The sequence below is a fragment of the Salvia splendens genome, chromosome 8 (assembly GCF_004379255.2).
Source record: "Salvia splendens isolate huo1 chromosome 8, SspV2, whole genome shotgun sequence".
In the NCBI taxonomy this organism is placed as follows: domain Eukaryota; kingdom Viridiplantae; phylum Streptophyta; class Magnoliopsida; order Lamiales; family Lamiaceae; genus Salvia; species Salvia splendens.
The window spans coordinates 11,357,792-11,498,355 of NC_056039.1; the positions used below are offsets into that span (position 1 = coordinate 11,357,792).

Sequence of the window (140,564 nt, forward strand, 5' to 3'; positions counted from 1 at the left end):
AACACACAAAACACACAAAAAACAAGAACAAAATAAAAACACACCAAAAAACACAAAAGCGAAAAATTTTACCTACTAGGGGTTGCCTCCCCCATAGCACAATTGTTTAACGTCATTTGCCCGACGCTTTGCAAGCTCCACTACTCAATCAAGGCAACCACAAAGACCTCGTCTTGTTGCTCCTTAGTAAAGAACCTCTTGAGATTTTGACCATTTGCCTTGAACGTGCTTCCATCGGGTCCTTTGAGCTCCATTGTGCCATTGCTCATGACCTCATTGATAGTGAAGGGTCCCGACCACTTAGATTTTAGCTTGCCCGGGAAGAATCTCAACTTGTGGTTGAAAAGCAACACGGCATCCCCCTTGTGGAACTCACGCCTCTCAATCATCTTGTCGTGATACGTCTTCATCCTCTCCTTGTATATTGAGGAATTAGCATAAGCTTCATTCCTAAATTCATCAAGTAAATTGAGGTGAAGCTTCCTTTCCTTGCCGGCCTTGGTGAAGTCCATGTTCATTTGCCTCACCGCCCAATATGATGAGTGCTTCAATTCAACCGGGAGATGGCATGATTTCCCAAAGACCAATTGATAAGGTGACATCCCGATTGGCGTCTTGTAAGCCGTCCTATACGCCCATAGAGCATCGTCAAGCTTGAGAGCCCAATCTTTACGGTTGGAGTTGACACTCTTTTGCAAAATTTGTTTGATCTCTCTATTGGCCAACTCGGTTTGACCATTGGCTTGTGGGTGATAAGGAGTTGTCACCCTATGCTTCACTCCATGCCTTGCTAAGACCGCCTCTAGCCACCTATTGCGAAAATGAGACCCTCCATCACTTATGATAGCCCGAGGTGCGCCGAATCTCGTGAATATGTTCTTTTGAATGAATTTAATCACCACCTTCGAATCATTGGTTTGGGTAGGAATGGCTTCCACCCACCTTGATACATAGTCAACGGCTAGTAGAATGTATTGGAACCCACTAGATGGAGGAAATGGCCCCATGAAGTCAATGCCCCACACATCAAACAACTCGACTTCAACAATTGTCGTCATTGGCATCTCCTTCTTCTTAGAAATACCCCCCATTCTCTGGCACTCGTTGCATCTTCTCACGTAGTCTTGGCAATCTTTGGTGATGGTTGGCCAAAATAGACCACTTTGGAGCACTTTCATGGCAGTCCGGTTAGCTCCAAAATGCCCCCCACTAGGTGCGGTGTGGCAATGCATAATAACGGACTCCCACTCCTCTTGAGGGACACATCTTCTAATCACCATGTCGGCACATCTTCTAAAAAGACAAGGCTCGTCCCAAAAATAGAACTTCACGTCGTGGAAGAACTTCTTCTTTTGATAGTCCTCAAGTCCTTCAGGAATCACCTTAGCAACAAGATAGTTCACAATATTGGCATACCATGCCACTTGACCCTTGGCCACATAAAACAAGTGCTCATCCGGGAATTCTTCATTGATGGCCAACTTCAACTTCTCATCTTCATTCATATGCTCTAACCTTGACAAGTGGTCCGCCACCACATTCTCACATCCTCTTCGGTCTCGGATCTCCAAATCAAACTCTTGAAGGAGCAAGATCCACCTAATTAGCCTTGGCTTTGCGTCTTGCTTCGCAAAGAGGTGCCGAATTGCGGCGTGATCTGTGAAAACAATGGTCTTGGCCCCTATGAGATAAGGTCGGAACTTGTCAAAGGAGTAGACCACTGCTAACATTTCCTTCTCAGTAGTGGTGTAGTTAGCTTGAGCAGGGTCCAACGTCCGACTTGCATAATAAATCACCCGGAATAGCTTATCTCTCTTCTGTCCCAAGGCCGAGCCTACCGCCACGTCACTCGCATCACACATTATCTCAAAAGGTTGAGACCAATCCGGTGAGATGAGAATGGGAGCGCTCACCAATGCCTCCTTCAGCTTCTCAAAAGCCTGCAAACAATCATGGGAGAAATTAAATTTCACATCTTTAACCAAAAGATTACAAAGAGGTTTAGCAATTTTCGAGAAGTCCCTGATAAATCTTCTGTAGAACCCGGCATGCCCCAAGAAGCTCCTTACTCCCTTCTCATTTGTTGGTGGAGGCAGTTGCTCAATAGCAATGATCTTTGCCCTATCGACCTCCAATCCACCTGCAGAAATTTTATGCCCAAGTACAATTCCATCTCTAACCATAAAATGACATTTTTCCCAATTGAGCACAAGGTTAGTCTCCTCACACCGCTGCAGCACTTGAGATAGATTGTCAAGACAATTATCAAAAGAATCACCAAATACAGAAAAGTCATCCATAAACACTTCCATAATATTCTCAATCAAGTCATGGAATATGGACATCATGCATCTTTGGAAGGTAGCGGGGGCATTACACAGACCGAAGGACATTCTCCTATAGGCATAGACACCATAGGGGCACACAAAGGCAGACTTGTGTTGGTCCTCGGGAGCTATAAGGATTTGATTGTACCCCGAATACCCATCTAGGAAGCAGTAATACTCGTGCCCAGCTAACCTATCCAACATTTGGTCAATAAAGGGAAGTGAGAAATGGTCTTTCCTAGTAGAAGCATTTAGAGCACGATAGTCTATACACACTCTCCACCCGGTGACCGTCCTAGTGGCTATCATCTCATCATTCTCTCCCTTCACTACAGTCGTACCCCCCTTTTTGGCTACCACTTGAGTGGGGCTAACCCACTCACTATCAGAAATGGCATATATAATACCGGCATCTAACAACTTTATCACCTCCTTCTTCACCACCTTTTGCATAATAGGATTAAGTCGCCTTTGGTTTTGGACCTTAGGCTTATAACTCTCCTCAAGATGTATCCTATGCATACAAACTGTTGGACTTATTCCCTTCAAGTCCGATATTGACCACCCAATTGCCCCCTTGTATTTCCTAAGAATCCTCAATAATTTATCCAATTCGGAGTTTGAGAGGGATGATGATACAATTACCGGAAGGGTGTCATTTTCTCCCAAAAATGCATACCGCAAATGTGGAGGTAGTGGTTTCAACTCCTCTTTCATGTCTCTCTCTTCCTTCTTGTCATCTTCTTCTTCATCCCTAAGAGGTAAGAACTGTTGACGGCGTGATCTGGGGATCTCCTTGCCTGAATCCAGAGCACCTACAAACTCAATTAATTCGAGGTTAGTATTCAACAACTCAGGAAGATGGGAAGAATAAATTGAATTAAAAATACTCCCTTCTAGTTGATCTTGTGAAGAGTTGATGTAGGCCATCCTCCTAACACACTCATCCACCACGGTCACTACATTGCAATGCTGCAAGCTTCCCCCTGTGTCTGCATCATGCCTCTTCAAGGCCTCATAGAGAGAAAAGGTCACACTTTCACCATTGAAACGAAATGTGAGCTCTCCATTATCAACATCGATCAAGGCCTTCCCCGTGGCTAGGAAAGGTCTTCCTAAAATGAGAGGTACAGCTCTATCCTCCTCCATGTCCAATATCACAAAATCAACTGGGAAAACAAACTCATTCACCTTCACCAATATATCCTCCGCAATACCCATTGGATAGGACACAGATCTATCAGTCATCTGCAGCGTGATAGTGGTGGGCTTCAAAGGACCAATCTTCATCTTGTTATATAAGGACAATGGCATGAGGTTGATGCTTGCTCCAAGGTCACATAGGGCATTCCCCACAAAACAATCTCCAATAGTGCACTCAATAGTAAAGCTCCCTGGATCCTTCATCTTGGCCGGAAGCTTCCTTTGCAAAATTGCACTACAATTTTCCGTCAAATTGACGGTCTCATGTTGTCCCCATTTCTTCTTCTTGGAGACCGCATCCTTGAGAAATTTAACATACCCAGGCATTTGCTGAAGTGCCTCAATAAGTGGGATGTTAATTTGTACTTTCTTGAAGATGTCCCAGAATCTGGAGAACTGTTCATCGTTCTTCTTCTTTTGCAACACTTGGGGAAATGGTATTCTAACCTCCGATGGCTTGACTGGTGTGCCCACCTCGGGTTGAACTGCGGGTGGTGATGTTTCAAGCTCCTCCGCTTTTTCTGCTTCTTCCAATAGTACACTCTCGGGCTCAACTGTAGGCTTTGGTGGGATTTCTGGCATGGAAGGACCCTCATAACTCTTCCCGCTCCTCAACTGAATTGCCTTGCAATCTTTGGGGTTTACTTTTGGTTGTCCTGGGAACTGCCCTGGCGTATGCTGACTGCTCACAGCTTGAGCAATCTGACTCATTTGCGTCTCTAGGCTCTTCATATGCACTGACATGTTGTGCATATCATTCTCAACCTTCTCTAGCCTTTGATTGGAGTGCTCCATGTTCTTGTGTGACTGTAACATGAATGCACTCAGTATATCTTCTGTACTTTTCTTCTGCGGCTCAGTGATCATCCCTTGGGAAACTGTGAACCCCGGTGGTGGCTGCAGGGCATTGTTGGGGTTCCCATATGATAGGTTAGAATGCGCCTTGTTCCCAAAATGATTGTAACCTCCACCCCCTTGATTAGGGCGGGAGTTGTTATAATATCTGTTACCCCCTTGGTGTATGTAGCTCACATCTTCTATACCCTCTTGCTGCTCCTGCACAGCCGGTCCCATCCCCATGAGATCTATCTTCTTGTGGAGGAGTTCCATCTGTTTGAACATGTTGTCCATATGGCTGCTCTCTGCGGCGGAGGCTACCCTGTGTACTCTGCTCCTCTCGTTGTTCCAGCCTCATCATTAGATGTCACTCTCTCAATCACTTCCATGGCCTCTTCTTCTCCTTTCTTCAGCAATGATCCTCCTGCGCTCAGGTTCAGTTCACGCTTTGCTTCAGGCAGACATCCCCTATAGAATGCTAGGACTTGATGCGTCGGGTTCAGCCCATGATTGGGGCATCTCTTCATCAGCCCCTTGAATCTTTCCCAAGCTCCTCGGATACTCTCTTGGGGAGTCATCTCAAATGAAATAATCTCAGACTGCCTCTTTAATGCCTCACTCGGTGGGTAGTATTTTTCTAAGAACTTCTCAACCATAGCATCCCACGTGCGAATGGAGTTAGGCTCCATACTGTCCAGCCAATCCTTGGCATCATCCTCCAGAGAAAAAGGGAACACCCTTAATCTGATCTGTTCATCTGTGACTCCATTTATTTTCGTCGTGTTGCAGATCTGGATGAATTTAGTGAGGTGCTTGTTAGGATCCTCTGTGGGTCGGCCTCTAAAAGCATTATTTTCCGCCATCTGAAGTAGTCCTCTCCTGAGTTCAAACGTGTTGGCATTAACATTGTTGCCAACGGGTGGGTTTGCCACCCCATGATAGGCATACATGTTCTGGACAGGTACCACGTTTTGCCTTTGATTTAACTGCCTTTGCAGGTCTTCGAGTTGTTGTTGAAGCTGAGCATTCGTTGGAGGAGGTGGTGGAACATCATTCCCCTCTACGTTCTCCATCAGAATAGGAGAATGTGGCTCAAACTGAATAAGGGAGTGAACTGGTGATGGAGTAGGTGACAGTGATTCTTGAACTGATGAAGGTGATCGTCTTTGGACCGGAGAAGAGACTCGGATCCTTTGATTTAGCCTTCTCAAAGCGTTTCTCCTTCTGTTGGATGCTTCGATCTCAAGATCGATAGGCTCTAAAGGTAAACCCCTAGAGCGTGTGTGCATACAACCTGAAACAAGAAAACTCAATGTGAGAGCTCAAAAATAAAATAAAAATTAAAGCAATAAAGTCTAAACTAGTAATCTCTATCTTCACCACGATACTGAGCTAAATTAACACAAATTATCCTCGGCAACGGCGCCAAAAACTTGACTCAACTTATTTTAACACAAGAAATTCCCGCAAGTGTACGGGGCTAGTGTAGCACAAAGTAAGCAAGAGTATCGTATCCCACAGAGACAAAATGTGTAAACTCAAGTACCACGGACTGATTTTAACTACTATCTAGACGATTCAAAGGTTTGGTTTTTTATTTTTAAAAACAATTAAACATAAACAAATTAAAATCACGCAACAATTGAAAGGTTTCAAATAAGAGAAAGAAGTAGAGCTTTAGATCCAACTACAACGAACACAAAGTGAACAATTCAACAACTTCGATTACCCAATTGAAGTCTCTAGGATTACTAGGAAAGCCGCTAGTCTAGGCTAAGCCCTCTCTCGAGTGCACCCAACCCGTTGATTAACCATTAATATTGAAGTCTCCTTCTAATACTTCACAATTAACTCCTTAAAACAAAAGGCTCAAGCCCTCACTCTAGAATCCCTTCTCTCGAATGCAAATTATCTAGGTGTTGTTCATTCTTTTATCAATCCTAATTAGGTATCTCTCGATTACTCAAAACTAGGTTAACAAACTCAATTGGTAGCTAAGCAATTGAATTGAAAGAGCACAAGAATGAAACAAAGCAATCACAAGAGCATAGGTAATCAAAAGTCCTTAAATTAATCAAAAGCGTTCATTGTAGTCTTCTCTAAAACTCTACAAGGGATTTAGCTACTCATATTCAATGCAAATTCACAAGATAAATCCATGGAAAGTGAACTAAACATAAGAAAACTAATAAAGATACTCCCAAAGGTGGATTGAGTGGGCAAATCGTCTTCGTCTTCAACCTTCTTGATGAATCGGACTCTTTGTCGCTTTAATCTGCTCTCCAATGTGAAAACTACTCTTGGGGGCGTGTCTGATGTCTGGAGCTCGAAAACCTAGGTGCCTTTTATACCCGGGGGCGGAAATAAGCTTTTCCAATGTTCCGCACAAATCGCCCGGCCGGGCGATTTTAAGTCGCCTAAACGCCCGGTCGGGCGATCTTCTCGATGCCGTGATTCTTCCACATCGCCCGGTCGGGCGGTTCTTCCTAGGCAGAACGCCCGGTCGGGCGAACTTTCTGGAATCATCCTCACAAACGCCCGAGCCGGGCGTTTCTCTTATGCATGAACGCCCGGTCGGGCATTCTTATGTAATCTCGCTTCAAGCTCTTTTTCAAGTCATTTTCACCTGTTTTAGCTCCAAACACTAGACAAACTCATCAAAACACTTAAGTAGTGGATAATGGATGCAAACTCGAGTAATATGCTACAAAACATTGAAGTATTCACGTTAAACATCCAAAATACTTGCTATACTACGAGTTTATCAACGTCATATGTAAAAGCACCCGAGCATTGTATTGAAAATTTCTGAGATCAGTTCTCCATGATGCACGCCAACCAGGTAATTCATATACTATGAATTGTTTTTTGTTTCTTGTTTATGATTGAAATTATTTTGATTAAATTTGTTTCACATGTAGTTTATTTGGACGCCTTATCTCCAACGGACCTTGCCGGAATGTTGTGTTGCCGGTCGTCCTATATGGACGTCGAGCACAACTCTTATATGCTGGAATCTGGTTGAGCCACACCTGCCACAACGCGTGTTGCGACAATTTGGGATTGTCCAACCGTATATCCCGGTCCTCAACCAGTTCCACGGTTCTGATTTTACAAAACAGGATCGCCGGGGAAAATCTGGCCGGAATTGGGTTGAATACCACCCCCATCATATCCAGGAGTGGGACAATATGCACGACTTGGTATGGACTGATTTGGAGTACACTATGGAGCCTGTTGCAACCGACGAATATATGGATTGGTTTCGCCAAATAACTGTGGTGTATTTAACCAAACCGGGCTTGCATGCTGAAGAGGGGTTCCACGAAACGACATCTTCTCATAATTTCGCGGTAAATTGCAAAAATTATTAATTATTTAAATTCATATTTTGATATGTAATTAACTTTGAAAATTGTAGGTGGAGACGCTTCACAACATACGCCACTTTCTAAGTGGCCAAGATATGTCAGAACATCCAGCTTTGGAAACCATTTCGAGGATGGTTGAAGATGGACTGCAGATATCCGGTGAGGCTGAGCTGATGGACTACCGTCCTTCACAGCGCTCTGCAATGGACATGGACATCCCCGTGAGGCAAAAGGCAAAACGACGAACCAAGAAGAAAGCTGCCTGCGGAGAGTCGTCATCTCAGTTAGTACAGGACGACGATGACGCTTTTGTGGATCCACCTCCACCTAGGTCTGCTGTTCGAGCCCGACATTCTGTCAGCCACACCGGTGGTACAAGAGAAGATATTGGCCTCAGTGATGCCCACGCTTCTCCACCGCGGTCGTCTGTGCGTGATCATTTTTTTGGGATGGATCTAGAGAACGCTGTTGTTCAGGATACTCCTCCCTCTAGGATCCCTAGATCTACATCCAGAATTGGGAAGGGGATACGGGGCCTGTTTATGCGGAAACGGCGAGACGATTAAACTAAACCCCAACTATTTGTATTTGATGTGCAATTGATATTCGTGTTTTTTCTTTGAGTTGAACTCTTTATATTGGTAATTTGATACTACCTCTTTTTATAATTAGTTATATTGATAATTTGATACATCCTCAAGAAGAGGATGTATATATGGAATAAAAAAAAGGAAGCTTGCAACTGCAAGCAATCTGACCAAAGACGCCAGTTTCAAGGGTGTTTTTTAGGTAAAACGCCAGTCACGTTGGCGTTTTATAGTTGGAGTAATTTTGCTCAATGTTTCACCGATTGCAACGCAACGTTCTGTAATGACTCGCCAGTCTGATTGGCGTTTCTGGAAACCCGCCAACACGGTTGGCATTTTTTAAGGTAAAACGCCAGTCACGTTGGCGTTTTATAGTTGGAGTAATTTTGCTCAATGTTTCACAGATTGCAACGCAACGTTCTGTAATGACTCGCCAGTCTGATTGGCGTTTCTGGAAACCCGCCAACACGGTTGGCGTTTTTTGGGTAAACCGCCAGTCACGTTGGCGTTTTTAAACTTAAAAACGCCAATATCATAGGTGTCTGTAACTATTGAACACGCCAACTTTGTTGGCGTGTTTTAATTTAGCTGTATTTGGAGAAAATACGATTACAATACGACGGTTTGTAAAACGCCAACTCCATTGGCGTTTTTACCTATAGAAACGCCAACTCCATTGGCGTCTTTACTTATAGACACGCCATTGTCATTGGCGTTTTTCCCATATATGGAATATATAACAAATTGGGTACATTTTCGTTATTTTAATGGCCAAGTGACCTAAAAACCCGATTTTCCGTATATTTTCATTGTAAATAAAAGAAACGACACAAAATAAAAACAATATTTTACTACCTACTTTATAAAGAGAGAAAGAGGCATAAGAGCATCTCCAATGGCGGACGTCCGGTCGGACATCCGCGACGGGCGACCGGGACGTCCGCCATTGTAACGAAGGCACTCGGATACGGATGTCCCGTATGGACGTCGCATGTCCTCGGACGTCCGGGTGACGGGCGGGCGGACGTCCGCCATTGTGGCATGGGTCGGACGTCCGGTATTTATTGTGATTAAATAATTGTGATTTTTTTAATTGCGGGAAGTCCTAGTGGGAAGGGCGATGAGAATGGCGGATTGTGCAGGGGAAGTCCTAGTGACGTGGCAGTGGGATGGTAAGTCCTAGTGACGTGGCAGAAGGTGTTTTTGAAAAGTGCTAGTGGATGTCCGAGTGGGACATCCGTGCATTGGAGATGCTCTAAGGACTGCATATACATAAAATTTCTATTGTATGTGGGCCCACAGTAAACTGGATAAAGAAATGTGGTTCAATTATAGTTGCTGCGTTTCAAGGGAATTGGTCCGCTGTGTTTTTTAAGACAGCATATGATCCTTCCCAAGTACATAACCTACCATTTTAATTATATTTTTATTTTAAATGCTTAATCCATGGGCTAACCCGCTCCATCTGGGTCGGCCTGCATAACTCGCCGACCCGAACGGGTCAGCCTATGTAGCCCTATTCTGTATCTGGGTTGCGATTTTTCAGCCCCAATCCTATGATTTTGCCGGGCTATTCGGTTTGACTCGCGTTTTCGGGCTAGATTAACATCCCCTAATAAAGGTAGTATCAATATCTATATTTATATATAAATATAACTTGAGAAATTTAATTTTATATCCTTCCAAAATAGAGAAAAGCCATAATACTGTAGAAATGAAAAAGAAAATGTTAGAAATAACAAAACAGTCAACAGGAGAATAGGTAGATTCCAGAACACAATTCAGAAGAACTAAGATGGAAATCAATACTACTACAAGGGATACATTTCGAATGAGGGCTGAATCTTGTAATAATCAAGGGCACGATAATCCTCCATTCCAGTAGCCAGGAAATTCATTACATAATCACCCATCGCAACACCTTTGTAAACTGCAGGATTTTGTTTTGTTATCAGCTCCTCAATTGGCCCATAGATCTTGCCCCTCTCATCTATAGGCCCTGAGAAAAAACACGCCACAGAAATTCTTGGTCCCATCCGATTTGCTATTGCTCTATGCTCATTGCTTCTCAATTTCCCATTCGACACCAACTGCTCCATCAGCAACATGAAATAACTAAAATTTTGAATTTGAATTCCCAATAAAAAGGTCGTTTGAAGCATTTCCTTACTTACCTGAAGAAGATCACCGATGTTGACGACTAAAGCTCCTTCTACCGGTTCAATGTCGATCCATTGGCCTCCACACAGAACCTGGAGGCCGCAAACAAGTTGGTTTTGTAGAAGAATTGTGAGGAATCCAGCATCCGAATGCTTGCCAGTTCCGATTGCAAGTTCCGGCTCAGGGCATGCCGGATAGTAGTGGCAATGGAGACGATGCCCCTTCGAACATTCCATCTTTCCCAGAAAATCAGTGCTTAGTCCCAGTGCCTCAGATAACAGCCCCAGCAGAATATTCCCCAAATTTTCCTCATGTTCCGAGTATTCCACTATCGAATCTCTGTCATCGGTAGTAAACATTTGGATGAGTTCTCCTGTTTGGTCTGTAACATTATAGTACTGTCCTCTGTCCCCATTTATTTAGCTACCGAAACATAGTATTTTGCATACTACTATAATTAAAAAAAAAGAAAGAAAATATACAACGACAGAAACAAACCAAACCTGCAAACAGAGGGCAGTTCATCACGATCAAAGCTTGAATCACACGAAATGGTCAAGGTATCTTTCCAGGTAGCAGTTTTGGACAGGAAGAGATCATAACTGCTTTGATATCTCACACTTTTGGTTGTATCACGAGTATAATACTTCTTCTTCTCATCGACATCCTGCTCGTGGAAACAGCGCACGCCATCGATCATTCCATCGCAAACAGATTGAGGAATCCCGTGGCTCACCACTTGGAAAAACCCCCATGTTTCAGCAGCACTTCTCACTTTTTCAACTATCTGCTTTCGCCTGCCGCAATCGTCGACGCCGCTCAGATCGATCACTGGAACTTGGACTTGACCCTTTTTGTGTTTCAGCTCCGCAGCCAGCTCCTCTGGTGGCCTCACGAAGATTTGTGGGAGTTGGAACAAACCCGAATCGCAGAGGCCTTTGACGCCGGCTTTTGTGTCGTCGAAAGCTTTGAGCATTTTCATGCGATCGTATTGTTGATAAAGAGCTGATGAATCGATCCCTTGTGCCATTTATTTGGGTGTTTATGGTGATCATATGTTAGTAGTATTATAAACTGGCTATTTATGAAGAAGTTTACATGGTTTATGTTCTCTCACTCTTATGAATAAGTAAACTTAGCACGTTTTTTATGCTTTTAGGAGTTAATCACATGTCTAAATTGAAATCGATTTGTTTGATTGGAAAAATGGTTACAGATAAGATTAGTTGAAAAATGTTTGTTCTTTTTATTGGAGGAAAAAATCAAATTCTATCTTACATGTCTAAATTGAACTCAATTTGTTTGACTGCAAAAATTGTGTGGCGGATGAGATTAGTTGAAAAATGTTTGCCCTTTCTATCTTCACACACACAAAAAAAAAAAACTCTACCCTTTATATATTTATTGATAATCAATCAAACCCATTTTTGAGTATAGGTCACACCAAAAAAATAACTTTACTCCAATCACTTACTCTAAACTCAAACCCAAAGAATATTCCATATTTATATACTTTTTTATACCTTTTCAATTATACCTACATATTTATTTAAATTACATATTAGTCCCACAATATTTTATCAATAATTTATGTAAATTAAATAATTATACAAAATTTTCTTATTAATATATTTATGTATTAAATATACTTTATATTCAAAAAATTACACTACTTTTAAAATTAAAATACACTAAACTTACAATAATAATAAAATTCAAATATAAATTGAAACACATTTAAATATCACTACAAAAATTTAGCGATTTAGCAACGGAATTTAGCGCATTTCGAAGTTCCATATAAGCACTTTTATTTCTTATTGCGTCATATTAGGGCATATACTCTTGAAATCGAACATCTTCATTTGTCATCATCTCAACTTCGGGTTGTGGTGTTTGTCTAGCAACTTCAATTGGAGAACTAAGATCACGCTCATCTTCGAGGCCAATCGGAGTAAAGAAGGCTAAACCAAAAAAGCAGTCCGAGAATACAACATCTCTTACTGCTACTCTTGAAAAACAAAACGAGGAAATAAACGAAGGTATTGAAAAAGCAAATGATCACGTGGCTAAGAATATGACCCACGGTTTGAGGAGCTTTACAATCGATTCTTCCACCACAACCCTCATTACACAAATAATTTCTTGATAAACTGTAATTAATAAGTACTCCACAACATAATTTTACAAAAGGCATGAAATTAAGCTATTAACACATGTTAAAGTAATTTATTCAAAGTATTACTATGTATGTGCACAGATTGGACTCATACGCTGTCAACATTTAGGGTAACTAAAATTTCATCATCTACCCATTGAATTCAAGGTCGGCACACAACCGAAAATCTTCTACGCATTCAAATCAATAATTATAATTTCAATTCAAGTCTGTAAACAGTAAAAAGGGCGGCGCCGAACATAATAGTATTAGGTAATTGAAAACCTTTTAAACTGAAATAGGGTATTTTATATATATTTTTACTGTATCCTAAAACTCACCTCTGCAAATCGAAAATTTGTGCATTTTTTACGGTGGACACCCCAAGTGGTTCAATTCAGGGTTTTAGAGTATTTTATATGAATTTTAACTAAACCCTAAACAATTACCTCGGCAAATTGATAATTTGTGCATTTTTTTTACAGTGGAGGCCCCAAAGTGGTCCAGTTTTAGGTCTTTATACATGAATTTTAACTAAACCCTAAACAATTACCTATGCAAATCGATAATTTGTGGTTTTTGGACAGTAGAGACCCCAGAGTAGTTCAATTTCGGGTCTTAGGGTATTTCACACGAATTTTAACTAAGATTTCAACAATTACCTCTGCAAAAAAAAAATTGTGCGTTTTTGAACAGTGGAGTGGGAAACGCTGGAGACCCCAAATTGGTTCTCTTTGCACAAAAGAAACCATCTTTTGGGGTTCTCGAATATTGCATTCACTGTAACAAAAAGTAGAAGAAGAAAACGTGACTAGCCTCATTCTCCATAATCTATATTAGGGCTAAATGAATTAAATATTCAAGCGTATGGGCTTAATGGGCTTAATTAGTTTTATTTATATTAGGGCAAAATCAGTTAAATAATCAAGTTTTTGGGCTTAATGGGCTAGATTAGTTTTATTTATATAATAATGAGTTTGTTTTCTGTATTTAATTAGTTGGCATAATGGGCGTTAAATGTGGTTAGATGAGTTTTTTTCTGTATTTATTTAGTTGGCTTAATTGTTGTTGGCCGAGTTGAATTTAATTTCAATTTGTGTTTTAATTAAAGGGTTTAAAATAATGAGGTTCAAATTATTGTTCTAAGTTAATCCATTTTGATATTGTTTGTTAAATTTAATGTCACATTTAACTTAGTCATCTTACTCTTTTCCCTACAGTCTCTCTCCTCTCTCTGCATTCGCCTTCGAAGTATTGCCACTAGTCCAAATGGAACAAGCATATCTGAACCACATGTTCCACAGAGTTGCATTGACAGGCGATACATCAACTCTCGACTCTCTTCTCTCTAATGAAAGGGTATATGAAGCAGTCTTATCACAGAACGTGCTACATTTTGCAGCATTCTACGGATATGAAGACTTGGTCAGGGCCTTGTTTCGTCGGTTCCCCACACTTGAGCGCCTGAAAGCCTCGACATTGATCAAATCTCTGCCTCTACATTTAGCCGCAGAGAAAGGTCATTTGAATATCTGTAAATGGCTGATAGAAGCCTACCCGGCTGCATGCACTGAGTCCAATGCCAATGGAATGAATCCACTCCATCTGGCTGCCCAAGAAGGCCATCATCTTGTATGTGGGGAGTTGCTTGATAAGTGCCCAGTGGCGTGCATAGGGCTGAATAGTCTAGGAATGAATCCACTTCACATTGTCGTTCTGAAGGGGAATCTAGATGTACTCCGCCAGCTTTTGAACAATAGTTTCACTAATATGGTTGTGAAGCAAAGGCTCCCTCAAGGGCAAACCATACTGCACGCGTGCGTCGCCTCCGACCAATTAGATTCGTTATGGGTTTTAGCAGAAAAGCCCTTTCTGTGGTCCGGGCTGAGAGGAGCCAAGGATGACGATGGAAACACAATGTTGCATATCGTTGTTGCAAATACGCAACATGAAATTTTTGAATACCTGGTTTCTGAAAACAATGTCGCGTGTTTGAGTAAAAACAAGATAGGGAAGTCCGAGCTTGATCTTGCGGGCGACAACAACGAGATGAAATTGGTGTTATCACATCTCGTGCCGGTGCGGTATGTGTTTGTAGGAATTGCAATGGATATGGTTTTCGCTATACCTCTAGCCACTTTGGCATATCAAACCACTGCCTCTCCGCCTGGTGGCGTGTGGCAAGACGCCACTTCATACCATACCCCTGGTGAACCTATCCTTCTTCATACATAGCCTTTTTACTACAACATGTTAATCGGAGCCAATCTTTTTGCATTTACTTTTAGTCTGGGTGCTATTATCCTCTAGGCCATACACCTTTTCATTCCTTGGGACATTGCCCAAAATTGTGGACATCGCACTAAATTGGAGCCTTATGGCTGCGTGCGTAATGATTGCGATTAGCTATATGTTCCTATATAGTATTATTGCTCCAGTACTTCATCAGCATCGTCCACCCCTAGTGGTTGCTATTGTATTCATGGTTACAGCTGCGTCCTTCGCTCTCATTGGGTATCTGATTTCTATTGTCGTAAAACGAAACAGAAATCGATATAGTTTAATACTACTATTATTACGCAATGTAGTTTTTAAGAAAGTGTTGCATTGATGCACTTTTTATTAGCACTATAAATACCTACAAGTATAAAGAGTAGGAATAGTATAGCTAAAGGTTAGCATCGGATATTGATCACGGGGAAAACAATCACAAAGTGGCTATCCTCTTGATAAGGCTCGTTTCATGCATCTATTTTGGGTGTAAATTTTGTGTTTTCCATGGTGCTAACGTGTAATTATAAGTCCAGGTGCGTGAATATTCTGGCGGACCCAGGAACGTGTTCTATTTACCAGGGCAGAGGAAATAGGAGCAAAAAGTGAAGAAAATGAGCAGAATCCTCGAGGGCATTAACGTCAAACCACAAAGACCGATTGCCCTAGGGATTGGAGCCGTGCCTATAAATACGAGGAAAAATATCAAAGAAAGAGTTTTTTTTTGGGGAGATAGGAAAATCATTAGTTAGTTTCGGCTCACTCTTCATCTTCACTCACTTAGCTCACGCGTTGGGTTTCATATGGGGAATTCTAGGTAGTGGTGTAGTTTCGGTGTCTTTGGAAGTGTAACATCGTCCTGATAAGGGCGAAGAAATAATTTTAATTTTCTGCACGTACTTACTTTTGCCGACTTCCTTGCCGGAAGTTCGGCTATTGTTTTGAGGCTACATTTGCAGTTTGATGCTTAATCTAATTTCTATTTTCTGTTTCCGCTCTGATTCTGATGCTTTACTGTTTATTTACTGATCTGGATGCTTTTCGCAATTGTTGGATATTTGAATTGGATATTTGAAGTTGAGATATGAGAGATCTGAGTGGATTTGTTGATTGTTGGGTTGAATCGGAGTAGGAGGTTATGGATCTGAGTGTTGTTGGTGTGAATCTGATGGATCTAGTGTAGATTTCCTTTTTAATGTTTAAATCTTAGTACGTACTTTTGGATATGCATGGAATTTTTTGTTACTATTGATTTACTTGACCTAGTAGATTAGATCTGTTAATTTTCTGCTTAATCATCATGTTTAACGTCCGATCTGAAGTTTGCTCTGTTTCTATGCTCCGTTCTGTTCCAGTTCATGTTTGTTTACTGAAAAAGATGAAGATAATCGGTAGTTAGAATCAGATCCGCTTTAGTTTGTTAGTTGAAGCTTTCTTGTCAGTAGCTATTTAAGGAAATCTGTTCTGTTACTTTTTCGTATGTTCTGTTGTCTCGCTGTTTTAGGAAACTTTACTTTACCTGACCCAGTAGTTTGATAATTGTTCCAAAGTTAATTTACAGTTTCGAATCATGCATGTGACTATGTTTGAAGCACTTTCAATTCTCTGGATCCAGTAGATAGAATATATTAGTTTTAATTTCTCAGGTCTAGTAGTAAAACTCAACCCTCTTGTTGCGTGGCAGCAGCCAAACCCTCCAAAATTCTCTTAATGCATTCCAAACCCTTCCGTCCTCGTGGATTCGATCCCGACTTCCCTATACTAGCTAATAATATAGAGGGTTGAGGTTTTGAAGCGGGATTGCTGTGACAACGACTGAATTCTGAGAGTTCATGATCTCCTACACCCTGTGCTCTAGCGAATCCTCTGAACCTAAGAGTTTACTTTTACATAGCAGCAACAATCATCTTTCCGCTCTTCACCCCTACTAAAACTCAATTACTATTTGGAAAACTAAAAGATTTGAAGATTTTTTAAAACAAAGAACAATTGAAAGCAAGTAAATAACTAATCGCAAGTAAATCACGGAGATAAAAGCATAGAGATAAGGGAATTCCAGGGATGTGCATTCACACTTATGGTTATACAAATTCCAACTACAACACCCTAGCACAGTTTTTACTTTGATAGAACGAGTCACCTAGCTTATGCTCATGCGATGCAAACGTTGATTACAAACATTAGGGTTGTCAATCCTAAATACGTAACTCCTAAAATCTCATAAGACCCTTGAAAAGTCCTCACTCTCAATTAACAGCTCCGATGGCGGACCGCTGCGAAGTGGTGCAGCGGCCGCTGGCGACGGCTCTGCATCTGTGTCCGAATAGGGCTCGGCTGCCTGGGAAGCTTCCGGCGGACCGCTGTGGAAATGTGCAGCGGGCTGCTGGGTTTGATCGGCGGCTGGAGTGAGGTTAGTCAGTTCATGTTCTCTTTCTTTCCTCCCCCTGCCTAAGTCCGCTGCTTGTGGAGGCTGGTATGTGATCCCACTGTGAAGCTGCACTGCATGACAGTTCCATTTTGGATTGATCTCTGGCAAGCTAGGAAGCGTCCCTGGAGTGTGCTTGCTCCCTATTGCAGTGGCCAAAACCCCCACATTAAATCCCAACTCCCCCAGTTGTGCGGCAAGACTTGTCAATCCTTGCTCTAATAGGCTGGTGTTTCTTTTCAAATTGATCAACCTCTGATTGGTCACCGTCCTATTTTCCTGAACCTCGATGATGAAGATTTCTAATAGTTCCTCCCATTTGGAGCGGGGTTGCTTCTCCATACCTGCACATGTTTCAGAATTTTCATTAGGATACTAATCTTGTGCAATGTATGAATAATCAAAGCAGTCTGGGTCATAGTATAATCCCCCTTGGTCAGGGCTATAACACTCTTCGTAGTACACTCCTTGTTGTTCATCACTGTAACCGTTTGGACTCTCCATTCCTGTGAAGAGAACTGCCACAGACTCAATTCCCGCATCAGTTGTGAGAACAACTGATGTGGGGTATATAGACTAAATGAGCTCTCTCTCCTAACAAACTAGTCTTTTGGGATGAGTTCTCATGTTAGGTCAGTATCAATTGGTGCTTTCATTGAGAGCCCAGACAGCTCGGAGTGGTGGCCGAGAAACGAACTCGCCGTGACCAATGAGTGCGTTTGCCGGAGTGGTGGCCGGGCAAAGAATCCGCCGTGACCAATGAGAACTCGGAGTGGTGGCCTGGCAAAGAACCAGCAGTAACCAACCAGGACGTTGGCCCTTAAAGGAGGGTCGAATGTTACAGACTCAATTCCCACATTGGTTGTGAGAACAACTGATGTGGGGTGTATATACTAAATGAGCTCTCTCTCCTAACATGTTAGTCTTTTGGGATGAATTCTCCTGTTTGGTCTGTATCAAGATCCATTAAAACAAAAAGAAAATAAAAATAAAAATGAAAGCAGTAAAATCCAAAGTAATAAAATTATCCGTTTGAAGATATCAATCACAAAGTGAATTGTATTCCCCAGCAACGGCGCCAAAAACTTGATATACTTTTTATTAGAACTATATATACGTGCAAGTATACAGAGTAGGAATAGTATAGCTAAAGGTTAGTACCAGATATCGATCACGGGGAAAACAATCACAAACTGACTATCTTCTACTAAAACTCAATTACTTATTGAAAACCCGAAATATTTGAAGATTTTTTAAAACAAAGAACAATTGAAAGCAAGTAAACAACTAATTGCTAGTAAATCATAGAGATAAAAGTATAGAGATAAGGGAATTCCAGGGATGTGCGTTCACATTTATGGTGATACGACCATGGAAGCCGTGCATCAAAGTTTGTACTTGCAGCTGGCTTCAATCAATATTATGCCTATCGCAATGATGTCAAAAAAGACTGAAACTGACACCATTGTCTTCTTTCTCGAGAGAGCTTCGCGTGAGTATCTTACACATCCTAATCGGAGTCCGGAGGAGGGAGTTATGGCAGTTTTACAGAAGTCGCGCAGAAGCATTCTGCCCGACCGGGTGGGATTTGACGCACCAAACCACCCGGCCGGGTACAACCTGCTGGAGGAGTCGCAGCCAAACTTCTCCACCCAACTGGGTACCCATGTTGCCACCCGACTGGGTGCGTCGTTGAAGTCATGAAAGAGTCAGAGCGTTCCACCCGACCGGGTGACTTTTGGGTCACTTCGTCCACCGGTCGGGTGACTCACGGAAGGCAGGGCGGGTCCAGGAGCTTTCACCCGTCCGGGTGATTTAACACCCTAATATCCACTCGGCCGGATAGAGTGATGCAAGATAGATTGTGTGGGTCTTTTTCTTGGGATTTGGGCCTAAACTATAAATACCCATTTTCTCATTTTATTCTGCGAGTTTTTTATGAAATTAGATGCTTGAGAGATTTGTTCCTCTTGAAGAGAGTTTCCTATCCAATTCCTAGTTTCTAGGTTGCTTTTCCTATCAATTGCTAGTTCAAGTATGGAATTTTTATCAATTGTTAGTTCAAGCATGGATTAAGTAGAGGTATGCTTTGAGGATTGTGGTTACCTTGAAGATCTAGCCATGAATGCATGTTAGTTATGTTGTAAGTACCTTATCTTACTTCATCAATGACTTTGTATTTCATTTTTCACCTTATCCAATGTTAATCCTTCTTGTTCATCTTAGATTCATTAATTCTTGTTGGATCTATGATTTGCCTTTGTTTATCTTGATTAATTGAAAATCTACTTCGCCAAAAATACTTGATCAAACATCTACTATTGGATTTTTCCTTGGGTTAATGGACCATGAATTACATGGATCCATATCATTTGGTATCTAGAGCCTAGTACCCACGAGGTGTTTGATCTTTTGTTTCATTGAGTTTTTTTTGTTCCTTGCTTTGCTCTGTTTTTGTTGGGATGATCGGATTGATCAAATGTGCTTAGATTAAGCTGAAATTTGGTGTGTATGATCTATGTTATGTGATCTAGCTTTCTACAAAGTTTCATCGAAAAATTCAAATCCAGTTATTAGATCTGACTAATAACTGTGGGGTTTAACATCATTGCCCTGTTTTGGCATAGTTGGGGAAAACCATGAAAATCATGTCCAATTATTAGATCTGACTATATATCAATATTTTTGTAACGCCCCACTTTTTGAACCCTAATTTTCGAACCCTAAGACGATTGCATTTATTTCTTTTAATGTCGTGAATTATATGACGAATTGTTATGTGATATTTTTGGTGACCTAATTTTGGTTCGTAGTTATGATTTTGGGTTGACGGAGTCAACTTCATTGAATTGATGACATGGCTATTTGAATATTTGATGCGGGGTGAAATATATTGCGGTGAATTATTTTTTTTTCTAAGGGTGAGTGAGATTAAATAGGATCATCAATAATTATCTTGGCCATTTTATTTAGAATCTTCGACCACTATTAAATATTGGAGATGAATTCTATTTTCTTAGATTTAATTATTTGTTTGGGATAATTATCCAAATTAAATCCGAAGTCCAATTACCTTATTTCTTCATGAGAAAAATCGATCCCTATGCTTATTCCAAGGGAGATTTCGAAATTTTTCTAATTATGGGAGGAGGAAATTATTTATTTTTATCCCTTATCTATTTCTTTCCATGAGTGAATTGAAATATTCTAGCAAATCTTGCCTTACCTTATTCAATTAAAGATTTGAAATTTATTCCTTGTGGGAGGAACTTAATACACGCCTATTTCCCTATATCTTGGGAGGATTATTATTAATTTTTCTACTCCGTATTATTTTATTCTACTCCGTGAAATACCAAATTAAATCATAGGCTAATTAAGTAGCCTATAATTTTCGAAATCCCCCTTATTCCTCCCCAAGAATCACGTTAATTCCCCCCCATCAAATCTCCTACAAATCTTCATGTAATTAATTGGGATTTTATTTCAACTCTTTACATATGAGGGGGAGAAAACCCTAAACCTACAACTACACCCCCCCCCCCCCCACATCCCATACGTCACTTTCTCATCTCCACTCCTCATCCACTTGTTCTTCTATTCCACTCAAGACCTCTTCATTTTTGCCAAGAATTTATTGAAGAATCAAGATTCATACTTTGTTTCTACCTATCGTTTCAATCAGGAAAGTTACAATTGAACTTATTTTCCTTATCCTCTCCATTCAAAAATTGATTTTGATTCCCTCATGCATAATGAGTGTAGGATCGTAGGTCTAAGAAATTAATCGGGTGGGATTGATGATTTCATGAGAAAAGATATGTTTATGCGTTATGGTTGTATATGATTTATCTTGTGGATGATTTATGTTGAATGCTATGTGAATATGTGAGAACACAATTGTGAGATCTTGCTGAAGCATGAATATATGTGTTGGGATGAATATTTGGTAAACCCTAATTCGGAATTGTGAAGCCTGAAATCTGTAGTGTTCGGACAGTAGATTCCGACGCGTGTTTGACCAACCAAACGAACTCATTTTTGTTCGATTCTTTTTTCTGAGTAATCTTTAAGGTGTCTTCTGTGTTGTGTGAAAATATCAACCTATTTGGACGAAAGATAAAATTTTAGTGAATTTTTGAAATCGACTGCGCAGTTCTGCCAGAAATTGTTTTCTCGACCAGTGGGTTTCGTTTTTATTTGACCGACCTAAAAAGGTTATTTTGATGTGAAATTTTAACTGGATGGTATTTTATGTGTTTAATGCATTGTGGTAAAATTTTATCCCCAACGGAGGTCGGATGAAATTCTTAACGATTTGTACAAAACGCTTGCGCTGTGCTGCCAGATTCCAACCACGATCAAATGATCTTGACGATTAAGTTTTGAATGATATACATGATGCACATGTGTTAAGAAACCAATTCGATGATGTAGTGATGTGTTGTGCATTGATACATGCTATGGTGTGTTTCCTCATGTTGACAAAACGAATCGATGGGAAAAGGGGAAAGTTAGGGACATGCATGATTTTGAGTCGGTATTTGGCACTGATTGTGATACTCATAATTCAAAGGTGATAACTCGCGCTCTCAGCGTGACAGCAAGGGAAAGGAGATACTTGAAATCTAAGCAGTCGAGGTGGGCTTTCTTTTAAATAAGGACGATGTCCTAAATGTTTTATCGATGGGATATGAAACTGTGTTTATCATGCCTTGTTTGATTTTAACGTGCCTATCTGATATGGCTTTATGCCATTATTATTTAAATTGAATTCGGGTCCTCGTAGGGCCGCAAACCCTACTTGGACTAGTGTACACCTATGGTAGACCATGTGCTAGCGTACAGGCTGGCCGGTCTAGTGACCTGGTTTGCGGCCGCATTCCTTGTCATGTATGAGCAGATATGGCTAACGTCTATGGGAAAATGACTGATCAGTCGACTTTTACTATGAGAAATGATTTTGAGTGTCTCGGGCTTTTCTAAAGTTAAACCCCGATGGTTACTTATGTATGGCATGATAAATAATACTTTTATTGAAAATGTTTTCGGCAAGAGCCCACTGAGTATCTTTATAGTACTCAGCCCTGCATGTGTTTTTCCTATGTGCAGATTGAGCGGCGACGAGCGGTTGGCGGTGTTGAGCAAATCAATTAAAAAAATGCTATTGTCTTGAAACTTCGAGTGTCGTCGTGTCTTCATACATGACTTCACTCTTCTCTTGGATGCTTTCGCTAAAACGTGATTGTTTTGTCGTTAAGTTGATACTGATATTTTTGGATTCTCATTTTGAATATTGAAAAACGTTACGTTTTCAATTATTTTAAGCCATGCCTTTTTGACCTAAAGTATGATAGTCCTTCTTCATTGGATTTCATTGTTAAAGCATCCTCTTTTCTTATACTTAATTGTTCATTAAATACTTTGGTCAAACCTCTTTGATGAAACCCTAGCCTATTTTTCCTTGTTGCATTTAAGTCCGTTTAAGTCGCGATCGCCGCATTTATTATACCCTAGAAGGGCGGTCGTGACAATTTTTCCCTAGATCTAGACTTGATAGTGAATCTCTCCATTAAAATTCATCCAATTTGGGCGTGGGGATCAATACCAAAAAAATTCCTAAAGATCAGCCAAATTTCAGCAAAAGCTTCATCCCAATTTTTCTTTGGTTTGTGTGTGTTTTGCTTAAGGCCTTGAACCTACTTGCAACTTGCTAATATGTGTTTATGTGTTATGTCTTCTTGATTTTTGTTGCCAAGATGTATACCTTGATTGATCCACCTCAAGCACCTAAACCTCAGAATTGGAATTGCGAGTGTGAGTGAATCTACCTACTACTTTACTCTTTCTTCTGAGTGATATTGAGGAGTGACTTTTGGGGGGGTTGGGACATCTTGATTAAGACCACCTTCTTAAATCTTATTTTCTTTATTTTTTTCACTAACCACACTTGGGCTAATCCTTAGTGTTTGTCTTATTCCAGGAATTTAATCTATGCCTCCTCGCACCCGGTCTAACAAAATGGTGGGAACAAGTGTGGAAGGGGAGGAAACAAGTATGAGCCATCCTACACCTGAGGGGGACCTAATGAGCTTAATGGCTCAAATGATGCCGGATCTCAAGCGTGATCTCAAGCAAGATATCCGAGAAGAAGTGAGGGAATTCGAGACTCGATGGACATCCAATCAAAACACCTTGGTTGGAGCCTTAAAGGAGGTCCGTGCATCAAGATCCGTCACTCCTAAAAGTGATCGTCTACATCTCAAGGCTTTCGGCATAGAACATGTAGCCTTGAGGGGCAATGGAGGCTATAGGGAGTATGTTGGCAAGGAGTGTGGAATGAATGGTGATGATAGAGGTGACTATGAATCAATATGGATGTCAATTTTGCCCGCAACCCGCGGATTGGCCCGAATAGCCCACCCAATTTATAGGGTTAGGGCTGAAAATTTTCAGCCCGATAAAATTACAGCCCGATTAGACCGCACCCGATTAACCCGCAACCCGTTAGGGCCAGACCCGAAAACCCGATGGGCTGGCCCGGAAACCCTATAAAATTTCTATTGTTCTATTTGTTTGACTCTAATTCGACACTTCATTGATTATTTTATAATATAGATTACTGAAAAAAATAACTTTCCATTTTATATATTAAATATATAAATTATATATTAATTTTTATTAATATAATAATAGATAAATGAATTAGAAACTTCAAATTCACTAAAAATATATATTTAAATTTCTAAACATGCTTTAAAAATTCTCGATGTTTATGTTTTATTTTGCATAAATCTCAAATATTAGTATTTGATCATGTTTATGTTTAGTTTAAGCATATATCTCAAATTTATCATAATTAAATATTTTATATTTTATAAATATAACTAATTTTCATATTATTTAGTGGATTAATCGCATGTTAATTTTATCGGTACCAACCCGATTAATCCGATGGGCTAGCCCAAAACCCGACCTTTTAGGGTTATGGTTGAACTTTTATAACCCGGAAAAATCACAACCTGACTAGCCCGCACCCGATTGACCCGCAACCCGAATAGGGTTGGCCCGAAACCCGGTGGGCTGGCCCCGATTAACATCCCTATGAATCAAGGTACCATGAAGATGGACTTGATAGGGGAGGTAGTGGGAAACGAGTCTCAAATTCTCATGGAGAGTTGCATTCTAGGTGGGTGAGAGATCATGTTAGTTATAAGGGGTTTGAGAGGCCAATTGAAGAAGAGGTCCCATATAGAGCTCGGTTGAGGCATACGTATCAACATGGTGGTGTTGACACAAACCAAATAGGAACCCCATCAAGTCATTTGAATACATCCTCTTCTTTCCATTTCTCACATGAGTTTCTTGATGTGTATTGTAAAGCCCCTTCTTTGATGAGCTTAAACTAAATTAGTAGAGAAAAGGAACGAGAGAGAGAAAAGGCTTGAGAGTGAAAGTGAGTCTAAAAATCCAAGAGAGCGTGATAAAAGACAAGAGTGTGAGGTACAAAAGTCAAGAGAGAGTGGTGGGGGGTGAGAGAAAAGAAAAATACTACATGAGAGAAAAACCATAAGCACAAGTGAGTCAAGGGTGTTTGTTAGATTCTAAGGTCAACCTTGGGTGGGCACCAAATGAGCCTTTGTCTCTTTCCCTTGGTGAGGAAAATAAGTTCTTATCCACTAACATTTCTTTTATGTCTTCTTGTGATGTTGACTTTGTAGTGAGCAAAATTGAAGACATGGAAGTGAAGCACCAAGTGGTACAAGGCTTGGAAACTACGCCCCCGGAGAAGGATCAAGAGAAACGTGGGCAAGTGGATGAAATCCTTGCCCACGGTTCAAGTGCACTATCCTTGTCTCCTTGTGATGCTCCCTTAGACATGATTGTATTAGAGAAGCTCATTTATTTTGATAGAGTTGTCAGTAGTGACTTTTCTGATAAATGACATCATGAGCTTGAATCTTTGGGTGCTAAATCTATTTTTACCTTATATGTTGATCCTTTTTGGTTAAATACAAGCATTGATAGACATGAAATTTCTCTTTGGAAATCTACCTTGAATATTGAAGTGACTTCTTTTCATGCTAAGATGCTTAAGCTTTCATTTGTTGGTAATTTTGAGTTTCATGAATTTGTCTATGGAAATAGTAGGTGATAAGGCCCATTTCATGCATCAGTTTAGGGGTAAAATGTACGCTACTTGATCGGTTTTATCGCGCAAAGCAAGTGTTAAATGTGCAGAAATGGCGCTTGACCAAGGCAACAAGGCCAAACTGATCAAGCAAGTACCAAAGGCGAAAAAGGCCAGAAAGCAGGGGAGTTGATCAAGGGGAGTAATCAAGCAGTCAAGGATGGGACCACTGGCTTCCAGAAGGACATGAGAGGCAATGAGCTGGATGGTGCGCATCATTCTGTTAGCAAGGACAACGTTCTAGAAGGAGACACGTGCTGATATATGAGACGCAAGGACGGAGCTGAGTCATGAATCTATTACTGAAAAGCATCGTCATTCTAGAAGGTAAGCACGTAGCAATCGATGAGTCGTTCACTCTCAGCGTGAGCGAATATTCCCTGCCAAGATTGTTATCCAGCTGGAGGTCGTTGCCGAGCTTATAAATAGAGGATGTGCCACCATGCAAAGGGGAATCCGATCTTTTACTTTCCGTTTTTAGTTTAGTTAGTTCTCTAGTTTAGTCCAGTCCTCTAGATAGTTTAGATAAAGTAATGCTTAGTTAGAGAAAAGGGCGACCGAAGGGAACGCTACAGAATACTCTATATCTGTCAGCGTTGTCTTAAGTTTCCTGCCGAGGATCTTCTCGGTTTACTTGCTTTCGTATTTTCCGAAGTGTTAGCTTAGTTTAATTCCAAGTTGCTTTGTAGTTAAAGTTTCGATCTTTCTGTACTTCGAATGTCCGCTGTACTCGTTTGGATTCTGAGTATAAAATCAAAGTTGTTACGTTTTCGTCATCATGTTTACTGTTCCAAGTAGTTAATTTTCATTCCAGTCTGAAATTCAATTGACCCAGTAGTTAAAATTCCCTTGAGCAAGTAGTTAGTTACTTTTCTGTCTAAGGTAAAATCAGTAGTTAAAAACTCCCAAAAGTTAAAGCGTGGCAGCAGCCAACCCCATGTTCACTACTCACACACTTGATACACGAGCTTCTCTGTGGGATCGACCCCGAACTTTCCGCTTTACTATTAAAGTAGTGCAAAATTGAGAGTTTATAAATTACATTGGTGGCGTGCGAGAGCAACTTGATCCAGTAGTAACGACATTTGCTAGCTGATCCATCCGGTTCAGTTATCTCTTCTATGTAACTTGAATCAAAGAAAACCGCAAGTCCCATCCGCAGGTCCGCCAGTAGGATCCAGAGAAGTGAAATTGTTGATTACTTTAGAACTTGGTGTTTGCTATATTTTCATGGCAAGGTGGTTAAATCCTTTAAAGGGATTGGAGTGTTCTATGTCCATTTTGTGAAGAATTATTCCACTCATATGTTCCTTGTAGATAGTGTTGGGATTATTGGCATAAAATTGTATCGTTCTCATAGTTGTAGTCTTGTTTTAAAATTGTTGGAGCAATTGTGAGGGGCTTATTTTGAAAAGTTTCTCATGGTACTTGATGTTGCTTTTTCCAAGATTCATATGCATGGTGTTGTGCTTTGTTTCCATGTTGTGCATGAAGGTTTGTGGACACATTGCGCCCTTGCTTTTTATAATCTCTTGAAATTGATGGGGAAATGGAATGAAATCCATTTTGATGAACTTAGTTCGTTGGTTGATACACCTTCTTACAAACTTGATGAGAATTGTGATGGACCTACTCTAGGTGTTGAATGTGAGCTTGAAAATTTGTGGAGTAGCTCTCACTTGGGCAAGAATGATGAATCAATGGTTCCTTATGATCTTTTATTGCATAATCTTGAGAATAGGAATCTTGTGAATGGACCTTACTTGGTTACTTTTGACTATACACACTATGAGGACCCTTTCTTGTGTTTGCCTTTTCCCTAATGAGAGTGCTAAATTTTGTGTGAAGATGTTGAAGGACATGGACACAGGTCGTGTGAGAATGTTTGAGACAAAAATAGTCAAATTTTCTGATGATTGTGTGTCTTGGCATGATCGTTGCTTTCATTGCATGACAATCAAGCCGTTCAATGGGGTTGACATGTTTTATTGCCTTTTTGTCAAAAAATTTGCATAATATGGTTTTGTTTGGGGTTTCAAAGTTAAAAGATGCTTAGATTTTTGTTTCCCAATAGCTTATGTATTGGTTTTGAACTTGTTAGAGCATGCCGATCGTCTTGGTGTGGTAACATCTTTTAGAGTCGTTAGTGGTCTTAATCTTTATCATCATACATTGATATTTGATTTGCTCTCGTTTTATTCTCTAGGGTTGTGGAATCCAGACCGAACTAGAGATCAAATCTGGGCCATTAGATATAGTTTTTTTGATGAGATGTGCTGCTGTGTAAATTTTTCGGTCTTCATTACAAGCCCATTTTACTTCATTGTATAGGTTTATTACTTCATTCCGTACATAATACCTTGAAACTACAACCTGTTTTTACTTTCTTCCGGTATGTTTTGAAATGATTCAGCATATGTTTCATTTGAATTCATTGACCTGAGTTTTTTACTTTATTTACATTAAAAAATGCTATTTATTCAAGTGCGTTTATTACTTCATTCAGAAACGTTATTACTTCATTAGATAAGGTTTTTACTTCATTCCAGTAGGACTTCAAATGCTTCTACACATACTTCATTCCAATAATTTATTACATCATTCCATGTGTTTATTACACCATATCAGCGTTGTGGTGGTGGTGATAGATATTGTAGAGAGAAAGAACGGCACGAGACGGTGAAACCGCATTTACGTACTGAAATGAAGTAATAATCCTACTGGAATTAAGTAAAAACCTACTGGAATGAAGTAAAAACCTACTGGAATGAAGTTAAATCTTCGTAACCTACTGGATGAATTAAAATAGGCTCGTGATGAAGGCGAAAATAATTGACAAAATTTGTGTCTCTCGTCCATAAAAAACTAGATCTAAGAACCCTAATTTGGTATGGTTCTATGGTTCAGTCTTTAAGAGTGGATTTGTGAATAATGGGACTATATATATATATATATATATATATAGGATTGTGATCAAGATAGAACCATTCTTAAACGTAGAACCATTCTTAAACGTAGAACAAATGCCAAACGGAGGTCGTTAGATCTTTTAATCCAATGGTGTTGATTTGCACAACAACTTCCCATTACAACCAAAACTATTATTAATGGGTGAATGCAGATAAGTGAAAAAATAAAGCATGCATGGACTCTTCTTCGTTTCATTCATTCTTCCATCAACATGTGAGTTTTTTCACATGTTGAGTCCGGAATGTCGTGAAAACATAGTCTAATATGTATGATTTTTAATCTTGACCGTCATTTTTTCCTCATCCAATGAATAAAATATGTAGAGTTCTAGGTTCTACACTTAAGAATGGTTCTATCTTTAACGCAACCCTATATATATATATATATATATATATATATATATATATATATATATATATATATATATATGGGTGCGTTAAAATGATAACCATATTTATGGTGATAACCTAGTAACCTATCATTTTATGGGTCAAAAATATCATTTTTACTAAAAATGATATTTATACACTATAAAATGATATTTTTTCAGCATGCATAGAATGATACTATTAATCCATAAAATGATATTCTATTTTATAAAATGATATATTTCGTCCATAGAATGATAGGTTATTAGGTTATCACCATAAATATGGGTTATCATATGATCACATCCTTGGGGGTTTTTTTTTACACACACACATCGGAGTTCGAGATACATTGGCAAGCGAACCAGCCTCTTCCAGCCCCTCGTTGTCACGTCCGAACTAGCCTCCCCCTGCCCCTCATGGCCCACGAACTAGCCGCTTAACCACCCTCAGACGGGTCCAGGCCAAGCACCGGCCTCTCCCTTTCCCTCGTGGCCCACGAACTAGCTGCTTAACCACCCTTAGACGGGTCTCAGCTCGTAAGTTGACCACCCTCAGACTGGTCCAGGCCCGTATGCTTGCAAAGTCCCAAGGCAACAAGCCTTGGGCCCACAGGGAAATTAATCCCAAGTTGCACCATCCAGGATTCGAACTCAGGACCTCCTGGATGGTGCCATATCTTTGCCTCCCTTCTCAACCAGTTGAGCTAGGAGGCTTGGATGATCACATCATTAGGGTTTAGGGTTTAGGGTACCCTAAATCCTAAACCCTATACAAACTTTAATCCTACTCACTTAATACAATTAATCAACGGTTAATATAAGAGATTTTCTAATGTCAATATTTCCTACAAATCTGTACACTCCGTTGACATCGAACAATCAGAATTTGTATACCCCCGTTGACATAATTTGTACACCCTGTTGACATCAGCCCCCGTTGACAGAATTTGTACACTCCGTTGACATCAGCCCCCCATTGACAGAATTTGTACACTCCGTTGACATCAGTCCCCGTTGACAGAATTTGTACACTCCGTTGAGATCAGTTTGTACATTTTGTATTATAGAGAGTTTGTATTTGATCACACCTATATATATATGTATGTATATGTGTGTATATGTGTGTGTTTTGGGATAAGAATATATATGTACGTGTATACTGATTTTTGGGAGTATATATCCTTTAGTTAGTTGTATGCTTTAGTCATAGACGGGAATTATTTTATGGACAAATTGTTTCTTTGGCGATGTTTTAAATCAGAAAAGTATAAGGACTTTATATATGTGTTTTCCCTATGAAAGAATTAAGAATAATGTCGAGCACACGCGTAGGATCCATGTTTTTCTTTGAAGTATTATTTTGCAAAGTCTAATTTTTGCATATCATGTTGTTTCGAAAATGGGGAGCTTGTGCATGTTGTCTGAGGTTGGAACAAGAAAGTGTTTGAGGAGTTAAGCGAACGAGGTGGGCTTTCTTTTTAAATATGGGCAATGCCCTAAGTATATTTTTATGTGAAAATGATATGAATATTTGTCATGCCGTGTTTTGTTTTATTCTATGAAACCTATCTGATGTGGCTTTTGCCATCAATGGATAATCGAATTCGGGTCTGACTAGGGAGTGAGTCCCTACTCAGGCTAGTGTACAACAATAAGGATCGTGAGCCGTCTTTTGGGTCGGCCGGTCTAGTGACATGGAATGTGGCCACGTTCCTTGTCATCAATGGATCAGATATGGTAGACATCTATGGGAAAATGACTGCAGTCACGAATTTTAATATGGAAATTATTTTAGTGTCTCGGGAATTTCTAAAGTTAAAACCCCGAGGTCACTCAATGGTGGCATGATAAATACTTTTTATAAAATATTTTCGGCATGAGTCCACTGGCTGCATTAAGTACTCAGCAATGCATTTTCTTTTTAAAAATGTGCAGGTTGAGCGTGACGGGCGTGATGGGTGTTAAGCAAGACCGTTGAAGAAATTGAAGTGTTTAGAATGTGTCATGTCTTCACACGTGGCATATTCCTTCTCTCAAATGCTTCCGCTAAGTAGTTGTCCTTCTTTTGAGTTCTTGTATCGCTGAGATAATATTCATTTTTGAGTAGTTGATTGTTGAGATACTCTGATTTTTTTCGAGCTATTCCCATTTGTTTCGAGCTATGGTCGAGTTGTGTTGTTTTCTCCTTTTTTTCCCGCTTCTTTAATCCTCCCCTAGTCGCGATCAACCGTGTTTTCTATCCTTAGAAAATGCGGGCGTGACATATTTATAGGGAGAAAATCGTCTCTCTTTAAATAAGGAAAACTGTTGCAAAATATGGTAAATCTTGGAGAGAAAGTAGGGCAAATCTGCTCGTAGCTTTTTCCCAGTGGGCCTCTGCACCTTGGCCAGCAGTCGCTGTGTGTTGGTCCGAGGCTTCTGTCTCTTGGGAAGCGGTCGCTGCACTTGTTTCAGCGGTCGCTGGCAATCATCCCGTAACTCTCTGAACTCTTTGTAGCGGTCGCCACGCACTTCCCAGCGTTCAGCGGATGTGGATGACAAGAAGAAGTATTATAGCTGGGATGCGAGGGAGACTGTGAGATATAGCAGCAATTTTGAACTCTTCAACTCCAAAACTGCTAGCTGGAGGGATACGTTAAGCATTTCGGCTAATTTTGGGTCTCATCTACTTGATCCTCGCCAATTGCCCGCCGTTTGCAGGTATGCATAGTTCCCTTTTTGATCCGTCCGTTAATATTTGTCATACTTACTCTTTATTGTACTAGTGTTGATAATGAACCTCATATTTCACTAACTAATTCTCACTCACAATTTATTACGTGTAGAACTAACTTGAATTCACATTTCATTAACTTTTTCAACTACCTTCTATTACATTTCATTTAATGGTGGACGGAGAGAAACTTTTTGTCGTTGTAATTTTGGAAGAAATTTCAAAATCAGTGGTCCATATAGGTAATTCAATATGCATTTTTATTTAATTTTTTTCTTATTGATTATAGGGCCATACAAATTGATATACTAATATTATCAAATAAATAGATAGCTTCAACTTATAAGCATTATGGAATTTGTCTTGAATAACCGGATGATTATTAGGTTGAAATACTTCGATCATTGTAATTAACAACTGAAAATTCTTATGTATATGTTGCACGTACACATGATGATTCGTAGGGATTCAACAGTTGAGTACTCAAAACAAGTGGAAAAATTGGGAAATATTCTACTAGACTATTATCTGAGGGCCTGGGACTAAAACCTGAGATGTTAAGAGAGATGGAATGTTCGAAGGGGCATCGTCTCCACGGCCACACTACCCAGCATGCCCTGAGCCTCAACTTGCAATCGGAACGACAAAACATTCGGATCCTGGATTCCTCACAATTCTTCTACAAAGCCAACTTGTTAGCGCCTTGCAGGTTTTCTACAAAGACTCATGGCTTGATATTCAACCTGTTCAAGGGGCTTTAGTCATAAACATCGGCGATCTTCTTCAGGTGTGTGTCTATGTTTCCAATATTTATCGAATTGATAACATTATACTACTTAGTTAGACAACATTGTTCACTGATTCTATATTTGCGTGAATTAGTTGGTGTCGAATGGGAAATACAGAAGCAATGAGCACAGGGTAATAGCAAATCCCATCGGACCAAGAATTTCAGTGGCATGTTTTTTTTCCCGGCCTTTTGGCAACACCAGCAGGAGTTATGGACCTATCCAAGAACTGATCACACAAGAAAATCCTGCGATATACAAAGTGATTGTGATTGAAGATTATCTAATGAAGTTCCTAAACTCTGGACTCGACAGCTATCGTGCTCTTGATTATTACAGGGTAACGAAGATGGTAATTGAAATGGATAAAGCATCAGAGCTTAAGCTGAATTATATATGGAGTGTATTATCTTTTACTTCTAAGTTTATGTATGAAATAATTAAGACATTGTGTGTTAATTCACTCACATGACAACTGAATTATTAATATGAAAAGTGAGAAGATGTCTTTTCCAAAAGTGTGTAGTACTGATTTATTTACAATGAAGCATGACAAAAAAAACATTTGCGAGAGAAATTTCATAAAAAATCAAGCAGCAGGTGGCCTGAGCACATGATCTACAGTAGTGTCGCGGACCGAGGAGGGCAAATACTGCCACATCGGAACAAAGCCATAGCTGGGAAGCATGGGAACCTTCTTTGCTGCGTTGGCCTCGTACATATTCAACTGCTGTTCTATCCTCTCTTTATCTTCCTTTAGCTTCGCCTTCTCTTCCCGGAACTCATTTTTCTCCACCTGTATATAAGCTAATCCAATCTTCACTATTCCATCTTAATAAATACGGAGTAGTAAACTGCCTAACCTTTAAAATTTTAATCTCTTCGGTTAGTCTTGTGTTCATGTGCATGTATTCCTGGGATTCAGTTTTTAGCTGTTTTAGGAGTCTGATGGCATCATTAAGCATGGTCAGTTTTTCGGTTTTTCCAATGCTTTCACGTCCCAAAACGGCTGAGAGTTCTATAAATCTGTATCAAATAACAATTAAATGAAAAACCAGGCATAAGAAAAATCAATCGAAGGTTGAAGGATTAGGATGAGCTTATGTTGGCTGCCAAAGGTTTGAAAAAGGATAAGTAACAGATAGTAAAAGAAAATATACAAATTGTCTTACATGAACGTAGTTTTTAACCTATACATTAGATTAATGTATTTTACTCCCTTCGTCCTATAAAAATATGTGTATTCGAAATGACACGGGAATTAATGCACAAATGATAAGTAAGAGAGAAGAGAAGAATGATAGTTAAAATAGCGTTAGTGCTCTCCTAACTGGACCCAAACCGTAATTGTTATTTTCAATTCTCTGTTAATCGAAAACCGACATTTTTCGGTTCGATGCTCGTTTAATTGAGAACCGGAAAAAACCGAATACCCAACCCACTCTTATAGGAAGGAATTGCATGCAAAAGTATTTTGGCAAGAAATGATTAATGTGTCGATGAAACTTATACTCCCTCCGTCCGCCATTTAAAGAGCACTTTTAACTTGGCACTGTTTTTAAGAAATTGTTTAACTTTGTGAAGAAAAGTAAAAGAGAAAGTGAGTGTAAGTATTAGTTTATATTGGAGTGTGAGTGCAAAAAGTTAGTGGACAGAGAGATTAATTGATAATTTTACCTGTCATTCAATTTTCCCCTCCGCTCTCTTTCGCGGCATGCTTTTGTTCCTTTCCCGTCATTTAGATCAGAATGTCCCCTGTACAACACAAACAACGCCTAAATTAATGCGGAATACAAACACATACCCCTTCCTCTGTTTCAATAAATATAAAACATTTGGTTTTCGACACAAAATTTTATGCAGTATTGTTTTGTGAGTTAATGATGACATAATAAAATAATAGAGATAAAAAAGTAGAAATTGTCTTGTTTCCATTTTAGGAAACGTTTCATTTTTAATAGACAACCCAAAAAGGAAAATGTTTCATTTTTAATGATACGGAAGTTGTATAATCCAGTACATATACATGTTGATGTAGGAAAATTAATAGGAGTATAAGGGCACCCGCAACGCATTCCTTGCCCAGCTCGGTCTCGTCTTGGCAGGATGAGCCACGGGCGAGCTCGCGCTGGGGGGAAGTTGGCAAGACAGCGTGAATATAATTATATGTTTCATACTCCCTCCACCAATATAAGGTCAATTTGATCGGGAACGAGTTTTAAGAAATGTAGTAAAAAGTGAGTGGAAGAAGTTAGTGGAAGGTGGGTCCTACTTTTATATACTCCCTCCTTCCCATAATAATTGTCACTCTTTTCCATTTCGGTTTGTCCCACAATAATTGTCACACTTTATTTTTACCATAAATGGTAAGTAGGTCTCACATTCCACTAATTCACTTTACTCACATTTTATTATAAAACCAACATAAAAAGTGGGACCCACATTCCACTAACTTTTCCAACCAACTTTTCTTTACATTTCTTAAAACTCGTGCCCACAATAAGAGTGACAATTATTGCGGGACGGATGAAGTATTAGTTTTATAGTGGAATGAGAGTGAAATAAAATTAGTGTAATGTGGAGTCCATTACCAAGAATAATAAAAAAAAGCAAATGAGACATTTATTGGTAGACGGACGAAAAAGAAAAAATGAAACAATTATTGGTGGACGGATGAGTAATAAATAAATTAAAGTATTAAATAATATAAGTTAAATAGTGTGACTATAAATTGTGAGTTCAATTTGAATATTAGTTTATACTAATTTTTATTAAAATTAATTTGCATATGAATATTTTTCTTTTTAATGAACCCGTGAATAGTGAAGGGAAGATATGGATGGTTGGAGCCTTGGAGGTGTTGTCTTTGAAATAGCACATGGAGTAAAAAGTCTTATGTGACCATGAATAGTGAAGAGATGAGTGGATAAGACGGTGTTGTGAATGACCTAAGTACTAACCAGATGAAGATATGACATTTTTCTCTGATCTATAGATTTATACCATTTTTTATTATTACTCTTTTGTGTCCTTTCGTCCCACATAAGATGTCGCATTTATAGGATGACACGATATTTTATAAGGTTAGGTAGGGATAATAAATAAAATATGATACGAACAAACATTTTAAAGTTATTTTTATTTGTATAACTCCAAGATAGATGAGACATCAATCATACCAAACTGCCCCTAAGTGGAGAGATAATTTAGACAACATTATTACATAATAAACTTTAGCTAACTTTTTTCATTACTGTTTAAAATTTTAAAAACCCATATAACTATCGCTTAATTAACTCAAAATATAAACTATTATTTTTAAATAGAAAATTAAATATAAAGAAGTAATTATAAACTCTAATCTTCAGAGAACCCCGTGTTGATTATTTTAATACTATAATAAAGCATGAAAAAATGAAATTCAAGAAAAAGGATTAATTTAAAATTATAAATATTGAAAGTATATGATGTATTATAACCTGGAGTATTTATCTAAAGTAAAAAGGTTTTATTTTAAAAAAGGACTAAAATACATATTTATATTTAGTTTATCTTAGCTTTTACTTTGTATATTTCTTCGTTAACTACTAGCTTTTGTCTTTTTCGTTTGTTTTTCTTTAAACAGAAAACAAACGTACACCTGTAAATTTTTGGATCTTAGAGCATCTCCACGAGCGACCGGTTCGCCGATTTTTGGCGCTCGCCGAACTATTGCAGCCGGCGAGCGCCAAATCGGTGAGAATTTCAACGAGCGCACGCCGATTCCCGGGCGGATTTTTGATGTTTTTTATTTTTTTCGGAACTCAATATATACGCGATTTGCAAGTCATTTTCATTCGCACCACTTGTTTTAACGAGTACTTTCTCTATCTTAATTTCTGTACAAGAGCAACGACGGGAAATGGATCTCAACAACGAGCCAACTTCAGGGACGAGCGGGTCTCAAACTCCCACGGTCCCCGTCAGAGCTGGATGGAGTCAGATGCTCGGGTACTACAACAACATGTACCCTTGGCAGCAGATGATGCCCGGGATGGCATCTGGGGATGGTATGTCGGGATGGCAGGGGATGCCGGGGGGTCCTGCGATGCAGGGGGTACCGGGGATGCAACCCGGGATGCCGATGATGCCGGGGTGGGCACCCGGGATGCAGATGACGCCGGGGTACCCGGGGATGCAGGGGACGTCGGGGGGCTCTGATTTTGGTACTGCTTCTTCGCACACATCGACCCCAGCGGAGACGCAGTTCCAGGGGATTGAGACTTTCTCCTTAGAGGAGTTGGGTATAGATCTCGGGGCACCGGACACTCCCATGGGGCTGGGTCGGGGCGTGCCCAAGAAGAAGAAGGGGAAGAAGGTGGTCGGCGAGTCGTCGCAGTCGGAGGTACGGATGAAGTGGACAGACGCTGAGAACGTCGCGTTATCCAAGGCGTGGGTCAGTGTTTGCGATGACCCCCTCGCCTCTAACAATCAGAGGATCCACAACTTGTGAGCTAAAATAGCAGCAGCCTATAAGGCATTTTGCCCTGAGGGGAGGCCACGCAGCGGGGAGGAGTGCCGGAAGGGGTGGGACCGAATCTGGGCTGGGGTCTCCTGATTTTCGGGCTTGTACACCAACGCCCTCTGAATGAAGTCCAGTGGCCAAACTGACGAGGACTGCAGGAGGCTGGCAGAGAAACAGTTCCCCCAGCCCGGCCTTTACAAGGACTTCACCTACTGGAACTGCTACGAGGTGCTAATGGACTCTGAGAAGTTTCGAGCAGGTGTCGATGCGGGCTGGCCGAAGAAGCAGCGCCTGAACTATTCTGGTAATTACGCCGGTGGTAGCAGCGGCGGTTCCCATGACCTCCCCGAAGATGCTTAGGAGACCCCGTCCCCTGCCGCGTTTACTCGCCGCACTCGCCCGGTTGGTCAAAGGCGGGCGCAATGCGAGCGCCAGAGGTCCCAGGAGGTCCAGTCGGCATCCCCCCTGTTGGCAGCTCGACAGCCGACCTCGTTTTCTTGGCGCGTCAACAAGCGCGGGCTCAGATGATCAAGATCATAGATCAATGGAAGAATGCAACTGACCCCGAGGAGAAGAGTTTTTTTCACGTCGTGCTCGTGAGTATGCGAGAGGATTTGAATCCCGGCGCGGCACAGGTGGGGGGCTCTGACACGGGCTCAGATGCCGCAGATTTGGGGGTCCCGGATAGCGGCGACGACGGCGAGGAGTGAGGCGGCGGCGGAGGCGGGGGGCTCGTGCGTGGATTAGGAGTTTTTTTTAAATAATGTAATTTTTTTTATTTGACTTTTTTTAATTAATGTACTTTTTAAAATTTTAATATTATTATTGAATTTTCCCGTATGTGTCGTAAATTTAATTCCGTATTTTGTGTGATTGTTTAATTATTTGTTTTTAGTGCTGATGATGTGGCTGGGCTATGGCTAGGCTATTACTTGTCCAGTATTTGTCCTGCTGATGTGGCAGGAGGAATTTAGTGCTGATGTGGCAGAGGAGTTTGTGGCTGGACTAAGGCTGGGCTATTGCTTGTCCACGAACTATTGTGGATGCTCTTATTGGATGTATTTTGTTTCATTTATAGCCTGTCAAAATGAACGCATGTTGATATTTTCTTGGCTTTGTTTCATAATTTGAATCAATCAATTAAATTATTTTCCAATACAAATTATTTTCCAATAGCACTACTAGTTAATTTTGTTCCAATTATGTCCCCGTCCATATTTGGTTTCTGAACAAATCAGTTCGCCCATTCTAAGTTGTGACTTGGTGATCGATTTTGACATATACAACATGGCAATTGCATCAACTACATACATAAATAGAAGCACAATTAATTGATCATTCAACAATTTACGATAAAATTTGATTGTACAAAAATATTCTGGAATCTAAACTTAAATCTACTCTTATATGTCAGGTACTTGAATTAAATAAATTGGAAAGTCACTCGAAAAGGAATCTAAGAGCCAAAGAAATTTGGAGGTGGCGTTGACCAAGGCAGATTTCAAGGGGTATGCTGTGATTCAACATACTACTATTTGGTGGGTGGGAAACATCCTTTTTCATTTCAAAAATACCTGATTCTACTTGAGGAATTTGGCTAACTAAACAACTTTGTACAACAACATAACTATTTTCGTGATTATTTAAAATTTTATCTATGTTGAAGAACATCATATATGGAGTAATAATTTACCTCTTTCTTGAGAATTCTCTTTCCTCATGAGATTTAAGAGCTGGACTTGTAATTCCATCAATTGACATACAAACACTACACCAGCATAATCAAAACATAGTATTACGAACATAAAACCCCCAATCAAAGTAGATTTAGAAAAATAAACAACTTTTTAAGTAAAAACGAATTTACTTTCCAATGTCAGAATTAACTTTCAAAAGCAAAATATAGAAAGAATTGAACCGAACCACTCACTTTTCCGACGGCGGCGGAGAAGGCTCGGATACAACTGCCGGCGGTGGTGCGCCGTCGTCCAATAGGCTACTGTAATCGATTACATAGCACCAGCAGTTCTCCGTGAAGGAATCGACATGATGATGATTTTGCATCGGAAATTCGAAACTGAAACATCAACAGAAGGGGGTCGATTTAGAAGTTTATGGAAATTTAAAAATGGTTTGGGAAGAGTCCGAGTAAGTTATAGAATTAACTAAATGAGCAAGTTGGAGATTAAGTCGTTGCTGCATACTTATTTTATCGACATTTGACCGAGATGTATGGGATGGTTTGGTTATGTCACGTTTGTTGAAGATTTGCCAGAAGTTTATATTTTTATATACTTAAACAGTTAAACTACTACATTGTGTCGCTATCCGTTTATGGAGGATGGTGGGGACTCATGACATGGGCTATTAACATCACATCCTTGTTATTAACTGTCATACATTTTTTTAATGACAATTTCTCTGAAATCTATATAATAATCTGAACAGACTAATAAATTCAAGGTTATTGGATCAAAATTTGTAGTCCAAAAAATCAAACTTGATACACCTAAACCACCAATAACTTGACTTAGCATTATGGGATAGCCCGGAGCTGATTGGGCTTGGCCCATTTGGTATTTTTAGCTTAATTATTTGAAGTACTAGTATTTCTAAATTTTATTTTACAGAAATAACCTGAACTCAACACATACACTTCTAAAATACCACTCCATCGGTTCCATAATAGTAGAGGTATTTCTTATTGTCACGTGATTTAAGAAAAATGTGTTAAGTGAGTTCAGTAAAGGAAGAATAAAGTAAGAAATGAAAAAGGTATAGAGATGAAGAAATATGTTGACTTTTATTAAATAGGAAATGCCTTCATTACTATGGAATATATTAAAATGTCAAAATGACTCCAATGCTATGGAATCAAGAGAGTATTAAATTTACATTTATTCAGTCGAAGTGAGATGTGATACTATTCTTGCTAAATAGCATTACATTACGTAACACACGAAATTGTTTAATAGCAATAAATCTTAGCCATTTTCACACAATAATAGTACCTCTCTGCCTCACTATTTTGTTTAGACACAGTAGAATAATTAGGTTATTAGTGAGTCACTTATTATCAGATTGGTGATTTTGATCAAGAAGTTCCTCCAACAACTTGTCATCGTAGTACTCGAACTCGAAAACTTGTCTCCCGTTATCCGACGAGGAGGCGAAATGCGAGGAGCTGGAGGGCAAGTTATACTCTTGTGGGAAATTGAGGATCGCCTTGTGACCTCTCATGGAGTAGGCGGCGTGGTCATAGGCTCTGGCAGCTTCCTCCGCGGTATTGAACGTCCCTAGCCACACTCTCGCGCCTTGCCTGCCGGAGTCTCGTATCTCGGCGGCGTACTTCCCCCACGGCCGCTTCCTCACACCTCTATACCTGATTTCTCTTTCCATTTTTAGATTTACTATATTTGTTTTTGTGATGTGGCATTTTATATGTTCTATTTGGATGATCTTGTGGTAGAGATATAAAGCCACGTGGATATAAGTTCAAATTTAGACCAATTACTTGGTATGCAATGTATCTGGTCTGGTCAAAGTGGTGGCTTCGGATACTTTACATTTTACACTATAGTCTTTTCAATGAATCAAAATTACTTAGTTTCCCTAAAGGTAATTATCCGATCCTCACGTGATGAATTGGTTTCAACTTTCAACAAATGGTCCAAACTGGCGTTACTCTGGCGTCTCGTTTTAATTTGCATCACATATAGTAGCAAATTAAAAATTCATGGGAAGTTCTGTAATTATTTTGATTATGACATGTCGAGTTGAGTAGCCAGTCATGACGAATATAATTTACTTTTAAAGAAATAAATCCAGGTGGCTTTACTTGGTTAAAAAGTGAGAGAAAAAATAAAAGAGAGACTAATTTTGTGTAAAACTATTCTTGTCCCTTAAATTTTCTCATACTTTGATTGGACACAGGTTTTTTAATAAATGTAATTAAAAGTGAGTTGAAAAAGTTAGTGAAGAATGTGTATTGCTTTTATATATCAGTTTTATAATTAAATGTAATACACCCTCCGTCCCTTAAATTTAGTTACACTTTGACCAGACACTGATTTTAAGAAATGTAATGGAAAGTAAGTTGAAAAAGTTAGTGAAGTGTGCGTCCTACTTTTATATATTAGTTTTATAATAAAATGTGAATTGGAATGAGTTAGTGGAATATGAGGTCCACCACAAAAAATGGTAAAAAGTGAAATGTGGCAAATTTTGTGGAACGACGGAAATGGAAAAATGTAACAAAATTTAAGGGACGGAGGGAATACTAGTACTCCATCGGTCCCTATTGATTGTCAACTTTTGTCATTTTCATTTGTCCGTCATTAATTGTTTACTTTCATTTTTTACCGCATGGCTACTAGACCACATATTTTACTAACGCATTTCACTCACACTTAGTTATAAAATTATATAAAAGTGAGACTCATGAGTCATGATATTTCACTAACCTTTTCAATCTACTTTTTTTATTAGTATATCTTAAAATTTAGTATTGAAATCAAAGTGGACAATTACTGAGAGAATGAGGGAGTATTTGTTAGTTATTAACTTGGGAAAGAGTAGTCCACCTATTCAATATGTCCAACTTTTGACCAAAAGTTTTCTTTCACGCGAATATCAGAGTTTATTTTTGGCAGAGTCCATAACTGTACTCGTGAACTCCAATAAATCAAACATATGAATATATCATTGAGAAATCGCTCCACAGTTATAATTAACAGGATCTAACAGAGTCGCACGGTTGAATTTCGTTTAGATCATACCGAATCTATTAAAAATTGGATAAAGTGAGTACAAAATAATTTCATGTAGTTATGTATTTTCCTAATTAATGTTCATGAAAATAGGGCAGATTACTGTTGAGTATCACTGTATCAGAATATTCAAGTATTGATAAATAAAATAACCAAATAATATAACAACCAATAAAATGAAAAAGGTAACCAAACAATGACATTATAATAGTTACCATATGATATAATAACTTTTGTGACACAATAATTACAATTAAAACTTTTAACGTTTTACAACTAGTAGGTATATTAAATAGTGTAATAGTGATTAATAGTACAATTATTATGGTGGTGTTCAGTTTTCTAAATAAAATAGTAACAAGATATAATTTAGAAGTAACTTGTGAGATTATTTAGGTGGTGTTCGGTTTGTTAGATTGTATCTCGAGATTAAATATAGTAAAAGGGGGTTGGATATGACTAATTATCACATACTATCCATCTAAGATTAAATTATGAGATGCATTCTTGTGAATCAAACCTAATACAAATTTAATCATGCATGGGATATAATCTTGCAAACGAATACTCCCTCCCTTAATGCACATCACTAGACATTCTAATGCAACATGTTTTGGACATTAATACAAGAGATAAATAATAGTATCTCCATCACAGAGTTTGACATATATAAAAATCAACAAAGATTTGAGTATACTAAGCCGGCACAGTCCTGTTGGATCCATCGCCTTGTACCGTCTGCTTGCCTTCGTTCTCGCCCGACATCTCCTCCAGCGATTTCCCCTTGGCTTCCGGCACCAAGAAAGTGAAAAACAGTCCTAACAAGTTGACGCATCCCAGCACGATCAGCGTGTTCTTTATCCCTATCCCCGCCGGATACCCGTGATCCCTTTTGCTCGGATCCTTTGGCTGCGCCGCATACAAGAACCCGAACGCCCCTATTATCGCCCCCGTCTTCCCTGCCGCCGCCGATATCCCGTGGCACGTCGACCTCAGCCTCGCAGGAAATATCTCCGCCGGCACCACAAACGTTGTCTCGTTCGGCCTGAAATTCGCGAAGAAGAACGTCAGCGCGTACATTATCACGAACCCGATCCTGGTGTCCTTCTTCGTCCAATGGTCAGCGCAAACATAAACACCGTCATGAAGAAAAACCCCACTATCTGGATCGTGAACCTCCCGATTATATCGATGAACGCCACCGTGAACCAGTACCCCGGCACGGTGGCGAAGAGGGCCACCAGCGTCTACGCCCTCGCCACGCGGAACACCTCGTGCACAGCGTTCAACGTCTCCGGCTTCGGGATCCACCCCACCGCGGTGAAGATGTCCTTCTGGAAGAGGTTGTTCCTGTAGAAAGTGATGTCTAGTAGAAACCATGTTGAGGTAGTGCCTAAGAGATGCATCCCGTGGCGTCTGACGAACTCTCTGGAGAAAAGGCCGAAGCTGTTGGATGACTTGTCGGAATATTTCTCCACCTTCTCCTCCAGATCCACGTTCAACACCTTCGCCATGTCCTGCGCCGCCTGTTTTGCGTTCTTCGCCACCAGGGCCGTGTATCGCGTCGTCTCGGTGTTAAGGATATTGATCCCTCAACAAGATTCAACGATAGAGGAAGTCGCGAGGACGTAGAACCTCGAGGATCAACCGGCAATTTTGAGTAAATAGAACGAAAAAGAAGCACGAGAAATTAAGGCAAATTGGTTATTTCATAAAACTGCAAAAGCGAAATAACAAGCATTTTTATACTAAGGACCCTAGGGTTGATTCGACCTACGATTCGGGAAAGAATCAACAAAGAAAACCCGAAAAGGAGCTTATGATTATGCTCGACCCAAAATAATAGTTAATTACCTAAAAGCATTATTTCTAGTTGCAAAAGAAAAGAAAAACATAAATTAATAACTAAACAAAATCAGCAAGGAAATCTGGCTTCTTCTGTACACGTCGAGGCCGCGAAGGTCTCTCCTTCGCCGGCTGATCCCGGCTCTCGGGTTCTCGGGTGTCGAACGATCCCACACCAACCTTCTCTAACTCCTTCGGCTCCTCGAACTCTGCCGATATCGTGGATCGTGTATCAACTCCCCCCCCCCATAAGAGGCTCCTTGCCCCCAAGGAGGTATGAAAAACGCCTCGTGATCACATCCATTGGCTCCCAAGTAGGATTCTCACCATTGTCGTCAGCCCACAGCAACAACCACTCACTGATCGCTTCTCCCTCACGCCACACCGTGCGTTGATCTAGCAAACGCTCCGGCCTGGCCACTGGTCTGCCTCTGGCAAATACCGCCGGCAGCTCCAGACCCATAAAGTTAGTATCATCCACATAATTCCTCAGCAAACTAACGTGAAAAACATTGTGGACTCTACTCCCCGCCGGCAACAACAGACGATACGCCATCGGGCCAATGCCCTCCAGAATCTCAAATGGTCCGTAGTACCTCCGTGACAACTTAGAAGAGAGCGGTTTAGCGACAGAAAACTGCCGATAAAGTTCCAGCTTCAGCAAGACCCGCTCACCAACCTCGAACTACATATCCCGACGATGCTTATTCGTTGAAGCTCGCATCCGTTGTTGTGCCTTCTCCAAATTCTTGGGCAGCAACACCAAAAGTTCACCCCGTTGTCGAATATTGATAGCCACATCCGGTGGGGTCCGTGCCGACGGCGGAGCGACGATCAAGGCTGGTGGTTCACGCCCATACAAGGCCATAAAAGGTGACACTCCCAAACCTTCATGATGGAAGCAATTGAGGGCCAATTCCGCCCACGGCAAAAAATTTGCCCACTTATTGGGGCGATCAGCAGTAAACGCCCTTAAATATTGTTCCAATCCTCTATTGCGAACCTCAGTCTGACCACCCGATTGCGGGTGATAAGCCGTCGTGAAGTGTAGCTTGGTACCGCTCAATCGTAACATATCCTCCCAAACATCATTCAGAAACACGGAATCACGATCAGAAACCATCGTCTTGGGGAACCCATGATGCTTCACAACTGTATCAATAAACAAATTCGCCACCCTCAAAGCGTTGAAGCTCGTTGGAAGAGGTGCAAAATGGGCATACTTAGAAAGGCGATCGACAACAACTATAATAGTAGTGAAGCCACGAGATTGGGGGAAACCAACAATAAAGTCAATAGAAACGTCCTCCCAAACCTGCGACGGGATCGGTAAAGGTTGCAGCAATCCCGCAGGCTTCTGCGTGGAATATTTCGTCGTTTGGCATACAAAACAAGCCTCCACAAATAACTTCACATCCTTTCTCATCCCTTTCCAATAAAAAGCCTCCCACTATGATGACCTGCCGATGGACTACTATGATGTTCCCACAACAAAGCTGCCCGAATTTTAGGCTCAGCTCCCACAAGTATACAACGCTGAAAATAAATCAGCCCGTTAGCCAATTGAAAATGTCTATCAGCCGTGCCGGCCAAAATCTGCTCCTTAAGCTCCGATAAATCCGACGCAGAGTCGGTGTCAACCCTTAGTAAGTCAAGGATATCAGGCATAGGGTGACAAAGTGTCAGTAAGCTCGTCGTGTCCGCCGCAGGGTCCTCCACAGCCGTCGGACCCTTGATATCTGGCGGCACCCCGTCACCCTCCATGTCCCGGCGCGACAAGGCATCGTCAACCCGGTTAGATGCACCGGTCTTGTACTCAATCCGAAACTTGTACCCCATTAACTTCCGGGCATACAATTGTTGGTCATGAGTCTGAATCACTTGCTGCAGAAGCTCCTTAAGACTTTTATGGTCACTTCTGATGACGAACTTCCGTCCCAAAAGGTATTGACGCCACTTCTGAACCGCTTCCACTATCGCATAAAGTTCCTTATGATAAGTCGAAGTCACACGCCGACGAGGCCCCAATTTCTTACTAAAAAATGCGAGAGGGTGGTTATCATGCAACAGTACCGCGCCCACCCCAAAATCAGAGGCGTCTGTTTCAAGATAAAATGGCCTAGTAAAGTCGGGTAACCGCATCACCGGGGCGGAAACCATCGCTGTCTTAAGGCGGGTGAAACTCTCGGTTGCTACCTCAGACCAGGCAAAAACATCTTTCTTTAGAAGGTCCGTCAGAGGTCCCGCGATAACCGTACAATGAGCGATAAAGCGACGGTAGTAGCCCGTGAGACCCAGAAATCCTCTCAACTGCTTGACTGTTGTCGGCGTGGGCCAAGCCACCATGGCTTCAATTTTACTCGGGTCTGCCTTCAGTTGACCGTCAGATATCAAGTGACCCAGATAATCAACTGTAGAGCTGCAAAACGTACACTTCGACATCTTAACAAAGAACTGATGAGTACGCAAGATAGATAGTACCTCGCGCAAGTGCTGAGCGTGTGATTCCAGACAGGGACTGTAAATCAGTATATCGTCAAAAAAACAATGACGAACTTGCGAAATACCGGGCGAAAAATAGCATTCATCGCCGATTGAAAGGTCGAAGGCGCATTTGTCAACCCAAACGGCATCACCAAGAACTCAAAGTGGCCATCATGAGTACGAAAAGCCGTCTTGTAAACATCACTGGTATGCATTCGAATCTGATGGTACCCCGAATGTAAATCCAACTTTGTAAAATATCGCGCCGCCCCTAACTCATCAAATAATTCATCCGCAGTCAGAATCGGGAAATGATCGGGCACACTTGCAGTATTCAGGGCACGGTAGTCTATACAGAAGCGGAAAGACCCATCTTTCTTCCGTATCAGTAATACTGACGAGGAAAAAGAACTCTGGCTCGGTCGGATAATGCCTGACTCCAACATCTCGCGAACCTGGCGCTCGATCTCGTTCTTTTGGAAGTATGGGTACCTATATGGTCGCACATTAACCGGTTTTGAATCTGGGCGGAGGTGGATCCGGTGGTCACATAACCGCGGGGGCGGCATTCCTGAAGGCAGAGAGAATACCGAGGCGTGAGCCTCCAACACCGCGTGGATGGAATCCGGTAAATCTGCCGGAAAAGCTGGCGGGTCAGCCACCCCTGTCCGTTCAGACCCCGGTGGAACAGCCACCACCTCAAACAGGTCAGCCTCCCCGTGTAAACGCATCAGAGCAGCAAAAGTCCTAACTGACACCTCGCGAGGCAGCTGCGAATCAATCTTGAGGCAAACCTGCTTTCCATCGCGGACAAACTCGAGCGTTCCTTGTTCAAAATCATTTGTAACCCGTCGTAGGGACTTTAACCAAGCCATCCCCAAAATAACGTCCGATCCATGCACCTGCAAAATGTGTAAATCCACCAAGAAAACCTGATTCTGGATGACCAGCCGGGTGTTAATGCTCGCGTGGGAGTAAATGATCGACTCCCCACTGCCTACATAAACCCTGAACGGACGAACCTGCTTTAGAGGTAACGCCAATCTCTCCGCAATCCGGGGGTGCAAAAAATCGTGGGTGCTCCTTGTGTCTACCAAGATCAACACTGGCGAAGCACCAATGGAACCATGTAGCTCAATAGCCTCAGCACGGTGTTTACCGTCTAGCGAATAAATATGGGAGATATCTGCGGTGATGATCTCCGCTGCCTCGGGCGGCTTAGGCTGGCCGTCCTCGTGGTCCTCCGAATTCTCGTCGACCCCCATGTATGCCAAAGAGGTCTTGTTGCACACGTGAGACGAGGTATACTTCTCTGGGTAGTACCAACATAAATTCTTCTTAGTGCGATCTGCTTTCTCAGCCGCAGACAGACGTATCACTGGAAGGCGAGCGTACGGCGAAGTCTTCAACTGATTCGGTTTCGCTGCACCGGTTGCATCAGGTGGCCCACCCGTCGCACTGCCGGTCACAAGACGCTGCTCCCGTGGGACCCACTGGTGGCACTGAAATCTGGGCGACAGCGTCGGACGTTCAATACAACCATCATACTCCACTGCCAACGCCACCGAGGTCGGGTACTGATGCCTGACCTAATTCGTCACTGGCTGCTGCAGGCCCTCCACATAGATTCAGCACCCCCCGCACGCTGTTTAACATACTCTCAAACTTGTCGTTGTATTCTGCCAGGGACCAGTCTGTGTTAGCTTCGCGATTAACCCAATAAAATTCTGAAAGCATAGAGGGTCGAAGCGACGACGAACATCCTCCAGGAAATCGGGCCATAACACACCAGTATTATTTGCTTGATAATTGAAGATCCAATCCACGGCGGGAGGGTCAAAGAGCATCACGACATAATGTAAACGTTGATCAACGGGAAGCATCAATTGGTCAAAGTAGAACTGTACTCGAGAAATCCAGCTAGGTGCTTCCGTCCCATTAAAACGCGAAGGTTTCATCTTTATCAAGCGGCTCGGGTCAGTCGACGACGATCCCGGGTTCTGGCGCAGAGCCGGATTGGACCAGCATGAGGGCAGTGTGGGTTGGGCCATCGGTTGCTGAAAAGCGGCTGTTGGGACTGTTCATTGGGAAGGTCCCAACACGACAACTGTTCAAATTGCGATGGTGTCTGTTGTGGTACAAAAATCTCCGGCAAGGTAGGCTGGGACGAAGGCGATGCTATGATCGGTTTGGGAGGGGTCGGGTCCCATGGCCGGCGCTGCGGTTGGGTCACGGCGAACCCTGGCGGGTGGGAAAACCCAAGCGGTTGCGAAAACCCTAGCGGTTGTAAAAACCCTAGCGGCTGTGACGCCGGGGGCGGTGGTGGGGGCTCCCGACAATGGGGGAGGGCCACCCTATGAGTACTCCGATCGCCTGTACGGCGGCGCGGCATCCGGCCGCAGCGGCTGCCCTTGCGGCATAACCGCCTTGACCACCACGTTTAAACTCGCCTCTACCCGGCCTATCATGACGATCATGTGTTCCACGGCGATTGCCATAGGGTCCAGCGGTTCCGTCCATGGCGGCACGGTCGATGACATCACCGGCGTTGGCAGCAGTGGCAAAACAGGAACCCCCTCCGATCGCACCACAAATCCTGAAGTAGTCATGAGTTCAAATGGAAGCACCAGTTGTTAAGGATATTGATCCCTCAACAAGATTCAACGATAGAGGAAGTCGCGAGGACGTAGAACCTCGACGATCAACAGGCGATTTTGAGTAAATAGAACGAAAAAGAAGCACGAGAAATTAAAGCAAATTGGTTATTTCATAAAACTGCAAAAGCGAAATAACAAGCCTTTTTATACTAAGGACCCTAGGGTTGATTCGACATACGATTCGGGAAAGAATCAACAAAGAAAACCTGAAAATGAGCTTATAATTATGCTCGACCCAAAATAATAGTTAATTACCTAAAAGCATTAATTCTAATTGCAAAAGGAAAGAAAAACATAAATTAATAACTAAACAAAATCAGCAAGGAAATCTGGCTTCTTCCGTACACGTCGAGGTCGCGAAGGTCTCTCCTTCGCCGGCTGATCCCGGCTCTCGGGTTTTCGGGTGTCGAACGATCCCACGCCAACCTTCTCTAACTCATTCGGCTCCTCTAACTCTGCCGATATCGTGGATCGCGTATCACTCGGGCATCTTCATCCGCCAATAGAAAGTCAGGGCCGCTGGGAGCGCCCCGAACATGACTATGATTCGCCAGATGTAGTCCGTCTTGGCCACTGTGGACGCTGCTGCATTTTCCGCGTAGGTCGGCTTGTTGTAGGCATGGTCGAAGGTTACGGATACGATTAGAGCGACGATGCAGCTCGTGAGGATGCCAAAGCCCTGCATGCATACATACAGGGACAGAGCCAGAAATTAAACTTAGCAGGGGCAAAAATGTAAAAAAAATGCAAATAGTTTTAAAACTTGAGAAGGGTAAATAAGTAAATTTGAAGAATAATTAGTATAGACGGTGGGCAATTGCCCCACCTAAGAGGCAGCCGCGCACGCGGCTGCGGGTTTTTTTGTTGGCGTATTCGGACATGATGGTGGCGGAGAGGGGGTAGTCGCCGCCGATGCCGAAGCCGAGCCAGAAGCGGAAGAAGCAGAGGGTGGCCATGACGCCTTTGGGGGACTTGCTGAAGGAGAGGCAGGGGGCGATGGAGCAGACGATCTTGTCGCCGAGCCAGCCGAAGAAGAGCTTTCCGGTGAGGGTGCCGACGAGGGCGACGCCGGTGAGGGCGGAGGAGACTTTGGGGGGCAAGGTGCCCGGCTTGGGGGCGTTGAGATTGGTGGTGTAGTAAATGCGGCCCAACAGCTTGGTGATGAGGGAGATGCTAAAGAGATCGTATGCGTCGGTGAATAATCCCATTCCGGCGATCAATATAGTCGTGAAATGGTAAAGCTGTGTTTTAGCTGTGTCAAGTGCGTCCAGCACTTGGAGATGGTCTCCGGCCATCTTGATCTTAGTCAAAATTGGTGATTAGTAAACAAGTGAGAGTGAAGAGAGTGACTATGTTAAGTGAAATATAAGGTGTGTGCCGAACACATTGATATTACCAGAATGAGCTAAGTCAATATACAGCTAGAATTGTTTTTGTAGTTTCCTACGGGTATTATTAGGCATCATCGTCGGAAAACATGTGGACTTTTGATCATGAAGAAAATCGAGACTGTTGTTGAAAATCTATTGCACTTTTTGGTTTTCGTTTTCAGGCGGCTGGGTGGCACGGACAATGGCCGAGGAGTGGCAGAGGCAGCTTCAATTTTTGGCAAGAGGGGGAGAGTTAGCAGTGAAAAGAAGAGTTTCTTTCTCTAATTTGTGTGTGTATGAAATGAAGAAATGGAGGTTATCCTTATTTTAATTGTGGCATACAGTTTTTATTATTGAACTCCTGAGGTTGGGCTACCTAATCAGTTTATTTTGTGGCTAAAAATGCTACAGCCCAAGTGTAAAGCAATTCCTTTGGGCTTCGAAAATTTATTTTTTGGTTGGGATAGTATTTAATCCTTCTGGGCTAGAGGATTGAATTTCTTTTGGGCTTTACTTAATTAAATTATTGTACTATATTCAACTTATCTTTAGATTAAGATTAATTATGTGTTAAGTGTTAATTAAATTACTTGGACTCATTTTCCTTTAATTAATTGAATTAAGGGAGCAAGCTTCGATAAGTGAGCCTAATTATTTAACTTCAAGGCGAGGAATCATTAACAGAATTTGGGCTTTTCTATTCTTCACTTTAGTGTGAATGCAACTATGAAATATTTCAAATAGTTATGATGTTTATATTTTTTGAAAACCCCGCAAGTTTGTTGTTATTAAAGTTTTTTTGTCATAAATGTTTCTTTTATGCTATGTCTATCTTTTTCATTATATATGTTAGAAAATGATAATCGGAGGATTCAGATTCCAACAAAGGGAATCATCCCTATTAAAATTAGTATACACATGGACTATGTGTCATAATGGGTTGGTTGATCCGATCATGAAAGATGGTCACCTCCCCAACACACCAAAGAATGTTCAGATATGTTTGGAATATGTATTATTACTATTTTCATTAATCCTATTATTATTATTATTGAATAAATATAGCAAATTAATCCTAATAACAAAGGTATGGCGAAAGGAATGGGGTGGGAGAGATCCCTGTTGCAGATGGCCTTCAATGAAGATCAAATTATTTATAATTAAACTTGTGAGGTTGGAGTAAAAAACGACTTACATGTCATTCAAGCAGTCAAGTGGGATCAATATTAAGTAATACTGCTGTCACAATCCTTTGACTTTTTACATTCACTCAAGGCATGTTGCACAAATATTAATAATAGCGATTAACTTGTCTATGTAGACTTAAACCTCAAATGGAATTTAATTAAATGTACAATTTTCAATTTTTCATTGCATTTTAACTTCGCACACAAACTTTGAAAGTTGAATACAAAAATATTAAATTAAATATTATGATAAAATTTACACAAACTAAACATAGTTTTAAAATTGAATCTATATAACATCACAGTTGCCATGATGCCCCCCTCTTTAAAATAATTTCTTTAACTTCTGTATCATATATATGGAGTACTCTCTATGTCATATAAGTAAATTTTTTTAAGTTCTACTTCCAGGGATTAATTTTTATTTTAACAAGAGGAAATTTAATTACTCTCTTATTATTATTATTATTATTATTCTCATTTTTATTTTATTTTTTATCTCTTATATTATGTTTTTTCTTTAATTAAATCAATAAATATCATTTTCTTAAGTCAAATGCTCAAAGAAATCAATCACTTATAGAAGACCGGTAGAACATGATTTATGGGCACCTTTTGGTTTTGTGGACAAATTTGAAAATTAAGAATATATAGGTGGACCACATATTCCACCAACTCATTTTTTCATTTTTTTCTTTACTAGGTCAAACAATTTCTTAAAACTCTTGACGGTCAACTATAAAATAATTAATGCGGAACAGATGGTGTATAATTTTTTTTTCATAAATTGAATATAAGGCTTCATTAAAGTGGTATTGTTTTTCATGAAGTAGCGCAATATCAACAAATATTCAGATTGAATTTGTGGAATGTATATAACAATATTAACAAATATTCAGATTCAATTTCTTACAGAACGCAATCGCATAATTATCGTGGCGTCATATATCGCATCCTTCTTTGTAAAATGAGTGTAACTTGAATTCTGTTTTGTATCGGTCTAGTTACTTTGATGAGCCATAATTACAAAAACATTTATCAATGAAACAGAAATAAATAAATAAATAAAGTTGGTTATCAGGCAGCTAGTTTTATCCATGCATGTCACTATCTGCAGCTGCAGGCAGACTGTTTACAAATATGCAAACATGATTAAGTATGATTCAACTAATTAGTGTGAAATTAATTTGGTACGATGCATACATGTTTGAACGTTGGAAGTAAAATATGTATGACAGGCAATCATAGAGTTGACCTGATTAGGCTTAGGGTATATGCCATTAGATGCCGGAGATTATTCTTCATTAATTACTACTACTATATTGCTAATTATGTCAACTCACTCTTTTATATAATTGCCACTAATCTTCAATACCACTATCCAGTCCTTCAACTCATATTCTCTCCTCCATCGGCCATCTACTTCCAGCCAGGTAAAACTCAATCCATCAATTCAGTAATCATTTCCTGCATTTTAAAAAATTTGCTACAGCCTACATATATATGATTAGATGATTTATGTGGTTACACTCAGGGGCGGACACACGTGAGAAGAGGGTGGGGCTTAAGCCCTTACCCAATAGTTTTTTTTTTCTGTTTTTAGTTTGTAATTTTTTTGAAAATTTTGTAATTCATCCACTTAGCCTTTACAAAACCAATATCTTTGAAGACTAAATCATTGGAAATTGATTGATGAGCGGGCCTGGATTTGAAATTCTGAAATAGTTGAAGAAGAGCAACAATGGTGATAATGGTTTGAGGAAGAAGAAGACAATTAAATAGTATTAAATAATATATTGTAAATAAAAGATACGGACTTGATATGTGCCTCTTTTCATGTGCATTTGTTGTTTCAAATATTCAGAATTTGTTGTGAAGTGCCTTCAATAGATATTGCATAGGTGTAGGAGAATTAGCTTTTAAATATTACTATAAAAAATGATTTACTAGAGCTATAATCCAAACGAATTCTTCTTTAATTTAAAATTTTCCTACACTAGAATTATGCAAATACTCCAGAATCGGTTATTCTGGCTTATTTTGCTGGGTAAGTTTAGTTTTTTTCTTGTTTATATTTTTAATTTAATTATAAATAAGTTTGTATTTCTAAAACTATTACTAATATTCACATAAGTTTGTATTTCTAAAACTATCGATACCTAACAAATTCAGAGTGTTTAGTTGTTGTAATTCAACAGATGGAACATTTTTTTAGGTTGCGAACTTTGTCAAACTCTCATTTTTATCTGTAAACTTTGAAAATATCTTTTAAAGTCCGACAACTTTGATTTAATATTATTTAAGCTACTTTTTCACTATTTCAAATTTTTTAATGACAAAAACACCCTCAACACCACGAAGAACAGAGTGGGTATCGTTTACAAGTTAGCCCCTATTAAACAAATTTTCTGCGTCCGCCCCGGGTTACACTGATGCATGTTGCTATATCAGTTGTAGGTTACAGTAGTTTCAGATGAATTAGTTGATTTGCTAAACGTAACTATGATTTGTTAGTAGATTGCGTAATGTAATCAACATTTGTGATATGATGAATTCGTTGAAACAGTGGTAGTGGAAGAACAATGGGTAGACAGCAATTAGAAGTGCTGAACGCACTTGACGTTGCCAAAACCCAAGTCTACCATTTCACAGCCATTGTGGTCGCTGGAATGGGCTTCTTCACCGACGCCTACGATCTCTTCAGCATCTCCCTAATCTCCAAGCTCCTGGGCCGCATCTACTACACCAACCCCAACTCCCTCAAGCCCGGCACCCTCCCCCCCAGCGTCTCCACCTCCGTCACCGGCGTCGCCCTCGTCGGCACCCTCGCCGGCCAGCTCTTCTTCGGCTGGCTCGGCGACAAGATGGGCCGCAAAAAGGTCTACGGCATCACCCTCCTCATCATGATCATCTGTTCCATCGCCTCCGCCCTCTCCTTCGGCCACTCCCCCAAGGGCGTCATGACCACCCTCTGCTTCTTCCGCTTCTGGCTCGGCTTTGGCATCGGCGGCGACTACCCCCTCTCCGCCACCATCATGGCCGAGTACGCCAACAAGAAAACCCGCGGCGCTTTCGTCGCCGCCGTCTTCGCCATGCAGGCAAGGATTATTCTTCAATTTTACATTTTTTGCCCCTCCTAACTTTAATTTCTGGCTCCAGGGCTTCGGAATCCTGTTCGGTGGCATCATCTCATTGATAGTCTCCGCCGCCTTCGACCACGCCTACCACTCCCCCTCCTACGAGCAAAACGCCTTAGCCTCCACCCCGCCCCAGGCGGACTACGTGTGGCGGATCATTCTCATGTTCGGCGCCATCCCTGCTGCCCTCACCTTCTACTGGCGGATGAAGATGCCCGAGACCGCCCGCTACACTGCTCTAGTCGCGAAGAACGCGGCCAGAGCAGCGCAGGACATGGGCAGGGTCCTCAACGTTGAAATTGAAGCAGAGGAAGAAAAAATTGAAAAAATCTCTCAGGGAAACAACTTCGGGCTGTTATCCAAGGAGTTTCTGATACGCCACGGGCTCCATCTATTCGGCACCACCTCAACGTGGTTCCTCCTCGACATCGCCTTCTACAGCCAGAACCTCTTCCAGAAAGACGTGTTCTCGGCGATAGGGTGGATCCCGCCGGCGAAGACCATGAACGCCATCGGGGAGGTGTACAAGATCGCCAAGGCGCAAACGCTGATCGCGCTCTGCAGCACCGTCCCCGGGTACTGGTTCACGGTGGCGTTCATCGACATCATCGGGCGGTTCGCGATCCAGATGCTCGGGTTCTTCTTCATGACGGTGTTCATGTTCGCCATCGCCATCCCTTACGATCACTGGACGGAGAGGGACAACAGGATCGGGTTCGTGATCATGTACGCGCTGACGTTCTTCTTTGCTAATTTCGGGCCGAATGCTACCACGTTTGTGGTGCCGGCGGAGATATTCCCGGCGAGGCTGAGGTCGACGTGCCACGGGATATCGGCTGCGGCTGGAAAGGCGGGAGCCATCGTAGGGGCGTACGGGTTTCTCTACGCTGCACAGAATAAAGACAAGACCAAGACGGATGCCGGATTCCCGCCGGGAATTGGTGTGAAGAATGCTTTGATTGTTCTCGGAGTGATTAATTTGCTTGGAATGATTTGCACGTTGGCGGTGCCTGAGGCCAAGGGTAAATCGCTCGAAGAAGCATCACAAGAAAATATGGAAGAAAGCTGATTTGATATTCATTGAATGCATAAGTACGTTTCATATGCCATATACGTCCGTCTTTATGTTTGTATTTGCTTTTGATGTAGTGGTTGGGAAGCAGCCATATGAAGTTTTATTCACATTTACTAGTACATTTTTATTCTTTTCTTAGTTTGGTTGGCTCTCATTTAATTATGAGATTGGTGTTTATGTTTGAAGAAAATAGAGGAAGCGAAGGAAGTTAGAATTGGGATCGAGAGAAAAAAAAGGGTAAAGAGTGTTTATATAGACGTGACAATTTAAGGTTGAGAGGGAAATGAGAAGAGTATTTATAGAAATTTTAGCTCACGTCATCAGCCACGACTATGAACCATCGTAGTACTGATCAAGGGACAACCATGAAAATATATGCTCCAGTTTTAGAAATCTTAATGAAACACTCCATTTCTAGTCAATGCATTTCATTGATTAGTTAGAAACCATACTCTTATTATGTTTTACTATGTGGCATTAGTGAAATACTTTAAAAAACCAATTTGCATTATTAATAGACAAATCTTCTAGAACCGCAAATTTATCAAATGACATCTTCCCATCAAAATGGTCGATGCCAATCAAGTCTATCAATATGAAAAATCCCTCAAAACAAAAGTACTAGAACAACTGCCATGAAGTTGGTTCACCATTGATGATAAGACAATGGCATTATTTAAAACTGTTGCGACTCCTAAGGAAACAACTGAGCCATCGAGCAATATGACGAAAAAAAACTAAGACAAACATGAATACGCGAGATCTTTCTCCTCACTGAGCTCTTTAGCAGTTAAATCCAGCTTGTTCCTAGAGAATTCATCGATGGATAGTCCTGAAAATGTACAAATATTTAAAGACAAGATGAAATTCCTTAGAATCTACTCTGCTGAAAAATTAAACAAAAACTAGTAGTTGTATGTGAAATTTTCAAACATATTAACTAGACTGAAATGATAGTGTCATTCATATTCTCACCCTGAACAATGCACCATTCTCCATTCTTGCAAGTAACTGGGAAGGAGTAAATGAGTCCAGAAGGAACATTGTATGAACCATCGGAGTATACGCCCATTGATACCCAAGTACCCTGGAAGAAAAAACATGAGATGATGACAAGTACAATAAATTTTGTGATTAATGATAGTATAGAGCAATGCAAACCTCTGGAGTTCCAAGAACCCAGTCACGGATATGGTCACAAGCAGAACTAGCCGCAGAAAGTGCACTAGAGAGCTTCCTAGCCTTGATAATAGCAGCTCCACGCTGCTGGACAGTAGTAATGAATTCTGTGTTCAACCTAAGAAAGAGATGGAAAGCAATGTAGGTTGTCAATAAAGAAGTCTTACATAAAGTACCAAAAATAAATATTCCATATAGAACAGATCTTAGTACCACTGGTCATCTGCAATGAGCTCACGGACAGGCTTTTCTCCAGCTGGAGTGTTTACAGTAGCATGAGTGACATCAGGGTACTGTGTTGAAGAGTGGTTTCCCCAAATAATGACATTTTTAACATCGGATACTTGAACATTCAATCTCTCTGAAATCTGCCCAAGAGCCCTGTTATGGTCCAATCTAGTCAAACAGGTAATGTTCTTCTCGGGAATAGATGGAGCAAATTCTTTCAGGATCAACGCATTGGTATTGGCAGGGTTAGCAACAACCAAAACCTGGAGAGAAGACAAGGATTATAAGTTATAACTGCAAACATCTACTATCTTTTTTCCAGCAAACGCATTTCCCTTCAAAAATTTAAAAGTTATTTCCATATTAAATTTTATTTTTTTATTTCCTGTGAGAAAAACATGCTATACTGATATACATTTCTCAATAGCCATCATTGTTTTTGCTTTGCAGATTTTTTCTGCTCTGTATCATGTCATTTTGACTTTGAACACTGATGAGAAATCACCTTGCAGTTAGCAGCCGCATGCTTCTCAAGAGCAGAAGCTTGGGATTTATAGATGGAGACATTCTTGGACATCACATCTTTCCTCTCCATACCCTCTTTCCTTGGGAATCCACCAACCATTACAGCAACATTGACACCGGTGCAAGCTTCAACAGCATCAGTGGTGGCAACAACACCTGATAACAGAATATATATGAATCAACAATGCCTAACTTTCAACTGAAACAATGAAGCATTTAAGTATTCAAATTGATATATAATGATACATAGCAAAGTGTAGAGATCTATCAAGAGAATCAACCTTTAAGAAGTGGAAATGCTGCATCCACCAATTCCATCTTAACACCATTAAGTGCCTCAGCAGCTGGTGGAATATCCAGCATGTGGAGGATCACAGGCTGGTCTGCGCCCAACATAACTCCCCTAGCAATCATAGGAACAAGAGCATATCCGATTTGCCCTGAAAGCCAAAATATATCATCAACTTAGTGCATAACTTGGTATATATTACTATCAAGATGAACAATCTATGAACGCTAACAAGGTCAAATTTTCAACAGTGAATCAAATATTATGGATTCACAGGCCTGCTTCCTAGATCCGTTTCATTTTACTGCATTCATACTATCAAATTGATAAATCATTTCAGGTAGACTAAAGCTTCACAATAGATAAGGATTTTGTAAAAATGTTAGGGATCACTTCCTATTTTTTAGTGTTGCCTCAAATCACATCAGCAAAAGAAAGATCTTGTAGCTCTCACCAAAAAGGATGGGCGTCAAATTTAAATAACCATCAACGTTCAGTTTCGCATAGTCAACCACATATGTATGCATACGTTTATGCAAACACAAAACAAATATACAACCAAACCTGAAAACACTGTGCAAGACAGATCCTATCTACAGATCACGTTTAAACTAATAACGGAAGCAAAAGTTCATCTGGACATCCTAATTCATGAGGAATACGGTAGGAGAAAAATGTGTACCAAACATCAAGTTATAATATACAAGCAGATCATTGATCTCAGGAAATCGACTTAAAAAGCTTCAAATCGAAATTATGTACTAACAATCTGACTGATAAATCGACTGAAAACGCCGATCCAGATGTATACAAATAAATCTTTCACAAAATAAAGTGAAAATGAATAAATCGGAGCAGTAAAAAATTAAACATCAAAAAAGTTCATACCAGCAGCGCCGGTAACGAGAACACGAACTGGATCCTTTGCCATTAGATCTATGGTCTGAAAAAACGATGGAAGCAAAGATAGCTTTTTGAGTGTTTCGAGAGAGCGGAGAAGAAGAGATGAAGAGAGAGTGAAAGAGTGCGAGGATATTTATCAGTAGAAAATTAGGACAGAGCAAAGGGCAGAAGTCAATACGACGTCGTTGCCACGTCATTCGTGGTTTGAGGAAATCAGCGGACGTATGTCAAGATTGGAAATTTTAATATTCGGTATCTATCCTAAATAAAGTGGTATTCGATTTCTAAGAAAAAATATTGGGAAGATATAATTTAAGATTGATTTTGAGATTATTTTAGTTATAAATGGTCAGTTATGACTATTTATCTCATGATTATACATCTATGATTGAGTTGTAGGATTAAATCTTATAAATCAAACACACTATAAATTTATTCTCGAATACAATCTTGCAAACCGAACATCCCCTTAATATAAATTACACTCCTATTTTTATTAGAAATTTATTCTGATGAAATGTGTTGGATAGTAATTATCATTAAACACAAATTGATATTTTAGTAAACGGATCAAAACGATAAAAGATAATACTCTTAGGGGGTGTTCGGTTGGCAAAATTAAATCTCATGATTAAATATGTATCATGTTTGGTTCATAAGATTGAACCCTTCAACTTAATCCTATATGGATAGTCTCATGATAATTAGTCATAGTCTCCCCCCTCCAACTAAAATAATCTCACAACTTAATCCTAAATGGATAGTCTCATGATATTAGTCATGGCAACCGAACTTCACCTTAGGTGTTATTATGTTGTTATAACTAACTGTTAAGTAAATGATATAGTCTTAAATTATAAGATTATTTTGGTGAGAGAGAATAACTAGGATTAATTATCACATGATTATTCATTTAAGATTAAGTTGTGAAATTCAATCTTATTAATTAATCTAAACATACTATTAATACAATTGTATCAAATGAATAAACCCTTAATTATATATCTATACACTTTCAAGATATGTGTAACCTTTTACCACGTAATTAATATTGTCATATGAAATTTAAAAGGCTATCAAAAGGGTAGTAAAAGGTCACTTTATTATTTGTGATATTTTGGAATATTAAAAATGTAATAAAAGTCTTATTTGATATTGTCATCTTTTGGAATATTTAAATGTTGGTTTTAACAATTTTTTTGGAAATTTAAGATGTTATGGAAAATGTTGGAGATTTATAAATGTTTTTGTAACACCCAAAAAAAATGAAATGACCTTAGTCGGAAATTGATTTTCTGATTAGGAAACCGGAGAATCAGGACTCTTGTCGAATATTTCAATTTTGTATTAATAATATGATTAAAATGTTATGAGAGTGAAGATTTTGAAATAGTACATGAATTATAAAGAATGGAAATGATATTAGAAACTAGTATAAATTATATGTAAGATGTTTTCACATATTAATTCAAAGTCGAGAAAGAAATAAATTGAAATATTAAAGTACATGATTAGAAAGTGATTAAATGAAAATTAAGTGTTAGAAATTAATATAAGGTTGGAAATGGAGAGATTAGAAAAAAAAATATAATAAGAAGTGTAAAACTCGTATATCAGGTTTTCGGTGATTGTTTCGACGACGAAAATGGCTAAATTAATTAAAATAATTAATGAGGGGTATTGTAGCATTATAATTAAGTATTAATCGTATAATTTGAATAAGATTGAGAAAGAAATTAGGATTTATACGACTTTGTAGAAAATTCGATAGAAGGGCATTTCGGTCTTTTCACATTAATTAAATCAATTCTTACTCTTTATTTGGAAAGTGCCGCTTTTTACTCATCAACTAGGAATGAAATGGCTGCAAATTTTATCTTAAATATTAGAGAGAAGTCTAGAAATAAGGCTTTACAAATGGTTTATTTGAATGTTGCCAAGTATCTCAATTTTAGCCATGAAAAATGCTAATGTTGGGAGACTAACTTAAAAATATGAGATATTATCTTTCTTCCTCATTTTTCTTCTCTACAAAAATCGGAATTTGATGTATTTAAAATTGATGTGAACACCTTTATTAATTAATAGTTGGATCATAGATTAGGTTTTATGCATGAGTATTATACTACTTCGTATTAAAATATCAACACTAAAATTTGACTTACCATCAAATGAATCGACACAGAAGTACATATCTTTAGGGTCTATTCAAGTTGCTATATATGGGAAGAAAATGGTGTATTTCTTGGCTTAAACCTTTGTTCATGTTTCTTGTTGATTTTGAAGTAAGCCCGAGAAATAGATTTGGGCCCGCACTGTTTGAGCCACAAATACAATTATTTGAATTCTCGACATTTTGGTGGTATTATATTCTTACATTGAGAGTTGTGCCTAGAAATGAGGGACATATACCATATTTGCCCTATGAATTTGGAGGTGGCGGGATGTGAATTTTTTTGGGTGAGGACATTTTAGGCAGAACACTCCTTATTGCCTTTTAATTAAATAATAAAATAAAGTTGCTAAATCTATTACCGGTCTAATTATTGAATATTGAACAACAACAATTGTCAAAAAATTACATGGTTAAACAGTGACTAATCTCATCAAGATAATATTCTAGGCTATCCATATCAATTAAAAATGAACATGCCCTTAGAATAGTAGTACTACTATTACACTGTCTTTATTCAATATCTTATTTAATTTTGGATTTAATTAGATTTCAAAGATATAAATGTACACAAATAAATATTATATCCGATAAAGTTCGCCTCCAATTTGATCTAGTTGTTGGTTTCTTCGTCTGATTTCAAAGATTTCTTGTTGAATAAAGAATAATCCCTAAATTCGACGCAACTTGCAACAAGAAAACCACTTTGATTAGTATATATACATATATTTACGTGTCAATATATATGTGAGTGTAAAAAATGTGCCTGCAATTATAGAAATAGAATGATTGCTTCATTTCCAAACATACATAGTATTCCAAAGCAGATTCTCCGCTTTAACGCACAAACTTTTCTTCCGACAATTCGCCGGCGTATCCGTCCCGCGGGAACAATCTATTCAGATGAGCATAACTGAATCGGGAAATTGAATATCAGAGGTCAACTGCGACGAATTAAGTATGAAATTTGGGAAAGAATTCATGATTCATTTGGAGGAAACCCTACCCGAGTGGAGGGACAAGTATTTGCAGTACAAGCCCTTGAAGAAGCTTCTCAAGAGTATTCCGGCAGCTGATAATCCGCCGCCGGACGGCCCCTTGCCGGAGCTTCACGAGTGGTTCGTCGGAATTCTCAACGAGGAACTCGAAAAGCTCAACGATTTCTACGTCGATAAGGAGGAAGACTTCATCATCCGCTTCCAGGTTTTTTTTTCTCTTTATTTTTTCTTGATTAATTCCAGTTACGTAATTTTAGTCAATAGGCTAGGTTAATATACTTTATAGTGATTTAGATTGATTCTATTCAAAGTTTTTTGTGGTGTATCACTTGCTTCGTAGTCATCCACTAAGAACTTGGATTTACTTTAGTTACATTGTTGAGTATTATGTGTGTGAATTGAATTTTGGGTTGGTGAGATGATAAGGTTCAGTAACTTACTGCTTATGAGAATCAGAGATCATAAACCCCTCCTTCTCAACGTAGATACCGTCGAACTTTACGAAACCAAGAAGCTGCCCTGCATAATGAATTGGTGCAGGTAGGGCTGTTTAGGATACCTGGTGTGGAATGTAAGAGTAATTCTATTGTCTATTGTTGGTGTGTGAAACTCAAACAGAGATGGTGCTTATTGCGGCAATTTGGAGATGGAAAATTGTGATAAGAGATAGCTCTGAGTATGAGTGAGTAGTAGTGAGGAAAAAACATGACTATATAAGCTATTATGAAAGTTGAATTCAGTCTTTTTTAGTTGGATGGTTCAAAAGAATCTCCCATGGCATATTCCATTTCTTCATGCCATTTATTTATTTGACCTTGCTTGAATTTGCTAAATGGAACACATGTCTTTACATTGGCTTCAGCTGTGTCAACATAGTTAATTAATAGATACTTAATACTTTTCTAGAAAGCGAATATCGATGCGTAAAGGGAAGAGTAGAAAATATGGCTAATGCGAATGAGATGCTGTCAAATTTGGGTGATTGCAGTTAGTTTTGAAATTTTTGATGTGAAATACATGGAGAAGCTTTGAGAAAATAGCTATGGATTTTGTCTCTCCAAATGCTTGGTCACTTGGATTATGGGAAAAGGAAACTGCTATCAGATAGACAGAGATGGAACTTATGAAGTTGGCTTCATGAAGTTCTGTCGAATTTGGTGTACTTTATAAGCTTCACACCTGCATCATTACTTTTAAGCTCCTATCACAAAATATTGAACCCATTGGCTGTTTTGGCATGTCTGCATATTGCTAAGGCACGACTCATCTTCATCAATGATCTCACGCCTCATCAAAAGTAGCTGCTATATAGATAGATAAATGCTCCGGCTTATTGAATTATACACTGAGATTTAGTGTGCCCACATACAGTTTGACATGAGAATTATGTTGAGCTTTTATAAGCCCATTCAAATTATGTAACTTCAATAACAACGAAGATACGATACTCGGTTTTTTCTACTTGAGGTATTTCAATGCAGCTGCTTAATCAAAGACTTGTTAACTTTAAATGCCTTGTTATTTGGATTGGTGGGGTTTATGGGTGTTGTTCCTTTTGTGACCAGCTATAATGAAAATGATAGGAAAGGGTACAAAGAAGTGGTATATAGCATATGTGTTGTTAGTGGTTTACCAATAAGCATCAGTCTGGCACTTGAACATTTTCATTTGTCATTTCAGGCATTGAAGGAAAGAATAGAAAGATTGAAGTCAGGAGGAAGTACGAATTTGGTGTTTACATCTGAGACTGAGTTTAGTGAAGAGATGATGGAGATGAGGAAGGATTTCGTCTCCATCCATGGGGAGATGGTCCTTCTAAAAAACTACAGCTCTCTTAACTTTGCAGGTTAAGTAGCTGAGTCATTATTTTTAGTGTGGTTATGAAGGTCTTTCTCACTATCAGCTGTTGTCTAATTCTGTTTCATTTATCTTACTTATTTTGTGCATTCCTAATTAGGTCTTATCAAGATTTTGAAGAAATACGATAAACGAACTGGGGAATTGTTGAGTCTACCTTTTACTCAGCTTGCTGTCCACCAGCCATTCTTTATGACTGAACCAGTCACGAGATTAGTTCGTGAGTGTGAGGAAAATCTGGAGCTCCTCTTCCCACAAGAAGCAGAGGTTGTTGAGTCAACCTCCATTGTACAGAAGCAGAAAGCTGATACACCAAATGCTTCTTCAGAATTAAAATTGGCACCTGGTGAAGAAACTGTAGATATATATAGGAGCACACTTGCTGCCATTAAAGCTATAAAATGCCTTAAGAAGGCAAGCTCCACCTATAATCCTCTGTCACTATCATATATCTTTGGAAACCAAGATAACGATGTCACAGGTGCAGTAACAGCAGAAAACTCACCTCGTGATTCTCTTGTAGCCTTGCCTAAAGAAGAGGACTCAACTGAAGATGTTTGTTCACCCGTGTAAACACCGTTCTACGTCACTGTTTGTTCTTTTGTCTTCCAAGAGTGTGCTGCTGTGTGATGTTTGAGAGTGTGTGTGCTGTGTGATCTTTTCTCTTGAGAATAATCACAATGTACTTTTATACTTGCTGAATAAGCTGCCAACTGATGACAGAATTTGCATTTTTATGTATAAGGTGTTTGGCTATGCTTATTTTGGAATGTCTCATAAGCAGTGGCGGACGCAGTAAGGAGGGAGGAAGGGCTTAAGCCACTCCCAAGAAGTATTTTTTTGTTTTTTTCTACTTAATTTTTTTTGAAAAAAATTCTCAAACACTCTTTAGCCCCGGCTAAGTTAATTGTATTAGAGAATAAATCATAAAAAATGGAATAACAAAAGGGGCTGAACTGAGTTTTTGGAATAAAATTGCAGAGGTGAATTTTTTGAGATGAAAAGGGTTGTCATCGTTTTGAGGAAGAAGACACATTTTTACAAAGGTTAACAATATTATATTAGTAATAGTAAAAAGTTTTATCGAACGAAGTGTAGATATTGAGACTAGTTCTAATAAACTGCCTTATTTCACAAACATAAAAGTAAAATCAATTTAAAATTTTTAATAACGTTTTCTGTTTCATTCTAAATTGATAATTTAGCTTTTTAACCAAAAATTTAGCACAATATTATTTTAGAGAGTGTAATAACATTCTAAATTGATAATTTAGCCTTTTTTAGCCAAAAATTTGCCACAATATTTTCGGTCATTTACAAAAAGAATTTATAAGTATATTTATAATAATATATTTAATGTGTTGTTTTCTCTATGTAAATTGGCGACTATTCACATAGTATTTGATTTGAGTTTAAGAATTGGTGTATTTAGTTGGATTTAGAGTTTAGTTCAAATTTAATTTTAATATTATCTATCTTTTGTTTATATTTACGACATGGTTATATTTTAAATTATATACTCCTTTAGAATAAGATATACTCTCTTCGTTCGTGAAATGTTGTCTACTTTTATCATTTCAGTACGTCCGTCAAATGTTGTCCACTTTGCATTTTTTCGATATTTAGTAAATGAAGCACTTTTTCCACTAACTCATTATATTCACATTCTATTATAAAACTAATACTATTATATTGAGTATTATATTTCACGTTCCACTAACTTTTTTTATTCACTTTTCTTCAGATTTCTTAAAACCTGCGCTGAGTTAAATGTGGAAAACATTTTGCGGACGAAGGGAGTAATATTTATTCGTTTTTGTGGCTGTATTTGTATTTTTTAATATATTATTTTTATTAAATATATTTATTTATTTATTGAGTATAATATATAGTGTAATGGAGCCCCCGCCAATAATATTTTCTGTGTCCGCCACTCATAAGTTCATAAGTTTTTTAAGTGTTTCGATGATTGAACTTCAAGTTAAGAGATAAAAAAACTGGGGGATAAAACTAGATTTGTAATTGATGGAAATAACAGGTATACTATGCTTGATCTCTGGTGTAAGTTGTAACTGATGTGAGTTGATTTTCGTGAAATAGAATTCAAATATCTTATACTTTTCGTCGATGATTGATATTGGATTTAGGGAGTTTTTTTGCCTTTATTTAGCGCAAGTTAACTTTATTTGTTGGGACTGCAATTAACTTAATAATTTGGTCAAAATATTGTTAAATATGAACCAAGGGGTGCGTTGTAATAACTACTGTATGAACCAAGGGGTGCATTGTAATAACTTTTCTTAAATTGCTAACTTGCTAATTAATCAACGCAGTGTATTAAAAATGTCAATATGATCATATTAAAATGTCAACACATATTTGTGTTGACATTTTAATAAACTGTGTTGATATTTATATATTAATGTCAACACAATGTATTAAAATACCTACATAAGTTTATTTTGACATTCCATTATCATCGTGTTGACATTTTTTATACACGTTAATGAGTTAGCAGTTAGCAATTTAAAAAAGTTAGCATTGGATCACTCCCCGTGAACCAAAACATATTGTTTATCATAAACTATCACTTAAAATGTGCAGGACCAAATAACATTTTTGAGCATTTATAAGACAGGTTTTGAATTTTGGTCAAACCAAATAAGATTCCACTTTGTCTTCTGAGTTCAGAACCTTTATTTGCTTAATACTATTACTACTGCATGTAATGAAACCTCGCATGTGTACAGGAAGAATTATAAAAAGCAACATAGAAGTAACGCAATTTACAAAAATAATAATCAAAGCCATACACTGCCATTGAAAATTAGATAAAAGAATACAGAGGATTTAACTTTATGTAATTCAAAACTGTTGATATATGGAGTAATTCTTTTCGCATAAACACCCAAAACAAGCGCAAACATTTGCAGTGCTTCACATTTAGAAACTTCAAATTTACAGTTATACAAAAAACAAAGGTAGTTGGCAGTTTCACTCAGAGCAATGGATCAAGATGCATAAAACAAGCACAATTACACACTACACAAGTCTTGGTTACTTGGCTAATTTAAAGTATAAGATCAGAGCAATCACGATAACCAGTACCGTGATTATACCACCTATCATCCACTTGTTCCGGTTCATCCTTCTCGTCATATTGGTTAAAATTTTCTTGCTTCTGCCCACGTTGTTGTCGACACCACTCAACTGCAGGACAGAGGCTACGGTTCAGCTGAATACTTGACTCTTCATGCTTTGTTAAATAAAGAATAGACAAAAAGCTGAAAATTAATTTTGATATTGTTCTTGTCTGGAGCTGGATAAAGACAATATATACGTTCTATTTATAGATAGAAACATACTACTGCTTCTTCAGATTAAAATTCAAACGTGAAAGGAGTAGTTGAAGAGAAGAAATACTGTGTTATCAGCATGCAAAAGAGCCTGTCGCTGCTGATGCAAATCTTGAAGAAGTGAAACGCCAAGCTCTTCTGTTTCCAGCATGACCTTCCTACTATCCTTGATCCTGTTACTCGAATTATCCAGCCGTTCAGTTGTCACTAGTAATCTATCCCTTTGATTTGCAGACACCTGTACCAAGCAATGCAACATGTCACTAAATCAGTCAGTTAAGAAAAGGGGTGCAAATCACTAGCAAACAAAACTTATGAAGCTAAAGGATTTTCCATAATTGCATATATATGTGAGGTGTGCGTGTGTGTGTATACTGATTACACAGCATGAAAAACTATGGCTGATTGTGTTTCTAAAATTTTGTATCAAAAGAACCACCAATCCCCCACACCATCCCTCCGAAAGAGAAACAGAGAGTAAATAAATAAAGAAGACTAGAAAACAGAATAAAAGGCAGATACAGTCCAAAAAGCAACAGAAACATACTGCAAGTGTATCTGCCAATCCTGCCTCCAGCAGCTCATCCCTGGCGGCTTGGTTCAAGTTTGTCGATACAATTCGTTTAACTTCACTTTTCAAATTGTTCAGATCAGACTTATACTCTCTTAACTTAGCAAGCAGCACTGCCTTAATATTTGGCTGCAAGGCACGAGCCTCCAAATCCATCTTCCTAATCTGCAAGACAATCAACCATTTTCAACTAAAGACTTTAAAGAGAGAGAAAAGGAATAGATCTAATTATTAACCATTCTGTACCAATGCTTCTGCCTCATCCAGTCCAACTTTTATTTCAGAAATCTTCTGCTTTTTTTGCTCTGCAAACAAATGATATGTTCATGCTCCCATGCATAAATTTCAGTCATAATTACAACTAACATTATGTAAAAGAATTCAAAGAAAAAAGGAAGATAATACAGAATACCAACAATTATGACTAAGCACCAAAAAGGAAAAAAAATATTCATCTCAAATTATTCATCCCTAAACCCTAGACCATCGGTATTTGCACTAAAACAATCAATTACATTTTTCAATGAACATAAGAGAGACCAGAATTTCCCCTACCTACTTCACAAAATATGTAATTAGTCAGAGTTCACAGAGAGAGTAACATAAGTAAGATTCCTTGTATTCCACACATAGTTAGCCTATAAAAATGAAGAAAAAACAATATCACTATACAGCTCTTTTGGGCATTCTACTCACTAATGTAGCCATGCAGATGACATGTCCAAGTAATGTTGTATCCTTGTGTTCTTGTTCTCTCTTCTGAGTCAAGGGGCAATAGTTGTTATACTTAAGTATTCTATTTTCAGTTTTCCACTTGAAACTACAATGCGCATTTATCTTGTATAGGTAATAAGAAATAGAAGGAAAGAAATTACTCGAGAAAAAACCAATCATCAGGGTTTATAATAATAATCTTAGAGTATGAAAAATCAATTCAGAATTCTGAAGTACGAACACTCTCATGAGTCCTCTTGAGTACAGTACAGATATCTTTAATGAAATATTCAACATATAAAAGAATAGACAAAATTCCCAGATATGCCATAGTTTTATGGTTAAAAATCCATGATACAAGAAATCGGCAAGAAAATAACACATCATTAGTGTTATAGGAATTGCACCAAAGTATCAGGGAGAACGCATGTACACAGAACATCAGGACCAGTTTATGCTTTGATTTATGTTAAGCATATGACGGGAGTCAAGAACAAGACAAAGACAAGGATACCTTTATGGAGTATTGTTCTTTGTTGATTTGTAATTTGAAGTTAAAATTAGCACCTTTATACAGGTGAAATGCATATGATAGAAAAAGAATGTGAGGAGATCACTCCGAAATCAAATCAATATCACAATAATCAATTAGAAATATTCTAATTTTACTCCATATGAAAGAATCAATTCATGACTTCACTACAGTTGGAGTAAATTTCAAACCAATAAGTGATAACCCTTCAAAATAGCATGTAATCTAGGTAATTACAATATCAGAAACAACAAACATGTCATACTACATCATTGCTGCAGTTATGTAACAAAGAGGCAGAACTAAGTTTCATATACATAATTGGACTCGGACTGCTGTCAAACTTTTCATACAAAGGTTCTGGTACAACTTGATTTGTTGCTCAAGTCTGTTTGGTGTGGAACTGTGATTCGAAACCAAAAAAATATAGCAGCAAACAAGAAAATCCGGCCGTATCGTTTAGGTATGGACAGAAAACTTTCCCACTTGAAATGCACATGATGTAACCTTAATACGCTAATAAGGTCATGAGTAACAAGCACCATGAACTCATGAAGAATTAAATCCCAATCACAATTAAGTAACGGAAAAGGTGAAAGAAAGTTCTTTAAAAAAATCCTTGATAATCAGAACTACAGTCTAAAATCATCTATTTTATGCCGTTAAATTCATATGCTAAAAAACTTAGCTTCAGTAGCTGGCAGCCATATCACAATCGTGAGTTTACATGTTCTTAAACAACAAATTTCTTTGAGATTGATTCAAACTTCTAAAAAAGATTAGACTTTTAAGCGAAATATAATCTCTAATAAAACAGAAAAGAAAATGTAACAACAGAGAGAGGCGTGTATAAAGAGAAAAAAAGACCAAACGATAATAGAAATAATATGAGAACCTAGATTTGGAAACCGAAATTGAAATAGAGCAATTAACCTCCATCAAGGTGGTTGGCTGACGCACACTTCTTCGATAAATTCGCAGAGAGCTCGCAGTATTGCTTTTCGAAACCTTCAAATACGGCGCTCATCGTCACACCCCCTCCTAAGTTTGAGCAGAAAATGATAAATCAATGATCGATCGATCGATCGATATTACACGACAAAGATTTAAAAGCAATTGTCAATAAATTCCTAGAACAGGAACAGCCGATAGATAGATGTGTAGATTCAGAATTTGTAATTTGATTAAAATTGAGAAAACTATCCGTATGGGTTTCCTCTTTGCCGACTACTTAATTCCACAATAATATTATTCCTTTTTGGCTAGTAAAAATTCAAAGTATTGGTCTCTATGATTTGCTATAAATTTTATACTTTTTGAGGTTTTTTACCAAAATACCCTTCATCTATAACCCATACTATCTCTTTTTTATTTTCCAGATTAAGGCCTGCCGGGGTGGTAAGAGGAGTTCTACATTCATATTGTGGAAGCGAGTTTGGAATTAGTATGGGCCCCAACGAATTAAAACTTTTATCTGTTTGTTACTAAATAATGGTATTTTGGTTAATGACGAGAGAGTAAGCGATGCATTTCCTCGGATGGCGGTTGTGACTTGTGTGGGCATCATTTAGAAACTCGAATGCATATGCTCCGTGACTGCGTTGATGCGCGACGAACATGGTTGGACTTCTGTGGGTGGTTGGAGTGAAGTGGTTCTTCGACCATACGCTAAAGTTTTGATGATTGGGTGCTTCGTAATGTAAGCTCTAATTTAACTCTAGGGAGTGGGATGAGGTGTTGCACTATTTTTGGTGTTGGATGTTGGCTCATTTGGAAAAAGAGTGTGGTTTTGTCATGCAAGGGGTGCGGATGAGTTCGGAAGCTGTTATTTAACATTTCATTACTATGGCTAGGAATATTCATGATATCAGGTTGGCGGCTTCTATTGGTGAAGGGGTTGACACCAAGTGCAACTTTAGTTGGTTGGAGGTTGATGTGAATCAAATTGTACATTTTTATTCCCCTAACTTTACATGATTTATATAGTTTGATTTTGCAAAAGTATGTTTTGTGGTGTAGGAAGAGGAATAAATGGTGAAACAAAGAATGCAGCTCGGATTGTGAAAAAGCTGTCCAGAAAGCTCTCAAAATTGGCCACCCGGCCGGGTGAATTTTATGCCTAATAATTCACCCGGCCGGGTGTGATGTTTAGAACGCGAAAATTCCAGAAAGTGGTCAAAATGAGGTACCCGGCCGGGTGAATTTTCAGCTGTAAAATAAACCCGGCCGGGTAGTTATTTGAACTGCAGATTTGCGGTTCATACAGCAGTTTCTTTTCCCTAGGAGTGGACGAAAAAGAAGAAAAAGAAAAGGTGACGTGACGGCAGTTTTGAGGGGGGAGATTGGAAGAAAAAAAAGGAAAGAAGGGAGATAGAGTAGGGGGTAGACAAGAGATTAAAAGGAGGGTGTCAGGGAGAGAGAGAAAAAGGTGACGTGAAAAGGGGAAAAAGAAAAAGAAGGAAAAAGCTGAGAAGAAAGGTGACGTGAGGGGAGCATTGATTATTCAGAGAAGTTTCGGTCATCATTCCGACGCTCCGTCTCCATATTCCAATTCCACTCAACGAGAGCATCCTTCCTACGGTTTTTGTTACATATTTCACCATGTTTTTAGGCTAAGCTCCCTATGTTGCTCCAAGTTGTAATCTAGGCTTGTATGGATATTTTTACACCATTGATTTCATATGTTTGTGTCCAACAATGTGCTTAACATTATTCACTATATTTTTGGCTAATAATATAGTGATGTTATTTCTTATGCTATTGTCTCTTTAACATAGTTTAGGAATGATTGATTGTTGGATTGCTATCGAATTAGAATTGTTCAGAGGATAATTTGATAGTGGATTAAGTAAGAGATTATAGTAGAGGATATTTTATTCCCGCGCTTCCGTAGGAATTTAATATCTTTGAAAATTAATTCATGGAACAAGTGTTCAGCTGACTGTGAATTATACGTCACAAACATGTTCAGTGTACGTGATTAGGTTGATGTTTTAATCCATTCGTATGTTTCATTGTTAAAGGTGTAGAATAATACAAGCCTCGTGAGCAACTTGGAGTGATGTCTTTTTCCTATTTGAAAAGTTTTCCTAGTTAACTTGTAATTGTATTTTGTCATCAATTTTTGGAAATCAAAATCCTCAAAACAAATCATCTTTTTGCAGGTCTTTTCTTTGTTTTAGAATTAAATAATCAATTCCTTCCCTGTGGATCGACACTCGAAGTATTACAATCGACACTGTATTCTTGCAGTATTGCTGTAACATTAGAGTTAATTAATTAAACTTGATTGATCTCGCATATAATATCTAAGCTCTAAAATTACACATCAGAGGTCACCTTCACTGAGGGTTGTTCTAAAGTTGAATATGGATGCTTCCCTAGAGCGGATATCTGGTCGTGCATATGATAGAAGATTGATTAGAGATGATGCAGGTAACTGGAGACATGGATTTGTGGCCAATATTGAGGTTTGTTCTATTTTACTTGCTGCTAGAAGATTGGGGTGCAAGTTTTGGAAGTAAAAAGTGATAGTTATGTGGTTGCTGCTATGATTTTGGGACACTTTGAAATCTCTATGAATTGCCGAGCCATAGTGTTGATAATCCGCAAAATGCTTCAAGATTTTTACTCGGTCATACTGCAACATGTGCACGGGAAGGGAACTTCGCTATTAATTACTTATATGGTCTACATCGATATTCAGAGTGTCCACAATGGGGGAGCCGCGGCCCGCGGCTCGGTGCGCGGCCCCCCATTGCAGAGGCCGAGAGCCGGGGCCCTAGGGCGAGAGACGTGGCTGAGCCGCGGCCGCGGCCTTCACGCGGCTGAGCCGTGTGAGCCGCGGCCCTCCATTGCATCGAGCCGCGTTTCGCGGCTGGGCCGAGACAAATAATTTTTTTTTAATTTCGAAAATTTTTTATAAATATACACTCTCATTTCCATTTTTTCACTTCATTCTACACTTCCAATCCCTTCATTTTACACTCTCAAACACTACAAAAAATGCAAGGTGGAGATGGTAATTCCCCGGGGTATGGAGACTCGGGATACGGCAACTTCCCCAATCAGACGTGGAGTCCGCACTCGCCCCAATTCCGGGTCCAGCCATCCCAGCAGAGGAACTTGGTTCGCCAACCATCGGGGTTCGGGGACTACCGACCGAATATGGACGCGATCAACAACCCGTCCCAGCAATTCCAATCCTCCCAATTCCAATCCTCCCAATTCCAATACTCCCCGTCTCCTCTGTCTGAATCTGATAGATTCACATGGGAACAGTTGATGGGTACACCGGAGACCCCGACATCCGGTAGTGTGGAGATGGAGGCCCCCACCGGGGGTCGCCGAACCGGCGGTGGTGGGGGGCGAGGCGGCGGCTGTGGGAGTGGGAGGCGAGGCGGCGGCGGTGGTGGAAGGCGAGGCGGTGGCGGTGGGGGGGCGAGGCGGCAGAGAGCATGGGCCCACTGGCGGCGGGCGAGGCGGAGACAGAGAGCCGGCCACCGACGGTGGCCGAGGCGGTGGTGATCGGCGGGGCGAGAAGTACAATGACGACGAATCCCTCGCTGTTGCGCGGGCTTGGGAGGCGGTCACGACGAATCCGGTCATCGGCACGGATCAGACCGACATTTGCTTCTGGAGGCGCGTCCTAACGGTGTACAACAGCTTCAAACCAGAAGGCAGTGCCGGACGTGATGAAGGCCAGATTCGGAAGAAGTTCGGCCGGATCAGTAGAGCTGTGAAGAGGTTCAGGAACATTTACGAGAGACAGCTCCAGAATGCCGAAAGCGGCCGCAGCGAAGCCGACGTACGGGCGTTATCGTATCAGTTGTTTAATACTGAAAGCTGGCCCAAGTTCACCTACTGGAATGAATACATGCTTCTCCGAGACTCCCCTCAATTCAAGGCGATCTGCGACGATGAGACCGGTCCTACTGGGAAGTGGTACCGACTCACGTGCATTCGACCTGAATGACGATGTGAGGGATGAGCCCCCCTCGACAATGTCGAGGCGCCAGCGCCCGCATGGCCAACAATCCGCCATCCGGGAAGCTAGATCCGCTTCCCAAATCTCTCGGGCGAGCGCGGCGACACCGCACCCTTCACCACCGACCGCGGCGTTGACTCAAACACTGGAGGTGCAGATGATGAAGCAACTCCAGGATAACTTGTCCTTGTACGAATCCAAGCCAAGTTGCTCTAGTGGCAACCAGCGCTGGATATCCGTGTCCCTTTCCCAGGTGGTCGCGTGTTCGACCCCTGGTAGACGCAAACAATTTCACCCTTCCTCCTTATATAGGAGTTAATTTAAAAAAAAAAAAAAAAAAAAAAAAAAAAAAAACTTGTCCTTGTACGAGAAGTCGACGGACCATATCACCAAGATGATGTACTACGACCTCATTCTTAGGTTGAGGTCGAAGTTGGGCTTCTCCGATGGGTCGGCGACGGGCGAAGCAAGCGGCAGTGGGGCCGGTGTCGGCGGCGGTGGAGGAGGTGAAGAAGATGTGCCGGATTCCGATGACGCCACCGAGTAGTTAGCGGTGACGTTTTTTTTTATCTTTTTATGCTGTGTTTTTTAAAAAATTTCGTTGTAGAATTTTCCCCTATAACAAATACGACGAAAATTTATCTATAATTCGTAACTTTATTAAATTATGTTAGATCTCAAATTATTAGTCTACAAAAATTTAATATAGTTAAATTAAAAATAACATTAAAAAAGAAAATAAATTAAATTTTTGTTTAAAGGGCCACATTTGGTGGCCCTTGTTATTTTTGTTATAATTTTGATTTTTACCATTGTGAAGGCCACAAGAGAGCCACGAATGGTGGCCGGGCCACATTTAGTGGCCTTTGAAGGCCACCATTGTGGACACTCTCAGAAATCCACCTTAGAATTTAGTATTTGACTTTTACATAATAAATTAAGTGTTTTTTATACTAGTTAGTTAATTTTCTTTTCTAGGCAATGCTATCATTTTATAGTAATTCTCTCTCATCAATTCCTCTCAAACATATGTATCCATTCGTTTGGCTGAAATTTTGTATTATTACAAAACCATTTTTAACACAATCCACACATAGAGAAGACGGTATAAAATACTCATTGTTTACTAGTGGAACTTGGCAATAGATGATATTACTAAGTTTTAAAATGAAATTAGCGAAGTATGAGAAAAATAAAAGGAAAAGCTATCAAATTATTACTAATAGTGAAAACCCAACGCATTAGAGATATAAACTTACCAAAAATATATACTCCATAAACAAAACAAAAAAAGAAACTAAAGTTGATGAACAATCCAAAATAAAAAGATAAAAACTATTTTCATTGTGAACCTATAGCATATGTTGTAGCAATCGGCCCTTCAAAATAGGATGAAACATGATACAACAACATAAAATACTAGTACAACAAAAACCTTCAGTCCCAGAGCCGTATTATTGAATAAAACTGGGATCTTATGAGAAAATAAACCTAAGCTCTACAGCTAAATAAGTGTTGACATCAACCTGCTTAATTGAAATTCTATTACATGATTACATAAGCAAAGTTACAGCTGACACAACTTAGGTCGACTACCACAATATTTTCAGGTGTTGATGAGAGGCTTTGGTCTCTTTAGGATTGCACAATATTAAGACAACAAAAGTTACAGCAGATGGAATGTCGTCGCAGAAGCCAACTCCTGGCGCGTTGGAGCAAAATTTATCAGCTTGGCACGACGTTCGTCTCTAAGGAGGAGATTCGACATTTAGCTGGAAACAATTATATACACATACATCACCTTGTAATTCTCCACCCCGGACGAGAAGATGTTTCGCTGCTAAAAATCAGAGCACACGTAGCTGAGCTAGGAATGCAGCGCACAGATCAAGGAAAAGGAACTGCGGACCCTGGACTCTCTGCAGATCGAGCAAATATTTGTCTTCGCGGGTCTTGTAAAGCTGAAAATAATTAGACGATTTAAGCATGGAAAAAACGAACACTAACACCTCAAAATGATAACTAGTCTACAACTAGACACTATCTTAATCCATGAATGAGTTAGTAGTTTCCGGCACAAGGTTTGCGACCATCATGCATAAAGACTCCTAAGTTTCGGAATCTATATCCTCATGTCAGTAAGAATCTCTTCAATCACATACGTATCCCCATTTACTTTCAGCATTTTCAGTAAAAATGTCCTCAACTTGCGTTTTCTCTCCAAAATCCAAACATAGCGAAAAGTTTGATTTATGTCGCCATGGACATAATTTGGCAAGAGAATTAGAGTTATTTGATAATTACCATCTTAGTTATTTGATAACGTCGTGTGCAAATATAGAGTTACTCGTATAATGCAGAGAAAGAAAGGCATTAATTAAAAATGTTACCTGCACTTCAAATTTGACTACATGCTGTGGCTTAATATTGGCACCAAGCTCGACGATAGAAGATTCATCCCCAAAATAATTGTTGTCGTGCATAGAATTATTAACTGCTCCTTCACTATGACCAGGATCGCCAGGAACCCATCTGCATTTCATGTTGTACTGCCCAATCTTTTTCCAGTAAACATTCAATTCTTGAAGAGCTTTGAGAACTTCAGCCATTATCTCGCGCGGATGGGCTCGAGACTACAAATAAGCCAATATGATAAAGAAAAATGTATCATATCAAACAGAAAAAAACTAAATTAGTTTGACAGTTTATGCCCAAATCCCCAAACAAGAAACAATTATATAGTCAATATCATCGCTAAAAACATTTAAGATTTCAAACCAGCTCACAGAAAATCTCAGTTGTCAAGGATGATTCAAGAATGATACAATGAGAAGCATGCCAACTAACCTGGAGTCCAAGTGCCCATTTCCTCTCGGATGGAAATTGCCTTCCCCCCAATTGTTGATAGTCGATAGCTCCAGGAGATCGTTGCCCAACAGGAGAGGCTACAGTCTCACTTGGATTAGTTGAGTTATATCCGAGTTCCTACACAGGTAGGGATTACTCAGAACACCAACATTAAAAGAAGAAATTACACACATTAGAAAATCAGAAAATGGAGATTTAGAAAAAATGCAAATTACAACCATATGAAACCGCAAACTTGATATGTACATAAGCTGAAGTTAAGAGAGAGCGCACCACAGTTTCTTGAAATTCGGATCCAAGGTAGCCACCCGATACACGAAACCTGTTGTCTAGCAGCAGATAGTACGTAACAGTACCCTGAAAGACATTCAAGATATAAGAAAGCTTGAACATAAAGAGCATAACTAGGATACAGCCACATGCTAACCTCATTTTGAACTCTGTTTTGAATAGAATCAAGAAGCACATTCCTGTCGAATCCCATATTAACCACTTCATGAAGAATCTCTTCGTCAATCTACATATAGACATCACAATCAATTTTTTGTCATGATACCATAGTCTACAGCTACAATGCAATAGAATCAGATAAAAAACAAGATTTTCAAATTCAAAAGAAAGAAAGCATGATGCCGGATACATATATGAGCTGAAAATTAAAACTTACTAATCAATGAAAAGACCTAACACCTGTAGAATCACTAAAAAAGATGTAAAATAGAAACTTAGAAATATTCAGTCACAGTATGTGTTCCTAGATTTGCTTACGTGTACAAGAAACATCATGCATGCTTTATAAACATCTAAATAGAGCACTACGAGCTATATCAACCTTTTTAGCTTGTTGTGTTGTATCTGGCGGCGGAACAGCTAAGTAGCGGGGCAGATGAGCTTGGAACCAAAGGTGAGCACGAATCTCGGGAATAGTCATTCGCTTAGTTGGATCAACAATAAGCATCCTAGGAATCAAATCTCTAGCACCAACCGATAAATGGCTGGGGAGGGTATAAATTCCACCCTGCAATTAAATTAAACAAAATCCATTATATGATACAAATCCAGCTACCTGGAAATAATATTAACAGTAAACGTCATAAAATTATGGTGGGAGAACATAACAGTGCACTAAAGGGGAACTTTGGAATACATCTTGGTCAGATATTGAGGCATCAGACTTGCAAAACTTGTACTACTGGATGTAAGAAGCTTGAATAGCTCGTTAGGTTATAGAGATTCAACTTTAGGCATGTTTGTAGCTTGCTTAAATTAGGTTAACAAATCATAAGAAAACGAAATAAGCCAATGAGACATATTTAGACCGAACTCATTATTACTGTTGACATGCAAAGTAAGAAATTCATGATTTGTTCAATTAAGAGCTGTTTCACACTTCAAAATCCTCAAATTGTAAGTTAAATGTTTCAACTAATAACAGAAGATTGATTAAGAGATAGTACCAACTTTTCACCTACTATTGCTGAGCTCCAGATTAGACACAGTAATGGGTCTCAAGAGTAAGTCCATACCTTAATTTTCTTGAAAAGATTAGGAATGTTCTCATCATCAAAGGGAAGGGTGCCGCAAAGAAGTGCATAGAGAATAACACCACAGCTCCACACGTCCACTTCAGGCCCCGCGTATAATTTACCAGATATAACCTATGGGAAAAATGCAATATCAGAGCTTTCCATATTTTAACTTTTTTTTGGTACTAATTTATTCTTTTATCTTTTTGCCATTTAAGGTCAGGTAAAACTTTAAGCACCTCTGGAGCAGCATAGTTGGGGCTTCCACAACTTGTCTTCAGGAAATGACCATCACGCATGATGTTACTCAAGCCGAAATCAGCAATCTTCACGTTCAATTTAGAATCCAAAAGCAAGTTCTCTGGCTTCAGATCCCGGTGAACCACCATATTCCTATGGCAATATTCCACTCCCGATATTATCTGAAACCATTAGCAGAATGACAAAGACTCTACAAAAATGAATTCATAAACTGACTTGGATATTAGAAACAGCACTATAAGTCTATAAGAAAAGTACCAACCTGCTGAAAGAAGATGCGGGCTTCATCCTCATGTAACCTGCCTTTCTCCACAATATAATCAAACAATTCACCAGATTTAACATACTCCATCACAACGTAAATATCAGACTGTGTCTCCACGACCTCATACAGACGAATGATATGAAGATGCATAAACAATCTCAAAATTTTGATTTCTCGTCTTACTGCAGGAAGAACACCCACTCTTAGGAATTCATCATCGTCAAATAAAATAAAACCAGGCTAAATTTTACGACATTGGAAATAAAAAGAGATCCAGCAAGGAAATTAAGGGTAGGGACACTTAATCCCTAAAGTTTTGCCCATATAAAATTTTGAAATATCCAAGATTACCGAATAAGAATATTCTAATTCTCCCTTTTCATATATATTTAGTACTAATTGGCAATGAAATCCTAGCTGCTAAGTGGTGACATGCCATCATAATTTTTATTAGGTGCTTTGGGGTTGTAGAATGGAAATGGAACTAAAATTAATTGTAACTAATAAATGGGTATCAATCATGCTTCTCAGGGAAACAAAGCCCTAACATACTTCGCAGAACCTTCATTCCCATACCCATTTGCCTCAAAGTGGTGGATTAGAGTAAGAGTGGATAATAAAGATCAATAAGACCAAACCATTGAGGTTTGGCTAACTTCTATGCCACTAAAACATGTAATTTTCTTAAACTAATTATGATATGCTGACACTTGGTGATGCGACCACACGTTTTATCAGCTCTTCTTAATTCCCTACAAGGTAGAGGGCTATCGCAGAAAGTCGCCTATCTCAGTAGTTTCAGAGAGTCAGAGACAGTAGTTAGGTGTAGTAGGAGGAAGCGCACCTGGATCCCCCAAAAGGACTTTTCCCTATTTGAGATATTGATTTACAAAATCCTCCATCTTCTGGCTAGTGTTACCATCCTCAACCCCGCCACATTATTATAGGCTAATTTTTAACATTAGTAGGGTTTCATTGCTTTTATATACATGAAGTTCACACCAATTTCAGTTTTTAATGGAAACTAATTTTTGGCCAAAAAATATACTACAAACTTGCCATTTTTGGAATTTGACCTGAAATTAAATTCCTGCCGCCATTAATCCTACGTGGATGCTGAACCTTGGTGACATGGTATTTCGTATGCGATCAGCTCGCAATCTAAGTGGAAATTGGGCTAAAGAAGACACCATATTGAATGGAATGGTAATTGGGGACTGAATTTTCATTCTTTCAAATTGCTTTTGTTCTTTTGGACAACATGCTAACTAATGTGATCTGATTATCTCTTAATGTCAGTCAATATATATATATATATATATATATGTGTGTGTGTGTGTATATATATATATAGGAAAATGATCAATATAAAAATTGATATCAATACAAAATCCAGACCATGAGATTTGGCAATCTAATGGTCAATAATTAAATAAAAACACGGAGGGTCATTATAAAGTAGTTTTAGGTCATATTATAAAATTCGGGGTTGAGGTCATGTTAAGATCATTTTATGTCATCATTACTATAATGACGTAAAAATAAGCTTATGATGACTTAAAAATGACCTTTGTATGTTTGGTTCTGCATTTTTGTATTAAGAATGGGTTTTGCAAAGATCAAAACCCTATATATTTTTTGTATTAAGAATGAGTTTTGCAAAGATCAAAACCCTATATACAAAACTCATTCTTAATACAAAAATGTAGAACCAAACATACAAAGGTCATTTTTAAGTCATCATAAGCTTATTTTTAAGTCATTATAGTAATGATGACATAAAATGATCTTAACATGACCTCAACCCCGAATTTTATAATATGACCTAAAACTACTTTATAATGACCCTCCGTGTTTTTATTTAATTATTGACCATTAGATTGCCAAATCTCATGGACAGGATTTGGTCTGGATTTTGTATTGATCATTTTCCTATATATATATATATATTGAATGTTTGTGTATTATTCGGCCAAAAATATGAATTTTCGTAAAAAAAAACAAATTGATGTAAAAACTTCATGTATTTACGGGCAATAACCTATAGGTAAAATTTATAATTGATTACCGAGGCCAAACAAATACTAGTATTTGGAGCAGCATTGAAATAAAACTACCATGAAAAAGGTACCAAAGGTGTTTCCCCAAAAGAACTGTGCAGTTCTCAATGTAGTGAAACCCAAGTAGATGCAACGTAAGAACACATATGTAGAATCATGACACAACTAGTGCTCCAGATAATGACTGAACATACACAAATCAAATGAGAGTATGAGACGCAGATGGTACCCAACAAAAAAGAAGAATGATCAGATCGACAAAGCACAATGATCATCACAAAGTACTTAACAAAAGCAAGTAAGCATCACATGCTTAGTTGACTGACTCACCTTTTTCTTCCATGTCCATATTCTTAATTTTCTTGCGGTTAAGGATCTTGACAGCAACTTTGTGGCCAGTCAATGCGTGTTCAGCAATTTTAACTTTACCAAATGAGCCAATCCCAAGAGTCTTTCCGAGCTTGTAGTTCCGCAAGAATGAATCCACGGTTCTTCCATCTTGGATTGTTCCATCCATTTCCTGCACGCATATACAATGAAATTAAAGCACCAATTTCTGGAAAAACAAGCATGATGCATCAAAGATGAAAGAACTGATAACAGCCCAGAAACAAGACTTCTGTATGTAAGCCGTGAGCAGTCCAATTTTCATTTTCCAATTTCAGCCTTAGAAGCAATTATCACAAAGGGAAAGATTCAGGAAAATTTAGATGAAATATTGTGAGAAAACCAATTATGATACCAAAAAAGCACAAAACATCACATAGTTCAAAACTTTTAAGGACTATTTTCAATTTAAAAATAACCAAATTTGAGGCAAGATTGCATTTTTTCATATCTTCTTCGGTAAACAATAAGATTTCCTATTTCACACATCAAAGCACATGTTTTCTTCTCCATAAAGCAGCAAATGAGAATACTAAATACCAAACAGCTCATTTAAACTTGAAAACAAGTAATCAAATCCCAAATTGAAACCAGAAAAGGGGTAATTCTTCCCAAAAAAAATCGTAATTAAACCAGCCAGCACTTCACTGAACACTCTAAAGCTCCTATTTATGCAATGAAACAAACAATTTCCCAAATTAAAAATGCAAAGCTCCACAAACCGCAACCCGCACAAACCCACTTCAGATCTGAGAATCAGTCTGAATAATAAATTTTCAAAAGAAGAAAGAACGAAAAGAGAGACCCCGAAAATCCGGTCTTTAGTTCACTATCAAAATAATAAAATAATAATAATTGGAAAGCTCAGAGCCCCAGTAATATTCAAAAAGAGTGAACTTGCACACAAACAAAAACACGCAGAAGAATGCCAAAAACAGGGAGGTGGTGCAGTTAAGATTTAAAGAGACGAAAATCAATGATAAATTACGAGTTGAGAGAGGGTACTAGGTGTGAGTGACGTGGACGACGACGAATCGTCCTCTCTTCAATGGAGTTTCACGCGATGATGAGCACAAGGCGATGCAGCGAAGCACGATTGTCTCCCTGCGCTACCTTTTTTCTGTCATTTTCTCTCAATTTATTTCATCTATTTGTATTTTGACCCCTAAAATTTGTATAAATCCCATATTTTGAATATTCTGTTACAGTGGAGATTGGAGAATGTCAATTCTCTCTGTGCGTCGAGGGTAGATGTTTATTTGTTTGGATGAAAACATAAAATTTTAAGAAAAATTATATTTATGCTTATTAATATGAGAGAGAATTAATTTTTAAATTTAGTTCATAAATATTGAAATCTAATATAACAACGATAAATACAAATCAACAATCTATAATTAATCATACATATTGATATAGTTTAATAATGAACCACCATCAACAAGAAAAAAGTTAATATAAATAAACCTCCATATTAAATTATAAAATATTAATTCATAAGTTTTTAACAAATTTTTTTTAAACAATATTAATAGTAGAATGAATCGCATCATTAATCTCATTATTACAGATTAAAAATTTTAATCATTCACAGCTCATAAATGGGAGTGAATTTATGGCTAGAAAATAATGTGGATATTTATTGATAGAAAGAAGAAAAGTATCAAAGTATCGATAGGAGTTCAGTACCTCATCCTTTTAGCATGAGATAGGAGGTACGATGAAGCAAATCATTTGGCCAGTCTCCCACTACTTAGTACACTAACCATTATAATAAAAATTAAAAAGTATAATTAATTTTACAAACATAATACCTTCTCACTTAACATAATTACTCAATGATTCCGGAGCCCTAGCCACCGGCGTGCGGCTAGGGCACTCGGCTAATCCGCTATTTAGGTAGGCTAGCCTAGAGAAGGAGAGAGAAACGCCTTAGAGCTAGGGCGTGCCCTCGCCGGCTAGGCAGTAATTTCTTTTTTATTTCTAAAATACTCTGTTCTCATTTCACTTATTTTTTATTTTTTTTAAATTCATTTTGTTGTTGTTTTTCATGTTTTTTTTGTCGGAGGGCTAGGGGAGTGTTTAGACTATGGGAAGGGCATGGGCATGGTATTGTGACAAGAAGAGTTTTTGGGAAAGCTATTTAGTCCAAAGCTATTATGGTGGTTGTGGTTTACTTAAATACAAATATTATTGGGCTTTTGTAAGCTTATTCTGGCCCACAATTCACACGAAGACATAAAAATAAATAATTTTCGTCTTGACCATCTTTCGTCACTCAAATTCCTCATTCTCTTCAAAATCTCCGAAGAAACTCACAATCAACCACCACTACCGCCGCCTCTGCCCCTTTTTCTTCCTTATTCTTGGCCAAACGACCAGCACGTCATCTCCTCCCCGCGCTACCGTGAAATTGTGCTGGCCGCCCTCTTCTCAGTCTTAACTCAACGACGTCAACAAGCCTTAATCTATTTGTTCGTCAGGTCAACTTCTTCTTCGCCGATGATACATCTATTCTAAACCTGCGCTTCTTCTTCTTATTCTTCCTATCCCAATCCACTCTCTGTAGGGTTTTTGTAATGAGATCTGCAAGTTTTTTCATTTTTCCTGAATTGAAATTATGGATCTGTAAATTGGAATAATAGGAATCGTGAGATATTGAAATTTGACATTTGATTTTAATTCACATACATATATCATTTATTTGATTTTATTTCGTGGACCGCATTAGGGTTGGAATAAACGTTTTTAATTTTTATTGAATTTGGAATTTTACGTGTATTAAACGCTAATATCCACAGATTTCTATCAAAATCGAGGCCTTTATAAATAGAAACTGTATTACTACTCATTCAGCAAGTATTTGGTGGATGGTGGATGAGTTTTAGGCGCCAAAAATCTGTTACTACTGTAATAGTACTTAATGAAATGCTTGGATGAGCTATATTCACATATTTTCCTGTGGTTAATTTCTATTCGAACATGCTGGATGAACCGTTTTTGTGGATTTAATGGGTCTTATGAAACTTGTTGGTTACTCTTTTTAGTAATTAGTGCTCCTTGTGGTGAAGTGGTGTTACTCTGATTGTTGTTTATATGATTATTGGTAAACATCTATAGTGGAAAGAGCATTTGGTTGATTTTGGAGTTTTGAGATTTTTTGCTGATTACATGGTGTGTTATTTGGGAATTTTTGATTGAGGGTGATGATTGATTTGGATTAATGTGAATTTTAGATTAAAGAGGAAACATACTTGTGAATTCTGTTTGACCCCGAACCAGAAGGAAAGTTTTCATTCTTAGATATATCAAAAGATGTAGGATTTTCTCTGTGTACTCCTTTTTGGAAATCAGCTGGTGCAATCCAGATATGTTTAATATTTATTTAGAAATAACTGTTAGGTTTTGAGCACCATTTTCATATATGAGCCTATGGTGTAGAGATGGAGGAATTTAACTTTTGGAGGTTTAAGATGTGTACTTCACACCTATATGATTGTTTGATATTGTTGCACTAGCCATTTTGCTCTGCATAAGGTATATTTTATGAGTATAACCTTTTGGAACTTTTGGTTGAGTATAGAAGTCAAGGCCTATGGATATTGCTGCATCTCACTCTTTTATTAAGAGCACATATTGTATTTGAATGAATTATGCATGAGCGTTTTGTGTATTTACCTTTTCGTGTAATGGTTAGTTAATTGCAGTTTCCTTAAGCTTTTAGTTTGTGCAAATAGACTAGGATGTTTTTTAATATGTAAACCGATGAGAAATTGAAGTAAATGGCTTAATTATCACATGTTGCAACCATCATATTGCATATGGTGCTCCTAGCTTTGAATTTGTTATAAGGATATACTACTTCTCTATTGTCCCATTGGAGGTGTCGTTTGGCTTTTCAGTTTTCTCTATAAAATTTCTTTGGTCTTTTCAAAATTCAAATATATCCTCTTGTGTTTTGTATTGAAGCATTCTTATTTTTTGTGAGGTGTTCCAGGGATATTTCTATAAAATAGACTTACAAGAATGGCATCTAGACGGAACGTCCGATATAGGCTTATTGCTGATGATGATGATGATGACTATAACAATGGTAGTGGTCCAAATCGACATGACCCTAGATTTGATTATACTCCCAGAAGCTATGACAAAGTTCCTTGGAAGTCAATACTTCTTGCAATCTTTCTGCTGCTTCTTGGGTGTCTGCTCCTCTTGCTTGCAGTTTTCATCTTCACTGCTCACATGGGAGGCGAGCTATCCCAAGCTTATGGCCTCTTAGGACTAGGTTTTCTAACCTTTGTGCCAGGTATTTCGATAGCCTCTTTGTGCAATTATTAGTACCTTTGCTTGGCCTAGAGAATGATTATAAGCACTAGATTGCATTCTACATGGTCTTCCTGAGGGGTAATCCATAACTCGTATACTCCACCTGTTGAAACTACCCTCTTTATGAGCTGCATGCCTCTGCCACAAAATGTGTGGTACAATGTGTTTTACACACATAAATACTTTATAACCTGAAATCCTCCATAGTCCACACTATTGTAGATGCATCTTGTTTGTGTAATTTCTCGCGCACGAGTCAGCTTTTATACTTACTATTATAAAATGATTGCAGGCTTCTATGAAACTCGGATTGCCTACTATTCGTGGAGAGGTGCCCAAGGATACCGGTTTGCCAATATTCCCGACTACTGAGGTTTTGCTTTGTTTCTAGTCGTGCCATATTTGCTTTGTCCCGACTACTTGTGGCGTATTCATGTGTATAATACGTAGAACCAAGTGTGTGTAGTGTGTAAATTCTTGAGTTAAGTTTAGCATAATTCTGGTGCCACACACTGAACTGTCGTTTACAAATGTCCGGATCAGATAGTTTTTTGTGGTGAATCAATGAGCTAGCTGCAAATTGACAATGGCATTAAGGATCATTTTATTGGTTCTTTTATTTCAGATTATTTGTCATTTTCTAGCCTTGGTTATATAGGGGTGCGTTATATTGCTAACTATTTAAGTCGCTAACTCTGTTAACTAATCAATGCAGTGTATTAAAAATGTACATTAAAATGTCAACACATAATGTCAATACAATATATTGAAATGTCAACAAAATTAGCATTTTAGAAAGTTAACAATTGATCACACGGCTGATTATATATTTATATGTGATGAGGGCATTTTCATTAATTATTTACGATATAAAGCGTTGCGGCTTTCGTATTCTATCTATCCCAAAATAAAGTATTCCGTACGAGTATATAATACAATTCATAAATCTCAATTCCACATTTATGATCTGAAAATCGGATCAAACTAGCAAGTTCAACTTATTTAACAGCAAACCGATCATTTAATCGATCCAATTATCTTTTTAAGTTTAAAATTCAATCAAGAAACCACACACCAAATGAAAAAGATTTCATTTTGACGCGAGTGTTGCAATAATTCTTAAACATTATTTTTGGTAAAATATGATAATAAACCAGACAAGAATCACTAAATCAGACAAATAGGATAGGATTCTAAAGCGGATAATAAGGTTGATTCACCACTTGTAAAAACAACGACAAAGGAGGGAACATCAATTAAACAACGTTGCTATCTGTAACTTCAACGACTATAGATACAAAACTGGAAAGAAAAATGGAACAACATAGACAGAAAGGTGCAAGCTTGGAGTTTCTACCGGTCCCACTTCTCCTTTTCCCATTGAGAGCCTTTGTTACAGGTCCCACCTCTCTCTATCTCATTTTCACACCCTCAGTGTGTATTTTATTGCAAATTCCTTCTGGCTCTTGTATTTTATTTCTGTCTCTTGAAATAGAGAGTTGTTGTATTTTAGTAGTATTTGTTTATGTTTTGGTGCTTGAATCCCATATGTTAAATGTTAATCACCTTGACGCTTGAATGACATATCAATGAATTTGATCAATGAATAGAAGCATATACTTGATGTTTGGTCTTCCATTCTTATATAGATTACTCAGCAATCAATTGTTTTGTAAATTATTTCATTTTGTTGGATATGTTGTTGGTTGAATTTCCAGACCAGGCTCACACTTTAGCACTCTTGTTGTGTTGGTAGTTCATCAGGGAAAGTGGAGAATGCAATTCATGAATCTTCGTTCTGATCTTAACCTAGAGGTCTCCAAACCGAACCGGCCCGGAACCGTCACCGGCGGTTCCGAACCAGAACCGGAACCGCCCGAACCTGAACCGGGACTGGAACCGCCCGAACCGCCGGGCCGGTTCAGGTTCACAAAAATTGAAGAACCGTAACCGGTGGTTCCGAACCGCCGGTCTCGCCGGTACCGGCGGTTCCCGACACCTCTCGACACCTTTTCAGGCCTACATCCTAGCCTTTTCAGAAACCGCTCCCTCGACCGCCGGTTTGGTCAGAAACCGTTGATGGAAACCGCCGGTTTCGGCCGGTAAACCGGCGGTTCCGGCGGAAAACCGGCAGTTCCAACGGTAATTTCAAAAATTTGAATTTTTAAAATCGACGAAAACCACCGGTTTCAAAAATTTGTATTTTCACCAACGTTGTATTTGTCATATTTTAAACTTATGTGTACAAGATGTTTTGTCTTTGTGGCAAAGACATATTCAACCTATTACTACAGATGTATCCTTGATCTACTGGAAGCCTCAAATTGGCAAGGTGTGGAAGAAGTATTGCCATTCGAAGAAAATAAGGTACACAACTTTTACTTTAGACGTGTCTACTAGATGGAACTCCACATATGATATGTTGCAATCTACATTGGAGCATATAGAATATTTAGTTGATTTTTATAGAACTTACCTTGTTGATGATTTATATCTAACATCTTCTTGTTGGGATCAAAGCATGAGCTTGTTTAAGTTATTCAAAGGTTTTCGAAATGCCACTATTGAGTTATCGGGTGTGTATTATTGCACATCCGTTCGTGTTTTAGAACATTGCATGATCATATCACTTGGTTTTAAAACTGCAATGAAAAATTCCACAAACAATCTTGAGTTAAAGTGTGTTTTATATTATATGGTTGAAAAATGGCTCAAGTATTTCAACGAGATCCCCACGTTTTTTTGCTTGCCAAAGTTTTGGATCCAAAGTGAAAACTAGTTGGTACTTTCAAAATTTTAGAATTTTATTACAACAATTTGGCTTCTATTGATCTTGAACCACTCCGAGCTTTGCAAACTGACGAGGACGACGACAACTACATAAACCTAGCCCAAACATTCCAAATAAACATCCCCCACCTCCCAAGCCTCCAAAGAAGTTTTGAGTTCGACTTGCGGGCTCTCTTTCACGATTACGAAGCCAAGTACAACCGTACCCACCAAGTGAGACCTAGACCCCCCGTCAAACACATAACTTTGGCTTCTTCCAAGTTGATGACCCCGACGCCCAATCCCAATTGGCGGACCTATACGGCTTCAGCAGCGGAGGAAGGACGGCAAATTCGACAAGTGAGTTAGACTTATATTTTGACTCACACTTTTCATTCAATGAGGAAGAAGGAGGTCCCGTTTCCCAACAAATCGACGTCCTAGATTGGTGGGGATCACACGAGAAAGATTTTCCCATCCTTGCATCAATGGCCAAGGAGATCTTTTCGGTTCCGGCTTCCACTGTCGCCGTCGAGTCCGCCTTTAGTGTTGGAGGCAACGTCTTGGACGACCGAAGAAGTAGACTCACCGGGCAAAACATGGAAGCCACCATGTTACTTGATGGTTGGTGCTCCGCCGAAATTAGAGATCAAGAACCGGATTGGGACAATCAAGTAGTACAACCCGACCAAGACTACTTCCCCGACGAAGAAGAGTAGGCGCCAATTCTTCCGATCAAGCCAAATAGGTAAGCAAGGTAAGAGAACTACGTGGACTTTGATTCCAAAATGCAATTGAGCATTGATGATACGTAGGCATCTCAACTTAAATTTCAACTTAAATTTTAAATTTAAGTTTAAATTTAAGTTGAGCTCAAGTCCTTTTCCTTTATTTCTTTTTTCTCCCCTTTGTTTCGAATATGTAATTTTGTAAATTGTAATCAAGACTTTAAGTCTTTTGTAATTTATAATTTTGAAGTTGTAATTTCTAATTTTTATGTTGTAATTTGTAAATTTTAAGTTGTAATTTGTAATTTTAAAGTTGTAATTTGTAATTTTGAAGTTGTAATTTGTATCAATAAAATTGCATTTGTACATCGCTTTATTCTAATTTTATTTATGCAAATATATTTACATTTTTTACTTGAATTACAAATTTAAAAAAAAAATAAACGAACCGCCGAACCGGCCGAACCGGCCCGGAACCGGATTTGCACCGACGGTTGCGCGGTTCACGCGAACCGGCGGTTCACGGTTCACGAACCAGAACCGCCGAACCTTGGCCTGGCCGGTTCAGGTTCCATCATTTCTCGAACCGGAACCGGTGGTTCCGAACCGTGAACCGTCAGTTCCCGAACCGTGGTGACGTCTATCTTAACCTATTCAAAGGGGAGGACTGCACTTGTTGCAGTTACAGGGCGCTTCGTTGTTCATAACACCATGCTAAGGTATGTGTGTCGTGTATTATCAATTCAACACGAAAAAGGCCCAAGGCATTGTTCAAGCAGCACCTTATATATTTTTGCAGAGATTTAGAGACTGAATTGCTATAATGGATGGTTGTGTATCATCTCCATATATAGCAACTAAACCGTCAAAAAGTAAAGTAGTAGACGAAGGAGGTATGGACGCTCGAAAAAGAGATGTGAAATCAGCTTCAGAGGGAAACAGGATACGGAATAGTGATGCAGGAGCTCGAGTATCTACAGTTAGTGAATTTGTTCAAACGACCACCAAACGCAGAACATCGTCAGTCTCTAATTCCACTTTCCATCTCACTCAGCTGCAATTTCACCACAGTAAAAGTGATGTCAGTGGTATATCTTTCTTCTTTTTCTTCTTCTCTAAGATTGGTTTTTTGCCTAAAATCACCTCACAAATAGGCAAAGGAAACTAAAGAATCACTCCACTTTCCTACAAAACTGAAAATTCTAGTCTTTTATGTTATCACTCCAATCCACACTCCATTTCTTGAGGATTACGAGATTGGCTATGTTAAGAATGACAAGATATACTTATATTCTACAGCAATGTACCAGGAAGAATGGTTTGACACACTCAGTTTACTGGAGTCTGACTCCGATGATGACTGTAGTAGCCTTCATGGAGGTAAAAAATCACAAACTTCTCCATTTTCTTTTCACCTCTTTGGTTTGGTTTGCTCGGAGCATTAACTTATTTGTCTTTTGATTAAGCAACACCAGTTTTTATATTTCCACCTTCTTGTGTAGAATTCAGCAACTATTATTAGGCTCTCCATACAAAAAGGAAGAAACAAATGAATTTTGTGAGTAACCTTTTATGCAAGCAATCATCCCATCTCTTATTTTTGACATAAGTTCAAACAGGTGCATCAGCAACAAAATATCTTTATCGCCCTAGAGCTGGCTTATTGATTCCTTGTACTCCTAACAGGGAGCCGACTCCTGGAAGTTGGTCCGAGATTTTGCCATCCACGTTCAAGCTCCGTGGACCTAGCTATTTCAAGTATATGCAATCCCTATCCTTCATATAAAAATGTTGGTCACATGATTCGATATAGTACTAGTGTCTGATGATGTAGTTTTGCAGAGACAAGAAGAAGAATTCTGCACCAGATGTCACTCCTTTCATTCCAATCGGCGTAGATCTTTTTGCATCCCAGAGAAAGATTAACCACATTGCCCAGAACTTGGAACTGCCTAGTATAAAATCAGAAGGGGGAGTTCCCCCAAACATTCAGGTGATTGTTTGTGTCATATTCAAAAATAGATCATAGTAATGTGACTGTCAAATCGAAGCTTGATGCTTTTTTTTGTATTGCTGCAGCTGCCCACATATGCACCTTCTATTTTTCTTCGTGAAGGGGATGGAGAGGGCTTGAGCCTTGTGCTATATTTTAAACTCTCGGAGACTTTTGAGACAGACGTATCTCCCAATTTCCAAGAAATGATCAAGGTACATATACATTTCTTTGAGTTCCAACTGTCTTTGCATTGTTCGTTGATGTGCTCTGCCAATTAAATACAATTGACTGCAATTTAATTATTGTTTTACTGTTCAAAGTACTTAATAGTTGCTGTGAATCTGCAGAGATTGATCGAGGACGATAAGGAAGTTATTAGAGGCTACAGAAAAGAATCAAGTATTCCTTTCAGAGAAAGACTGAAAATCATGGTTGGGGTGGTTAATCCTGACGATCTGTCTCAAATAATACCGAGAGAACACTTCTTAACGCTTACAATGAAAAGCCTGTTCTTTCTCACCCTCAGCAAAGCTTCTATGAGGTGAGATGGATTGCATTGGTGTGATGATAATATCTCATTTCTTTAATCATCTCTGTTTGTTTCTTTACACAGGGTCCCAACTACTTTGAGATTGATCTTGACATTCATCACTTCAGCTTCATAGCAAGGAAGAGACTTAGCGCATTTCGCGAGAGGTTAGGCAATGGAATACTGGATCTTGGATTGACAATTCAGGTTCGTTAGAATTCACAGAAAATCTGCATCCATTCATGCTGACATACTTATCTATGCAAGTCTTTAAATTGATATTAAAGCTAAGTGAGTTTGAAACTAACAGGCTCAGAAGCCAGAAGAGCTGCCGAAGCAAGTCTTAGGTTGTGTGAGATTGAACAAGATTAGCTTTGTCAACAATGGCCAAATACCAACAATCGTGAGGCTAGATGACAACTGAGTCGAGTGTGCATTGCACGAAAAAATGGTTTACCGCAGGCATTTTCTACTAGTAGTGTTAGAGGTTCAGGTAATCACATGACCAAGTTTGATGATGTAAATTATGCATTACCAGTAGAGACTGAATGCAACTACTTTCAAATATTTTAATTCTCAATGGATTCCTTAGGAAAAGTATTGTCTCAGAAATTTCTTTCTATTCTCTGTTGTATCCGCATACTTCTGTATCATAAGTAGATTTTTTTTGTTTACTTCATCAATTTTGAAATGGTTATGCGCTGATATGAAATATTGAACTTGATTTCCACTTTAAGGAAAAAGAGTGTACAATGATTATATACCAAAGTTACAATGTACTTTAAAAGGGCTATATAATATAAGGGTGGGAAATTAATCTGTAGCTTTGGTAAGATGCATATTAAAATACTTACATTCATATCAAATTTATCCAAATCAACTAATGTCAACTCACATAAATGTGAGTATACCAATACTTTGATTCTGGCTCTTGGCATTTACAGACCAGATGATGTTGATGAGGGCAAGAAAGATGATCGCACAATGCAAGCGTTGGGATGCAGCACAAGCAGATCCATCAAACTCATTGTCTCGTTTCCAGATAATATGTCGTTGACACTGCCAGCCCCTCCACATCATATGTCCGAACCAATCGTTGTCTCTTGCCAGGTGACTCCAGCCAGCAAAGTTCCAAATGGAATGACTTGGATTCTTGCACGCTCTTTGCCACATCCGAAGGATATCCCATATACATGCTGCCAGGCAATAAAGTGAACTGGAAACCACCACCAAAGGTGACCAGGTTATTCGAGATGGAACCCGTCCAGTGCACAGAGGTGGTTACATCACTGCCATCTGATGTACATCTTATATCCTGTGCACATCGACAAATGCAAGCAAAAATTATTTCCTAATTCATGTATAAGCATCAGAATTCAGAGGTGAAGTGAAGCACAGTCGTCAAAAAGGAAAATGCAGCAGTCAAAAGCTTTTGTGTTTACTAATTTCCAAACTAGAAAAAAATCTATAAACAATTTGTAAGGTGAGATAGATCAAAAAAAAAAATCAAACAGAAAGCAGCACAAGTAAAAAAGTATGGCCAAAATGATGAGGGAGTAGTAAATTGAAGACAATGCAAGAAACAACACCTTGAGGCCTAAGATTGTAATTTAGTAATTTAGAAAACTAACAGTTCAACTTTCAGGTTTTGGATTGAGTTTAAATTCCAGAACAGAGAGCTTTTTTTTTTCATTCCAGATATGTACTATATTTTCCATCTAGCTAAACAACTAACAACATTGCAGGTTCGTAAGACATTTTCAAACCTCATAAAATATTAACCAAAGAAAATAATGCAACTATAAGCTTCGGAGGATTTTTCCAAGGCATGACAAGAATCTAGTAAAATTAAGTAGCTTTGCTTGAAATAGATACGATCTCAGAAATGATTTCTACTATTTGGTGGCAAATTATTGTTCCCATTAGTGTTAATGTGTTAGCTTTTATATCTCCAATCATTTTATTTTCATATCTTTCCTTTTCTTAATTGATTAAGTTACTTAGGGTAAGAATAAATGCATGAACTGGGTAGTGATTAGGGTTCACTTTCCTTTTTAGTTTATTACTTTTACATGTTGAAATTGTATAAATGGAAGATCATGTGGCACTACCACATCATAGATGGGCAGGGATATTATTTTCAGAATCTCAATCAAATAAGTTACTGCTAACGAATATATTTTTGCTATTCAGACAGGTAAAACGACTGGACGGTTAACTCCTTCAGAGTAATTCCAGCGTCTAAGTTGAAGAAGAGATTCTCAACAACGTTCAGAAAAACAAGCATTTTAACAGGCAAGCACAAGCAGATAAATGATTCTCAAGCAAGTGTCAACTTTCTAAAACAAATCAATATTAAAGGTAAAAGAAATGACAGCAAAGACTGGTGAAGTACCTGAACAAGTTGACCATTCTCGTTCATTTCAAGTATAGCAACAGTATCTGCTTCAGCTATTGTAGCACCGTAAACACCACTTCGTTTTGTTACAGAGCGACCCTTCCATGTCCCTAAATGAGGAGTAATCCTGTCCAAATCCTAGAACCAGTATTACCAGTATCAGGAAACTGAGTAATTCAGTATCAGGACACTTGGTAATTTTGAGAAAATATAATAAAACTGTTTAATATTAAATCTAAGGTACCTTAGAATCGTCAAAGGAAGGGTGAGGAATCACCCCACTTCCTCTTTCTTCCAGGAAAACAAGAAGCATGTCAAGTACACCTTTTGGATCCATGATATGGAAAGCCCTGACTCGTGCATCTTGTTCCAATGAGTAGAGGCAGTTCTCACACACAAGTGAAGGCCTTCGAGAAGGAAGCTTTAAATTTCTGCCGGAAGAAAAGTAAAGCCAGGACATTCAAGATTAATGTAATATAATGGAGAGACCCAAATAAAAAAACTTATATATGAAATCCACAGGCATCACTAGTTCCTTTGTGGAGCAATGCCACTATGAGCCCCTTCAAGTAGTGATAGAAAAGTTTCCCTCTTCCAACACACCACTTCAGAATCGTTTTCTTATAGGTCTCTGCCGACACCACCTTGTATTTTTTTAATAATCAGGTTGTAACTTATCTCTAACTCTTCCTATGGCAGTGAGGGAACCTTGAGGTGAGATGCCCAAATTAATAAAAATAGAGGACATGGGGGGAGCTCACACTAGAAACTATTAGTCTATCACAAAGGCCTCAGAACATGGCTTTAAAGGCTCTATTTACTCATGTAACTGTTGTTAAGAAGTGTTGAGCTCGCCTGCCCTACAGTATCTTTCCTTCTGGAGCTACCAAAATACAGAAATCCATTTAATGGATAAAGGAAAACAATCCATTTGACAACATGAAATTCAAATTCTCCAGAGTATAGATAATGCATTCTCCTAATGCAATAAAATAAGTTTGCATGAACATGAGGAAACTTGTCCATTCATGAATTATTGATCTCATTGTTGGAGATCAGGACCAGATGCAAATCGTGAAACTAACATCAATGAAGATATTTTTCCACAGCAGTGATAAAAATGAATAAAGAGGGAAAATGTTGTTTGATTTCCAGGAATTGTCAATAAATTCATCCAAAGCATGGGGAGACACATGTCCATCAATCATGCATTAATCCTTGCAAAAAGCATGTTTTACATTCAGGCTATTGTCAGATGCATATTGAAACATCCAATATTAAGTATGGCTTTGTTTCCATAATACAATGAACAATCAAAACAAAAGGGTTTTTCTCAACTTCCAATTCCAGGAATTGTAAACTCATTCAACCAAAACTGCTTATCTATATAGCAGAACACACCTGGGAAATTCTTCTCCAATATCATCTTCACCTAGAACCCCTTTTCTCAAAACTGTTTCCAACATTCCAGCTGTCTGGTATCTCAATGCAAATGCCTTCTCTTTAGGAAAGAACCCAATCTGCAAACTAAATTCAGTGGATGATACGCAAAGCAATTCAAATTTCGATTATTGAACTGCCGGAAAATTTAGATCTTGCGCATTACTATTGAATAACCAATAGTGAGATCAGACAATAAGAAGTCTCACCTGCTGATATTTGTCCACTGTAAACATGTTGGTCTCTTTAATCTTGTATTCAAACCACTCTGGCTCATCTTCAGGGCTTAATGGAGGCTGCCTGATGTATAACCTATATTTTTGGAAACCAGTTTAACACCCGAGTAATACCATTTAGAAGAAAAACAGAGCAATGGGATTCTATTAATAGCAACCATAGCATGTTATGCAGTTTCTCTGGCACTTGGAAAGATACAGTTACTTCGAAGTTCGAACCAATAAATAGTTAAATCTCAAAATAGGTTATACAGTTTCACCTTCCAAAAACGAGTTTGGAAATTTTAAACTATCTTTGTTTTTAGCTGAGCTGCCATATGACTTCACAGCATATGTCCTCAATTTATTGGTTAGGAACTTAGGATAGTAAAGCTTCAACACATACCCCAAAGGAAGAAAAACGAAAATCATAATGTGTTCATATCAAAAGTCCATTCAAGTAATCTTCCAGGGTAAAAACTTACGACTGAATCAAACTCATGAGTTCATTTTCTCCATACGAGCTCGCAGCAAGCTTTGTACTGATCTTATATAGCAAATTCCCATTACAATCGAATTGCTGCAATATATCAACCAAAAATGCATTATCAGCATCCTCGTTCAAAGTTCAAAATCCCTAAATCACAGTAATAATATTTCTTCAAATCAGAAATACCCCACTCATACAAAACAAACACAGAATGAAGCTTCACAAAAACATTGGAAAATAACTGATTAAAATTACAAACATTGCACTTCAAATTACATGGAGAGAACCGTTCCAAGTGCCGGAGTTGAGGTCAATGAAGCATTTAAGGACGTCAATGCTCATCGAAATGTCACCGCTTTGCTGTCCACCTTCCACCGCCGCCGCCGCCGACGGCCAATTACCGGAGCTCGGCGGCGAATTGGGTGAAAATGGTGATTTCGTTCGAAGAGAAGGAGCGAAGGGGCGAAGAAATTGCGTTGTTAGCCATAGGGGTGATGGAGGCTTGTTGAAAGTGGATGCACATAGAGAGCTATGTGCCGTTAGCGGCAATATGGAAGATAGCGCCGTCGCCATGTCACGGCGACACGGGGAGAAGTATCTTATCCGTTGCGGAAACAAACGATTGATTGCCTTCAAATTTTCATCTTAAATACTTCCACCAAAAACATGGAGTTCGGATATTGGTCTCTAAAATCATGAACTTTAATCAAATTCCACCAACTTTCAAATTGGTATCAAAAATAACAAAGTTTAATGCTCAGTCGATCTTGTTTTAAAATCATCAAAAATAGCATCAAATTTTAACAATGTTAGTGTTGCTATTTTAAAATCCAAGACATGTAAAATAAGTTAAAATTATGATTGCAAACTTTGTAAATAATAGTCGCTCAAATTTCATGCTAGGCTAGAATTAAAACTTCAAAAGTTAGATTTTAACACAAAGAGGTTGGGGTTACAATTCCTCGATCCTTTATTTTCTGTATTAATCATATATCTCATATTTTATTTTTATCATGGTATCAAAGTAAATTAAGATCCATAATTAATTGTTAGTTCGTTCATCATGATATTGATATCTATATTGATCCGGCTTAACCCTAATCCATGCATATAAAAAAACTTTGATACAAAAATAACCAAAATAAAGTGACTCTTTGACAATAGAAACAACTATTAAGAAAAATTGAAGTGATTCATGAATATAAGCAAAAACTATTTAGATTGACTTGTGGAGATGAGCAAAATTGTGTATATTGAATTTTTAACACGAATCAAGGTGGTCAACAAAAAAAGAAATAACTCTTTAATACCTTAATACGAATCTAAATTATCAAATACTACTACTATTGAATTAGAAAAGCTTCTTGACACAGTTATAAAATTGAAGATAGTAAACATTTCAACAAAAGAGAAAATCTATATGTGTGAGTTAATTTATTTGAATACAAGCAAACTCTGGAAATAGAATGGTAAAGAAAACTTCAATAACGAGATTCAGGCGGCGGCGGTGGCGGAGGCGGAGGCGGCTGGAATGGATGAGGAAGAGTGGGTAAAGGAACAGATCTTTCATTGTGGTTTGGCCCTGTTTCTGCATAATCCAACTCAAACATTGTCGTTGATTTTTCCTGAAAATATTCAAATAAATACGTAAAGTGATTGAGATTGATAGATGAGAATGTTGTTAATTAGTACCTGGAGCTCAGTAGCAGTAGCAATGGCGTGACTTTGTTGGAGTGAAACTTTTCTTCCAAATCCTAAATTAAAAACATAATCTTGAATTTGATGATGCATCAACTCAAACTATATGTGTATGATTAGAAAAGGATTTACCTTTATTAGAGGAAACGCAGAGAAGAAACAAGAGAAGAAGGGTAATGATAGAAGATCCACCCATATTTGGTTGTGGCCTTAGAGATCCAGCTTTCTCCTATATATGCTCCGCTCCAACTGTCTTTTTTAATTTACTCATTTTTTAAAATAATTTCATAAAAATTTGTACATGCTACGAGAATAAATGCATTATTTAAAGGAATGATATATTAACGGAAATCATAAGAGCATCTCCAATAACCGGCGTCACCACCGCGACGCCGATTTTTCGCCCACGCCGGTTTGACGCCGAACCATTGGAACCGGCGTGGGCGAAATCGGCGTCGCCATGCCGATTCCCGCGCTGACGCCGGTTCCGACGCCGATCCTCACGGGCGCCATTGTGCGTCTCGGATCGGCGCCAAACCGGCGTCGTATTTAAATTTTTTTTTTTTTGTTTTTCGAAAACACTATATATACGCGCGTTGAACCTCATTTTCATTCGCACCACTTGTTTTAACGAGTACTCTCTCTCTACCTTACTTTCTGTACAAGATCAATAACGAGCAATGGAGAACAACTACGAAGGTACTCCAGTTAATCCCGGGGGATGGTCTCAGACTCCCCCGCCTCCCGGTGTAGGGTCTCAGACGCCCCCGACTCCCGGGGCAGGGTCCCATACTTCCCCGGCTCCTGGGGGAGGTGGTTGGCCTCCGATGAGCGGGTACTACAACATATACCCGTGGCAGCATATGATTCCGGGGTGGGCACCCGGCATGCAGCCCCCTATGCAGATGATGCCGGGGTGGGCACCCGGCATGCAGCCACCGGCGCAGCAGATGATGCCACCGGCGCAACAGATGATTCCCCCGGCGCAGGGGACGCACGGGGGGGACAACGCCTATCGGCCGACTTTTGATTTTTCCACCGGTTCTTCGCACACATCGACCCCAACGGATGCACAGTATACGGAGACCTTCTCCTTAGCGGACTTGGGTTTTGATATTAACGAGGTTTCGGAAACTCTCATTCAAAGCCAGGGAGTAGGGCGGGGTAAGAAGAAGGGCAAGACGAAGAAGGTCGGCGAGTCGTCGCAGCCCCAAGCCGAAATCCGGGGCCGGAGGAAGTGGACAGACGCGGAGAACGTTGCGGTTGCCAAGGCGTGGGTGAGTGTCTGCGACGATCCTCTGGTTTCGAACAACCAGAGGATCGTCAACTTGTGGGCCAAGATAGCCGCAGCCTACAGGGCATTTTGCCCTGAAGGTAGACCGTGCACCGGGGAGGAGGTCCGGAAGTGCTGGGACCGAATCAGGGCTGGCGTCTCTCGATTTTCGGGTTTGTACGCCAACGCCCTCCGCATGCAGACCAGTGGCCAAACAGAGGAAGACTGCAGGAGGATTGCGGAGAGAGCCTACCCCGATCCGGATAAGAAGTACTATGAGTTCACCTACTGGAACTGCTACGTTGTGCTCAACGAGTCGGAGAAATTCCGGGCAGGCGTCGACGCTGGCTGGCCGAAGAGGCAGAGACTGAACTATACCGGAGATTATAGCGGTAGCAGCGGTGGTTCGTCAGACCTCCCTGAGACGGCCCAGGAGGTCCCGACTCCTCGGTCGTTCGGTCGCCGACCTCGCCCGGTTGGGCAAAGGCGGGCGCAGCAGGTTGCGAGGGGGGGCACCCCGAGTTCCCAGGACGTCCATTCGGCATCCCCCTCGGCAGGTCTACCGAGGAGCTCAAATTCTTCGCGCGCCAACAAACGCGCGCTCAAATGGTGAAGACCTTAGCCGACTTCCAAGCGGCGGTGGACCCCGAGGTGAAGGATTTTCTTCGTGTATTGCTCCAGAGCCAGCGTGAAGAATTGGAGGCGATGAGGAGGGACACCGGCGGGAATAGCCGCGGCGTAGGTGGCGACGGAGGCGGCGGCGACGACGGTGAAGAAGCGTTGGGCGACGACGGAGACGAGGACGGCGGCGATGAGTGATTTTGTTTTACTTTTTTAAATCAATGTACTTTTTAATTTTTATACTTTTTTTATATTATTGTACTTTTTTTTAAAAGTAATGTACTTTTTAAATTTTAATATTATTATTCAAATTTTCTGTATTTGTCTCGTAAATTAAATTCCGTATGTTGATACAAGTGTAAATTAAATTATATAATTGTTATTAGTGATGTGGATAGGTAGTGTGAAGGCTATGTGAGGGCTATTTGATGTCCAGTTGATGTGGCAGGAGAATTGTAGTGCTGATGATGTGGCAGTGTGAAGACTATTTGATGGCTATTTGACGTCCGTGCTTATTGGACATGCTCTAATAACATCTTTAGATCATAACATAATGAAGTAGTAGGAGTAAATATTTTTGTGGGTCAAACGCACGTGTGGGGGAAGAAGGCATGTGGCTACTAGTTGAATAGCACTTTTAATAATTAATGTACACCCTTTTCTTGTATCAAAACCATCAAATCCAGTGCAACTTTATTTTGCTTTGAATCTACTCATACTTTTTCTTCTCTCTTTTAAACTACTACTATCATTTTATTATGCGATTGTGATTGTGTGATTTTTTGCGCGGTGGCCCTATCAAAATTAGATTTAGTTTTGGACGTTTCTTAAATTGTTAATTTTGTTTACAAACAAGTCCAAAATGTTAGGCCTAACAAAGTTGTTTCTTACTGGAAATTCGGCCATAGGTGTATGAAAAGATGGGTTACTTAATTAGGATTAGAGTAAGTTTGAGTGAAAACGACGTTTCAGTTATCGAATTGATGATAAACTTGAAAAAGAAAGGAAGCGGTATTGAAAATTTGAAATCATATACCTTGTCATTATTTTTCAAAATAAATTTCATCTTGAGCAACACAAATACAGAGGCTAAGAAGATAAACCAATAGTACTAATACTCAACAAGCAGATAATGTGGACCACTGTATTCACCATCTCCTACCCTTGAACCAAATTTGACATGTCACGTGCTTAACTAATAAAGAAAGACTATCGACTGTTATTGCACAAGTATCACTAAACTAAAGGGAACACTGACCTAAAAGAGTAGAAAGGATTCTTTAAATACTGTATGTATCATCTAATTCCAATCCAAATATCAAATTCGAGGCCTTGGATAGAAATGGATGTTTTCCGATAAGAACCTACTTTAGGAAGAGGCAAATAGTATTACAAAGAAACTCAACTTATTTCACTGCACAAGCATTACACTGATCCTGCTCTCGCATATAATTATGTACAATAACTAAAGAAGCAAGCCCCCCAGTCCATCTACCACCTACCAAAGAACAGCTATTTGCTAGTTTTAATGTTAAGTAATCACATGTTTATCAAGATTGAAGAGAATTTACCCAATCTCCAGCCTCATTCGTCTGTAGCTTCATCAATGGATATCCTGGCACAAGGGACTGTCTGGAACAAATCAAGCAATGATATCCTGTCGAGACGATTCAAGAAGAAGACAACTCCAGTTCGGTAAGCTTAAGAGCTCTCGTGGAAGTTCAATGACCTAGACAAAGCTGCTGGATTTGCTTGTAATACTGTCGATGTTTCTGGACCATGAGCCTTTTCACCACCTTTCAATTGGCTTTCGAAGGCCTTAAAAAGACCACCACTACCCACAGAATCCGCTCTCTCATTCTTTATACCTAAAGTTGCCCATATGGAACTCTTGGCAGCCTCTCCAGGATCGTCAATTCTCAAAGTTTTCGGAACCCACAGACATTTCTTGGGATTACTCTCCTTCTCACTTGCTTCCTCTGGGTTGACGGGCATCAGAGTGTTGTCATCTCTCGAGTGCTTCCCTAATGTTGGGGAATTGGGGCTGGAAATCGGAGGAGTGTTGCCCTGTGATGGTGTTGGGGGGATAATCCAAGGAACATTCCAAGGGCCAGGTACAGCACAACCCCAGTAAGCTGGTGCTGGAGGATAGAAGGGCAAAGCAAAGCCACCGGGTGGAAAGTTTGGTGGAGACACGGGAGCAGTCCACTGAACAGAATGCCACGGATAAGGCCATGGGGCACCTGGAAAGCAAGGAACTTGGGGAGGAAAGGGATGACTGTTTGGAATCAGTTCAGGCAAGCCGGTTTTACCAACTTCTTCCTTTGAGCTTGCGGCAGTGGTGGAAGATCCACTTGAGCGATCATCTCCATTCTCTTTAAGCCCATGAGAAGCCTCGATTCCTACTTCTTCCGGTCTGTGGAACCCGTTCCTCATGTTGTTTCTGACGGCTTTCTCGCCAATATTCAAGACAGACACCATTGATTCACATAGAGGTGTGTCTGAATTGAAAGTGATAACAGTGCCATTGGGGCTCAGAACAGGGTGGTGTATTCCGTTCGGGAGGTCCACCTGAACATTCTGAAGGCCATCAGGAACAGTTAGATGACGGAACTGGGAAGCAGCATTCTTGCTCTTACGGCGACCGGCCCCTACAGGCACATTCCTCATGGTCCCACCAGCTGTCCAGTACCTCTGACAATTCTTGCAGAAATGTCGTGGCTGGTTGACATTGTAATTGTTAAAATAACAAAATTTTGTATCCATGCTGTTGCAACGAGGACACGGGAGTATCTTGTCTGGCTTCTTCAGAGTTTTGTCCTGTGAGTCACTGGTCTCAGTCTGGTCCTCTTCCGTCTTCAAGCTTTCCATGGGTCCAGCATCGCTACCAGCAGACAATGCCTTAGGATCCTCAACTATAGATGGGGTTGCATTAGCATTAGAATCTTTTAATTCATCCGATGTCAAAGGCTGGGACCGACCTTCCTCTTTATCATCTTGTCTTAAACCTGGTTGGTTCTGCAATCATATGGAAGCAAAAGCTATGAGTTCACAGCTGCTAAGCCTCGTTTAAGGTGTAAGCAGCACATTCCATTTGTTTATACACAGAAACCTATTACAGGGTAGCTGAAGTAAGATATTGTTGCAACAATCAATGGAAAGAACATGTAAAATACTAACAATGAGGGATTTTAATAATGCCAAAAACATCACAAAGTCACAATCTAGAAGACAATAAAGAAGAGATGGTTACTAAATTTTACGTCTCTTCAATTTTATCACTACAACTAGGATTTTCTCTATCTAATTCACAATTCTCTCTACAATAACCCAAACACTTTTGGTTTTGGAGTAAATCACAATAGGAAACCTAACCAGATACATAAAAACCAGATATATCACTTAATCATTTTTACTAAATAAAGCTTTCTAATTCAGTGTAAGCCAGAAACAACAAAACCACTCTGAAACCCTAAATTGAGACAGCATAACACAAAAGTAACCAAAACTTCAAAAAAAAAATCAATTAAAACCAAGATCGACCGATTAATGCTCATTCCAAGGGCTTTTCATCAAAACTTCAATAATCAATTACTAGTTCGAAATCAATACCTTGTTCGATTCAAGGTCCTCTCCATCGCCGTTGATATCATTTTCTTCAATCATGGAGCTAGATGAGCAAGGGGGGTCTTGATTAATCGAAGTATCCTCTCCCGCGGCATCACACAACTGAGCTGCTTCACCAGTCTTCTCCGCCGCCTCGGGAAGTTCAATGGTTTTGCCGAAAAGCTTTATCTTGGGGTCTTTCACTTCAGACATTTTCTCTCTCTGTGGTTATCCCTTCGAGTTCTTTCTCCCACCGTTTATAAACAAGACAAAAAACACTCCCGATGAGTTGGGATAAAATTGAGATAAAATTGAGAGATCTGACACGCACTCACACTGCTTTTTTTGAGTTCTTTTTCTATTTCTGGGGGTACCTTTTTGCTCTGTGTTTGTGTGTGTGATTTCTCTCTCTTTGGCAACGTGGGACGAGAGATGGCGTTTTTAGTATCCACAATGGCGCCTAGCACACCGCCTAGCGGTTTTCAGAAAAAAAAATCACCTAGCACTAGGCGATATACGGGCGCTCGGCGATCCGCTCGGCGCCATTGCAGGGTCCGGATCGCCGAGCGCATCGCCCAGCGGTTTTTTTTTTTTATAAAAATTTCGAAACACTATATATACGCGCTTTGCACGTTATTTTCATTCGCACCACTTGTTTTAACGACGGAGACGAGGAGTGAATTTTTTTAATTAATATACTTTTTTTAATTAATGTACTTTTTTTGATTTTATTATATATTTTTTAATTAATATAATTTTTGATTTTATTGTATTCTTTTTTAATTAATGTACTTTTTAAAATTTTAATAGTATTATTAAATTTTCCCGTATCTGTGTCGTAAATCTAATTTCGTATGTTGTGTGATTGTTAATTATTTGTTTTATATAATTTTGAGTGATGCGGCTAGGCTATGACTGGACTATTTGCTTGTCTTGATGATGTGGCAGGAGGATTTTTATGGCTGATGATATGGCAGGAGGAGTTTGTGGCTATGCTATGACTGAGCTATTACTGGGCTATTCCTATCGTGGATGCTCAAGGTTTGATTCCACGTCAGCACCGAAACTGATTTCTCAGCCACAAGTTTGTATGTGGCCATCAGATCTTCTTTTATTTCTTTTTCTTTTGCTTGTGTGTATTCTTCTACATTTGCTTGTGTGTATTCTTCTACAGTTCTACTCTTCGCTCAATAAAAAAATTCTACCATCATTTAAAATCCCTCAAATTTTCTAGTTGACTGCCCCTCTTTTAACTAACTTATATACTCACATTTTATTATAAAATAAATAATATATAAAAATAAGATTCATTTTTCATTAATTTATTATTTTATTTTCTATATAAAGTCAAACAATTTCTTAAAACTCATGTCGAATAAAAATAAAATTATAAATAATGGACGAACGGAGTAATACTTACTCTTTTCTCTCCCCTCCTCCCTATACTCGATCTCACTCGCATCAAGAAGGATATCTAGTGACGAATCCAGATGAGATTGAAGGAAGTTTACCGATCCTACCGTCGGCTCATATTGTGAGAAAATTCCACCTATCTCTACAACTGTCCCGAACTTATGATACTAGAGATGGATTTAAGTAGGGTCAAAGTGGTTTGACGTCGCCAACGAGGTTTGGTAAACTCTGTTAGTATTCAAGTTTAAAATAAAATAGATATAAACATGATTTATGTAAAAATAAATTGCAAAAATTAAATATTACAAAAAGAACAAGTACTATCTTTGTCTACCATGCGATTCACATTTATTTTTGTGAAGTGCCACCTAAAATGAGTCATTTCACTTTTAGCGAAAAAAGAAATTTCATTTATTTTACTTTATTCTCTCTTTACTTCTCTACTTTATGTCAAAGTATGGCAAGGAATCAATCAACGGAATCAATGGGAGGAGAAGATCGTGGGAATAATTGATTGATATCAAAGAATATTATTTCCTAGAATAGGTTGATACAATTTCCATAGATAGTGACCAATTATTCCTATATAATTGAGGATGTAAATCATTGTAATGCATCAAGAAATATACGAACCTTTCTACTCCCTATTCTCTGTGTTCCCAATGTCGATCAATACGAGTTCAGCCTCTCTCGATTACCATCTCTAAGATGGTATCAGAGCAGGAAATCAACAAAAAACCTCAAATGGAGAACAGCCAAATGCACTCCCCCGAGCTATTGCTCGAGACAATCTCAAATCTAATTGATTTGTACAAAGCCTACACTAATCAAAACCAAAATTCCAACCAACCTCCCAGCGTCGTACCTGGTGGCGATCTTGCCAAAGTGCAGCGTGCCGTGTGTATGATCAGCAACGACACAGCAGTCGCTGAAGACCAGCCTTCGTCACACCCAAATGGTGAAGAAAGTAAGGAATCAAGCCGCCAAAACCCTAGACCTCAAAGCTCGACGAAATGTCAGCTGTCGCCGCCCGCCCCCTCGTCACCGTGCAGTCGCTGGAGAGCGACATGGCCACCGACGCCAATTCTGTTCCCTACCCCGAAGAAGACCAGCGGCGGCGGCGAACCTAAATCCGATCGGTTCAGTCAGCAGCAGCCGGAGTCACCATCAATCAGCATAGACACCAGCGGCGGAAGCAGTAGAACCAGACGGCAGCAACACCCGTCGCAGGCTGAAGCTCCATTGGCGGCGAAGGTTGTGCAGCGAGGAAGAAGAAAGAAACGGAGGAGGCGCGAGATTTGGGCGAGCGGCGAGGATCGAACACCCACCGCCGACCAAGGCGCCGCGAGGAGGAAGGCCGGCCACGCGAAGGTGTACCAGGCGGCTAGGGTCTCGAACACCATGAGAGAATCCAACTTTTGTCCACCCAAGAATCCTATATTCCATAAACCACCCCCACTCCTAAATAAATCCCAGAATCCACCCCCAGAAAGTCATAAATTCAAAAATCCACCCCCAAACTCCCATGAATTTCAGAATTCACCCAGAATTTTGCAAAATAACCCCAACACAGCCAAAACTTTGCAAATTGCACCCCAGTTACAGAAACAACCCAAAATTCAGCCATCTATTCCGTGTAGAAACTCATTTGAAACCTTAGCATGCTCCTCTACCTCCCAGTCACATACCAAAGACACCCAATGGATATTTGATTGCGGAGCTACCGACACAATGTCATTTGATGCCTCAGATTTTCTATCCATTTCAAAATCCCAAAAATCCTATGTCCAGACCGCCAGTGGAGACCTAGCGCAAGTCCGGGGAGCGGGAACAATTAATATTTCCCCTACGTTACGCCTGTCTAACTGTCTTTATGTTCCGTCATTATCACACAAGCTTTTATCCATCAGTCATGTGACTCAGGAATTGAACTGCAAGTTACTAATGCAACCGAAATTTTGTATGTTACAGGATATCAAGACGGGTTCGATAGTTGGGCGTGGCACTGAACGATACGGACTGTACTATGTGGATGAGATAGCCCAACAGAGTACTGCGATGCTGACTCACGGACTGACAGACAGGCAGGCTTGGCTTTGGCATCGACGGTTAGGACATCCATCTATAGGATATCTTCGTTTACTTTATCCTAAGTTAGTCACTTCTATGCAGTCTTTTCATTGTGAAACTTGTCTATTGGCCAAAAGCCATAGACACTCCTTTAAGTTGAATAACACTAGAATGAAAAAACCATTTGCTTTGATTCACTCTGATGTGTGGGGTCCTGCGCCCGTTACTGGTGGTCAGGGATTTCGTTATTTCGTGCTATTTGTGGATGATTACTCCCGTATGACTTGGGTGTATTTTTTGAAAAATAAGTCTGAAGTTTTCGAAAAGTTCACAGATTTCTATACACTTATCCAAACCCAGTACAACCAAAAAATCCAAATCTTTAGGTCGGATAATGGGGGAGAATTTGTGAATGGAAAAATGCAAGACTTTTTTCGAGAAAATGGTCTAGTCCATCAAACATCGTGTGCCTACTCTCCAGAACAGAACGGGGTAGCAGAGAGAAAAAACAGATATATCCTAGAAGTCACCAGAGCCCTCTTAATCGAATCTAAAATACCCAAAGCCTTTTGGCCCGAAGCCGTGGCCACCGCAGTTTACCTCATGAACCGCCTACCTACTGGAATCCTCCAATTCAAAACTCCCTTAGACATTTTCTCCAAACATTTCGAGTTACCATCGTCACTTTCTCTTGAACCTAGAGTTTTTGGCTGCACGGTCTTCGTCCATATCCCTAAACATGAACGTACTAAGTTTTCACCGTGCGCCCTCAAATGTGTCTTCTTAGGATATGGAAAAAACCAGAAAGGCTATAGGTGCTATGATCCGACCACAAATCGCATGCACACAACCATGAATTGTGACTTTGTAGAAGGGGAATACTTTTACAACCAATCTAGTAGTCAGGGGGAGATTCAGCAGGATAATAGTCCTACTAGTGATCTACTAAATTGGCTTCCTACACCTATACCTAGCCAGGAGAGAGACCAGTCAGGGGGAGAGGATCAACCTAAGCCAAGTCCTGTCACAGACGTCGGTCCAACAGAGGACAGTAGTGGTACCGCCGGGCAGTTGAATCCCGCAGAACAGGAAGTGGAGTTAGGTGACATTCTTCCAACTTCAACCCCGTCTTCGAATCCTGAGGTAAACAATTCAGTTATTGATAATGTACGGCTGGAGAATACTAATGTGAACAGGAACAATGAAGATGGAGACACAGGCCAACCTTATGAATTACCCCCCAGAAGTACAAGAGGAATCCCTCCACGGAGGTACTCTCCTGACTGGAAAGGGAGGAAGGCCAGATATGCAGTGGCGAACATTGCTCAAGGCCAGCTTACTGAAATGGCCCGTGCATTCGAAGCCGCCCTATATGAAGAAGATGAGATACCACAGTCATTTGAGGAGGCTTCAAAACACAAGCATTGGAGGGAAGCCATGAAGAAGGAGATAGATGCTCTCATCAAAAACGAGACATGGGAGAAGTGTACACTGCCGACAGGAAAAAAAACCGGTTGGATGCCGATGGATATTCACTATAAAACGGCGTGCTGATGGTTCAATCGAGAGATATAAAGCAAGACTTGTGGCCAAGGGATATACACAGGTGTATGGAGTAGATTATGAGGAAACATTCTCCCCAGTTGCCAAATTAGACACTGTTCGAGCCCTACTTTCCGTGGCAGCTTGCAAAGATTGGCCTCTACACCAATTTGATGTAACCAATGCATTCCTACATGGTGAATTAGAGAAGGACAAGGAAGTGTACATGGAAGTCCCCCCGGGATACTCAGGAGAGTTTGGAGCAGGACAAGTGTGTCGCCTCAAGAAGACACTGTATGGATTAAAGCAATCCCCAAGAATCTGGTTTGGGAGATTCTGTCAAGCAATGTTCAAACACGGTTTTAAGCAAAGCCATTCAGATCATACACTCTTCACCAAGAGAAGGGATGGAAAAGTGACATGTCTAATCATCTATGTGGATGACATGATCATCACGGGAGATGATACTGAAGAAATCCAAAACTTGAGGGAAAATCTGGCTAAAGAATTTGAGATGAAAGACCTAGGAGCACTAAAGTACTTCCTTGGAATTGAAGTGTTGAGATCCAGACACGGAATATTTCTAAGGCAGAAAAAGTATGTACTAGATCTTCTTGCAGAAACTGGGTTACTAGACTGCAAGCCTGCAGAAACTCCGATGATCCCCAATCATGGATTGAAGATGGAAGAGGGAGCTGAGCTTGCAGACCGAGAGAGATACCAACGGCTAGTGGGGAGACTCATCTACCTCTCACACACTAGACCCGACATAACCTATGCGGTCGGCATTATTAGCCAGTTTATGCACCAACCTCAAGTCGACCATATGGAGGCTGCATTGAGGATCGTGAGATACCTAAAAGGAACTATTGGCTATGGAGTGTTCCTAGCTAAAAGAGATGATCTGGAAATCGATGGATATACTGATGCCGACTGGGCTAGCAATCCAATTGACAGAAAATCCACCGGGGGATACTTCACATTCATAGGAGGGAACTTAGTCACCTGGAGAAGCAAGAAACAGAAGGTGGTTGCTCTATCAAGTGCAGAGGCAGAATTTCGAGGAATCAAAAGTGGGCTAATGGAAATCATGTGGTTAAGGAGATTGTTGACAGAAATTGGCTTTCCACCCACACGGAAGAGTAAATTGTTCTGTGACAACAAGGCCGCAATCAGCATTTCGGAAAATCCAGTACAACACGACCGAACCAAACATGTGGAAGTTGATCGCCACTTCATCAAAGAAAAACTCGAAGGAGGAATCATAGAGTTCCCATTCGTTCGGTCAGAAGAGCAACTTGCAGATATCCTCACCAAAGCAGTGCATCCAAAAAACTTCAAGGAAATTCTGGACAAGTTGAGTATCGGAGATACCGTTGCTCAACTTGAGGGGGAGTGTCAAAGTATGGCAAGGAATCAATCAACGGAATCAATGGGAGGAGAAGATCGTGGGAATAATTGATTGATATCAAAGAATATTATTTCCTAGAATAGGTTGATACAATTTCCATAGATAGTGACCAATTATTCCTATATAATTGAGGATGTAAATCATTTATTTTACTTTATTCTCTCTTTACTTCTCTACTTTATTCTCTCTTATACTTTACTCTCTTTCTACTTAATTTTTTAAACATGAAGTAGTACTTATAATCTTAAATCTCTTGTTTAAAGAAGCATCTTTCTTATAGCGTGACGGAGGAAGTAATAAGTAAAGCAGTAAATTTATATTTTTGCATTATTATGATTTTATAACAGAATTTCCACAAATTACACTTACACGTTTATAACTTTACACTTTACATTGCTTATATTTAATGAAGCATCTTTCATATAACGGGATAGAGGAATTAATAAGTAAATGAGTATATTTTTACGTTAATATTGATTTCAGAATAAAATTTTCACAAATTACTAAAAGACAGACGAAGCGTGGCTCAATTATAGGAGTGAGCAAAAAAACCGGAAACCGAATATCCGAACCGAACCAAGCCAAAATTTTGAAATTCGGTTCGGTTATTTCAGTTTTTCGGTTCGGTTCGATTTTGAAAATACAAAAATTTCAGTTTTTCGGTTCGGTTCGGGCGAAGAAAAAAACCGAATAACCGAATTTATTTAATTATTTATTTTTTTATATATATGTTACTATTATTTTGATGTAATGTGTTGAAACTATTGAAGACATTTTGGTTGATGTTTTTTATTGTGGAATGTTGATTGCATATTTGTATTTGTTGGTTGATGCCTTTGATGGATTAGGGATATTATCATTTTTATCATGTTATGTTTTGTAGGTTGAAAATTTCTAAGTTTCTGTACTGTTTTCATGTTATTTCGGGTTTTTAAGTTCGGTTTTCGGTTTTTCAGTTTTCGGTTTCGGTTCGGTTTTAGTTTTAGGCGAAATTCGGTTTTTCAGGTTCGGTTCGGTTAGGGCAAAAAACCGAACTGAAACCCGAATGCACTCCCCTACTCAATTAGTAAGACGTTTCTCCTTTAACTAATAGGTCAGGGATTAGAATCACCACAAAGATAGATGTGGAACTACTGTTTCTCCTCTTAAAAGGAAAAAAATATACTCCTTAATTACTTAAAAAGAAGATAATAATATAATAAAAGACAATAAAGTTTTAAAAGAAACGTAAAAGATAATATACTTTTATGTATTTGATTATTGCCTAGTTATAATTAATTCCTCTAAGAAATTCCTTGTATTCGACCTCCGATATTAACCTTTAATTATACTTTTACTATATTATATACTTACAATTAATTTAATGCTAATAAAAGTGTATTAACTATCTTTCATTATCTCCTAGTTAATAAGACTAACAATAAACGCTATATGAATAATCAATTCATATATTGAATATGTATCCAAACATAATTATAAAATAACATACACCGAAACATAGAGTCTTTTTATGTGTATTGCTTGTTCTTGTTGTGTACTGCCACGAACGATTGATACACACACTCAAATTGACGGAGACCCCCATTTCAACCTTCTTTTTTTCAAAATAAAATAAAACAAACATTAATATAAATAAAGAATTTGCAATAAGATTAATATATCTATTTTTTGAACTCTAACTAGGACAGACATTGAGCCTCCATGATGCTTGTTGTATTTGATACTTGGGTCCATCTGGCTCGAAAATTATGATCTTCATTGCTATTTTTGACCTAACAATAACTTTGGTTTTATCCGCCACTAACTGCTTTTTAAATTTTTGTAATCTTTTTTCAAATTGGCACTAAAAAAGGCGCACTTTAACGGTGCAAAATGTCCGGTGGTATTACAATGGATATCTTGCAAAATGTCTGATGATACATTTACCAGCAGACTTACCGAACTCCAACAAATTTTGGCGAAATGATGTAGTGGATGGTGAAGTTCATAAATGATAAAGTAGAAAAAAAAAGTTGTCAGAAATGGTAATGGACTGTTTCTATGGAACATGTGAAAAAGAAAATATGACCTATTTCTATAGGACGGAAGGAGTATATATTAATAGGATAGTGATAAAATACAAACTCTATAGATTTTGATGTCAACACAGTGTCAACTGTTGACAATGTGTTGATATTTTTTGTTATTGTTATTTTAGAGATTGTTAACATTTGATTACATCCCTATATTAGTATATACAGTATTTTGCTAAAACAATCGGTATACATCCGATGAATCAAGGCAAGGGAAACAGCTGAGCGTTAGGCCCCCTAAATACAGTGTCTTCCTTAAAATCTAAATTGTTAAGCTTGTCTTGACACCATTTGAGGTGAGACCTATTAATTAAAGGCATTTTAAGCATCCTTTGCACTAGCTTTACATCAATCATGGCAACCACAATATTTCTCTTCTCTTCTTCTGCTTTCACTTTCCTTCTCATCCAGCACTTTCTCTTCCCTTCCACACCTCTCAGCAGTATCTCTTTCTACACGTGAAGATTAATTATAACTTCTTATTCATTTTTTTGTCATGATAAATTTGCAACTAAATAAAACTCAACCTTGTGGAAATCTTTGAGCACATTGTATAGAAGCTCCAAATCCTGAGGATCTTCAACAGATGGAGGAGCCCTCCACATACCCTTATATTTCCAAAATGGCTCCTTTTGATCATCTGTTTTGATGTATAACCAGAAAGCTTTGATGCAGTTGTTAATGGCTTCTAATAATTGAGCTGGCCTTATGCAGTCTTCCTCTATATGGACAAATCCTATGGATAAAATAAACATACATTTCCCATGAATTTTTTTTATTTGTGCAGGAATCTTAGTTAGCATGCATGCCTGCACAAAATTAAACAAAATAATAATGAATGATTTTATATGATTAAGTTTTGCACATATAATACAAGTCAAATTGATCCCAACAAGGGAGTTTTAATATGCTTCAATTAAGTAAAACTAGCAAATGCATTTTTATATTGTAATGGTGTAACAGTATCACATACCTACTTTATCACTAGTACTATTATTTAATTTCCTACTGGATCATAGTATATTCATAACAAATAAATAATCCTACTAGTTAGATCATAGTATATTCATAAAAAATAATTTCTGCATGACCAAAACTGCAATATAACAAGTCGTGAATCAGGTTAGAAAATCATGGAGAAGGGGAAAAATAAAATAAAAAATCACAAGTTGTCACTAATCCAACTATCCAAGGTTACCCAAATCAAGAAATTAGACTAAATTTTGTGTTTCTGCAGAAATATTTACCTGCTGCATTAGGGATATGGAGAAGACTCTGGAAAGAAAGCCCTTTTCTAGTAATACTTGAAGATTTTTGACATTCACATCTTTGATTTTCCACAAATCTTGTCAATAGAATCTCAAGCTCTTGAAATTTCCCTGAAATGTTATGATGAAATAGTATGTTGCCACAGTTTTCAGATAGTGAAAGAGACTCAACTTTGTGATACTGACGATCAAGTGCCTCCCAAAACAGGCAAGATTGAGCCACATCAATCATTTCAAGATCAAATTCCAAACTCTTCAGCACCCTCTTTCTTGCATTTCCACTCCACACCATTGGATAATTAGTCAATGGCGCCATGAAGTCGAAAATGTTAGGGCTCCACAAATGCTCGTTCATGATCGCATCTGCGTGAAATTTTAGGCCGTGCACAAAATCAGAATTCAATAAAAGTTCATTCATGTATTTATATTCTAGACATACAATTACCTCATTTATAAAAGAAATCATACTTACTGATTCCATGTAGTCTTTCGTGATAGAGGACATCGAAGAATCTCACTCTAGACATGTACTTGTTGTGGAATGGATCTTCAGCATCAGTGCTACAATATGATGTTAAATCTACAAGTACGTCCCCTGGTGATGAAGACTCGTCGTTGACATCAAGACTTGAAAGAGGCGAAACGCAGTCGTCTTGAGTCGTATTCTCAAGAATCAGAGGTTCATTAGAAGGAGTACTAATCACAGAATCTTCAGTTTCATCATCAACCAAGAAAGTAGAAGGAATTGGAGTTGTACATTCATGTTGATCAGGTTGTACATCAGTGGACATGTTAGTAAAATCGTACATGAAATTAGAAATAGTATAGTTGTAATGATCAGAATACAAATACTGATCCAACCATGAATCTTTAACACATGTATGATGAACTATCTCATTTCCACTTCTGTAAAAAACCTGAGATATTTTTGCAGGTGTCGATTTCCCAGACGAAATGAAAACTTGGCAATCTTGTAATGATTTATGTTCAGGTTCAAGAGCATCATAATAAACATCAGCTTTTGTAATTGGCCTAATGTAGGAAAACAAAAACACGAGTACCCTCGCGATAAATGGAAACACAAGGTCTAAAGGGTGAAAAAAGAAGATGAGAAGGTTGAGCAAGTCGTTGAACCATAGAAAGAGTTGGCAGAAAACAAGAAAGGATGGATGAATGTAAAAGCACAAGTAGAACCACTTGATGAATCCATGTGGGACGACGAAAGATTCGACGATCAACCAACAGGAAGCTAACAGAGCCATGTTTATTAATGCCTAAATTTTCAAGCTAATATATAAGTCAAGTGCATTACTCTTTCAACATCATGTCTAATATGCAGGAAGTTTCCTTCTCATTTCTTTATGTTTCTCATATTTTTTGGGCTTATCGGTTTAAAGAGTAGAGCCAAGAATGAGGAATCAAATGTGTCGTCCTTGCATATTTTAGTAGCCATGATGCAATTAAAAATATTAAAATCGTGGTTGAAGTATTCTGAGATATTTTAGGCCAATTTGAGTATTTGGACTCAACCTAATCTGATAAAGAGTCTTAGGCAGTATTATAGTACTAATTTATTCTTTTTTGCTTCCATGTTAAATTGTGTGTAACCAAGTTTCTTCATCTTCCGATAGTGGTACACATCAAAAGTATTTGATATATGTAATTTATGAAATTAATTACTCTGTATAATGATTAAATGATCCATCCATCCGGCATGTGTGGCTTGTATAAGTTAGTTAGTGTAAGTATCTGCGAATCACATGAAAAAAAATTGAGATATAAGTTAATTTTTGGATATGAAGGATGTGTCTTTTTAAATCTCACTAATCTGTGATGAAATGCTCTTGAAAATTGTACGCGAATATATAGTACTCCCTCTGTTCCAACATAGTATTGGAGTATGATTTATAAAGGTCCTGCAATGAGGGGCGGGTCATGTTGATATACAAAAGTGCAAAATTATGATGGAAGGAGGTAGACATGCATTAAGTCAATGGTTTCTATACCTAATTAAACACTAGTATTATACGTATCTCAACTAATTACTATATTTTATGGTTTAATATGATCGATTTGGTGTTGAAAATATAATTAGAACTGCTCAACCGGCTGCAAAAGCAAATTTACATCACATGTGCTGATATATGCCTGTGTGCTATGATGATTAGTAGTATTATTTGTTGTAGTCAAAAGATTATTTATGCCTATACTAAATTGTGGTGTGATATCACATACGGAATGGGCATCTATTGTGTCATTGTGTGCGACATGCAATTTAAATCAATCCGTTACTTACTTAGATGCAGTTTGGACCAAAAATCAACATCGTCGAAATACTCCTATAACATAACCAAATATGTGAAAATTGATCAACATTTCTTGACCAAAGCAGTTAATTCGAGAAACTTCAAACCGTTAATTCGAGAATCAGTTAGCACTTAACATATATCTTGACCAAAGCAGTTAATTCGAGAAACTTCAAACCGTTCTTAGCAAGTTTAGTATTGGAGAAATCGTTACTGGATACCTGGCGATAGTGGTGATGTACCATATAAATGTGTTGGAGGACTGCTCAAAAACTCCATAAAAATTATAAACCCTTCTTTGTTATACTTTTATCTAGTTACAATTACAGATTGCACCGATGGAGAAAGAAATTGGAAAGAAAATTATACTACGACTAAAGGTTAATTTGTTATCCAAAATACAAGTAATTAACTTTGATTGCTTTAAATAAGTCGATGTAATTAAAAATTCAAAATCAATTTCTTTGAACCACTCAAATCAATTAGTAGTAAAAAATCATATGCTAATGTCACTATTTTTATAATTCTTAAGAATAATTTAGTAATTTAAGGTTAGGTTTTATTTACCAGAAACAGAATTGACTTAATCATCTTTAAACATTAAGAGAAAAATGATTCAATTGATAAGGATTGGAGGGAGTATTTTATTTTTAGTTTTTCATTTATTAGGGGACTTTTTCGCATCTTCAACAAGGAACCTATTATTCCATGATAATGGAATTCAAACTAACAATTCAAAAGATAATAGTAGCATATGTCAAAGAATAACCATTATTCGGAGACAAAATCCAGAAGCAATTTGAAAGAGAGATGAGTAAGGTATATAGATTTTCAAATAATAATTTCTCTTATATTACTCCCTCCACTATTACGTGGTAGTTGAGTTATTTCATTTTCTGCACTCATTTTAAAAAAATTACTATAATAAATAGTTAAAGTTGAAGGAAAGTATAATAAGAGATATTATTAATGTAGTCTTCCTTACAGTATTTTCTCTCTTACTTTACTTTTTCTTCATTTTAATTATTTATTATTTTTTCAAAATGAATACAGAAATAAAATGACTTGTGAAACAGAGTGAATAATACTCCCTCGGTTCCATAAAAATATAGGTGGATGAGATGACATGAGAATTAAGACAAAATTGGTAAAGTAAGAGAAATGAAGAGAATGATATGATAAAGTAAGAGAGAGGAGGAGAATGATAGTTAAAGTAGAGTTAATTGATAGTGTGACCTACATTATTAAATTGATATAACTTTCCAAAAATGGAATGCACATATTCTTGTGGGATAGACGAAAATGGAAAGTGCACATATTTTGTTGCGATTATTACTGGAATTACAAGAGATAAACAAAAAATCGAGCGTAATACAACCCAAGAAGGAAGAACTGAAACTGAAAATACAATGAAAACGAAACTGGAAATCAAACTTAGCCGAGTCGAGGAAAGTCCTCTTTCCGCAAGACGAGATATGCCCCGGTAGTGCTCTCGGTTATGGCGTGTCGTCCCCAAAGATAAAACGACAACGTCTCTGGTGAAGCAGCATCGCTGTCAGCAGAGCTCCGGCGAACTGGAAGAGGAGAGGGTAGAGCTTCGGGAAGAAAGACTATGCAGAGAGAGTATGATGCTTGTGTGTATGTTGTATTGATGCAAGAAATGACTAGCCTATTTATATGCCTAGTCCACTGCAGGGGTCATCCCACCCTTAATGCCTGTCATAATGGCTCATCATGGCGTGGCTGTAACGGCTGGCCGTTACGAATTTGAAAGCTGGAGTGGTCGACGATGAATCTAGACATTGTACACGCCCAGTTCATCCGTCGCATGTGGACTTCGTTACGTGGCAGCCTCGTAGACTTTGACTGCGTCATAGCTGACAATGTGTCATGCCACTGGTCTTGCTGACTAAGCGTTGGTCCAAAACATTAAGTTTGGGTCCAGGGCTAAGCCCAAGAACCAAGCCCAAAGACCAATTGCCAAGGTCCAAGTCCAAGTCCAAGTCCAAGGGCACGGGCACGGGCGCGGTCGCGGGCACGGGCACGGGCACGGCTCGGCTCGGCTCGGCGCGCGTGTGGGCTCTTCAACCCATCTTAGTCCACTATAATTATTAAGTGTAGTAAAGTCACTTAATAAATACACATTAAAAATGTGTCTCATCTCTTATGTGGGATAATTAACACTAGTTAATTACTCCCTAAGCTTTAATCCCATAGCTTTATTAAAAGCTACAATGTGACCAACTTTAATCCAATTTTTCTCACTCACCGGGAATCGGATTTGAGAAAGTGGATATACTACGGTCATCTACGCGGAACGTAGATCGACGCTATATCATTTAATTTCCCAAAAATTAAATATCTCGTCACATTAATTATTGGTCAAATTTCGTTGACCGGGCATCTTAAATTCAAGATTCCAATAATCCCCCACATGAGTGGAAAAAGCCAAATGCATATGCATGCAGACACAAGCTCAACCCTCACGAGGTATATAAGTATAAGGATATGTAGTTTTTGGATTTGAACCGTCCATGGATAACACCATCGGGTACACAGGCGGACCAGTAGCGCGATGCTTTGAACTATTCCTCCACGGCGTGTACCGAGACAATGATGTTAACACTTAAACACTTCAACCTCTTCCGTTCTCACAGTTTGTGTCCATTGCAGTCTTGGACACCACTTTGGATTCATAAGTGCGTTTTGTGAAGCGACCACACTTCGCATTTACATAGGTGATTCTTAGTCAAGTACCTTGCCCTACTTGGTCTCTTTGAGAACTCCATCTCTTTGAGATCCTTAAGAACCATTAAAAGTCATAGACTTAGCCTTACCACTTAGGCAGGTTTTTCAATACTCTATTGCACTTTAGGGCATAGATATAGATGAGTGTTTCTCATGAACTCTCATAGCTTAGTTTTCTCATTGAACCAAGTTCTTGGGATCTCCAGTCATCATGGTTGGGTTACCACTATGATTATTCTTTTAGTTTGTGGATTTTAGACCCATTCCCTCTAGCAGTTTATTCATTTGATCACGGTTTAACCCTTTGGTTAGCGGATCCGCTAGATTATCTATTGACTTCACATAGTCGATTGTAATCACGCCAGTTGTGATCAAATGCCTCACGGTGTTGTGTCGTCGACGAATGTGTCGAGACTTACCATTATAGAAGCCATTATTTGCTCTTCCGATAGCTGCTTGGCTATCACAGTGAATTAACACTGGAGGCGCAGGCTTGGACCAACAAGGAATGTCCTCTAGGAAATTCGTAAGCCACTCGGCTTCTTCACTAGCTTTATCTAAAGCTATGAATTCTATTCCATTGTTGATCGGGCTATACAAGTCTGTTTTGTGGATTTCCATGAGACAACACCACCCCCAATAGTAAAGACGTATCTACTTGTAGAGAGTGAGTCCTTGTTATCGGATATCCAGTTTGCATCACAGTACCCTTCAAGTACCGGGGGTATCTCGTAAAGTGTAGCCCATGATTTTGAGTATATTTCAAATATCTCGAAACCCTTACAAGAGCAGTCCAATGCTCTTTGTTAGGATTGCTCGTGTAGCGTGCTAATTTGTTCACAGCGCAAGCGATATCGGGCCGGGTGCAATTAGTCAGATACATAATGCACCCAATGACCTTCGCATAGTCTTCTTGTGCGACAGGTTCACTTTTGTTCTTGGTTAAATGAACATTTAGCTCTATAGGTGTCTTAGCCGGCGTGCTATCATAAGCGTTGAATCTTTTTAGTACTTTCTCAACATAATGAGATTGTGTTAAGGTGATTCCTTCGGATGTTCTTAGAATTTTCATTCCAAGAATTACATCGGCTAGACCCATGCCTTTCATGTCAAAGTTTCTTTTTAACATGGCTTTCGTGTCGTTAATTACTTGGGTGTTACTACCTATGATTAACATATCATCAACATAGAGACACACTATAACGTATCCATTATCAATGTTCTTAATGTAGACACATTTGTCACATTCGTTGATTTTAAATCCATTTGATAATATCACGTTATCAAATTTCAAGTGCCACTGCAACGACGCTTGTTTCAATCCATAGAGGGATTTAACCAATTTGCATACCTTTTTCTCTTGTCCAGGTACTACAAAACCTTCAGGTTGTTCCATATAAATTTCATCTTCAAGGTCACCATTTAGAAACACAGTCTTAACATCCATTTGATGAATCTCAAGATTGTGTACAGCAGCAATCGCGAGAAGCACTCGAATTGATGTAATCCTCGTTACATGTGAGTAGGTATCGAAGAAATCGTACCCTTCCTTTTGTTTAAAGCCTTTGACTATGAAAGGACCGTGGGTGCGTAGGTGTCGTTCAAGCAAGGATATATCCTACTGGTCAGGATAGAGATCCTAACTAAGCCTAGACCCAGGCTTCAAAGATTCCTCAACCCACTTCTACTGAGCAGTATGGTGGTGGTAAGGGTCGAATCCCACAGAGATGGTGCGTTAAAACTATTGTGGTGATATTCTGGATGGTTTGGTAAGCTACCACGCTTTGGGTTGAGACTTATCTAGGCTGGAATTTAAAGGTGGTACTCTACTGACTAGGAGGTGGGAAAGGTGTTGGACAGGCGGCTGTGTACGTGGAAATGGGGAGACATTTTTGTAACAGAAAATATTTGGAAGGTACGGGATTCTATTTTGGGCTAGACAGAATATTCAGAGGGTAGTGGTAGTCATGGTGACTAGGCCGACAGATATGCAGGTTATAACTAAAAGTAAAGGATAAAAAGTAAAAAAAGCATCTAAAAAGCAAAGTGGTCCCCAACATTAGACATGGACATCTTCTTCTTCAACAACACAAACTAAAATCAGAAAATAATTCCAGATTCAACACGGAAACACAGCTTATCAATTCGCGAACACAGATCCACAAATAAGAACACCAAATCTGAAATCAAAACACAGAAACTGCAACTCCGCGTACTGGTCAGCAGGAAACGAAACGCACTCAAACTAAACTTCACATGCAGCGATTCACTCACGATCGAACAGTTCCACGTTTAACTAAAGGAAAATTGCGACGGAAACAAGGAAAGAAAAGATTCAGCACTTAAAACACCAAGGAACCTTAGATCTAAGCTAACTAGGCGGAATAGGAAGGAAAAGAAATCATCACAATAACCGAAACGGATATCAACTTCATGGCATAAACATGTTCAGATCTTCAACAAGTACGTCAAAGGCAGAAAACATCCAAAAGCAACAAAGATCCAACGTAAAGAAAGCAAGTAAATTAAACTACGAAAGTGAATAAAAGTGTTTTGCCACTCCGGGCGATGGAATCTCTAACTACGATTCTACTGGCTGGAACGGACGATTTGGAACTCCGGGAACATCTAGATCTTCAAGTGACCATGGCAGTGGCGAGGAACGAGATTCTGGACTGGGCTGAAAGACTAAACTCCGAGAGAACTCTCCTAAAAGTGATGATGATCAATCCTCTTTTTTTCTCTCCAAGTGGCTTCCTTTTATAGGGAGGCTTACCCTTGATTTTTAGGGTAAGACCTTGCGGTGAAATGACTTCTTTGCCCTTAATTGTGATTGAGCAGTCCCAGCTATCCTCCTTCTCCATCTCGAGCCATTTTTGCATGTATACTGGTCAGTACGTAATCGTCCTGACGCCCTTTTCACTTGAAGTGTCTGAACTCTGCCTACTGGCTAGAACGCTTACCCTGCACGCTTAAGCAACTAGTTTTGCAGATATAATTCAATTATGCACATCATACTGACCCGTAACCTAGGCCTAGAATACGACTTATCAAACTGCTCACACTTACCACATGCTTGTCCTCAAGCGTGAAGAACAAACAAAAAAAAGAATAAGTCGAATTCTAGCCTGGTTACTCCCCTGACCGACTCTACCTAAACTAGACTCTATACTACAACGACGCAAAGAAAAACACTTGGTCAAACACAGAAAAGAAAACACACAAACACAAATAAAACTAAAACACAAAGATTGGGCTATATTTTCAAACATCCCTTACCTCGGGATCTGGTGCAATCCGGCCTTAGACAGCCTTGAACTTCTGCCACCCCCCATTCCTTCCTGGTCAGTATATCCGCTTGTCAAGATCGCCCAAACTCTCGGCCAAACACTAGATTTACTCGGTCTCTCATACCTCACCAGGAATGTTGGGACCGCATTCTCTCAATATGCTCAACCACACTTGCTTCGGACTTGGATCTCACGTGCAGCTACTGAAGGGCTTAAAGGCTTGTAATGGGGCTATTGGGTTGTAGTGTTTTGGGGTAGATGTTCCTAAAGCTCTAAGTTTCAACATTTCTATTTTATTGATGTGGGGGGGGGGGGAACTGTGTGCATTAGGCTTCTGATCAGTTGCTTCTTAGCTGGCGCTTCTGGCTTGGGTTTCCAACTGGTCAGTATCATCTTGTGGCTTTGCCACCCTTATTCCTTCTCTTTTTTTTGTGTGGTCAAGTTTCTGACCATTTTTCTCCACATTCTTTTTTTTTCCTTTGTGGCTTCGCCACCCTTATACCTTCTTCTCTCCCCCCTTTTTTTTTCTTTTTGTGGACCCGGGATAACTCCCTGGTCGACTTTCTTCCGAACTTTCTTGCCCAGCTGGAGTCTGCTCTCTTTCACATCTTTCTGGCCAGTAACTTCATTCGCCTCATGCCTTGCACACACACAGCCCCAGTGGCTAGGGGTATTTATCTGGGTAAAAGAGTTGGGAAAAGAGGTTCTAAAGGTGGTTTTTTTTTTTTGGGGGGGGGTTTCCTACTGCCTTCAGTGTTTGCTACCCGTGGTCACTTCATCCTAGGCAAATTGTGGCAGCCTCTCCTTTTTTTTTCAATATTTGTGGAAAGTGGTTCCACTTTAAGCTTATAACTCACATTTGAAAAGGGCTTTCGCGTTTGGCTCTAAGTATGGGCTTTTCTCTCATACTCACATCATCTATCCTGACTAGGAGGTACTAGGGAGGGTGGTTTCGGTTTTCCAGCATGTCTTATCTCCCTCAGTTCCCTTCACCGTCAGCTCAAGACGGTTGAGTTTTAAGCCCAATCAACACACAAATTAAAAAAAACTAAACTTAACAGGACACTAACACAAGCACGAACACAAAAAACTACACATATACACATACTCATCATACTGGTCATTGCGTTCCCCCTCCCACTTCACAAGTGTCTGCCCTCAGATAAGGCTGTGAAGTGGAAAAGGTAATGACAAGTATGATGGACACATAGACAAACATACAGAAACAACAAATTAAAACTAAAACTTCTCACACTTAGACTATGGAATAGGCTAAGTGGGAGAGTTTGAAAACCTAAACAGACCAACAAAACACACATATATATAAAACTCCTCACACTTAGGCCGTGCAACGGACTAAGTGTGAGTCAACATGCGTACGAAACAAGAAAAAGAAAAAAAAAACAAAAACATGCTACACAGAAACAAATACCAACAAACAGAAAGCTAAGAATAAAACTAACTTGTCAGGGTGGGGGGGTGGTCTAGCGAAGTCTCCTGCTCCTCCGTGGGGCAGGTGCTGTAGGCTGCTTTTCCAGGGGTTCCTCTTCGTTCCAGTGTGATCCTCCTTTTCCTTCGCCGGTTCCTCGGCCTCTGCCGGCACCTCGGCGTTCTCTTCCTCGGGCTCTTCTATCATTGTCTCTGGTGGGTGGGTCTCATCATCCTGGCCTCCATGGCCGCTTGTTCCTGTAGCTGGTTCCTTCTTCCGGCTGGTCACTTCCTTCAACAACTCATCTATCACGGATGCCATTCGGCCCATCTCCGTGATCAATCGATGGTTCTCCTCCTAAAGTAGTCACTAACGTCTCCATAGCATCTTGCCTCTGAGCCAATGTCCTCTGCTCTGCAGATCCTTCCAACATCCGTTCCACTACTCCCGCTAGCTTGACCATCTCTGCCTTCAACTGCTTATTCTCCTCTCTAACTTCGTCCATGCCTTCTCCATTCTGGCTTGACGCTGTTCCTGGTCTGATGCCAATCCGATCATTTCTGCCCTTATCTGTTTTCCTCCGCTATTTCCTCCGCTATTTCCTCCACAGCTTTTTCCATCCCCTCTTGCCTTTGGTCGTGTGCCGGTGCTTCATGAGCTACTGCTAACCGAGCAGTGGGTACAGCTTCCTCTCCCATCGCATAGAAGTGTGGCACGCCTTGCCTCATGTACACCGCATTCGTCCGGACGAACAGGGGGGTATCAAACAATCCTGGGGCGTCCACCATCGTCAAGGGGGTTAAGTCTTCGTCCTCCGAAACGGTGATGTTGTTTCTCACAAAGATTCCCAATATATGGCAGAGGTAAATATTCCGTGCTGGGTGGGTAGCGATGAGGTGACATGTGTATGCAGTCCAGAACCCTAAGTGCAACTTTCTGCCTTTCTTGGCACACCACATAAGATACAGCTCTGTCATCGATGTCCGGACTGCCGAATTGGACTGTCCTAAAAGGTTGTAATCCAAGAAGAGTTGAACCAGGCGTAGATTAGGATCGTTGAGATGGATAGATCGGGAGATAGTGGACTGAAACTGTCCTGCCCCGGGGTAAGTAAGTTCTTCCCAATCTACCTGGGGCTCGAATTCCACATGCCTGCGGGGAATCCCCCGCTCCCTATCTCTCCACTCGGACCCTATGGCCTCCTCCAAACTGCATATTCCTAGCCGAACAGTCCACTCAATCAAATTCATCCTAATCTCACCTCCAAATACTCTGAAAATGATACACTCTACATCCAAATCCGTCGTGACCTTGAATCGAAAGGTCGCGAAAAATTCTTTGGCCAAATCGACCGGAACATTCAAATTCTCATTTCTTAACAGCCATTCAAAACCCAACTCTTGCACAAGGGCGAGAAACGATTCCCGAACCATCAATTCATCTAAAGAGGGGAGATGAATTACCTTTCCACTCTTAACCTTCTTGCATTTTGCGTTCTTGGTGCGATAGATGGATTGGAGCTCCTTGGAGTCAAAAAATTTCATCTCCTCCACCACGTCATCTGTGAGCTCCACCGTCCAACGCTTATATCGGAGTGGTTCTGCAGGTGGATGCAATAATTCCCGATGATCGTTAGGGAGTTGCTGCTCCTTGTACTCCTCATCTTCCATTGTCGTATCGCTATCGGATTCAGATTCTTCACTGATCTCATATTCACTGTCACTCTGTGTTCGCCGGTTTGATAGGGTCCTCGGGTCAGCCTCCGTGATCACTATGCCTGTGTTCACGGTACGCGGTTTTTTTGTACTCGGCTTGTTCTTCACAACGACTTTTCCTTTCCTTTTTCTTTTTATCTGGTACCTGGCTTCCTCCTCAGCTTGGAGTAAGGCCTCGTCCTTCTCAGATCCAGCAGACCTTCCTGACTCTGATGTGAGGTTCGGTCCCCCAGCCATTCCTTCCGTTGTCGTGCCCGGTTCGTTCTGTACTGGAGACACCCCTGTGTCTTCCTGATCAGTAGCTTGAACAAGTTCACCTTCAGCCCTTTTTGGAGTGGCTCGCTCTTCCTCGCTTGCGATCTCTATGGGGTCCTCCGCCGTGTTCGGTTTGGCCCTGCTGGAGGCCCACTTACCTAAACAACGTTGCGATACCCTCTGCGGCTTGGGCGAGTCTGCCTTGGGGTCTGCTTTCACCACCAGTTTTCGCCTGACCGGAATCGGCTTTACAACCTGAGGTGCCACTGGGGTGGGTGCCTCTACTTCCGGCTCTGCTGTCTCTGTTCCTGCATCCTTGGCTTCCGTAGACGCAGTACCTTCCTCTTCTACTTGTACTTTATCATCCCCGGCTTTTACTTGGGGGTCTACTGGTTCTTTTTCTTTACTCGGTACCTCTCCTTCCCCTCCTACCAACTGGAAAGGTCGGCCTTCCAGTATGGTTCCCGATGTGGCGTTCTCCCTGTTTCCTACTGCCCCCAATGCGAGGTCTAGACCCTCAGCCATTGGTGCAGTGTCCTCTTCTCTCCGGTTGACCCTGTTCAGAATCGAGTCAAATTCTTCGTCTGTCATGAGGCCTTATTTTCTGGCCGATTCATTCAAATCTATTTCCGGCCTTCTCACTTCTTGAAATACCGGCTCCTCCTCGGGCGTCCTCTTTGTACCTTCGCTCCCCTCCGGAGTCGTCTTGCCTTGGCTTGACTTTTTCTTACGCTCCTCAGAGTCGGAGTTGTAATGTGCGGCGATAGCGTTGAGTTCTGCCGATTCCGGTACTGAATCTGCTGCATGACTTACCGGCGCAGGCGGAGCTTCGCTGGATGTGGTTCCGACGCCCCCCGTTTGACCAAAACCAGTCAATGCCGCCGTCCAGTCCCGAGTTGGGTCCTGTTGGCGAAGAAATGCCATCATGGCATCCAAGGAAACCATGGGCGATGGCTGAGCGACGGGTGCTGGTTGGGTTGGCTGTGGTCGTGCCTCCGGGGTTTCTCGGCGGCTGGGTTTGTTTTTCTTGGCGATTGCCTTCTTACCCATGAGCGGAAATTACGATCTGGAAATTAGGGTTGGGATTCGGCGGAGATGAAAAGGGAATTTTTCGAGAGAGAGTGTAATTGCAAAATGAGGGTTTGTGAGGGGAAAAGGTAAAGCGGTATGGTTATGTGGGAGAGAAAATGCAGTTCCAGGTGGTTGTAACCGGTTATCAGGGGTAGCCGGTCGCGACGTTTCAGACGGGAAGGGCGGTTGAGGTTTCTGGCCTCTGATTGGTCCGCGCGTCTTTTCCCTCTGCTCACGCGCCATTTTTCCTGCTGCCACCCTGCAAAAGCTGCACAAGCTTTAATTCAAATTTTCGTCCTCTCCATAATTTCTCTCATACTTACCTAAAAAAGAAACTAATTCAAATGGGCACTTAAATAAAATTTTGAAATAGCACCAGATAAGTAATCCCTTGGTCAATGTGCACTTCAAATTAAAATTAAGGCCCGAAAATATTTTTGGATTTTTAGGAATTATCTAGCATGCAAAGATTAATTACGTATTTACAATATTTACAACTTCCTTAGGCAATTTGGAATTCAACTTGGCCAGTATATGCAAACTATTTTCAAAGGGAAACTGGCCGCGCGGAACTCCAAATTCCTATCTTACTGATCAGTATGAAACCGATGTAAGTGGCTGTAGTGGAATTTCATCCACCACACCCACCTCGCTATTATCCCTGAATATTTTCAACCTATGCCCATTTACTATGAAAGGTTCAGAGTTAGAGAAACTCCCTGAAATTTCTACTGCCCCATTAGATCGGAGTACAGTTATGATGTAAGGTCCTGTCCACTTGGACTTGAGTTTCCCTGGCATAAGCTTCAATCTTGACTGGAAGAGTAGTACTTTCTGGCCAACATGGAGCTCCTTAGTTCTCAGATTTCGATCATGCCATAATTTAGTTCGTTCTTTGTACCACATGGCGGAGTCGAATGACTCCAATCTAAGTTCCTCAAGCTCTTGCAGTTGCAGCTTCCTTTCCTCTTCACAGGCTGTAGCATCCATATTCACTTTCTGTACTGCCCAGTATGCTCGATGCTCGATTCCAACTGGTAAATGGCACATCTTTCCAAAAACAATCCGGTAAGGGGACATGCCTATGGGGGTCTTGTAGGCTGTTCGATACGCCCAGAGAGCATCCTCTAACCTTACACTCCAATCCTTCCTAGAAGTGTTCACCGTCTTCTCCAAAATTTTCTTTATCTCGCGGTTAGAGATTTCTGCTTGACCATTTGCTTGCGGATGGTAAGGGCTGGATAGTCTATGGTGCACACCGTATTTCTTCATCAAGGCTTCAATTGTGCGATTACAGAAGTGTGTACCTTGATCGGATATGATCGCCCTGGGTACATCGAATCGGCTGAAGATATGACTCTTTAAGAACTTGGCCACTTCCTTGGCTTCACACGTGCCTGTGGCCTTGGCTTCTACCCATTTGGAGACGTAGTCTACAGCAACTAGGATATACAGATTCCCATAGGATGAAGGAAAAGGCCCCATGAAATCCATTCCCCATAATTCGAATAGCTCGCAAACTATTACGGGTACCTGCGGCATTTCATCCCGGGCAGATATTCCACCGGTCAGTTGGCAATGCTCGCAACTTCTGCAAAACTCGTACGCATCTTTGTTGAGGGTTGGCCAATAAAAACCGCTATCCAAAATCTTCCTTGCCGTCTTCTTGGACCCGAAATGTCCTCCGCATGCTAATGAATGGCAGTGGGTTAAAACATCCCGCTGCTCCCAGTCAGGAATGCACCTCCTTATCACTTGATCGGACCCTACCCTCCACAAATAGGGGTCGTCCCAAAAGTAGTATTTCGCTTCACTCTTGATCTTCATTCTTTGGGCCTTGGTAACACTCGGCACTTCTGGAAGCTCTCCAGTCACTAGGTAGTTGGCCAGGTCCGCATACCATGGTTCCTGCCCTACCTTCTCTTTTCCTTTTGCTATATTATTCTGACCAGTAAGCTTGAACACTTCTTCCCAATCAATTCTTCCGGGCGCAAAAATCACCTCACACAAATGTTCCTCTAGAAATTTATCGTGCACTTCGTCACCGTTTCCATCTTGCACTATTCTGCTCAAATGGTCTGCCACCTTGTTCTCGACTCCTCGCTTATCTTCTACCTCCCAGTCGAATTCTTGTAACAAGAGTACCCATCGGATCAAGCGTGGTTTGGATTCCTTCTTGGCAATCAGATACTTAATCGCCGCATGGTCAGTATACACTATGACTTTGGATCCCAACAAATATGGCCTGAACTTCTCGAAAGAATACACCACTGCCAGCATCTCCTTTTCAGTGGTATCGTAATTCCGCTGGGCTTGATTTAAAGTCTTGGACGCATAAAAAATTACGTACCTCTTCCCGTCGATCTTCTGACCCAGCACGGCTCCTACCGCAAAATCGCTGGCGTCGCACATTACTTCGAAAGGATGGTTCCAGTCAGGAGCCCTTATGATAGGTGCGGATGTCAACTTTTCCTTGAGAAGGTTGAAAGCAGCCTTGCATTGCTCATCAAAGATGAATTCCACGTCATTCTGAAGTAATCTAGTAAGGGGCTGGGCGATCTTGGAGAAATCCTTGATAAATCTTCGATAAAATCCGGCGTGCCCCAGAAAACCCCTTATTCCCTTCTGATCAGTAGGGTATGGTAATTTGGATATAACATCTACCTTGGCTCGATCCACTTGGATACCTCTTTCTAAGACCACGTGTCCTAAAACTATCCCTTCGGTGACCATAAAATGGCACTTTTCAAAGTTCAAAACCAAACTCTTTGCTTGACATCTTTCCAAAACTATATCCAAATGGTGAAGGCAAGAGTCGAACGAGTCTCCGTAAACCGTGAAATCGTCCATGAATATCTCTATGCAATCCTCAATCAAATCGGAAAATATGCTCATCATACATCGTTGAAACGTACCTGGAGCGTTGCACAGGCCGAAAGGCATGCGACGGTATGCATAGGTTCCAAACGGGCAAGTGAAAGTGGTCTTGTCCTGGTCCTCAGGATCTACGTAAATTTGGAAATACCCGCTGTACCCATCTAGAAAGCAGAAAAACTTCATCCCAGCTAATCTCTCCAACATTTGGTCGATGAACGGCAGGGGAAAATGGTCCTTCCTGGTCGCATTGTTCAGCTTACGGTAATCGATGCACATTCGCCAACCTGTGACTAGCCTCGTTGGGATCAGTTCATTCCTCTCATTCTGAACTACTTGGATGCCCGACTTCTTTGGGACCATGTGGATCGGGTTGACCCACTCACTATCCGGTACTGAATAGATAATCCCTAGCGACAACAACTTCAAGATCTCCTTCAATATCTCTTCTCGCATGTTAGGGTTTACCTTCCTTTGAGCATCTCGATGTGCCTTCGCTCCTTGCTCCAACCTAATGTGGTGCATGCAGACATCGGGGCTAATTCCCACTAAATCTGTAAGACTCCAACCAATCGCCTTCTTGTTCTTGCTCAGCAGGGTCAGTAGCCTAGCCTCTTGTTCCTTCGTAAGGCTGCTACTGATGATCACTGGATATGAGTTCTCCTCTCCGAGGAAGGCATACTTCAAATTTGGTGGTAACTTCTTCAGCTCAACTTGAGGTGAAAGTGTGTCTTCGGGTAGAGGGTTTTTCTTAATCTCTCCTTCTTTTTCTAAATCTCCCTCCGATGGTTCTTCTATACTGGCTGGTAGCTGAAACCCTGCGGCTCCAATGAACTCCGATTTCTGACAGAATTCCTTGATTGTTGCTTCTATTTCCTCATCAGTTAACCCCTTGGCTACTGATCAGATCGCACCATGCAGCAGCTTCGATGTCAGCCTGCTCATAAACATCTAACGCTTGGAGTTTCTCCTGCAATAGTTCGGTCTCAAGAAAATCTTGGACAAGGGGGTCAATCACATCAACATAACACAAATTTTCAGAATCAATCGGTTTCTTCATGGCTTCATTGATATCAGAAGTGAATTTCTCTCCATGAAAATCAATGCAAATTGTCCCCTCGGCCATGTCCACTATTGTCTTAGCCGTTCTAAAAAATGGCCTTCCTAACAACACTCCACTAGATTCCCTAGCTTCATGCTCACTCATTTTGATCACATAAAAATCAGCAGGATAGGTAAAATCATGCACTCTTACTAACACGTTTTCTAAAACTCCTTCAGGACTTATGCACGACCTATCAGCCAGTTGGATCAACACCCTAGTATTCGACAATCTAACTCCCTTCAATTGGTTATAGATAAACAACGGCATGACATTTATGGATGCCCCCAAATCACACATTGCATGTTTGACCTTCACATCTCCAATAGCTATAGGCAGAGTGAACATACCTGGATCGGCTCTCTTGGGTGGCAACTTCTCTTGCACTATTGCTGACGCTATCCCTTCCACCGTAATCTTGCCATCCTTCTGGGCTCTCCCGGCTATGAAGTCCTTTATGAATTTCCCAAGAGGGGGTAGCTTCACGGCTTGGAGGAATGGTATGGTGACATCCAACTTCCCAAAAATCGACAAGTAGTCAACCGGGTTCTCTTTCTTCCTCTTTGTAACAAATCGGAATGAGAATGGTTTCTCCCCTTTTTTCTCCTCTACTGGTTCCTCAGCAACCTTCTTGGAGTTTTCCTTGGGTAGTTCCTGGGTCTGAGCCTCCATTCTGGGCTCTAGCTCTTGAGGAGGTTCCTTCCTGGTCAGTAGGGTGTCGGGTTCACCTCGTACACTTGGTGTATCATCCAAGAAGAATGGATCTTTCATCCGAGGCATAGTTCTCCCTAATTCTTCCACGGAAATGGTATCACCTCCTATCTTCGTTCCATTGGATCCTCCACCAAGTTGTTTCGGTTGAGGCGCGTCATAAGTGGTTCCTGACCTCAACGTAACCTTACTCACATTTGCCTTTTCGGGCATTTGGACTGTAGATGGGAGTTTCCCTGCATTTCCCTTCAAATCACCCACCGAACTGGCCAGTTGAGCTAACTGCCTATTCATCATATCCATGTTCGCCTTATGTTCCTTCTGGGCGTTTTGCATCCCCTGCACGACCTCATTATGGGATTGCAATTCTCCTTTGATGCTCTGTTGTGACGCTAGCATTTCACCCATCATGTCCTCAACGAATCTCCTTGACCTGTTCGAGTTTTGGAAATGACTTGGCCCTTAGTGTTGATAGTTCTGGGAGTTTTGCTGGCCTTGATTAGGCGGGTATTGGTTATACAGGGCAGGAGGGGTGTACTGATCTTGAGGATATTGATTCTGGTGCTGGCCTTGGAATTGATTTTGGTTCTGATGGTTTTGGGGTCCTGGGTTTGGCTGATTTTGGAAGTTTTGGAAGTTTCTCTGGTGGGGTGGCACATAGACAGGGTTCGGGTTCTGGTTTTGTGGGTTTGGGTTTTGGGAATGTTGGTTTCTTCCTAACCAGTTGGGCACGGTTAGGGTTTTGGTTCGGATGAGGGTTATACTGATTCTGACCTTGGTTCTGATTTTGGCTCCCGTCACCCCATCGGAAGTTTGGATGATCCCTCCATGGTGCATCCCGTTGCCTACCTTGAATCCAATGCCCACTAGAATTGAAGTACCCTGCAGCATTAACTTGCTCCATATTCCCGAAATCATTAGGCTGATCATAGTTCGGTCCTTGATTTCCCTGCTCTGCACCCTTGTAATTCCCAGCTGGGGGAGGTGGTGGAGTGCTCTTCTCGATCGCCCTCAGAAGTGACTTCTTCAGCTCATCCATTTTCAAATCCATTTTCTGCTCCAGTGTATTTTCCTGATCAGTAATCGAGGCAACAGCAGCCCGCTCTCGGTTGTATCCTTCCCTTGAATGGTCATACTCTTTCTTTGCATTCAGCAGCTTTCTTAGGACTCTCTTCGCTAACCCGCAATTGCGTGAAGCTTCCTCCTGACGATGAATTTACCAGGTCCTTGGTTACCGCGTTCATGCCTTCGTAGAAAGTATGATGTACTTCAATATCCGCCATGCGATGGTTGGGACATGATTCCAAAAGACCCATGTATCTTGCCCAATAATCACTCAAGGGCTCATCATACCCTTGCTTCACATTAGTTATTTCCCTCTTCAGCGCGCTTGTCTTGGATGACGGAAAAAACTCGCCCAGAAATGCTGACTTGAAATCGGCCCAAGTCTCAATAGAGTTGGGGGGCAGGTGCATGAACCAGGTGTTAGCTTCCCCCTTGAGTACAAATGGCAAAGCCTTCAGCCTATAATCATCCTCAGTTGCTCCTGCTGGTCTTCTCTGCGCCCTATAAATTTTGCAAAACTCATGAAGAAACTCATACGGCCCTTCGTAGCTCTTCCCGCAGTACGTAGGCAGGATCGCGATCACATGAGGCTTCACATCGCAGGCGGTTTGCCCTGGAGTAACGACTATGGCCTGCGGGGTTCTCCTTCAGTGTGCGCGTTCAGCGTCCCGATCTCCGGGTCCTCATCTCCCTTGTTGGCCATTTCCCTTGGGTTGCCTTCCAACCGTGGTATCTCTTCTGGTATCGGTCCCTCTATGGTGCCCTTCTCTTCGCCACTACTCGTGCCTAGGTCAGACAAGGTGGTCGACAGGCCAGAACGAGTGGTTACGAGTATAGATCCTCGCTGAAGTATCTTTGGTCTCCCCTGGTCAGGAGCCGAACTGCTTCTCATAAACTGAAATGAAAAGAAAAGAAAAAGAAGATTATGCACAATATATACGCCAAAGTATCACACACAAAAGTAACTAGTAACGCCATCCATCCCCGGCAACGGCGCCATTTGAAAGGACCGTGGGTGTGTAGGTGTCGTTCAAGCAAGGATATATCCTACTGGTCAGGATAGATATCCTAACTAAGCCTAGACCCAGGCTTCAAAGATTCCTCAACCCACTTCTACTGAGCAGTATGGTGGTGGTAAGGGTCGAATCCCACAGAGATGGTGCGTTAAAACTATTGTGGTGATATTCTGGATGGTTTCGTTAGCTACCACGCTTTGGGTTGAGACTTATCTAGGCTGGAATTTAAAGGTGGTACTCTACTGACTAGGAGGTGGGAAAGGTGTTGGACAGGCGGCTGTGTACGTGGAAATGGGGAGACATTTTTGTAACAGAAAATATTTGGAAGGTACGGGATTCTATTTTGGGCTAGACAGAATATTCAAAGGGTAGTGGTAGTCATGGTGACTAGGCCGACAGATCTGCAGGTTATAACTAAAAGTAAAGGACAAAAAGCAAAAAAAGCATCTTAAAAGTAAAGTGGTCTCCAACATTAGACATGGACATCTTCTTCTTCAACAACACAAACTAAAATCAGAAAATAATTCCAGATTCAACACGGAAACACAGCTTATCAATTCGCGAACACAGATCCACAAATAAGAACACCAAATCTGAAATCAAAACACAGAAACTGCAACTCCGCGTACTGGTCAGCAGGAAACGAAACGCACTCAAACTAAACTTCACATGCAGCGATTCACTCACGATCGAACAGTTCCACGTTTAACTAAAGGAAAATTGCGACGGAAACAAGGAAAGAAAAGATTCAGCACTTAAAACACCAAGGAACCTTAGATCTAAGCTAACTAGGCGGAATAGGAAGGAAAAGAAATCATCACAATAACCGAAACGGAAATTAACTTCATGGCATAAACACGTTCAGATCTTCAACAAGTATTTCAAAGGCAGAAAACATCCAAAAGCAACAAAGATCCAAAGTAAAGAAAGCAAGTAAATTAAACTACGAAAGCGAATAAAAGTGTTTTGCCACTCCGAGCGATGGAATCTCTAACTACGATTCTGCTGGCTGGAACGGACGATTTGGAACTCCGGGAACATCTACATCTTCAAGTGACCATGGCAGTGGCGAGGAACGAGATTCTGGACTGGGCTGAAAGACTAAACTCCGAGAGAACTCTCCTAAAAGTGATGATGATCAATCCTCTTTTTTTCTCTCCAAGTGGCTTCCTTTTATATGGAGGCTTACCCTTGATTTTTAGGGTAAGACCTTGCGGTGAAATGACTTCTTTGCCCTTAATTGTGATTGAGCAGTCCCAGCTATCCTCCTTCTCCATCTCGAGCCATTTTTGCATGTATATTGGTCAGTACGTAATCGTCCTGACGCCCTTTTCACTTGAAATGTCTGAACTCTGCCTACTGGCTAGAACGCTTACCCTGCACGCTTAAGCAACTAGTTTTGCAGATATAATTCAATTATGCACATCATACTGACCCGTAACCTAGGCCTAGAATACGACTTATCAGACTACCAGTCTGACTTTATACTTGTCCACTGTTCCATCGGCCTTAAACTTTCTTTTAAGGACCCATTTGCATCCTAAAGGTTTAGCACCTTCAGGTAGATCAACCAACACCCACGTGTGGTTTTGCAAAATTGAATCGATTTCGCTTTGAACAGCTTCTTTCCAATGCAACCCATCTGGGCCTGCTAAGGCTACTAATATCGATGTTGGTTCTTCATCCAACATGAATGCAATATAGTCAGGACCAAATGTCTTTGGTGTCTTTGGTGGTCTAGATCTTAGTCACTTTTGGGCTAAGATCATTTTTTTGGAACATTACATTTTGATCTTATTTACGGGTTGGGGGTCTGCCTAAACCCCCGTCCACAAAGGGTGTTTTTTATTAAAAAAAATGTCTTTGGTGTTCTGACCCTATTCCCACGTCTCAGTGTTTCCTCATTCGGATCAGGCCTTGCACGTTTGCGTAAATCGGGCTCTATCTCCAATGGTTTAGAACTGGTGGTTTCATCTCATCCTCAATTCTTGTCTCAGAATTGGATGCTACGTTTTCCTTATTTTTGCAAGGAAATGTATTTTCAAGAAATACAGTGTTTCTTGATTCAATCGTTGTTCCTACAGTCACAGTTGGAATTTCGGACTTGTGGACCACAAATCTGTATGCACTACTATTAAGTGCATATCCAATGAAGATGCAATCAACCGTTTTAGGTCCGATTGTAACTTGTTTGGGCGGGGGAGCCATCACATTAGCCAAACACCCCCACACTTTGAGGTATTTGTAGGATGGTTTCCTTCCTTTCCACAGCTAATAGGAGGTAACTTCTTTGCCCTTGAGAGAGATTTTATTCAAGATATAGTTGGCTGTCAAAACCGCTCCCCCCCACATGTTATGTGGTAATCCTGAAGTCAGAAGCAGTGCATTCATCATCTCTTTTAGAGTTCAATTTTTGCGTTCTGCAACCCCTTTAGATTGGGGTGAATAGGGAGCAGTTGTTTGATGAAGTATGCCACTTGCATTGCATAGTTCTTCAAACGGGGCTACATATTCGCCTCCTCTATCACTTCGAATCATTTTGATTTTACAACCCAGTTGATTCTCAACTTCGTTCTTATAATTCTTGAACGCTTCCATTGCTTCATCTTTGCTTTTCAAAAGATAGATATAGCAATATTTTGTGCAATCATCTATATAGGTGATAAAATACTTTTTACCGTCTCTTGTTTGCACAAATTTTAAGTCACATACATCGGTGTGAATTAATTCAAGGGGTTTGGTGTTTCTTTCAACTGAATGAAACGGTAATTTAGCCATTTTGGCTTCAAGACAAATCTCACATTTATCTTTACTATAAACTTCACTTGTCTTTAGTAAATCAAGATTTACTAATCTTTTAATGGCGTTTATATTTATATGTCCCAATCTACAATGCCACAAGTTTGAATACTCAGTCAAGTAATAGGAAGTAGATGCATTGTTATTGATAGCCAAAGGCTTTGGAACAAGGCGCGTAGCCGCACAAAGCTTAAAAAGTCCATCGGTTACATAACTTTTTCCGAGGGACTTTCCAAACTTATACAATACAAACCTATCGGACTCAACTACAAGTTTGAAACCCTTATTAACTAGTATAGATCCAGAGACTAGGTTCTTTCGGATGTAGGACACATGCAGCACATCCTTCAAGGTGATAGAGACTTCAGATGTCATTTTGAGGATCACATCTCCAGTTCCTTACACTTCGGATGATGCTTGATTCCCCATGCTGATCTTCCTCCCATTAACAGGATTGTAAGTTGAAAACTTACTCCTATCGGCACAAACATGAGCAGTTGCTCCAGTGTCGATGTATCAGCTTCCCTTGTTTTCAATCAAGTTGGCCTCTTCAATGACCACGACAATGAGGCCATTCTCGTCCTAGTCTTTGAACTCCTTCTCGACGACGTGGGCAGCAGGCTTCTTGTTCTTGTTTTGGCAATCCTTGGCGTAGTGACCAGGTTTGACACATTTGTAGCAGTCGCCTTTCACAGGTTGCTTTGCCTTGCCTTTGTCCTTTGACGTTGGACGGTTTGGGCGAGGACGTTTGTTGGAGGGACCGCCTTGCTACAACAAGTTGGCCTTGGCTTCAAAGGGGCCATGGCCTTTAGCCTTTTGGTCATTTTTGCGCACGTCCGATTCAATGCGCAACTTCACGATCAGTTCTTCAAGGGTCATCTCCTTTCGCTTATGCTTAAGGTAGCTCTTGAAGTCCTTCCAACTAGGTGAAAGCTTCTCAATTATCGTGCCAGAAGTAAAATTTTCTGGCAAGATCATCCCCTCGGTGGCGAGTTCGTGGATGATTATTTGGAACTCCTGTACTTGGTCTATCATTGGTCTTGAATCGACCATTTTGTAGTCCAAGTACTTAGCTATTACAAATTTCTTAGTGCCGACATCATTACTACGGTACTTTTTCTCTAGGTTTTCTCACATTTGTTTAGATGTGGTTACATTAGAGTATACATTGTAGAGGTTATCATCTATACACTTAAAATGAAATTTTTACATAGATAATCCCTTTTGTGCCATGCGTCGTAGTCGGAGAAGACCTCCAGTCTTGTCTCTTGATCGCTTGGCGTGGGTGACTCGTCTTCCTTGAGATAGTGCACGACCCCCAATGTCGTCAAGTAGAACAGCATTTTCTGTTGTCACCTCTTGAAGTCGGATCCTCCAAACATGTAATTTTTATATTTTAATGTATTTTTAGTAATTGAAGTATTTAAATTAAATAATGGAATGGTGGAACCCTTGAGCATGTCCTTGTAGAAGATCATGAATGTGGGTGTTGTGCTCTTGGGGAAGAATATGAAGTAAAAAATTAATAAAAGTAGGTCCTCTCAAGAGCACGGGTGTGAATGCTCTTGCTATTTGAATTTTAGGGGAACCAATTATTACGATTTGAAGCACGACTAACAATTCCACAAAATGTAAATTGATACTTTTACTAGTAATTTGAATGCTAATTACACAGTCATTGTTTTTTTGTTTTATTTAACAGTTCAATTTCTACAAAATATTTACATAAAAGAAAAAAATCAGGGAAATGACTTTTACCTAGTGGGCTCTATTACCAGGTACTATACACACTGTATCCCACAGGCATAAATTATTGAATTCAATATGTGCTGTAAAATCCCAAAAAGATCACTAAAATCCAAAATGACCACATTTCCTATTACGTTATGTGCGATAAATTAGACAGTGAACTATGGTTAGAATTTACATGAAAATAGATCATATTAAACCCAAACAGAAAATAAAGACTCACATGACATAAAATTAACTATGGTTAAAAGAGAAACAAAAAAAATAAGTGATCAACACGCATCTCCACCAAATCAAGATTTGCATCATCATCATTCATGTTTTCTCTCTCCTCAAACCCTAACCCCATTTCTAATCCCAATCTCTTAAAAATAACTTCACAAAACAAAAGGAATAAAAAAAGGGAAAATTAAATTAAAAAAACCCTCATCCTTTAAGTTTAAAATTAAATGAGTGTGATAGTAGTAGTTGTAGTTTGAGGTGCAATGGAGCTAAGCAATTCGGCGGTCAAAACCCCCGATGCTGAACCCGAAAATCTGACCCGGTTCCAACCCGCCCCGCCTCCCTGCAAGCGCCTCCACCTCGGGCACCCCGTGGTGGTGGCGTACAAGGAGTGCCTGAAGAATCACGCTGCCGGCGTCGGCGGCCACGCCGTCGACGGCTGCGGCGAGTTCATGCCCTCCCCGCTCTCCAACCCCGCCGATCCCGCCTCGCTAAAATGCGCCGCCTGCGCCTGCCACCGCAATTTCCACCGCCGCGAGGAGCCCCCGGCCTCCGCCGCCCTGCCGGCGCTCGAGTACCGCCCAATCCACCGCCACCGCCCCTCCCCGCCGCGCCTGAGCAGCGCCAGCCCGGATAATTCGCCGTCGCCGCCGCCGATCTCCTCCTCGTACTACCCATCGGCGCCGGCGCACATGCTGGCGCTCAGCGGTGGCGCTCTTGTCAGCGCCGCTTCGCCGCCGGCGATGAGCTCCGGCGGCCGGAAGAGGTTCCGCACGAGGTTTACGCGGAATCAGAAGGAGAAAATGCTGGAATTCGCGGAGCGATTGGGGTGGAAAATGCAGAAGAAGGATGAAGATTTGATCGGCGAATTCTGCGGCGAAGCTGGATTGGAGAAGGGGGTTTTCAGAGTGTGGATGCACAACAACAAGAACACTCTCGCTAAGAAAGATGCCAATAACGGCGGCGGAATGAGTTGCGCCGCTGACAGCAAAGAGGTTTTAGATAGTTGAGAATAGATAAATCGGATTTCGGTTGCAATTTGTTAGTTTAATTTCTAATTCTGCTTATTAATTAGGAGTAGATTCTTACCTTGCTTCACTAATCTTTGTTTTGCTTATCTATTACCACTATGAGTAGCATTGATCAAATTTATGGGGGATTTATGGTTTATCTAAATCGGTCCATGCATTAACTTTTTTCATAATTATAGCTATTATCAAATGAAGAATTAATATTACTTGGTTTGTCTGAAATCAGGCGGCAAAAAGTGGTTATATTAATCTAATTGAGGCATTTGTTTTTTTCTGAATTTTAGGTCCTTTTAGAGAGTATAGTACTGCTGCTTGTTCAGGCCAGAAAGAGATTATTATTCTAAATAATTTGATATCGTAGGTTCACTATCATGGAGTAGTAACTTTATTCGCGCATATTTTGCTTTATCTTATCTATATAGTGATCTTTATCTCATTTGATTTGACTTGACATTGTGCTTCGAGAGTTTTATCCATTTAATTAAAAATCTACTGCATATGACTTTGTAGATGTATGTGCTAATTCTTTTTGGTACCATGTTTGTTTCAAGTTTATTGCATCCATTTAATTAAAAATCTACTGCATATGACTTTGTAGATGTATGTGCTAATTCTTTTTGGTACCATGTTTGTTTCAAGTTTATTGCATCCATTTAATTAAAAATCTACTGCATATGACTTTGTAGATGTATGTGCTAATTCTTTTTGGTACCATGTTTGTTTCAAGTTTATTGCGGACATATAAAGCTGTACCATGTTGTGTTAATTTGAACACTTACTAAATCCTAGATGTATTTACATCCTTTTTAAGAGAACAGAAATAAGTAGTAATTATTTGGAAGGTGATGAATGAAAAGAGTGGTTGTGTGTGTTGGGAAATCGAAACACATATACCACTCCATCAAACATCATACCTAAAATAGCTGGTTTGTAACTACAGATAGATATATCTAATTTATTACTAGTATTTTTTTAACACAAGGCTGTTTATTAGGAAAATGATGAAGAATGAAGATGAAGCACAAGATTGGAAATCATAGAGAGAAATGAGAGGGAAGAACGAGTGTCAGTGTTGTAAGACAAGTAAGAAGAGAATAAGAAGACAATTTGATAAGAACTCAAACAGTGAAATAAAAAAATAAACTAAAACATGTCAAGAGTGGGATTTGAACCCACGCCCTTTCGGACCAGTACCTGAAACTGGCGCCTTAGACCGCTCGGCCATCTTGACTGATGATAATTTATTCAGTATAAATATATTTAGTTTAGCGTCACAAGTTTGATAACACTGTACAGTATATACCATTGATATATCCGCATGTTATACTGTACAATACTATTACTTAAGCAACAATGTAAGTTATGAAACTGTAAATTTAATTTATAGACAACAATGTAATAACAATATATATTTATCAGTATCACCCCTCCTACAGTAAAATACACTAGTAATAATGATTGTATTGCAGTAAAAACTAATTGTATTGACAAAAATGTAAACATCAAAGATATTCAATGTTACTGCACGTAAAGATGGAGGGACTGAGCCTGATGCCCGAGAAAGATTCTGCTCTAGTTTGAATGAATATGTGTCAAAATATCAATATTTTAAATGGGAAAATTTTAACGTAAGTCATACTAACATATAAATTACCTAACAATATACCTATTTTTTTTGTTTTTGAAAATAACATTTCTATATAATGTAGAAAATTAAATATTCTTCCCCATCTAGGCATACAATCATTTTTACCTCATCTGTTACAATCTCAAAGCGCAAACGATCGATGTGATTGACAATTCAGAGCTTAGTCAAGAATAATCCAGAAAATATATGGAATAATAAATATTATTATAGGCTTATACTAAAATGACAACCTAAAATTAAAGTGATAAGACAGCCTACCACCAATAAGAACTCTTAGAATTAGGAGTAGATTCAACCTTAGTCTGCCACGTGGCATACTTGCTTGTCTATATATCACAGATTGCTTGATTATCTTTAAATTCATGTCACGTATTGTTTGATACCATATGTCAAGTTGTTTGCCTATGTATCACCGATTGTTTGCCTATGTATCACAGATTGTTTGTCTATGTATCGCACATTGCTTGCCTTGATTGTAATTTTAACTATGATGTCACCATAATGCTCTGATTTCGTATCGCAGTTTGATATTTTTGTGTACTTGTGTTGAAATACTTATGTCATTATGTTGATATTTGTAATACACTATA

The 140,564-nt window shown here is 39.8% G+C and overlaps 17 protein-coding genes, 1 long non-coding RNA gene, 1 other non-coding gene and 2 pseudogenes across 22 annotated transcripts; 8 read left to right on the plus strand and 13 right to left on the minus strand.

Moving 5' to 3' along the window:
- Positions 1-10,040: 10,040 nt before the first annotated feature.
- Positions 10,041-11,560, minus strand: LOC121743678 (1-aminocyclopropane-1-carboxylate oxidase homolog 1-like). 2 transcript variants are annotated; one of them, XM_042137008.1, is made up of 3 exons: positions 10,989-11,560; positions 10,500-10,824; positions 10,041-10,415 (listed from the first exon to the last, which is right to left on the minus strand). In XM_042137008.1, exons 1-3 carry the CDS (start codon positions 11,513-11,515, stop codon positions 10,137-10,139), a joined length of 1,131 nt encoding a protein of 376 aa, XP_041992942.1. In that variant the 5' UTR covers positions 11,516-11,560; the 3' UTR covers positions 10,041-10,136. The 2 variants fall into 2 exon arrangements, with proteins under 2 accessions (XP_041992942.1, XP_041992941.1); XM_042137007.1 differs by having other exon boundaries at positions 10,041-10,824.
- A 2,352-nt stretch (positions 11,561-13,912) lies between these two features.
- On the plus strand, positions 13,913-14,878 carry LOC121745740 (ankyrin repeat-containing protein At5g02620-like). The gene has a single exon (XM_042139701.1). The coding sequence runs from the start codon at positions 13,913-13,915 to the stop codon at positions 14,876-14,878; it is 966 nt and encodes a 321-aa protein (XP_041995635.1).
- Positions 14,879-27,071: 12,193 nt separating this feature from the next.
- On the plus strand, positions 27,072-32,843 carry LOC121745741 (annotated as a pseudogene).
- Positions 32,844-32,854: 11 nt separating this feature from the next.
- LOC121744016 (transcription factor bHLH104-like) lies at positions 32,855-39,048 on the minus strand. The gene is made up of 5 exons (XM_042137450.1): positions 38,806-39,048; positions 38,569-38,643; positions 34,049-34,126; positions 33,235-33,397; positions 32,855-33,167 (listed from the first exon to the last, which is right to left on the minus strand). The coding sequence occupies exons 1-5, from the start codon at positions 38,937-38,939 to the stop codon at positions 32,961-32,963; spliced, it is 657 nt and encodes a 218-aa protein (XP_041993384.1). The 5' UTR covers positions 38,940-39,048; the 3' UTR covers positions 32,855-32,960.
- An 893-nt stretch (positions 39,049-39,941) lies between these two features.
- LOC121745743 (ethylene-responsive transcription factor ERF096-like) lies at positions 39,942-40,274 on the minus strand. Its single transcript, XM_042139702.1, has one exon. It carries the CDS (start codon positions 40,272-40,274, stop codon positions 39,942-39,944), a length of 333 nt encoding a protein of 110 aa, XP_041995636.1.
- Positions 40,275-42,340: 2,066 nt separating this feature from the next.
- Positions 42,341-42,724, minus strand: LOC121745744 (low affinity inorganic phosphate transporter 1-like). The gene has a single exon (XM_042139703.1). It carries the CDS (start codon positions 42,722-42,724, stop codon positions 42,341-42,343), a length of 384 nt encoding a protein of 127 aa, XP_041995637.1.
- Positions 42,725-44,911: 2,187 nt separating this feature from the next.
- Positions 44,912-48,024, minus strand: LOC121745745. Its single transcript, XM_042139704.1, has 3 exons — positions 47,632-48,024; positions 46,046-47,562; positions 44,912-45,908 (listed from the first exon to the last, which is right to left on the minus strand). Exons 1-3 carry the CDS (start codon positions 48,022-48,024, stop codon positions 44,912-44,914), a joined length of 2,907 nt encoding a protein of 968 aa, XP_041995638.1.
- A 1,084-nt stretch (positions 48,025-49,108) lies between these two features.
- Positions 49,109-49,925, minus strand: LOC121745746 (inorganic phosphate transporter 1-2-like). Its single transcript, XM_042139706.1, has 2 exons — positions 49,452-49,925; positions 49,109-49,309 (listed from the first exon to the last, which is right to left on the minus strand). Exons 1-2 carry the CDS (start codon positions 49,923-49,925, stop codon positions 49,109-49,111), a joined length of 675 nt encoding a protein of 224 aa, XP_041995640.1.
- A 2,635-nt stretch (positions 49,926-52,560) lies between these two features.
- Positions 52,561-55,537, plus strand: LOC121745395 (low affinity inorganic phosphate transporter 1-like). The gene is made up of 3 exons (XM_042139278.1): positions 52,561-52,620; positions 53,754-54,285; positions 54,347-55,537. The coding sequence occupies exons 2-3, from the start codon at positions 53,770-53,772 to the stop codon at positions 55,391-55,393; spliced, it is 1,563 nt and encodes a 520-aa protein (XP_041995212.1). The 5' UTR covers positions 52,561-52,620; positions 53,754-53,769; the 3' UTR covers positions 55,394-55,537.
- Positions 55,538-55,939: 402 nt separating this feature from the next.
- LOC121745115 (malate dehydrogenase-like) lies at positions 55,940-58,665 on the minus strand. The gene is made up of 7 exons (XM_042138902.1): positions 58,509-58,665; positions 57,613-57,771; positions 57,312-57,487; positions 56,792-57,069; positions 56,561-56,696; positions 56,375-56,486; positions 55,940-56,231 (listed from the first exon to the last, which is right to left on the minus strand). Exons 1-7 carry the CDS (start codon positions 58,549-58,551, stop codon positions 56,137-56,139), a joined length of 999 nt encoding a protein of 332 aa, XP_041994836.1. The 5' UTR covers positions 58,552-58,665; the 3' UTR covers positions 55,940-56,136.
- A 2,654-nt stretch (positions 58,666-61,319) lies between these two features.
- On the plus strand, positions 61,320-64,313 carry LOC121745328 (SPX domain-containing protein 4-like). Its single transcript, XM_042139189.1, has 3 exons — positions 61,320-61,899; positions 63,375-63,540; positions 63,652-64,313. Exons 1-3 carry the CDS (start codon positions 61,657-61,659, stop codon positions 64,122-64,124), a joined length of 882 nt encoding a protein of 293 aa, XP_041995123.1. The 5' UTR covers positions 61,320-61,656; the 3' UTR covers positions 64,125-64,313.
- Positions 64,314-66,467: 2,154 nt separating this feature from the next.
- LOC121743333 (vesicle transport v-SNARE 13-like) lies at positions 66,468-69,989 on the minus strand. The gene is made up of 5 exons (XM_042136615.1): positions 69,658-69,989; positions 67,725-67,783; positions 67,455-67,643; positions 66,975-67,145; positions 66,468-66,761 (listed from the first exon to the last, which is right to left on the minus strand). Exons 1-5 carry the CDS (start codon positions 69,749-69,751, stop codon positions 66,609-66,611), a joined length of 666 nt encoding a protein of 221 aa, XP_041992549.1. The 5' UTR covers positions 69,752-69,989; the 3' UTR covers positions 66,468-66,608.
- Positions 69,990-75,032: 5,043 nt separating this feature from the next.
- Positions 75,033-82,230, minus strand: LOC121745092 (SNF1-related protein kinase catalytic subunit alpha KIN10-like). 3 transcript variants are annotated; one of them, XM_042138874.1, is made up of 12 exons: positions 82,084-82,230; positions 81,022-81,211; positions 78,629-78,813; positions 78,345-78,527; positions 78,106-78,237; positions 77,412-77,597; positions 77,007-77,096; positions 76,853-76,936; positions 76,559-76,696; positions 76,102-76,344; positions 75,513-75,672; positions 75,033-75,413 (listed from the first exon to the last, which is right to left on the minus strand). In XM_042138874.1, the coding sequence occupies exons 2-11, from the start codon at positions 81,206-81,208 to the stop codon at positions 75,559-75,561; spliced, it is 1,542 nt and encodes a 513-aa protein (XP_041994808.1). In that variant the 5' UTR covers positions 81,209-81,211; positions 82,084-82,230; the 3' UTR covers positions 75,033-75,413; positions 75,513-75,558. The 3 variants fall into 3 exon arrangements, with proteins under 3 accessions (XP_041994808.1, XP_041994806.1, XP_041994807.1); XM_042138872.1 differs by having other exon boundaries at positions 75,033-75,672; XM_042138873.1 differs by having other exon boundaries at positions 75,033-75,672; positions 82,067-82,213.
- Positions 82,231-83,339: 1,109 nt separating this feature from the next.
- On the plus strand, positions 83,340-86,028 carry LOC121745068 (transmembrane protein 230-like). The gene is made up of 3 exons (XM_042138835.1): positions 83,340-83,561; positions 85,076-85,384; positions 85,697-86,028. The coding sequence occupies exons 2-3, from the start codon at positions 85,105-85,107 to the stop codon at positions 85,774-85,776; spliced, it is 360 nt and encodes a 119-aa protein (XP_041994769.1). The 5' UTR covers positions 83,340-83,561; positions 85,076-85,104; the 3' UTR covers positions 85,777-86,028.
- A 3,840-nt stretch (positions 86,029-89,868) lies between these two features.
- Positions 89,869-90,557, plus strand: LOC121743991. The gene is made up of 3 exons (XR_006038356.1): positions 89,869-89,989; positions 90,201-90,281; positions 90,404-90,557. It is a non-coding gene; the product is annotated as an uncharacterized LOC121743991 (long non-coding RNA).
- A 25-nt stretch (positions 90,558-90,582) lies between these two features.
- Positions 90,583-92,105, plus strand: LOC121745747 (annotated as a pseudogene).
- A 26-nt stretch (positions 92,106-92,131) lies between these two features.
- On the minus strand, positions 92,132-96,723 carry LOC121743990. The gene is made up of 7 exons (XM_042137421.1): positions 96,246-96,723; positions 95,965-96,059; positions 95,474-95,576; positions 95,226-95,344; positions 94,069-94,255; positions 93,822-93,962; positions 92,132-92,741 (listed from the first exon to the last, which is right to left on the minus strand). The coding sequence occupies exons 1-7, from the start codon at positions 96,540-96,542 to the stop codon at positions 92,451-92,453; spliced, it is 1,233 nt and encodes a 410-aa protein (XP_041993355.1). The 5' UTR covers positions 96,543-96,723; the 3' UTR covers positions 92,132-92,450.
- Positions 96,724-100,929: 4,206 nt separating this feature from the next.
- LOC121744832 (cyclic dof factor 2-like) lies at positions 100,930-103,564 on the minus strand. Its single transcript, XM_042138493.1, has 2 exons — positions 103,174-103,564; positions 100,930-102,579 (listed from the first exon to the last, which is right to left on the minus strand). Exons 1-2 carry the CDS (start codon positions 103,378-103,380, stop codon positions 101,263-101,265), a joined length of 1,524 nt encoding a protein of 507 aa, XP_041994427.1. The 5' UTR covers positions 103,381-103,564; the 3' UTR covers positions 100,930-101,262.
- An 8,224-nt stretch (positions 103,565-111,788) lies between these two features.
- On the minus strand, positions 111,789-114,246 carry LOC121743837. The gene is made up of 4 exons (XM_042137207.1): positions 113,416-114,246; positions 112,923-113,306; positions 112,203-112,411; positions 111,789-112,127 (listed from the first exon to the last, which is right to left on the minus strand). Exons 1-4 carry the CDS (start codon positions 114,203-114,205, stop codon positions 111,879-111,881), a joined length of 1,632 nt encoding a protein of 543 aa, XP_041993141.1. The 5' UTR covers positions 114,206-114,246; the 3' UTR covers positions 111,789-111,878.
- A 23,061-nt stretch (positions 114,247-137,307) lies between these two features.
- Positions 137,308-138,465, plus strand: LOC121743548 (zinc-finger homeodomain protein 9-like). Its single transcript, XM_042136874.1, has one exon. The coding sequence runs from the start codon at positions 137,559-137,561 to the stop codon at positions 138,303-138,305; it is 747 nt and encodes a 248-aa protein (XP_041992808.1). The 5' UTR covers positions 137,308-137,558; the 3' UTR covers positions 138,306-138,465.
- A 1,012-nt stretch (positions 138,466-139,477) lies between these two features.
- TRNAL-CAG lies at positions 139,478-139,557 on the minus strand. The gene has a single exon. It is a non-coding gene; the product is annotated as a tRNA-Leu (tRNA).
- Between the last annotated feature and the right edge of the window lie 1,007 nt (positions 139,558-140,564).

Coding starts and splice junctions, on each gene's coding strand:
- LOC121743678 (XM_042137007.1), bottom strand. CDS start 11,515: ATGGCACAAGGGATCGATTCATCAGCTCTTTATCAACAATACGATCGC. Junction 10,825..10,988: donor GAACTGCCCTCTGTTTGCAG/GTTTGGTTTGTT, acceptor TACCGATGACAG/AGATTCGATAGTGGAATACT.
- LOC121745740 (XM_042139701.1), top strand. CDS start 13,913: ATGGAACAAGCATATCTGAACCACATGTTCCACAGAGTTGCATTGACA.
- LOC121744016 (XM_042137450.1), bottom strand. CDS start 38,939: ATGCAAAATCATCATCATGTCGATTCCTTCACGGAGAACTGCTGGTGC. Junction 38,644..38,805: donor TCTCCGCCGCCGTCGGAAAA/GTGAGTGGTTCG, acceptor ATGCTGGTGTAG/TGTTTGTATGTCAATTGATG. Junction 34,127..38,568: donor AGAGAATTCTCAAGAAAGAG/GTAAATTATTAC, acceptor TGTGTTGTACAG/GGGACATTCTGATCTAAATG.
- LOC121745743 (XM_042139702.1), bottom strand. CDS start 40,274: ATGGAAAGAGAAATCAGGTATAGAGGTGTGAGGAAGCGGCCGTGGGGG.
- LOC121745744 (XM_042139703.1), bottom strand. CDS start 42,724: ATGTACGCGCTGACGTTCTTCTTCGCGAATTTCAGGCCGAACGAGACA.
- LOC121745745 (XM_042139704.1), bottom strand. CDS start 48,024: ATGGCCCAACCCACACTGCCCTCATGCTGGTCCAATCCGGCTCTGCGC. Junction 47,563..47,631: donor ATACAACGACAAGTTTGAGA/GTATGTTAAACA, acceptor GTGACGAATTAG/GTCAGGCATCAGTACCCGAC. Junction 45,909..46,045: donor TTTCGCCCGGTATTTCGCAA/GTTCGTCATTGT, acceptor TACGTTTTGCAG/CTCTACAGTTGATTATCTGG.
- LOC121745746 (XM_042139706.1), bottom strand. CDS start 49,925: ATGGCCGGAGACCATCTCCAAGTGCTGGACGCACTTGACACAGCTAAA. Junction 49,310..49,451: donor GCGGCTGCCTCTTAGGTGGG/GCAATTGCCCAC, acceptor GTATGCATGCAG/GGCTTTGGCATCCTCACGAG.
- LOC121745395 (XM_042139278.1), top strand. CDS start 53,770: ATGGGTAGACAGCAATTAGAAGTGCTGAACGCACTTGACGTTGCCAAA. Junction 54,286..54,346: donor CCGCCGTCTTCGCCATGCAG/GCAAGGATTATT, acceptor TTCTGGCTCCAG/GGCTTCGGAATCCTGTTCGG.
- LOC121745115 (XM_042138902.1), bottom strand. CDS start 58,551: ATGGCAAAGGATCCAGTTCGTGTTCTCGTTACCGGCGCTGCTG. Junction 57,772..58,508: donor TCTCGTTACCGGCGCTGCTG/GTATGAACTTTT, acceptor TTTGGCTTTCAG/GGCAAATCGGATATGCTCTT. Junction 56,487..56,560: donor GGGTTCTTGGAACTCCAGAG/GTTTGCATTGCT, acceptor TTTTTCTTCCAG/GGTACTTGGGTATCAATGGG.
- LOC121745328 (XM_042139189.1), top strand. CDS start 61,657: ATGAAATTTGGGAAAGAATTCATGATTCATTTGGAGGAAACCCTACCC. Junction 61,900..63,374: donor ACTTCATCATCCGCTTCCAG/GTTTTTTTTTCT, acceptor TTGTCATTTCAG/GCATTGAAGGAAAGAATAGA. Junction 63,541..63,651: donor CAGCTCTCTTAACTTTGCAG/GTTAAGTAGCTG, acceptor ATTCCTAATTAG/GTCTTATCAAGATTTTGAAG.
- LOC121743333 (XM_042136615.1), bottom strand. CDS start 69,751: ATGAGCGCCGTATTTGAAGGTTTCGAAAAGCAATACTGCGAGCTCTCT. Junction 67,644..67,724: donor TGGATGAGGCAGAAGCATTG/GTACAGAATGGT, acceptor ATTGTCTTGCAG/ATTAGGAAGATGGATTTGGA. Junction 67,146..67,454: donor GATTGGCAGATACACTTGCA/GTATGTTTCTGT, acceptor TGCTTGGTACAG/GTGTCTGCAAATCAAAGGGA.
- LOC121745092 (XM_042138874.1), bottom strand. CDS start 81,208: ATGGATGGAACAATCCAAGATGGAAGAACCGTGGATTCATTCTTGCGG. Junction 78,528..78,628: donor CCCGCATCTTCTTTCAGCAG/GTTGGTACTTTT, acceptor TAATGGTTTCAG/ATAATATCGGGAGTGGAATA. Junction 78,238..78,344: donor CCAACTATGCTGCTCCAGAG/GTGCTTAAAGTT, acceptor TTTTTCCCATAG/GTTATATCTGGTAAATTATA.
- LOC121745068 (XM_042138835.1), top strand. CDS start 85,105: ATGGCATCTAGACGGAACGTCCGATATAGGCTTATTGCTGATGATGAT. Junction 85,385..85,696: donor TTTTCTAACCTTTGTGCCAG/GTATTTCGATAG, acceptor AAATGATTGCAG/GCTTCTATGAAACTCGGATT.
- LOC121743990 (XM_042137421.1), bottom strand. CDS start 96,542: ATGGCGACGGCGCTATCTTCCATATTGCCGCTAACGGCACATAGCTCT. Junction 94,256..95,225: donor ATTGGAGAAGAATTTCCCAG/GTGTGTTCTGCT, acceptor TTCTTCCGGCAG/AAATTTAAAGCTTCCTTCTC. Junction 93,963..94,068: donor CTTCCTTTGACGATTCTAAG/GTACCTTAGATT, acceptor TACTGGTTCTAG/GATTTGGACAGGATTACTCC.
- LOC121744832 (XM_042138493.1), bottom strand. CDS start 103,380: ATGTCTGAAGTGAAAGACCCCAAGATAAAGCTTTTCGGCAAAACCATT. Junction 102,580..103,173: donor AGGACCTTGAATCGAACAAG/GTATTGATTTCG, acceptor ATATGATTGCAG/AACCAACCAGGTTTAAGACA.
- LOC121743837 (XM_042137207.1), bottom strand. CDS start 114,205: ATGGCTCTGTTAGCTTCCTGTTGGTTGATCGTCGAATCTTTCGTCGTC. Junction 113,307..113,415: donor CGAAAGACTACATGGAATCA/GTAAGTATGATT, acceptor AATTTCACGCAG/ATGCGATCATGAACGAGCAT. Junction 112,412..112,922: donor CCATATCCCTAATGCAGCAG/GTAAATATTTCT, acceptor TTTTATCCATAG/GATTTGTCCATATAGAGGAA.
- LOC121743548 (XM_042136874.1), top strand. CDS start 137,559: ATGGAGCTAAGCAATTCGGCGGTCAAAACCCCCGATGCTGAACCCGAA.